Source organism: Sapajus apella, unplaced genomic scaffold, assembly GCF_009761245.1.
Source record: "Sapajus apella isolate SASKATOON/1434 unplaced genomic scaffold, GSC_monkey_1.0 scaffold33, whole genome shotgun sequence".
Classification (NCBI taxonomy): Eukaryota; Metazoa; Chordata; class Mammalia; order Primates; family Cebidae; genus Sapajus; species Sapajus apella.
The window spans coordinates 15,920,364-16,064,542 of NW_022436973.1; the positions used below are offsets into that span (position 1 = coordinate 15,920,364).

Below are 144,179 nucleotides of genomic sequence, written 5' to 3' on the forward strand. Positions count from 1 at the left end.
TATACCAATTTACACTGCCACCTGCTGAGTATGAGAGCTTCAATGGGATCACACATTTTCTGTGGCGCCAGTCCAGGATTTTCCTGTGTTCCCAAGGACCCCAGGCCTAAAGGGGGTCAGGCAGATAACTCTATTGATCCAGAGTTTGGGATTTAAAGTCCAGGATTGAAGGGCAGAACGTGGAAGATGTTGACACAAGAGTGGAGGCTGTCACACACTGGAGCTCTTTACTGGATTGGAAATTGGACTCATTGAGAGAAAACTTAGAAGCAGACACTAGAAATTTAGATTAGTTTGAAGGGCAAATGCAGAGATACAAGAACATGAGAGAGTGGAGGTATGACTATTTTGGTTAGAGAATGACATAAATGGAGTTTAAGGTTGCTGAACTTTGGAGAAGTGTTGGATGAGCTGAGACCCAGGATGAGAACAGTTTTGTGGTGTAGGAAGGTGCATTCAAGGACACCTTGGTGATGGCTGTGAGAAGATAGAGAGGGCAACCAAGGAACAGGTTATTTCAGGAAGATGAAGTGGAAACAGCCTGAAGAGGCAAGGGAGAGCTGAGTTTGTAACCAGCCCCTGTCCTCCAGTCTTGCAGAAACCATTGTTATTTAAGAGTCTCTTTTTATATTTTTTTCTTTTGTTCCTTTTTAGCTATTTTTTAGGCAGAGTCTTCCTTTGATACCCAAGCTGGAGTGCAGTGGCGCCATCTTGGCTCACCGCAACCTCTTCCTCCCAGGTTCAGGCTATTCTCCTGGCTCAGCCTCCCGAGTAGCTGCAACTGCAGGCACGTACCACCATACCTGGCTAAGTTTTGTGTCTTTTGTAGAGACAGGGTTTTGCCATGTGGGCCAGGCTGATCTCGAACTCTTGTTCCTTTTTAACTAGTAATGTCAGTTCTCCTCATTCTCTTCTGTATTACTGTTTTGTCAAAATTGCTTGACTCTATTTTCTTCAGTGTCCCTTTTCTTTGTCTTCCTCTTCATGCTAAACTGTCTGGTTCATTGCCTCTGAGTCTTTAGGATTAAAAAAAAAAAAAAAATACAAACCAAAAAACGCCTTTCCTAATATTCTCGGTCATCCAAAACCTTAGACTCACTACCAGTATTTAGAATATTTATGTATTTAGTTTTTTCATCTACTCTTGAGTTCATCCTATTTGTCTTCTAAATTATTCAAAGACCGAGACTTTTAAAGATTTCTTTCTTTGTTTTTCCTCTTCTTTTTTAACAGTGAAAGTTCTTTCAAACAAAATCTCCATTGAAACCCTATGCCTGGAACAGGCGGATGTGGAGCTGCTGTTACTGTATGCAACCTGAACAGTGGGACGCAGTGCCCTGTGTAGGTGCCCTGCTTGCTTAGTCTCTCTCTCATTTCCCTCCCACAGTAGATGCTTCTTAAACATACATTCTAATTTTCTTGTCCCTGTCTCTTATTCCACCCACAGCAGTGGCAATCAGTTTCATACAGGGTCCAACCAGCCTTACGGAAGCGTGAGCCGACCGTTCCCACCGCAGCCCCACCTCTCCCTTCTCCTCTGGAATTTCTCTAGTCCTCTGGTGCAGGATATCCTTGAAAGAACCCCTTGTCATCCATGCACACAACCCAGAACAGGGAATTTAACACTCTGCCCTGTAGCAATCTTTAAGGTATATAAATGAAGGTTCTGAGAGTAGAAATTTACATGGGCCACTGATACTGTCAAATCAACAGTAGTGGAAAACAAAGTGTAGCAATCCTTGACCAGAAGGAGTTGGGAGTTAAGGGGAAAATGCAGCTCCCTTTCTTGTCCCAGGTGGATGGTCCTAATATGCATTTCATAGGCTTCTCAGCTGTCCATAGACTCAAATGTGCAGGTGCCTGTAGCATTGGCTAACTCCATAATTTATGCCTCCATTGGCTTTCCAGTGAGTTTTTTCACCATTCACTTTCTCATCCCTCATTCCTGCTCCCTGGTCACACTTCCAGATAAACTACTTAGACTTACTTCTCTGTTTCAGGCTTTGTTTTCTAAGGAAACATCCTGTAACATCCCCTAACTTGGGAAAAGCACTTCCAAGATACTCCAAAATTTCTTCTTGGTTTAAAATCATTGCTCTGGAATAAAATTATGTTGAGATAGTTGGAAGCGATATCTTGACTAAAAAACTGCTAATTATTCTCAGTGCTGTGCAGGCTATTTGCATTTAATGTGTATAAATGAAAGTTCTGAGAGTAGAAATTTAAATGGGCCATTGTCATGTCAAATCAGTCCACATGGAAAACAAAGTGAATTTTTAGTGGAGTGGTATAAAAACTTTAGCCCCTTGGAGAGTCTGTTTGGTCTGGTTTGGAGTTTTGCCTTTAATAACAAATAAAAGTACAGATTTAGGTCTCTAGGGCTTTCTGTCTCCACAGCCTCTGGAAATTTAAAAACGCACATCATTAGCACTTGCCTCATCTTTCCTAAACTGGTGGTTGTCACGGTTCCTTTAAAGAAGTACAACAGTTCCTCGGAAGACAGCAGCCATCTCCCACACCCCCACACCCCCACACCTCCACACCCCCACACCCCCCCCCCCCCGGACACCCACACCCCCCCACCCCCCACACCCCCACACCCCAGGACACCCAGGATGTATCTTGTGTATACTTAAGCTGTCTCTGACACACATAATTTCTTTTTCGACCCTGAGTAATCAGTCCTTTTGGTCCCCTTAGTAAAAAGAACACTGTATTTTTGTACAAAAAAAGGTCAGGAGGAAAGGAAAATAAAAGGAAGACCCCTTTCCATCCTAAATTTCAGTGCAAATTCCTGCAAAAAAACAACAACAACAAAAAAAAAAAAAAAAAAAAGAAAGAGAGAAAAGAAAAAAAAAAAACAACACAGACATTTCCAGAATAAGGATATTTGTCCAGTGCTAATTGAGGATCCAGTTTTATTTGTATATTTTAAAATGTTTTCTTTCAAGTTCTGGGTATTGCGGGGTTAATGGTGTGGCTGAAACCCTATTGCTTTGAATAGAGGGATTAGTTTTGTTGTTTCAGGATTAAGGTCAGTCTTATCAACAGGCTGTCAGCAGCCACCCTCCACCCTACAGTCACTGCTCATGGTTCTCAAATCCTCCGTTGGGCTGCTGGACCACTGAGCCCTGTGATTTTTCTTTTGAGTACCACTAAAGGGGAAGAATATTGGCAAGTGCCCAGTCTAAGACACACAGAGAGTTCCCCTAACCTTTTGTTTTCATAAGATTCTAGGGTCAAAGAAGAGAGAATAATTCCATATACCTCTTTGAGGTTTAGTAGATTGATTGCAAAGACAGATATATTATTCACCACTCTCTCTATGCACACTCTGCAATGTCACTGAAGAATTTTTCAGCAAGAGGCAGAGCATATTTCTCTGTTTCTTGGATGTGGATGGGTCTCGTGACTTGTTTGGCCAATAGGACATAGCAGAGGTGACGAAATTAGCCCTCAAGATAATTTGCATGCTTCCAATTTCTTCCTTGGATTCCTGACTTTCCCATGAAGACAAACCCTGGATCCCTGCTGGAGAATGAGAAACTGCATGTAGAAAGAGCCTCAGCCAGTAGCTGGCCAACACCCAGAAACCGAGCTACCCAGTGGGCTGTAGCTGACCGCAATCACCTGAGAAGCCCAGCAGAGACCAGAAGAACTGCCAGTCAAGCTTATCCCCAAATACCAAACTGCAGAATTGCAAGCTAAATAAATATTTATTGTTTTAAGTCACTATGTTTTGGGGCAGTTTGTTACATAGTAGTAACTAACTGATAACAGAAGTTCGTAGCCTCCGCCATATTCCTTGAATCTTTTGCCTGGTTTCAGTATTAATGCCCTTGACCTTGGTGACTTTTGGGTAATGGTCAGGGGCTGAGTTTTAATGGTGAGAAATTCAGTACCCGCCCCCCCCCACCCCCACCTCCCGCTACAATTAGGAACATGGAGATACTTGGGCAGTTTATTGGTAGATCCAACAAATGTGTGAAACATATTTGATGTGAAAACTGATTTACTTAAACCTAAGGTGAAGTCCTGTGAGTACACCCTATGCACACACATGTGATGAGTGAATTTTCTAATTAAAAGTAACAAGAGAGGCTGGTTTTGACCCTGATGGTGCTGATTGTGTTTCCTTTCACCTTCATCATCATCTTAGTGGTATGGAAGATTTACAAGGCAATTTAATGAACATTACCCCATTGGTATTCTTAACCACTCTGTGAATAAGGTAAGGTAAACATGGTGATGCCCATTTTGCTTATTCATAGATTAAAACTCCGGGAAATCATAATCAAGACTTCTGGTTGAATTCTCTTTCCAGAGCTCCTCCATGCTACTTTAGTGTGCAACTCTGTGGGAGGCAGCACATTGCCGTTTACTATAAACTTTCATTTCTCCAACCCTTGTTTGGGGAGAGTATAGTGATGCCTGAAGACAAAGGCTAAATTTCACGGTGAAGGGCAGTAGGCTTAGGCAATCGTTTTGGTATTGCTTTGCATGCAGCTTCTTGCTCAGCACCAAGGAATGCAGAGGTGCTTTTCACTAAAAAATGATGGATCCAAAAAATGATGGATCCAAAAAATGCTGGGGAGCAGATAGAAGGCAGCACATTTCCCTACAGCAGTATTTAGGAGGAGATGCTTAGGGAGCTGGCATGAATCTTGTGAAGGTGTTGTCTTACGTAGGACTCTTTGAAGAGCAGACCCTGAGACAAGGTTTTTGTGCAAGTAGTTTATTTGAGAAGATATTTCAGGAAAAAAAAAAAAAAAGAAAAGAAAAGTAGGAAAGGTGGGAAAGAGATGGAGAAAAGCAGATAGCCAGTAAAGTGATTGATAATTATCAGGTGAGTTATCACATGAGCAATTAGAGACTGATTCAGCTGAGGAACTCTGGGAGACAATGCAGAACACACACCTTGGAGTTATCCCAACCTGGGGCCGAAGAGGCTGGGGTATCCACCATCCATCCTTAACCATTCTTGAAGACTGCTTGCCGGGCCATTAAAACTTCAGCCCTTTTGGCTACCCCTGCCTCATGGGAGAGAATTACATGGTTCTTCACTGAAAATAGACTTTTGTGAACAGAGGTGTGGGCTGAGGATGTGGGGACGGCATCAGCAGTGGCTGCTAGAAGGATATGGGCCAAATTTTTCTGATTTCTTTTCGGAGATAGGATCATAAACTCAAGACAATAAACTCCATGAATAGAATGGTCTTGAAGCTGTGTTATCGCAAGAGCAGACCTTACCAGACACCAAACTTGCTAGTACCTTGATCTTGGACTTCCCAGTATTTAGAACTGCGAGAAATAAATTTCTTTTATTTATGAATTACACAGTCTGTGGTATTTGGTTATAGCAGCACAAGTGGACACACTCTCCTATCTCTTATGCGGTGTACCCACGTCATCGAGCTGCATTTGTCTACAACATTTACCATTCCACATACTTTATATATTGTCATTCTCTCTCCCCTAGCTTGAGTGCAAGTTCAGTTAATGCAAGGAATTTTCCCTGCTTTGTCTGTTTGCTTTTTGTTTCTCGTACTGCTGTTTTCTCAAGACCCAGAAGGGGTCCTGATATATAATGGAAGCTCAATAAATATTTCTTGGATGAATGGGTGAATGAAAGGTAGGTTCACCAGAACCTTCTGCTATGACATCTAGTTCATCTTTCTTTGCTTCTCCTTGTGGAGCCAAATGTCTCCAGGAGTTTCTTGGTTTGCTGAACTCACAGAGGTGCACTGCTGAAATGTATCTTCCATTTATAACTTCTCTATAACTCTATAAGTTCAAAGATACGCACATCTGGTTTAAATCACACCCACATCACTTACTAGCTGAGAGAGCTTGTTCAAATAAACTACCAATTTCTTCATCTGCAAAATGGGGCTAATAATGCCCGTTTTGCCAAACTGCTGGGTTTCTTTTTTTTTTTTAAAGATTAGATTAATGAGTCAACATAAATGAAGCACTTAGGACAGTGCCTGGCATGTACTAGATAGATGATCACAAAATACGGATTTTCTTTCCTTTCTCTTCTCTTCATTTTCAGTGCAATCATCAATTTATTAGTGAATTAGTGACACAGAGATTGGGGAAAGTTGGTGAAAGCAGAGGCTGGAGGAGGATGTGGAAGGAGGGTAAAAACAGAAATGAGAGTCTGACAAGAGAAAAGGGACTCTGTTACTGCAATCTGGGGCCACCCTTCACCTTCTGGTCTTTTGCAGAAGGGTCCTCTGTCAGTGCCATGTATGAGGGAGGTAGAAGATTGAGCTTTCACAGTGTTCCACATTGCCGTAATCATTTTATTTCAAATGTACTTTCTGAGTTGCCACATTACCCAGAGCTGATTCATCCCTGGGGCATATGTCTCCCTTTAGCCTAAAAGAGATGACTGCATAAAAGCCATGGCTGGATAAACTCAATCATCAAAAGAAATATGCTTCAGAAAGGATCGTGTGACAGGCCTTAAAGCAAAATGCCTGTATCTTACTCTTCATGTATCCAGTGAGAGGTTTTAATTACTCAAATGATGCGGAAACACACTCACTCATCTGGTTAAGAACAGATGGAGTTTGGAACAGAATTTTCAAATGTGGCCCATATTTGACCCTTGGCAGCTTTGACATAGGCAGTAAATTTATTCACTTTTCCCATCTTCTAGCATCCTTTCTACTACCTTAATTTTAAGGAATAGTTTGTTATTACTATTGGTCCTTAGAATAACTTCTAAGAGCCTCTGGCTACTTATAGAGCCGGTTCTCAGGCTTGGGAAAAGGTTAAAGAACTGCACACATTTACTGCCATCATTGTTCTTGCTCCTTAATTGCTCTCGCCAAACCTCCAGAGATGCTTTTATGGATAGAATTATCTGACAGCCAACCAAGGCAATCTGCATGGCTACTATGGGAATGTAGGGAGAGGTGGAGGAGGTGGCAGAGGTGACGGAATCGGTGATGACGATGCTGGCAGAGGAGATGGTGGTAGTACAGGTGGTGGTGGTGATGGTGGCAGTGGCAGCGACGGTGGCGATGGAGGCGATGATGGTGATTATAATGGCAGTGGTAATAAGGGTAGAGGTGATGGGAATGCTAGTTAAGATGATATAGAGGTGGTAGAGCCAGTGGAAAAGGTAAGGTAGCGGTAATTGAGGCAGTGGTGGTGTTAGCAGGAGTAGGGGTAGTGATGGTGGAGGTGATGGTGGTAGATGTATTAGTGGCGGTTGTGGTGGGACAGGCAATGATATTGGTAAAACCATGGGGAAAGAATAAAAATCTTACATCTACACAAAAACTTTTACAAAAATGTTCATAGCAGCATTATTCATAATAGTAAAAAAGCAGAAACAATGCAGATATTCACAACCTGATAAATGGATAAACAAAATGGGATCTATGCATACAGTGGAATATTATTTGGCCATAAAAAAAGAATGGAGTACTGATCCTGATATGACATGGAGGAACCTTGGAAACATACTAAGTGAAAGAAACCAGTCCCTGAAGACCACACATTGTATGATGCCATTTATATGAAATGTAAAGGCGAATCTATAGAGATAACTAGTAAACCAGTAGTTCCCTAGGGCTGGGAGCAGTGAGATGGGAGTGACTGATAATAGATATGGGGTATTTTGGTGACAGTGATAAAGATGTTCTAAAATTAGATTGCACACCTTTGTGATTATATGACAAAATTTAATTATATATTTAAATGGGTGAATTTTACAGTGAGTCAGTAAAGGTATTTAAAAAAACATGGAGTCACTGGTGATGCGATAGTGAAGCCCTCAATTTTAGATGGTGGAGATTCTGTAAAAAGGAAAGAATACTGGAGTTGACAGGCACCGGATATACCTGGATCTATGTAGGGCCATGACTGGATATCATAGATTCTTTTCCTATGAATTTTTTTTTTCTGTGTCTTCTGGATAACTACATTTTCTCCCTTAGCCAACACTGAACTCACAAGGTAATTCTAGAACAGGTTATGAGAATCAAGCCAAGTCAGTTGCCAATGGAATCATGCTTAAACCTTCTATTTTCCCCTACGCTGTCCTCGGCACACAGAACTGAATTTTAGTAGCTGCGATAGGGTAGCCAGGCTTCCTCTTCTTGTGTGAGTGCAAAAATCAGACGGGTCCATGAAGAAATTAAAGCAGATCATCTGGGGTCTATAATTTTTAATAATTTTAAACTAGCTACAAAATGTCAATCACTTCACAAACTGACAGAGGAGACAGGAGGAATTTAATATTACATGCTATAATGATATTTATCTCACAGTTTATCTATATTTCATTCATTTATATTATTTTTTAAAAGGTTTCTTTATCAGCTACTAAACATCTCAGCAATTTGGTGTGCATAGCTCTAGATTAAGCAACAAAGAATTGTACTGATAACAAACCACAGGGGAAATGGTGGTTAGTAAGAGTCAGCCTTATAAAATTTACATCCACACTGTTTCACGGCAAGATTGCTTTCTCCAAAATGTAGCCATCAAAAGCAGCAAACAAACCCTATATTACATCCATGTGACATAATTTCAGCCAAACATATATTTTGCTGGAAATGATTAAATGGTGAGTGTGTCAAATCCAACTTGTTTAAAATTCTTTTTTTTAAAAAAAGGATGATTATGATTTAGAAGTCTCTATATATTGACAGGAAAAAAAGTGACACTACTGCACTTTTGCTGGTATAACTTAATCTTGACAGTGTCTCAATACTGAGCATGCTTTGTTGTTCTGTTGTTGTTGCTGTTGTTTGATGTGTGTGTGTGTGTTGTCTCATCAGTATGCTACTGTCATGGAAAGTTTTTGTTTAAGTAGGAATCTAAAAATCTATTTAGTTCTCATGCATAAATGCATAAATCACATCACTTTTAGTGCAATGCCTGTTATGTAATTCCACATTGTCTAATCATGAAATCATAAAGACAGGTAACAGCCATGAGGAACCAAAGACAGCACATTTTGAGAGATTCAGAGCCTGACACTCAAAGAAAGGACCGTGGCAGTAGCTCTGTGGAATGTCACAGTTTTACAAGAACAATACTGTGTATTGAAAGAATCAACAGCACATTGAGCATTCCTAAATTGTTGTTATTCAGCAAATGCCACTGAGGAGAGAAAAGGAAAAATGAAACTCGAGACATCTTATGAAAGGAGTTAGAGCCACCCAATGACCACTATATACAACCTTTGGAAAGAAAGAGACCCAGAGAAAACAAAAGACACAAAGTATTGTTGGGAAGCTGACAGATGGCACAGGACAACATTCACAATGGGGGTGGACTGATGTGTGTTATGTGTGCAGACCTACTAGGTAACACCATGAGAAAAGCATGAAGGAGCTATCTTGCCCGACAGCATTCGGAAGAGAACACAGGTGGGCACATTTAACCACTTCCCAGCATCTTTGTTGCACGTTGGTTGGCCTCATCAATTCTGGTTTTGTTGGAATCAGCCTAGAAAAAGAGGAAAAGAAACAGAACTCAGGTTACCGCTTACAAATCCATTCACCCTTCTGGGTCCAGCTTCAATGCTTCCTCTTGGGTGAAACCACTTAAGACCTCCTTGGTCAGCGTTGGCCATTCTTTCTTTTGTCTTCCCCCCAGAACGATGGCTATGGCTGTACTTGAACATGACCGGAGAAGCTTAATTTTCATTTTTAATAATTTTCCCTATCAGAGAACATAGGTTTATATATGATTTATCTTTCTATCCTGGAATGACACTCAGTGACATCTATGGTAGACATTCACATCTGTTGGACTAAGTTGAATTACACTTCTTATACAGTAAGATTCAAACCATGGCTAACTTATTAGCAGTATCAATTTGAACAAATTACATCTTGGATCATCAGCTTTCCTGTCTCCTTCCTGAGAATGATAAAAAATGTTGCTAATGAGCATGAGCATGTACAGTGGACCCTTGGACATCATGGGTTTGAACTGTGTAAATCCACTTTTATGTGGATTTCTCTTTCTTTTCTTTTCTTTCTTCTTTCCTTCTTTCTTTCTTGTGACAGAGTCTTGCTCTGATGCCCAGGTGGGAGAGCAGTGCTGTGATCAGGGCTCACTGCAGCCTTGATTGATTGCCTGGGCTCAAGTAATCCTCCTGTCTCAGCCACCTGAATACCTAAGACCACAGGCATGTGCCACTATGCTTGGCTAACTTTTCTATTTGTTGGATAGATGAGGTTTCACTACGTTGCCCATGTTGGTCTCAAACTCCTGGGCTCAAGTAATTCTTCCTCCTCAGCCTCTCAAAATGCTGCGATCACAGGCATGAGCCATTGTGCCTGACTGGGATTTTTTTCAATAAATTTATTGGAAAATACTTTGGAGATTTGTGACAAGTAAGACAAGCTTGCAGATGAATGTATAACTAGAAATATTAAGAAAATTAAGAAAAAATAAGGCATGTCATGAATGCATAAAATATATGTAGATACTAGTCTATTCTATTATTTACTACCATAAAATACATAAAAATCTATTATGAAAAATTAAAATTTATAAGACTTAAACAAACATAGACCATGCATGGTACTATTTGCATTTAAGAGAAATGTAAAGATGCAGTATTAAATCATAATTGTATAAAGTTAACTGCAGTCCATACTGTACTGCTCTAATAAATTCATAGCCACCTCCTGTTATTACGGGGAACTCAAGGGTTGTGAGTGTCCGCTTCAAATGCTCTGTGATGCTAATCATTCTCACCATCTCTCCAGTAAATTGCATAGTGCAGTAAAAAGTGATCTCTTGCAGTTTTCACATTTTTTAAAAATTGTGTTTAGCACAATACTATAAACCTTGAATAACATCATGGCACCCATACAAAGTGCCACTAATGATGCCAGCAGTGCTCCCAAGAAGCAAAAAAAAAGTCAGGACATGTCAAAAACAATTTGAATTGCTTAATGTGTACTGAAGATTTCAGACTGATGATTCATCTTGTAAACAAATGATATAAACTGATGATATCAATAAATACAAGAGTATTATCAATGTATTTTCTCTTCCTTATGATTTTTCTTAATCACATTTTCTTTTCTCCAACTTACTTTATTGTAATAATACAGTAAATAATACATAAAACATATATGCTAATGGACTTTTTATGTCATTAAGGCTTCTAGTCAACAGTAGGCTATTAGTAGTTAAATTCTGGGGAGTCAAAAATTTTTTAGCTACATGGGGGTTGACACCCCAAACCCCATGTTGTTCATACTATGCTCCACTTATTAAACTTTGACAACATCAAGATTAACAATATCAACTAGAAAATGTGTACTATCATTAGCTCCCTTTTTCAAATTAGACAAGCAGGCAGAAAGTATCTGAGCAATTTGTCTGAAGTCTTAGTACTAATAAATGAAGAAATCAGAGTCTGAATGCTAGCAAGCTGGAGTCAGAGTCCACACTATTCATCACTTACTGAGATCAAATGAGTTTATACACATAATGTGCTTGGAATAACGTTTTGGAAAAATGAAGGGCTCGTTAGTTTATCTTGCAATTATTGTTACCGTGTGAAACTTGGCTTGCTTCTAGGATGCTTGTTAGTTTTCAATGTGTACTGAAGATTTCAGACCAATGATTCATCTTGTGATGTGAAGACTCATATCTACGAATTTAATAACTGTCTTGTCTTTAACAGGTGCACATTTTACCATGATTTTATACCTGGCTTGCTTTATCCTCTTGGTTGATCTCTTTACTGCTTGGGTTATGTTTGCTGTATATGCAGCATGAAACCTAGGGCTGCTACAAAGACAAATCTTTAAACTCCAGGAAATGAATGATTTCCATTGCCACTGAGAAAAATGCATCAGCAAGCAGAGGTGAAGACAACGATTCTGTTGAGGCTATTGTTTTGTCCTCCCCTGACTGGTAATGCTGTCTATCCTTCTATGGCCTGGGAAGTAGAGGAGGAGGCTGCGAGGCAGTGTGGGGAATCCAAACTGTTTTTCTGTCAACCAGTATCACTCAATGATTACCAACTTTGCACCTATTGTTGTGCTTCCCAATTTCTACTGAATTGGGTCTTCTGTATTCAGTTCACATTGTGAATTCCCAGGACATTAGAATTATCCATGTTCAAATAGATATTTGCAAAGTTAAAATAAACATTTCTAGATTAATCATAGCTTTGAATTACCTGGCAATAGTCCTTTGCCATCTGTTTGGATAATTGAGACTTGACTTTTAAAACCAGGATTTACATAGTAAGATAAGGCATTTATTTTGGTTGTTTTGAACTACAGACTCGTATTTTTGACCTTGGCTTTCTCAACTGGAAAATGGATAATCTCTCCAATTTTACCTGGTTCTTAAACCCTCGTTTCTAGCTACAAATGGTATCAGAAATGACACTTCAGTGCAACGGAAAAATTACAGGATCAGGGCAATGTGAAATGTTTCTGTAGATTCAATTATTATGTTGCCAGACTGAACTCTGAGAAAAGCTCAAATAAGAACAATAATTCATTTAAAAATAATGGCATTTCTGAGGGCAAATATTCTAGGATCTCCTGTACAAGAATGCACTGAGGAGCCTTCACATGGGGATATTTGAAGTAAAGTGTGAGGTTACTCTGTATATCCTCAAAGGATTTGGGAGGAGCTGAAACAGACTTATGTCCAATAAGCATCTGTGATTTCCACCTAACTTACTTCTGAAGCATATGAAAATTCCACCCCATGTAGTATCTGACACAGAAAGTACTGCATCTTTATTATATAAAAGAATTAGTTCCTTTTAGACAAAAATCTGGAATCTCCTTTTAGATGTCTTCCTGGTATTTGAAGAATGCCCCTATGATCACCCTACTTACATGCTGTAGGACTTTATTTATGACATCTGTCCCATTCCAGTTTTTATATTTCTATTTAGAAAATTCTAAATTTGCTGGCGTGCCTAACATATGTTACATGTTTGTCTTTGTGAGAAGGCCAGAATGACCACCAGAGAGCCAGTAAAATGTTAGATGGAGCTGTTCAGCCCATCTTCTGAACACTCTGGGAATCTCTTCAATTTCAGAGCATGGAAGGTCACTATTAGAACCCAGTTCAGACTTCCAGCCTGTCTGATCCTGGGTTTGAACGGTTCTCTTACTATCCTTCAGGTGAAGTAACCAGGTCACAGAACTGGTGATTGGCAAAACCCTATTAGAACTCAAAATTTTAGCTTTCAAATGCTATGTTTCCTCACTGATAGAAGAACGTGAGGACTGCTAAAGCATCAGCCTCACTGTATTCCAACATGTGGGTGTCATCTACCACTGACAAATTTATGACCATAGCTCACTGCAGCCTAGAACTCCTGGGCAAGGGGTCCTCCAACCTCAGCCTCTGGAGTAGCTGGGATTCCATAGCCTAACATACCAATGGTAACTTTAAAGTTTGAACATTGCTAAGGTATTTCCTTAGCAACAGTTCTCATAAACCCTCTGATATAGGCTTGCCTCCAATTGAGTAAGTTTTCTGAAAAAATTATGTTTTTAACCTCAGAAGGTATATCTATGTATATCTATATGGGGTTGGTTATATATATATATGGTTAGGTATTTATATATGTAAATACCCTTAAGCAGAAAACAACATTTTTAAATAGAAAAAGTAATTTCTTGACAGTCCATGGGGATGTATTAAAAATCTCATTGTTAAGGACTCCAAAAATTTCACTGTTGATCTAAGTGATGAGAAAAGATCACGATTGATAGAACTGAGTGAAAGCTGCCGTTGGGATTATGAGAGACTATGAGAGAAACATCACATGACTCTACATACCCCTGCAGTGTGATTGTAACTATGTCTTAGATATGCAGGAGACTTCTGCATACTGTTTCCTGTTACCAGAAATGAGAACGTCAATGAAAAGGTGGAAATCTATTAATAATTGTGCAGTTGATGCGACACAATCAATTGGGGCAATGCTGAGTTGAAATGCACTCTATTTAAATCACGTGTGGATTTTAATTCTGAAAAACAAAAGGTTTTTTTTTTTTAAGTGTTGACTGGAAACTAATTATTCAAAGGCAATTAGACCCCTTTCCCACTTAAATGGTTCTGTACTCAAGGAATGATACAAATTGAAACAGTTATTACCCGTCCACCTGCCTGGCTTCTGATTAAACCTTGTAGCTGCATATGTCTCTGTCCTTACAGTACACTGGGCTTATAAGAAAACCTTCTCCCTAAAGATGAGAACTAGAAATACAAAGTGGCAGAATCAAGATGCCACTTGCCTTTCCAGAAACACATTTTCTTGCTTAAAGTTCAACTCTGTCAATAAGAGTTTGACCTTTCTATTAGTAAAGACTCTCTTTCTGGAAGCCTAATTGGCTTTGATGCATTATCTAGCTGCATCTGCAAGTAAAGTGGGTCCATTAATATAAAACGGATACTTCCTGTGTTTTTCAAATCATTTTTCTGTTGGAAGGCAGCTCAGCAGTGATTTCTTAGTTCATTATTCTAAGCCGTAATGGGTTAGGTCAGTGTGTGTTGGCTCTAGTGAGTTCTGAAACTCTCAATATTATTCTAATATCTATTGATTTACACAGCTTTAAAAGCTTTATCATATGAAAGCCTTCTTAACAATGATAAGCATGCCATTACTTGCAAAAGTAAGCAAAACACAAATATTTTGCCAACGAACACTAAACTTTGCGCTCATATCGATCAGGCAAAATATACAATCAGATATTTTTAACGTGGAGTAAGTACAACACAACAGGGCGAAGTGTTCCCTTGATGCCTACTTATGCCTTTTTCAAGTCATTGGAGGCTAAGGGATACCAAGAAACTACTATTTAGACTTATGATTCTAGAAATCTTTTTTTTTTTTTTTTTGGACGGAGTTTCGCTCTTGTTACCCAGGCTGGAATGCAATGGCGTGATCTCGGCTCACTGCAACCTCCGCCTCCTGGGTTCAGGCAATTCTCCTGGGATTACAGGCACGCGCCACCATGCCCAGCTAATTTTTTGTATTTTTAGTAGAGACGGGGTTTCACCGTGTTGACCAGGATGGTCTCGATCTCTTGACCTCGTGATCCACTCGCCTCGGCCTCCCAAAGTGCTGGGATTACAGGTGTGAGCCACCGCGCCCGGCCGATTCTAGAAATCTTAAAAGTATCTTTCTCTGCTTACCAAAATGAAATGAATTATTATGAGGAAATTCAGGATATCAGACAAAGAACTTCAACATCTCTCAGAAAATAAACACACAACGTAAGTTACCCACATTGAGTAGACTGTAGTTGTACAATTATCATTAAATCTATGATGTCTCTATTTCTCTTTAGCATTTGGACATAAGAGTTTCTAATGAATATTCAAGACTCTACTGCTTGAGGAAAGGGTATGAAACAAGGAAATATAAATTATGTCAGATTTCTGTGTTGTAGAATATCAGGTTTTGGTGCCCTAGGTCTCTTTATAGGAACTTTCCAGTGTTTCTTCCTGATCTTTTCTAATTTTAAGCCCCCAAATCCACCCCTTTTCAGTCTGCTGCCTCCAGTCTTTCTTGTGGCCCACATTGACACTGTGGATCTTAGAGCCAAGTCTGGTGTCATTGTATAAACTCGATTTTATCATATAAAATTCCCTATTTTGAGATCCGGGGATGTGAACTGTTAAACTGGAAATGAAACCTGGATATTTTTGAATTATCGTTAAAGCTTTGGCACTTATGAAAACAAAGATCATAATCATGTCCTGGCTAAACTGACCCTTCCTTCCCCCATTCTCTGATTCTTTCTTTACCACCTCCGCTTAACGAACTATTAATACTAACCATACTTCAAGACTCAATTCAAAGTCAACTTATTCTGAGATTTTCCCGACATTTGCCTCTTGAGATCTTTCCTTATCTAATCCTGTTTAGCATGTTACCTGTGGATCTCTTAGTGAATTATATTTTGAGTGACAGAAAATTCATCTTGAGGCTCGTTGCCTCCCATAGGCTGTGAATTTCTTGGCAGTAGGGATTATGTCTTTCTCCTGTGTACGGGGCCCACAGTGCCTAGCACAATGCTTGGCCAACAGGAGCCTTTGAGAATATCTGATGGATTAAGTTTGATCTCTTATTTTTACTTTAATTCTGTTGCTGAATCCTATATTTTTCTCTTGGAAAATGAAGAACATTTCCAGCTATCAGTGCGCCTGAATTCAAGGCTGTGTTTTGAGGACCTTGTTAGGCCCTTCACACTTCCTGACGGTCATTTCAGAAGTGACTCGCAGTAGCGACTTGCTGACTGCCACGTGCTCACCTTCTCCATGATCCTGTCGATCTGGCGATTCTGTGTATCGATCTCATTGCCCATATCCAGGGCCATGTGACGGAGGTTCCCAATGATGCCGCTCACCTGCTCCAGGTTTTCATCCATTTCATTTTCTCGGGCATCATTTGTTACCCTGGGATCCAAAGAGCAAGTTTTAGAAGACAGAGGTTGGGAAACATATTGAACACCACGGACCCAAAGCATAGGGGAAATCTGTAGTCCTCTGGGCATCAACTTTATCTACAGTCTCCATCCAGTACAAAAACACATTTTAGCTTTTGTACATTTAAAAAATAATGTTTACAATTGCATTTTGATCCCCTGAATTTCTATTCTTGAAGAAGGTATATTAAATGGATTAATTTATCTACTTTTCTCACTCCTGCCATTATGTCATTTCCCCTTCATGTGTTTATTCCAATTTTTATTGTTTAAGGACGAAAACATTTTACTTGAAAAAACTTTAGGTCAGAGCATGAAGATGGAATTAGACAGAAATGGTATTCTTCTTTCTGAAATACCAACCAAAATTTCTAAGACTCTAAGAATACAATGAAAAACATATGGTGCTAAGTCAGAGTCTCTATGCTCATCTCTTTTCCCATTTGGGACTGACACCAATGGGAAGAGTAATGATAATTAGAGTCTGCCCCTTAACCCTGCTTGCTCCCATGAACTCCAAGGAGAGCTACTTGTTCAAGATGATTTTTATGTGCTCATATGTTAATACTGTGGGTTTGTAGTGGCATGGTGAATAGGTGATTTCAGCGTAAAAAGTTGTGACAAAAGACTATTGTTTCAGGTTGAGTGGAGTGGGAATGGGAGGAAGGAGCTGGCTCACAAAACACATTACATTTTTTCACAGTCCAACTTGAAAGTTAAAAAGGTACTTATTTGGCCGGGCGCAGTGGCTCACGCCTGTAATCCCAGCACTTTGGGAGACTGAGGCGGGTGGATCATGAGTCAGGTGATCGAGACCATCCTGGCCAACATGGTGAAACCCCATCTCTACTACTAAAAATATAACAATTAGCTGGGCATGGCGGAACGTGCCTATGTCCCAGCTACTCGGGAGGCCGAGGCAGGAGAATTGCTTGAAACTGGAAAACGGAAGTTGCAGTGAGCCGGGATCGCGCCACTGCACTTCAGCCTGGCGATAAAGCAAGACTGTCTAAAAAACAAACAAACAAACAAAAAAAAAAAAAAAACAAAGGTATTTATTCCAGAATTTCCCCAGTATATATGGTATTGCGCTAAAAAATGTTCAAAAAGGTTAAAATCCTTCCCCTATGGTAACTCCCAATCTAGACTGGCTCATTACGGTTTTAAAAACAGCCCAGGCCAGAGAAAACTTAAAAACTTAAAGGAGAACTTTCTAGCTTTTTTCCTGTAGGGAAGAAGTTTGTTTAAATGATCATCAACAGCTAAGACATACTTCTAGCTCGATGGTGCTTGGACCTGAGTGCATATCAGAATCACCTGAGGAGCTTTAATGAGCCACAGGTGCTGTGTCTCACTTCAAGAGATTCTGGTTCAATTGGTGTTCAATTAAAAGAAAAAAAAATCTCCCCTGGCGATTCTAATGTGCAACCAGGCTTGAGAATCCTTGGTTTACTTTCCCTGGGAGCAAAGGGAGAGCTGAGTTCTGAATTGGCTGATGTGTATAACTTGAGTTTTTTTTTTTTTTTTTCTTTTTAAGAAAATGTCCCTGAGTCATAATTTGAGACTTTAAAATATATATATTTATTAATTGATTCATTTATTTTGAGACAGAGTCTCACTCTGTCACCAGGCTGGAGTGCAAGTGGTGCGATCTCGGCTCACTGCAACCTCCACCTCCTGGGTTCAAGCGATTCTCCTGCCTCAGGCTCCCGAGTAGCTGGGACTACGGGCACTCGCACCATGCCCAGCTAATTTTTGTAATTTTAGTAGAGACGAGGTTTCTCCATGTTGGCCTCGATGGTCTCGATCTCTTGACCTCGGGATCTGCCCGCCTTGGCCTCCCAAAGTGCTGGGATTAGAGGCGTGAGCCACCATGTCTGGCCGAGATTTTAAAATAGATATTTAAGTTGGCTTTTGATTCTAGGTTTCAAAATAAATCATTAATAAAAAGCTTGTTATTCTCTATTTTCACTCCAAATCCATTCTTGGACCTTCTTTGCTCCGTGCCCTCAGAGGCTAACCTCATGACTGTATCATCCAGCTTCTCTTACCCTCTGGCTTTTAATAGGCTTTGGCTGATGGCCAGTGAGAAACTGGAGGCCAAGAAGAGTGAGGAGTAGGACTTTTATCTCCCTCTCACTCCCTGCTAGCTTTGGTAGTGGCTGTATTTCTCTACTGATGGTTCCTTTCCCATAGTCATAACTATGTTGGGTTCTGATAATCATCTCTTCTCCTGTCCTCCAGGACTATGGTGGTAAGAGCTTCCTGCTATTGGTAGCTTAGAAGTGCTTCACTATTCCTTGTTATTAGCCCTGTCCACCCCTCTGTAAGTAGTTTCTTTTATAAGCTCTATTCAATTAAACTCATGGAATGAGATGCCTGTCTACTGCCACATTGAGGCTGGATATGGTCATGTGACTTGCTTTGTCTAATGAACCTTCAGTGAATACAAGCAAAGGTTTGATAAGTGCTGTGCACGGAGGCTTGCTCCCTTGGAATGCTGATACCACCATGTAAGGAACCTAGGCTCTCTTGCTGAAGAGGCCACATGGAGGAGAACAGAGGTGCCCCACCAACAGCCCCGGCCAACCAGCAGACAAGTGAATGTGGCCATCTTGGATCACCCCACCCCAGGCAAGGGCCAGGAAAGGCTTAGAAAAGAACACTCAGCCAATAGGTAGATTCATGAGCAATAAAATGGTTGTTTTTTAGAAAACCACTCAGTTTTGGAGTTGTTTGTACTTGACAATGGAGAACCGCTATAGTGCATGTTATGAGGCTCACCTGCGGATGAAGCCACCACTGATGGCCATCTGCTCCCGTTCGTCCACTACACGAGCAGGCTGGCTGGCCACCACGCCGTCCTGATTATTGCCCCAGGCTTTTTTGTAAGCATCACTTGATTTAAGCCTATGTAAAAGAGAGGGTGAGTGACAAGGCACAGGGGTGGAGCAGCAAGCTCTCAACAACTGTCACTTCCTCAAGCGAAGAATCGAACCAAGCGAAAGAGTTTTAAGTCGAGGCATTAGAGAATACCGATATATCATAATCCAGACCCAAACAGTTGGCCACCACCATGCCTCAGCTACTCAACATTTCACTTCCAATGGAGTCCACTGTAGTGGACTTCAATCTTTGCCCACAAGGTTGTTCCTGTTTTGGTTTGTTTTGTGGTTTAGTTTGGGTTTCAGACAAGGATTAAGGTAGCTGGAGGACATTCAGTTCTATTTTAGTGATGTGGTTATATTTGGAGACACAAAACACACAGAAAAACATACTGGCAGACAGACACAAAACAAGACTGCCAAGTAGAGTGTGCACACCACACCACAGCAACACATTGTCAACAAGAAAACATCCTCAACCAAGTGTTTACACACCATCATGCAAAGATCCCTGTGGAATATTTTTTTTTTCCTGAAACATGTGGAACTAACATTTCCAAATCTCCATGAAGGACATAAAGGACTGGTGGTTGGCCAAGGGCGATGGTCTTTGCGTTGCCTCTAGAGTGATTTGAATTAGATAATATATCGGTACTTCCAAACAGTCACCATACATCCAGAGTTGATGTACAAACCTTTGTCCACAGAGACAAAAAGTAAAAGAAGCATAGTGAAATGAATGCAGGAAAATAGAAGAGAGAACAAGCCATCTAGCACCAAAAAGGGAAACCCCTCTATGTCTTCTTCATGCACCAGCTACAGGCATGAGTAGAAAGTGAAGCATTCTCATTTAAGCCAAACTACTCCAGAAGTTGACCATTCTCGAAAAAGGCACTAGCAGGACAGTAATAGCCTTCATGAGGATTTGAAACGCAGGTTCAGTAGCTTCTTTGTTGGGCTGAGGGGCAGGGTGGAGAGTGCTTACAAACTCCTACTTTAAACTATCCTGGGGTTGTAATACAGGAGAGTGGTTTAATGCTGGTATGGTCTCCATGGGCTGTATTCACTGAGCTGCCTTGGAGAAAAACTTAAAATCCAGGCATACCTATTGTGCCCAATAGAAACATGTGCAGCATATCTTGGTGGGTGTTGTAATTAAAGGCAATCAAAGATGTTTTTAGGTTCTTTACATAGTAGAAACCACATGCTTTTTAGTCCAAAAACAAGAGACATTCTTTGGTCCCATTTTCACATTTTCTATTCTAAGACACCAGGATTTAACATTTTTTTTTTCTTCTTTCACCAGAGGACTGTAGCCATCTATTAAAACTGGCTCTGATACTTGCAGATTGGGGACCAAGCAACCCTGGAGACAAACTGGAAAACAGTACTGATGGAATTTAAGCAACTCCCACAATCAAATCTATAATGCCACAGGCCTCAGTGCAGTCAAAATGTATTGCACCAAAGGGCCATGGACCCATTCAATGAAACAAGATCCCCAAACTAAATTTAATAGGGCTTAGAGCCTGGATTTTTCAATTTTAATTTTTCCAACTCCCCATCTCCTCCCTCCTCAGATTAAAAGAAGGTATATGGACTTTGTGATGTTTTCTGCTATGTCAAATGTCGGCTATACCATCTTTGGCAAAGTCAAAGGAGTGGGAAGTATGCGTTTCTGAAAGAAGGCAAACCACTGCACCCACAATGCTGCACATAGACTCACATCACTGCCGTACATCTACCATAGTCCCTCGAAACATGCCGAGACAGGGCGAAGCCCTCAGAGAGTCCAGGGCACCACCAGCCACTGCGTTGTGACACATGGTTTTTAAAGCATTATTTACACACAATAGGGAACAACTCAGTCAAGCTTTGAAGCTTAATTTAGGGTCTCTTGTGCATTAAGGAAATTAGTGACCACTCAAATGTGGAATTCATAGGAGCCATCATTTCATTAGAACATTAGAATCCATCCCAGGGGACCCTGCCTCCACCCTTTCTTCACACACGATTGATGAAGGGGGGAAAATGTATCTGTTGGAATTTATCACGAAACGAATGGAAATCTCACCTGGGGACGAGTTGCCACGGAAAGGAATATACAGTCAAATCTTGACTAACTGGAATGCTTGGCCATGAGTTTTTTTGATGAATTATATGACTTTCTTAATGAACAGTGGGACCATGGAGGAAAATTTTCTTTCATGGGTGATGGGTGAATATCTTTTCTAGACTCCTGAGCCATTTTCCTGCCTAAGAGTCTTAAGGTAGAAAACCAGATTGAATCTTTCCTTGGTTATCATTTATATTGATTACTTGATGGCCTTTCTTGCGAAGATCAACTGTTATTGTTTGGTTCTCATAGATGTGGAATTTGCAGGAGGATGGAGACTGAGTGAGACAATGCCCACTACCTAGACTGCCCTGGAAGAAAAACCGTTTTACATTTCTGATATGAATTTTTTTAATTTTTTTCTTTTTTGCTAAAAATGGAAGGGAGAAAGAGCATGCAGCTGAGGTTTCCAGTTACCTAGATTCCAGTTAATCAGGCTTTACTGTAGATCATTCTTTAAAAAGCAAATCTTTAAAAAAAATTTTTTTTTGCAATATGAGCCCCTCCCCCTCCTAAACAGGAAGTGGGATATTTTAAATCAGCCTCAAAGTTTAAAGGATGTGAATGGTCATATAATCTGCTAAAAATGATGTCAATTTCTATTCTAAAAGCTAGGATCAGGAGAGCTTTTAGGAAAAAGGGTTCTTTTAAAAGGGGGAAGTGGGAGGGGTGAGGGAGACTGGATAAGGAGTTTAATTTTCCAAATGCATGTTGGACAGTCCACTCATGCATTTCTTTTTCCACCACTAGTCAAATGAGATAATCTTCCAGAACCCTCAGTTTTAGATTCCTTCTGTTGCAAACCTTTATAACCACATGTCACATTTCTGCTACATTCCAAAAAAGCGTTGCAGAACCTTTAGAACAGTTGAATGTTTTGTGATGTTGTGCATGCAAAATCTACACATTTCAACATTTCAGCCAGTGTACTGGTAGATCTTCCAGGGAGAAGAATTTGGGAGGGATGGGTCCAATTTGGGTAAGGCTTGAGCGCTTCTTGCTGAAGAGCTCTTTGCCTCTGTTGGGTGCAGCAGCAGCATCTATTAACCAAATTTGGCAACTGGCGGGCAGTAGAAAGGGAGAATCTCTGTCATATTCTCTAATTTATAGAATGCTTCCTTGGGCCAAATTACCTGTCTCTTTTATTTCAGAAAAAATCAAACCCTCATATATGTGTTTCTCATCTTCTAAACTTACCCGCGGCCTTTTCTAAATCTGCAATTTTGACCCTTGGGGTTGGGGAAAAGGAAGTTCCCTGGGTGCCTCTTTCTTGAGGCTAGCCTCTGTCTCAAGGTACACTTTCTGGAAAATGTTGAAACGTTCATCAATAAAAGTTGCTGACAGTGAAGGTTTCACTGTAGTATGCCTGATTTTTAATGCATCAACAGTAACTCCTGCTAATATCATCTATGCTATGAGATGAATGCATTGGAGACGGTATTGATCTGTTCTGCATGCCACATGCTCATCCTGCTTATGAGCTTGGCAGGAATGAGCTTGTCAAGGCTTGGAGATGGGCCTTGGGAAACCAAAGCTTCAGGCAGGCAGGCAGCACCTACTTGTTACAGGGACACACACAAAGCCCGCAGAATTTTCCTAGGTCCGTCAAATTCTTTTCTGCTTCTTTCATGTCCTTATTGATTTGGTCCATCCCTTCCTCAATGCGTTCCAGTTGTTCTGATTAAACACAAGTATTTTATCCCCACAGAATGAAGCAGATGGAAAAGGACAAAGAAAAAAAAGACAAAACTTCAGACATTCACTTTGACATTAAAAAAGAAAAAAAAAAAAAAGAAAGAAAGAAAACTGGACGCCACAGATTAGAGCTGGTACCCAGTACCTACTTGTTACAAGGACATATGAAAAGGCCACAGCATTTCCCTAAATCTTTTAAATTTTTCTCAGCCTCCTTCATGTCTTGGTTGATATGGTTCATGCCTTCTTCGACACGATCGAGTTGTTCTGGTTAGGACAAAGGGATGACAGTGTGGAATGAATTTTTTGGGGGTTTCCAACAGAACATGAGAAATGACTATGTGAAACAGAATTTGAAAGAGAAGGAGAGATATCGCAATGCATTATCCAAGAGGATGCATTGTTGAAGACCGCTACCACTGCCCTACACACGTACGGGTGGAAGGAAACGAACAAAAACGATGCTCAAAATAGTTTGTAATTCAAACATGATGGGATGGGGTCGAAGGCCTGTTTGATTCTGAGTGTCCTGGAAAACAGCACAGCATATTCACTTACTCAGGCACCAGTGAAACTCAGGAGAAAAAAAAATAGGGTGTTAGTTTATGTTTTAGGCATTCCAATGTAATGCTACTAGAGAAAGTATCTGTTGCAACTTTAAAATATCTCCATCTTTTGGTTTTTAAGCATCCCCAACCAGATAAGGGTAGAAAATAGAATCCATTTTCTTCTTTGGAGACAACAGCAGCAGCAGCAGCAATCATAAGCAATGGATATGGACCTCTTTCCTTTTCCTAGCAGTGGCTGTCCAGCCAGAGGTAGCCTGTGGTCTGCACTCGATTGTGCATATGTAATTCATAAAAGCTGTTAAAAAAAAAAAAAGTAACATCCACACAGCAACACTGTAAGTCCTGGAACATTACAATTCCTCTCTCATCCTGTGACTTAATTGCTATGAATGTTTTGGAAGGCATTTCACTTCTCCGCCCCGTGATTTCCAAGTCTATAATGGCAGGCGTGTCAAACACCAAGCCCAGGCAGAAAGCAGGGAGAATGAGTGTCTCTTTGGAGGTAGGGTGAGGGACTGGAGCATAGGACAGTACAGAGTCACTGCTGCTAGCATAGCTGACCTTAGTGTATCTAAGACACAGATCGACAGTCATAAAAATGAATCATACTTCTAGGTTGCCAGGGTTACATATACCAACTTGATTAATTTTTTGAATTGTGTCACCAAATTGAGATAACTACAAGTTCAAGGAAAGGATTTTTAAAACAACTTTTAAAAGACCATTAAAGGAAAGCAGCAATGGATGTCTTGGCTGTCTAATTACAAAACCTAACTACATTTCCATTCCTCTTTTCATCTGTATTTTCATGCATGCATGCCTATGCCTCCTGGAATAAAGGCATGCCTAGAATACAACTGATAAGTACATTCCCAGCCTAGGGGCATACATTATCACTTAAACACAATTTCACATTAAGTTATACAGTGGAAATAGTGCTTCCAAAAAATTAAGATACATTCACTAGTGACCCAAACTGCCAGACTGTGAATTTGGAAAAAAAAAAAAAGGCTACTGTGTTTTCTTTTGTGAGGCTAAATAGCAGAAATCAGTTCATGAGGAATCTATTTCTCCTATGCTTCTTAAATGATGGGTGAAAAAAAAATTTCATTGTTTATCCAGCCTTGAATACCTGGAGGAAATAGCAAGGTAGTGCAGGAGAAGTTTTGCTGAATAAATACAGGCACAGCAATGGCTTTAAAGAAAACTCCTTAAAAGGGCTAAATATGGCTGGGCACAGTGGTTCATGCCTGTAATCCCATCACTTTGGGAGGCTGCAGTGGGTAGATCACCCGAGGTCAGGAGCTCAAGACCAGTCTGGGTAACAAGGTGAAACCCATCTTTACTAAAAATACAAAAAATTAGCCGGGTGTGGTGGCATGGCTGAGGCAGGAGAATCTCTTGAACCCAGGAGATAGAGGTTGCAGTGATCTGAGATAGCACCATTGCACTCTAGCTTGGGCAGCAGGAGTGAAACCGTGCCTCAAAAAAAAAAAAAAAAAAAAAAAAAGAGTGGTTGGGGGATATATATGGCAATACTCTACATGAGAGAAGATTTTTTTCCTAAGAACTTCACTCCAGTTTCCTTTTAAGAACGCAATACATAAGTCTGTAGATAAAGGTAAATATTCAAGTGGTGGGACTCGTGGGGGGAAAGGAGCTTATCATCAGATGAAGAACCATTATATGTACAGACAGTAGGGATACCAAATCCCAATCAAATAATTGCTAATGGTCTTTGGGAGTATGGGCTTGAGATGGATTGGAGGAGGTATCTGGGATCAGAAGAAGAAATGCTGCACTCAGCTAATGGCAGCTGAAATAAGCATAGATTATGGAGTGGGGACACATATGCAGTTATCTGTCCTTTTTGAGGAGTTTCTCCTAGGTTACAAAGCAAGTTGATAAATTTTTTTGACCAAAATATTAACTCGCTGTAAAGATATCAGGGACCCATCCACTGTGCTTCCAGAGATTAGGAGGTAACATATATATGTGAATTGGTGCACAGGTGTCTATGAATTAGATAATTGATACTAAAAGGGTAAAACAAACAGGCAAGTCTAAATCCATATTTCAGAAAGCTGGGCTCTGCCATCGGTTACCAGCTTGATTTGGCAAAGGCTTGACTAAAAGAGAAAATTCCGAAGCTGAATTTGATTCAGAAAACTATTCAGAAAACAGTTGACTCAAAACACTATTTTATAACTACCAATATCAGTTGAGTATATATTTATATATGAATTCTAAGTCAAACCCTTAATTTAAAAAATATTGTGGAATCATTTTGTTGCAGAACTTTTAACAGTAATATTAATTTTTAGAGTGTACTGAGTTATGTTTGTGGAGATGTTTGGCATATTGGGACTTCACAGCACTTCAGTGATTTCTGTGAAGATGTTTCTCAGGAAATGCTGAAAAGCTTCTCATTCTGGGATGGACAGCAGCATCTCTGAGGCTGATGGAGCGCACCATCTGGTGTTGACTGCTTTTGATCTCCCTAAGCTTGTTCTCTGGCTGGTTTCTGTTTATTCTTGGAGGCTGGGAGGATAATCACATTTTGAGTAGGGAGGGGTCTTCTAGTAGACGACACTATATGTTGGGGCCAGAGCTTGGGCTTTCTTTTGCCATGATGTTGGATCGCTGGTTATTTGTGATAGATCCACCAATGATAAGATGATCAAAGATTTATGTTAATGTTTTCCACTAATGTTTTTCCAATGACTGGTGAAAACAAAATTTCTACTAATCTCTCCTAAGTAAGACAACATGGGGCCCTTAGTATTCTCAACCTGGTAAAAATCAGTAGAAGATAGTAAGTGTTAATACTATTAATCTAGTATGCAGCCTTCATGAGTATATCTAGTTATAAGACACTGCCTATGTGAATTTCATTTTCCTTGGCATTGATGAGCATATAGAAATTTATTTAAATTTAAATAGCCATAAGTGGCTATCATGTTGGATAGTAAAGACTTAGTCATTCATAACAGATATTGGTGAGTGGACTTTAGCTAGAGAGATGGTTCTTCAAATGCCACCTTGTAGTGCCATGAATCTTGTAAGAAACCTGACTCTCTGGACAGGGATTTACTTTGTCTTTCTTCTGTCAGATAGCAGACAAAGATTTCACTGTTTAGTTGGGAGTTGATCCCAGGGGATTTTCCCAAAAGCCACATCTTCAGCATCAAAACAGACATATAACCCAGCAAAGACCAGCAAAAGGAACAAGCGATATGGAGGTAAAAGTCTACATTAGTGCCAGAGTCATTTGGGGACTTCTCTTGGTGACAAAGTTTCTAGAGGAATAAAAGTCCCAGGGCTCAGTACATTTCCAGGGCTGTGTTGCCATGCTCAGTGCTCCTTGGTGTCTCCTGGTACCTGGGTATAAAGCAAGAATCCCATAGGAAATTTCCCCGTGCAGTCATTTAACTGGACAACCTGGAATGGCCTGGCCTGACCCAAGAGTGGTTGGGATGGGTCTTTAGAAGGATGGCTGTTTCTTGAGGCTCCCATGCTGCTGTGGGGTAGAAATAGTCAACACTTTTGGTGCTCAAGCATAAAGAAAATTAGTAGAGCATAACTGAAGAGAAATGTCAAAGCAGTTACCGATCTAAACAAGTAAAGGCATATACAAAATTAAAACGCATTTATAATGGCAATGAAGATAGTTGTTGACATGATCATCTGTCAATTAGAAAGGTCCTTCTGGGTACCTACTGCCTAATTAAGGGGGTTCTGAGTTCCTATTATAGTATAAATGAAATATGTACCATTTAAGACTGGGCAGAAACCACCCACTTTTGGGGGTTTCACAGTGGCATGTTTCTCATCAGTATCTATCTACTCATCACACATCTGGTAAAACCCAGTCTATCCTTGTTTAACTGAGGAATTCAGCATTTACTGTGGTATGACCGTAATTGAAATGTCTTAGCCAAGAACTTTAAGTGTCTCATGGGGAAATCTGTCAAACAGACATCCTATTCTGCTTTGTTTCTCAGAGAATAATACATAGATGATTCTGGAGATCATTTGTGCTAAAGAATATATATTTTTACATTTTTATGACGATTTCAGCAAATTGTTATCTCTGTATTTTCTTTATCAAAGTACAATGCAATTTATCACTCATGTAAGCCTGTTATTCATGTTTTCTCTTTTTGATACCAGGTTTGTATATATTATTTTCCATGTTTTTATGTCAGTGCTTTATTGTTCGGGGGGAAAAGGCTTGATCCCAAATCTTTCCTAAATCTACCCTCCATTGCAATGTCTCTTTTTCTACCCGCCTCAAGTTACAAATTATTAACTTAAAAAAAAATAAATAAGGTGAAACTGCTAATTATTTAAGTGTGGGTACCACTCTTTTATTGGGCTCTTGCTGTTTAGTTATTTTATTTATTTACCTCTTTTGAGACGCAGTCTAGCTCTGTTGCCCAGGCCAGAGTGCAGTGGTGCAATCTCAGCTCACTGCAACCTCCGCCTCCGGGGTTCAAGAGATTCTCCTGCCTCGGCGTCCTGAGTAGCTGGGATTACAGGTGCATGCCACCATGGCTGGCTAATTTTTATCAGAGACGGGGTTTCACCATGTTGGTCGGGCTGGTCTTGAACTCCTGACCTCATGATCCACCCACCTCGGCCTCCCAAAGTGCTGGGATTACAAGCGTGAGCCCCCATGCCTGGCCTGTTTAGTTATTTTTAAAAAGCAATGACTTGCTGCACCCTGAGTTTCAAAGCCTGGGACATTGTTACACAGATCTAGCTAACAAGTCACATGATAATAATAAACCCATTTGGAGAGTTCTGAAGACTTCCACTGCAATTGCAATACCTTCAACATGGAACTCCAGTAGACTTCATTATTTGTATATAACTTTTGACATTTGTATTGTGAAAATTGAAGGTAAAGCATTGGAGTTTATGTTCAACATTTTTTCAAAACTTTTTTCTCCATTTTTTGGATCAATTGGTATATATTTATTGAAAAAGTTTAATACAAATAAATAATATAAACCAAAAGTCTTTATATGACAGCCAGATGCCTCTAGCTGTGCAACTATGCACCCTGCCACAGTGTTTACATTGAGGCCAGGCTCTTCCTGTGATGCTTCAAGCCAATGGCTGAGCACAATGGGGCTAGCTGGAACATTTCTGCCCAACACAGGGCTCCTCTAATCAGCAATCTTTGCTTTTGGGTTCCCATGAGCTTGGCTTAGGGCTTCTCAGAGTAGGATTGCAGTGTGAAGCTCTTCCCACCCAATTCTTCCTTCTCCATCTACGTTTATAGGGGTCAGACTTGATTCATAGTCTGAAGGCTATCCCTACCTACTCCTGCCCCTCTTCCCTTGACCAATCACAGACATTTCCCAAATAAATCTCTTTTGCTTCCTGGCATTTGCTCCCCAGGGGACTCCAAAGAATGTACCTTCCTCCAGTCCCTCTGGCTCCCATCCCAAATCCACAGAAGTCAGTAAATAAAGATTTACCTCATTTATTATGTTGGTTGCAGAACATTTCTTTTATGGCTGTACCACAACTAATTGGACTGGTCTCCTCACCGACAGACATTTAAGTTGTTTCTAATATTACATTATTATGAGTAAGGCACATGCATTTTTCTTCATATAACTGTCAATGCATATCTGCAGTGTAAAATTCTAGGAGTGGAGCGTCTTGGTTAAAGATAGACACAGTTTAAAATGTGAAGTTATTATTAAATTATTCTTCAAGACATTTGTATCAGGCTGCAGTGCCCAGCTGTAGAATAAGAGTTTCTGTTTTCCCAACATATTCACAACACTGGTTATTATCAGTTTTTAAAATTTACACCAGTCTGCTCTAAAAAGTGCTATATTTTCCTGGTTGATGATTAGAGCATGGTTTCATACACCTATGATGACATCTTATCTTACATCCGTTTTTTTCTTTAGGTTGCTGCCCTTTTTTTTTATATGCAAGGGCTCTCTAGATTTTAGAAGTGCCTTCTGTCTGTTATCTGTAAGGCATGTTATTCCCCACAACTTGAGGTTTATGCTTAGAGTTTATTTGTGGTTTCCTATGTTGTGGATGCATTCTACATGTTTATTTTTGCCATTTAAAAAATAGTCATGACTCCAAACAATTTTCTAATACATTTACAAAATATGAATAAAAAAACTTTGCAGAAATCTGTTTCTTATTATAAGAATCCAGAATGGAATCAGGTAACTGACTTGTGGCTAGAATGATGTACAATCTCACCATAGGGCTAGATACATTGAGACAAAGAAAAATGATGGTATTATACTTTTTGTTTCCAGGTTAGGTATAGAGATGCTATATTAAAATGCTAGCTGTCTGATTTTCCTTGCTTCTAGTATTTCTGTAATAATTTTAAAAACAGGCCAAATATTTCAATTGGTTCAATGTTCTATTCTCCAAATAATTCCCCTCAGGTTATATTCTGTGAAAGATAGTTCCCAGGTATTTAAGAAATACCCATAGTGACTTAGAAATCAAAACTACTAGATACTGAATTGGGATGGTCAAAAGTAGACAACATGATATACCACGTTCTCATTCTATCTAGGTATTATTAGAAGAAATCCAAATTTATTGGGAAAGTTTGGGGGCAAGGATAATAAAAAAATTCTTACACTGTCCAAAGTACTATCACTAAAAAAACAATGGCTTTTGCTTCAAAATTCTGTTACCCCAAAATATATAACAGAGATAGTAGTATCATTGATTCACTCATGAAGAAGGCCTCAACATTTCCATACGTTCAATCTTTTCAACAGACAAAGAAAAACAGCAACGTGAAAAACCTAAAACCCTCACATTCTTGTACATGTGTAACATATGTCAAAATGACCTCCTGCATATGCACAAATAATTTTAAAAATGCACATTATTCAGAAGCTGAATTGTTCTTACTGAAGAAATCTGAACTTACCTCCTTGTTCATCCAACATAACCAAAGTCCTGATACCAGCATCTTTACTCTACATTCCAATAATGGTAGCAAAGTTGAAAAGGAGTTAGAGAGAGAAAAGAGAGAAAGAGAAATCAGTAAGGGGACAATTAGCCCTAGAAATGGAAAATGAAGAAGGACCAAAAGGAAAAAAGGGAGGAAGTACGGACGAGAGCCTTGATGGGTTGGGGAGGGATAGAAGAATGGACCACCTGTGGACTTGCTCCACCAGTGATGTTCTGGGGGGAAGAGGACTGGAGCACAGTCTCCATGGGGTAGGGCTAGGGTGGGGCCTGCATCACATCAGAATACACAAACTTCATATTGTAATTTCACATACTGTAATTTTATGTTTAGAAATAAAAATGTCTACGGTTTTTATAACACCAATCACAGAAAGCAAACCTTTGGAAATTTTCTAGCTTTAATTTTCCTCTTTGTCATGATCTATCAGAAAATCTTCAGCAGTGAAACTGGGGAGGGATGCCCCATGGGGAACGTGAGGAAGAATCTTGGTGGTGGGGGTTGAGATTTTCAGATTCAACAGAAGAGAGCATGGCTTTGCAAAGGTTGGGAAATACAGCTCAAAGGGACTCATTCTCCTATTTTCTCTCTCTATAGACAGGGTCTGCAGTATTTAGAATGGGATTGAGATAAGAAATAAGGGCTCTTAATTCTGAAATCTAAAATTCTGCATAATAATCTAGTGTGAGAAATTCCTTTACAAGCTTTACAGAAATTATTTTGTGAAGGAGAAGTTTTTAAAAGGCACCCTTCATCTGCTTATTATTCAAACAAACCAAACGCCACCTGAACTGTGGGCAGGAAGAGAGTGGAAGTTGGTGGGCAGGACAGAAGGAACCAAGATATCTGTGTCACTCATACTTAAGAATCCTAATTGCTAGAAAGTTTAATCAGTTAACGCCTTTCATTTTACAGGGTGACTGCTAATGAGTATAAAATGGCATTGCTTATAGTTTGAATTAATTGGTTTTTCAAGTAAAGCTCATTGTAACCCCAGAATAAATTTTAAGCTAGGAATACTCTCGCGGTACTTATTTTCCACTGACATCCTCTGAACTAAGAAAGAAAAGAGAGAGATGCTAGTGGAGGCCACCAAAGGGCTTTTAAACAAATAGTATTTCAACAATTAAATTGCAATAGTGCTTCTGAAAAATAAAATCCAACACTGAAAATGATTTCTGTGAGCTTTCATAAACTCATCATTTTAGAGAATGTGTGTAGTTAAATATTCAGGACACAAAAGCCTCCTTTGCCTTTGAGCACATGTTGATAGGCTTTAGTGGCAAAGTCAGGATGTAGTATGAACAGGGCTGGCCAAGGATGGCCTCAGGAGTCATTGACAGCACAGACTCTGGAGCCAGATGTTAGATATAGTGAATCCCAAGTTTCTCTTCAAAGAATCAGTATGTCAGTATGTTCAGCTCTCTTATTCTTTGATAGTTATTCTTTAATTCTCCATTGTAAAGTTTTCCTTGTAGTTTCAGTAAATAACCTTTTCCACCAGTTCTAATCAGTAGTTCATATCTATTCCCCCGGTCCCCTGCTTGTCTTGACTCATCCCAGTTACCTGCTCCGGTCACCTGCTCCAGCCATCTGCTTTGACCCCTGGCTACTTGCTCTGACCTGCCTGTAACCATCCTTCCGGCCTGTAAACTACCCACTGTACCACTCCGGCTCGTACCCATCCTCCCTTTAAAAACAGCTGATCGGGATTAGTCTAGACTGTGCAGTCTAACCCTAGCCAATAGGGGAATGACACAGCAGTAGGGGTGACCCTCCAACAGTCATAAGTACCCCTTTCCCTCCCTTGTTCAGGTGTGCACTCGCCATTGTTCCATCTGTGAGCCATACCCTTCTATAGAAGCAAATGGCCTTGCTGAGGACATTTATATTTGAGTGCTATTTCTTTTGTGGCATGGAAAGTTCTAATTCTAACACAGACTCTCGGCTGGAATGCTGGTGATTTCACTCCCTAACTATGGGGCCTCAGGCAAGTGTCCTAATTGTTCTGTGCCTCAGTTCACTCCTTTGTAAGACAGCAATGACAATAGTTAATACCTCGCTGAGGTGGTATGTGCAGTAAACGAATTAATATGTGGAATGTGCTAGAATGGAGTCCGGCCTACAGTTAGCGTTACATAAGTGTTTCTAAAATAAATATATTCAGAAAATGCATCTATAGCAGGCTATCTAGGCAAACTAAAAATATCATCATTATCAAGTATCTGAAGCTTCTCGACCACTGCTTCCCAAACTTGAATGTGCATATGAATCCTCTGCACATGAATCGTCTTGTAAAATATAGATTCTGATTCAATAGGGCTAAGGTAGAGCCTGGGCTTTTCATTTCTAACAAGCTCCCTGAAACATGGAGCTGGTTCAGGGACATACATACACAAAAACCTTCCAAAATATTTTCTTAATGTGTTGTAAATAGGCTTTTGTCTGTACTAGCCTGTATTTCAATGATTTCTTTGCTGTTTTGTGGATCTTTCTCCATTTCTTGTCAGATGAAATTATAAAAGGCAGATGGCTATTCAGGCATATGGATGTGACAATGTAGGTTCTGCTGAGGGCAGAGGCATCTCGGAGACCACTTTCTCCTCAAGTACCCAATCAGGCCACACGTGACATCCTTGCTCCATTCTTTTGGGGACAGTGGCTGGGAAAAAGGTTAGTGATTTTAGTTTGGCCAGTCCAGCCCTCATCAGTTTGGACTTTCTTGATATTCTATCATACCCATTTATTTTTATGTGGAGTCCTGCAAGTATAATTTCACATTTGTCCAATTTGGCGCTGAATGTTTTAACACTAGAATGATTCACGGAACTAATTTGAGGGAGTAAGCGTTTTTTAGGTTGCCCCAATTTGGGAGAACAGAAGCAGCGAGCACTGATGTGGGAGTCAGGGATGCTGGGTTGTGCTCTTAGCTCAGCCAGCAGCCAGTCATGAGACCTGGGAGAAACATCTGACCTTGCAGAATGTTTCTCCATGTTTAAGATAAGGATGGGGATGCCAAATAAGATTGAGTAGTTCATAGTTGGTTAATCACTCACTGGCTCGCTCCTCCCTCCCTTCCTCCCTTCCTCCCTTCTTTCCTCCCTCCCTTCCTTCCTAGTATTTATTGAGCCTCTACTCTGCCCTAGGCACTAAGGATAACGGGTAGACCAATGCATGACTTCTCAAATGTGCTCCTTTGTGTGTCAGACAGTTTGGTCAGGTGGGCAGAACCAGGATCTGTGAGTCATTACTTCTGAATTCGAGACCTATCTTTATAATGCTAGTGCTCTAAAGTCACCTGTTCTGTGTCTCAGCTTCCCAGCTGTCAAATGGGGACAGTAACTACTCCCTCATAACTTCTCACAGTCTGTTATGAGGTAAGATGAGCTGCAGAGGGTCCAGCCTCTCAAGGTTCTCCTCTATGGGAAGCTGACACATCCATGCATTCAGGAAGTAAGACACTAAGATGCAGGATTTAATTTGAGTAGAATCTCAATCCCTTAAGCTGCCTTGTTTCCTTAGATTCTTTTAGGTTTTTTTTTTTTTTTTTTTTGTGAAATTCTCAGAGAAAAATAATGATGGTAAGAATTGCTGGTGGAAGAGAAGTTAAGTGTTACGTGTAAGAAATTACACTCTGAAATCAGGTAGACGTGGGTTTTAACTTCATGCCTGTCATTTATACCTGTGTGTCTCAAGCAAGCTACTTAACCACTGTGTACCTCAAGTTCCTCTACAGCAAAACAGAGATCAAAATAGTAGTATAAGGAAGCTAACAAAGATTAAATTAGGTAATATACGTTTGATGATGATGGTAATGACAGCTCCAAGCACAGTCCTTGGCACATGCCACCTGGGTATCTGTTAGAACTTGCATTTGGCTCTGCTGTTTTGCTGACAGCTTCTATCAAAATAACTAAGTTGTTTTTTGGGGGAACTAGAAGCTTAGAGGTGGGCAGGGAAGAAACAAGATTTCAGGGAGGCAGAATATTACTTTCTCTTATTCCTTAAATAGTATTATGTTTTAGTAGCTAGGAGTGTGAGGAGGTAGTTCTATTTTTATCTTAGCTCAATTCTTAGTTTCTATTTGAGATTGCTGGGGAAATCGCCTACCTAAAAACCGGGGAGTTGGAGATACGAAGGATTACTTTATTTTTTCCATTTCTTTCTTTTCTCTTTTTATTATTTCTCTATTTTAATTGTTTTTAGTTTTTGCAGATGAACTATGACAATCTTTACAGAGCATTTCGAATCTTTCCTTGGCCATTCTGAGATGCTTTCCCCAAAGTCCAAAACATTTGAACTAAAACCGAACATTCCAGGCACTCTCTCCAAAAGACCCCACATCTGCATATCTGAAAAGGACTGCCCAATCGGAATTTTTTCATTTTTAGCGTAAAGTCTGGCATATACCGCTTTAGAATGCTTATTCTCTTTGAATAGCCAAAGTGTCTTGAAAGCCTTGAAAGGTAAGTTGGCATAAAAAGGAAGGATGCTAAAACATTCATGAAATATTAGTTGTTCAATAACCACTCCATGAAAGCTATGTGGTGCCTCTGATTGACCTGCCCTAAGGCTGTAGGGCTTTTCCTGAGCTTAGTTTACATAGCCCTAGGCATTCATGAGCAGGCTTCATTTCCTGCATTTAGCATTAGCAGAATTAACTTTTTTCCCCTGGAATTAAATACTCCCTCCTTAAGGATTCTCTTACCAGAATCAGCTGTTCCCTCCCCTAAGCGCCTGAGGCAAATATGGCCTTGAATTTGCAGAGCTACTTACTTATCTGTTTCCCAGCAAGACACTAATTTACATCTTCCTTCCTAGCCCCCAGAGGTAGGGATTCTGTGAATATTTGTTGAAATGCATTCACCAAAAAGAGAGTTCCTAACTCCAGGCTGAGAACCAAATGCTACGTGATTTCTAACGTTTTTACTTATCTATGGCATTCATTTTTTCTGAATTCTCCACTGAGCTCTGTGTAGTTTTACATTGACCTTGAAATGCTGATGATGACGACTATTAAAAAGCAAGACCCCACCCCTAACCACGGTTACACCCAGGAGTCTACAAAGGATGGTGAAAGTTGTATATTCCACTGAAAGTGAGACTGTTTGCTTTAGGGAGATTTCACAAGTTAAGTAACCTTTCCTGTCTTTGAGACTGAATTGCAATAAGAATTCAGCTCAATTCAAATTATATGGCACTGTTGAACCTTGGGATCATGGGTAAGATCCTGGCACTTCAATGCTCAGGTTTTCCAAATGATTTCTGCCCTTGATGAATATTTAATACAGATTCTCCTAGAGAACATCCTTTTTGATCGAAAAGCAGAATATCATCTGAATAGCCAATATCCTAGACATCAGGATGTTTGGTCATAAATATAAAATAACCCAGGAGGAAGTAAGAGCAAATCAATCTACTCTAATAACACTTTGCTCACAATTTCCTAAGCATAGAAAGTCTAATAGCCTCCTCTCATTTATTAGAGGTAGGAGATAGCTTCCATCTGTTTTGCTCCTTGTTCTAAGACGTAGCTTCATGCTTGATTGAAAAACGCTTTAGAAGAAACAAAACCATACGATTCGAGAATCCTATTTCAATCAATAAGCTTTTGAGATTTTTTTCCTTAGAATAAATTAGAGCAGATACTCATTTTTCAAGACCGGCCGACACAACTTGCAGTTTAAGAAAATACATGAAAAAGGGACCATGTGTTCTGACTCATTGGTTCTGTCCTTTCCACGATCTAGGCAGCATTTCAGCATTGCATAGGCAGGCAAATTGGTGACAGTTCTGATATTTCAGAAACTTATATCAGATGTGCATACACATAAGCAAAAAAGAAAAATGAGATTGGGGCTATGGTTGAAGGTCACAAAGATGTATTAGGATAATAATATAATAACATTCAATCAAATAAATATCTTGGTTGACTTCTGGGCTCCCTTCAGGTTAACATCACAGCTCATGTCGGCATATTACTAAGATGCGCTTCTTTCCCTTTTTTTCCTCCGGAAAACTTGAGAAAGAGTAAGTCTATGCTAAGAGCCTTGCCTGCACCTCTAGATTTAGAGTATCTGCCGTTTTTTTGGTCCCCAAGTATTTCTGCATGAGTGGTGTTCTCAGGACAGTGCAGATAGAGCATTGCTCTTCACTTAGAACGCTGCTTCCCTGGGCTGAGGGCCTGCTTTGCTAGGGCTGCCTTCCTGTCTGGCCTGTGTGTGCGACACTGCAGGCTCAAATTATCATTTTAGGGGATAACAGATTTTGTTATGTGCGCCCCACCCACTTCCCCGGCTTCCTAGGGAGTGCATGCTTGCCACCTCCTTCCCACTCCTCCTTTGGCAATTCACATTTAGCCATATCTCATTGCTAGGTGAGAAGCTGAAGCTACAGAAATAAAGAGAAGGAAGACATTGGCTCCTAGTGTGAGAGGCGGCTGCCTTTCCTTTTAGCTTTTGTCAAATTTATCTTTTCTTCCCTTTCATGTTGCTGCATTTGCAATTTATGGTAGCATGACGGGAGTAGGTTCATTTAATCATTCTGCCAGAGAAAGCCCAAGATCTCTAAAAATGATAATCACACATGAATTTATACACTGATAAGCAGTTTCAAAGCACAGCTAAAACAGCATCTCACTCAATAAAAACTATTAGGCTTGTTTTATTAGGTTAAGATAAATATAGTTCAATCCATTCTTTTTCCACTTCATCTCTCCCATTGGGCAAGTTCAATTAATCCATTTATTCTGCCTGGTTGATTACTGCTCTACCAAATTGGAATCAGTGAGGTTTATGATTGCAAGTGCCCTTTTGATTCCATTATTGCTATTTGCCCCATTTTACCTGTTTAAAAATAGGTTGGGATTCATTAACCCTGTCTTCCAAATGGATGCTCAATCCAGAGAGGAATCTAAAAAAGCTTCTGTATTCATATTATTGGACTTGATATTTCCCCTTGTTAAAGGGTTTTCCTATTTGTTTCATAAATTTTAGTGCTTGACTAAAATACAATTTCTAAAAATGATATATTTATATGCATACATACTTTTAAAAGTCATATATGTGGCTAAAGTTAGAACAATCTCAAGATTAGATGCAATTTACAGGTACTAAAATAATTACAAATAAAATTTTATGTAGATAACTCCTTTGCATATTAAAAATTGCTCTGATTTGCCTAAAGTCATACAATCTATTTGATTTCCTGAGAGCACTGACTTGGAAATTCTATTCTTCTCTGCTTCCCAGACTACAGAGGTGGCTTGGCTGGAAGTGAGAGTGAAGGGGCCTTCATGGCTATCTGGCAAACTAAATACAGCACCTCCTTCCTTATGAGCTTTCCTGATAGGCTACATTCACACTGGAATCAATGGGATCATGGCCTAAGGAAACGTAATAACATCTAGGAAAGGATACATTAGCATAAGGGATTCGTTTATCTTAAAATACTCTCACTTCTTACCTCTTCAACCAGTTGCAGCATACGACGGGTGCTTTCCAGCGACTACGATTAAACAAACAAACAAACATAAACATGAATGCAGGATCCAGAGGTCTTGGAAAGTCAGAAAAACTTTTACTTGAGAAACACAAAGGGTCTCTATCACATATTCTTTTCTGTTGGCAAGTGAAACACAAAATGTCATTACATTTTCAAACTCTTTCCTGTCAGGCTTTTTACATGATCAGATTCCCTAAAGCAATTCCATTAAAGCTTATCTTCATAAAATCAAAACCATATGAAGCTGATCTTGATATCAAAGACAAAGTAATCTGGAGAAGATAATTTTGCATGCTCAGAATGCATGAAAAATTATATCACATACTCAGAGGACTAATTTGGCCTCCCTGGGCCAGAAATATTGAATTTTAAACACGAACATAATTTTTCATGAATCGAAATGAATATAACATCAAGTTTCTTACAAAACTCCTAGAAACACTATTGGAAGTTCTTATCAATACAAATTAAGTTGTTGCCTTAGGGTGAAAAAAATCAAGCATGTTTGAAATAACTCGCCTATAGGAGACAGCTATAATAATTATCTTCATCCTCAGATAAGAAAAAATGAGATGGGAAGTCTGAGCTCTGCAATGGTCCCTTGGGCATGGCGTTGTCACTTTTTTCTCAGTTCTTTCGAAACGACTAGAATCCAACAACCAGTGTGATTTCTCAAAGCTTTGCTTTTAAGTGACAAACTTATTTTGAACAAGATTCTGCAGGAACCTGAAGGATGTTAGTTCCCTGGAAGAGCTGTCAGCTGGCTGCTTTTTGAAATAGAAGGGCTGCAAGTAGCAGTCTGCTGGTAAAGGTTTAACTACCGGCTGTCTAGGACAAATATACGAAGACACACATGTATTCAAGTGTATTATATTACTGATATAAAGGATGAATGGCACCAAATTTACAAAGAATAGTAAAATATACAATACTCTCTTTATTGTAAATTCCACATAGCCAGTTGATTCTCACAGAAAGCTTTACTGCTTTTTGCTGAACTTTTGTGCCTGTAGCTAACCATGTGATGAACCAGTGTAGTTCTGACATGAATGTTGGTTGGATATTCTCATTTATGTTAATGAGTAAGAAGAAAATGAAACGATGAAGACATGTGTCGGAAGGAACTTGACTCATTTGTGAATGACAAAAGGGATTTCTTGTCTTAGGGAATCATAATTTTCAAATACTGGAAGATTTCCTCTTTTTGTGTTATTCATAGTACAATAGCTCCAGACATATATAATTTTAACTTTAATCTGCATTATTAATATTTTCTCCACTTTTTAAAGTCTAGGCAATCAGGAAAGCAATAAGTCAAGTCCTGATCTGTACTATTTGCAGATTCTTGGACGATAAATATTCTTACTCTATCTGATTTTTAAATTTTAAAGTATTTTTAGAGACAGGAGTCTCTCTATGTTGCTCAGGTTGGTCATGGACTCTTAGCTTTATGTGATCCTCCCACCTTGGCCTCCCAAGTAGCTGAGGTTACAGGTGGGAGCCACTGTGCCCAGCTCTGCCTGATTTTAAGCTACAATTTCATACTACGATCATGAAGTTGGAAAAATACATAGTAACACATTATTACACCTTATTTCCACCCTATAGATAAAATGGATGGATCTCAAAAGCATGGATAGTAGTAAAATGTAGCAAAATAATTAGGAAGTGATGAGGTTTGAGTGTTTATTATTTTTGATTTTAATATAATCTGTCTAATTGTCAGTTTATGTAATTAGATTTTAATAATGGCTGCATTTAGCAACCACCTTGCAAAGTTCCTGAAAAATGTTAACAATCTGCTCTCAGAACTGAGCCTTCTCCAGCACAGCACTGCATGTAAGTCACTCAAAGACTTTCTTTCTTTTCTTAGAGGACCCTGACTTCTCAAGATTTCTAGAAATTGAGAATTAGGACCAAGATATTAATTCGTATGAAGGTTTTATAATCAGCTCATTCTGGTCTGCAGAAGCCTTAGGTGTATAGAAAATCAAAGTCATATTACTTTTTCTAAAATAAATTGAGACATTAAAAGAAAGCCTTTCCTTACCTGAACTTGACAAACCACTTAGGCCCTCATCTTTTGCCTCCCTCTCTAGGTCTCCACTCCTTACCTCATCAGCCAACTGGTCAGCCCTTCTCTGCATCTCCTCCAGCTCATTGCGCATGTCTGCGTCTTCGGCCATGGTAGTGGTGGGGAGTGGCTGGGCGCCTGGCCTGGGGGGTCAGTGATGGGTTTGGCCCTGGACCTGGGAAGAAGTAGATTTGAAAATATGAGAGCTTATATAGGTGTGTGCAAAGACCAGAAAATCTAAATGGCCCATACTCAGTCCATATGACTCAAGTTTTCTGAACTGAAAGCTATGTTCAGACAGGGGTCAACAGGATTGTGCTATTTCTCTGAAAGGCGCCACAAATACATACTTGCTAATTCTACCATGGAGATAGACACCTATCTACCTATGAAGTATTTTATTGTTTGAGATGGAGTCTTGCTCTATCGCCAGGCTGGAGTGCAGTGGCGTAATCTCGGCTCACTGCAACCTCCACCTCCCAGGTTCAAGCAATTCTCCTGACTCAATCTCCCGAAAGCTGGGACTATAGGTGCTCACCACCACATGCAGCTAATTTTCAGATTTTTTTTTTTTTTTTTTTTTTTTTAGTAGGGATGTGGTTTCACCATGTTGGTCAAGATGGCCTCAATCTCTTGACCTCGTGATCCTCAGCCTCCCAAAATGCTGGGATTACAGGTCTGAGCCACCGCACCCAGCCCCTATGAAGTACTTTTAAAGAGACAAACTACCCAAGGGTTGGAAATGATAATGTGGAGGGATATGGTTTGGGGTTAGTGCACTTTTATCATCCCATTTGTTTATTTTTCTTTTTTCTTTTTTTTAATAGCTCTATTAAATTATAACTGATATACAGTCCACCCCACATATTTGAAGTATACAGCTTGCGAAGTTTTGATAAGTATACACCCAGGAAAACATGACCACAATCAAAACAATGAACATACTCATGACTCCTCCAAATTTCTTAGGCACCCACTGGCCCCTGCCCCATCCCACCCATCTATGCCCAGAAAACTTTCTGTCACTATACGTTAGTTTGCATTGCCTATAATTTTACATAAATAAAAATCACATGGTATGTACCATTTTTTGTCTGCCTTCTTTCACTTGGCATAATTATTTTTGAGATTTATCTATGTTGAAGAATGTATTAGTAGTTCATTCACTTTTGTTGTTGAATAGAATTCCACTGTATTTAGAGACCTTTGGAAGCCAAAGACAGACAATCTTTCATCTATTTCAGTTGTCATCAGAGGTTGCCAAAAGAATTCCACTGTATTTAGAGACCTTTGGAAGCCAAAGACAGACAATCTTTCATCTGTTTCAGTTGTCATCAGAGGTTGCCAAAAGGGTTTGTGTGAGGATGAGCCACTATCACTCCAAAGAGGATGGGTCCTTGTGCCTGAAACCAGTCCATTTCTTGGCTACTCTCTTGAAATCCTACATGGTGCAAATGATGGGTAGCAGAATTGAGTCCATTCCAGAGACAGCCCTCCCTTCTCCGATATTTATTGAGCACCTGTAATTATTCCAGACAGTGCTAGGCACTCGGGATACAGTGATGAACAAGATAGGCAAATTCCCTGCCTTTACAGCATTCAGTCTAATTGGGAAGATGCAAGCAAAAGAGGGAATTCGATGATTCAGTGTGATGATATTACACTAGGGGACATTTCTGGTATCATGGGTGCCCATGGGTTTGCAACAGGCCTCTCTGAGGAAGCCATGTCCTCAGGCCATCAGAGGGAAGGAGGTAAAGGGCCCAATGGGGTAGGAATCTGCTAGAATGAAAAATTCTCTGTGAGTAGCACATTTGAAGAAGGCATGGGCTCTTGTAGCTAAGATGGTCAATTGTGCACATTATCTTCACCCTTGCATGGTAGAGCATGATCTCTGGGAAACGGCTGTGCAGCCAGGAATTACATTTCTAGTTCCCACTGCAAGAAAGTGGTGCTTCGTGGCTAGAGACAGTCCATGAGTGGTAATAGAATGATGTGTGTCCCTGTCAGTCTAAGGCAATTCAAAAGCAGATGTTTTCCTCACCTTCTTTCTCCTTCTGCTAGAAAAACAGAATCTTAAAGGATGGCTAAACCATGAGACAGCAGGAACTTGGGTCCTCCACATTCCTGCATAGAGGAAAGTGACTCCTGTCTGGTAACACCTGGACTCTTACATGAGCAAACAATATATTTCTATGATGCTATGGCAATGTGAGCATTGTTTTGTTATAGCAGCCTGCATTACACTAAGTAATAAATGTCTGAAGGAACCTAAAATGGAAAAGAAACATTGCACAGGAGCATGATTTCCTAACCAAAAAACATATTTGTTTGTCCTTCTACTGAAAACTTTAGCTGGGAAAGGAAATTAGATTTAGGGCCTTGGGGCACTACCATGTTTATTACTATTATTATTTGCATGAGAATCAGAATCACTTTTTGCAAAAATAAAAATGAAAATTCTGTATCAAAAAAATCAGGAACCTACTCACTGGGAGGCAAGCCTAGATCAGAGCCTGGGGGAGGAGGCTCTGCCGTCTCGCCTCCCAGGTCCACGATTCTACTGCTCTCTCAGCAAAGATGGAATCTTCTGGGCTTTTGATTTAGTATATATTAATATCACTTTCCAAATTTATTGCTCTTGTGAAAGACATCATACTATTTAAGGTTCTTAGGAGAAATCCTAAAGTGAAACTTCTTTGGAGATAACAGGTTTTGCAGTTCTCTACCCAGTGATTCTTGAGCAAAGCATCAAATATGAAGACAAAGTAAAAAAAGAAATAATAAAGCTTCGGGGTTGCATTATTCTACCACTGGCTTTAAACAAATAATGGAGTAAGTTAATGTGAGGTTAGTTTTATGGGCAGTCATTTGATAACTGACAGAGCATCTTACTGAGCCTGCTAATTTTCGAATACCTGTTCTGGCCACCAGAACATGTGCTCATGAGATGATGTAGAGATGTGAACTCTGTGTTTTGCTTAAATACATGAGAATTTATTTCCATGTCTCCGTTTTAGAAATTAGGATCTAGAAAACAGACACCAGAAGGAATTTACACCAAGTCACTCCTGAATCACAAGACGCACAGAAATGAAATTCCAGCATTCCCAAGTGACTGGGGATCTATCCTCCAGAATAAAGCTATGGACCCGTGGGGAAGTTGAGTAGATTGTGAGCCATAGTTTAGTGAAGTGGGTGGATAAAGGCATTGATGTCAGGAAGACCTAGCAGGACTGTTGGCTCTGGCACTCAGAAGCTGGATGAGTCTGGGTAAGTTCATCGCCATCTCTGAGCTTTAGTTTTCTCAACAGGACAAACAGTACCAATCTCACGGGGTTGTTCAGGAGAATAAATGATAGAATAGTTCTGGCCAACCTTGTTTGTAAAAAAGGATGTGGAGCTTAATATTCAGAAAGCCTTGCTCATTCAGGACAGTCCCATAACCTTGGCTAAGAGTGGAATAAACGCAGTATTTGTTAATCAGCTTTCCTCTACTAACGTCTGGGCACGAGGCTTATGGCTGTGGTGCTGAGCACCGTGGAAGCCTGAAACCAGGGAAACCAGCAGAGTGCCTGGGCCTCCAGTCTCTAAGCAGCACCTCTCACAGGAGTACCACGAGGAGACAAACAAGAGTGCCTTCCGGCCTGAGCTCCATCTTTATATTTTGCTTCTGGATTCCTGGGGGAAAGTGTCTATCTTCAGCCTAAGCAAGGCACTGACCTTTCCTTTTAACAGGTCAGTTTATTACAAGGCAGGGGTGCATGTGCTTTCAGACCTGTAGTGCTATTGCTCTGTCCCACTCTTTCAGGTCTATTTGCTGATGAATGTTTCTGTGCATGCTCTCTCTCTTCTCTCTTCCTCTCTCTCCCCATCCCCCCACCATGCATACTCAAGTTTCCTGTGTTTCCTTGGCAATCTCCTCTCAAAGTTGTTATTCTTAGCATGTGAAGAACAGCTGTAGGGCCCCCTGGCTCCAAGCTGACAGCAACCTATACAGGTCTGGCTGATGGGCAGCTGGTGCGATGGCAGAGAAGCCATGTGGCAGATACCCTTGGTTTCATCACTCTCACGGTTCCCCCAGGAGCTCCCACACCTTTGTCCTGCTCTAAAACATGAAGATACATTTGTGATTTGAAAGGAGGGCTGATGCATCTAAGAGGTCTCAAACACACAGTATTTCAAAGCTGAAAAAGCAATTCCTCTTCTCCTAACAAGAACGGCTGGACAGCAGGCGCTGAGTGCACCTCCAGATCTTCTGTTGGGATGTTTAGCTAGTGCTTAATAAATTGCTCCTATAAACCCCAAACTCATGCATGTTAGCATTCTAAAAGACAGCAGCTGAAGAGGCATAAGGATGTTTATTAATAGTAATTTCAATAGCTGAAAGGATGTTAGTAGTGAAATGGCATTTATGATCAACACAGCCTGTAATACTTCCCTCATATTAGCACATTAAACTGCGTCTTGAGATTCAGGAGTGACTTGGTGTAAATTCCTTCCAGTGTCTGTTTTCTAGATCTTGGGTGTTGCAGAGCAGGTAAAAAGAGGAAACTAGGAAGCAGAGGAAAGTAGAAAGAAAAGCCGCTCAAAACTATTCCCCGAGGCTCTAATGTAAGACAACCTCCTAGTCTACTGAGAGCCTAACAGTATCTAATTAATCATCTCAAATAATCAGTGCTTATTAGCAAAGGGTCTGGCCCCTAGTAGGAGTTCAATTCATGTTAACTGACATGAATGAAGTATTCTGACACCCCCAGGTAGCATTCAGTGTTCCCCAATCAGTACTTTTCAAGGTGTGGTCCAGGACAGTGTTTCCGAAACCTCCCCCAGAGTCAGAATAAGCAGAAATCTTGCTTAAACGAATTGCTGGGCCCCACCCTCAGGGATTCTAATTCAGTTGGTCTGAAAGGGGGTCACTTGTCTGCCCTTCCTTCTTTCCTTTCTTCCTTCCTTCCTTCCTTCCTTCCTTCCTTCCTTCCTTCCTTCCTTCCATCCTTCCTTCCTTCCTTCCTTCTTCCTTTCTTCCTTCCTTCCCTCCCTCCCTCCCTTTTATTATTATTATTTTTTTCACAGTCTTGCTCTGTCACCTAGGCTGGAGTGGAGTGGCACAATCTTGGCTCACTGCAATCTCTACCCCCCAGGTTCAAGTGATTCTCCTGCCTCAGCCTCCTGAGTAACTGGGATTACAGGCATGAGCACCTTGCCTGGCTAATTTTGTATTTTTAGTACGGATGGGGTTTCACCATGTTGGCCAGGCTGGTCTCAAACTTCTGACCTCAAGTGATCCACCTGCCTCAGCCTCCCAAAGTGCTGGGATTACAGGCATGAGCCACCAGTCCGGGCCTCTGGAACATATTTTTAAAAAATGCATAAAGTAGAATACAAGATATAAAAACAAATTTGCCTTTGATTGATTATTCCTACAGGGTTTTAGGATTGCAAATCAGATTTAATCTGTATGATTAATCACAAAGTTATAGGGTACCCTTGCAGCTCTCAAAACAATTTCTAATTTCTGTAACCAATTGCAGACAAATGTTCCCAGCCCCAGTAGCAGTGGTGAGAGACAGAAACATCTGAGACAGATGTTTAACATTAGAAATGGAAACATCTGAGGGTCTGTCACTGCCAAGATACTTGCTTCAAGGTGGGCAGGCTGTAGTTATTCTTTGGTGTCAGGGGTAATTTGAAAAGCTCTTTATTCTTTAATGCTACACACAAGTCTATCTGAAACCCTCGTAAGATGGGAGGGCAAATGGGCTCCACAGAAAACCCTTCTTCCCTGTCAAGGGGCTTATTTAGCTAGGTGCCTTAGGGTAAAAATACTGTCCAGCTGAAGACTCTGAACTGAAATATGAGTTTAGGGCCAAGGAAGAGAAGTGAGTGTGGATAGAGCAGTGTGTGTTTTTTGATATACACGGTGGATAGGGACATGGCTGTTATGCTGGGGACATTGATCATTAGTCCAAGTTCCACAGGACGGGAATGTCTCAGGAAAGACATAAGGAAAGTGTATCCTGAGCTAATATCTATTTCTTTCTGTTCCTCTTTTAATAAATAAACCAGACTAACAAATATGTATAAATCAACACCCATCAGCTGCATTATTACAGAGAGCTGAAACCTACATCTTGATGTCTCCCCACACTGTTCATCATTTGTAGGAAGCGTCTGCAGGGTAGATCCTTCTCTTCCTGCAGAACCTGCCTGTTTTCTGGTGGAGGTACACTTTCAAATTAAACAAAAGTTTCTAAAAACTCACTATATTCAACAAAGCCCAAAGAGGAACAAAAGGACTTTATAAACCAAGTGGGACAACTCTCCTTATCTGTTAATAAGAATCATATTGACTAACACTTACGGAGGGCTTGCTCTTTGTTGGGCACTATTTTAAGAACTTTTTATACAAAGTATACCTTTACATAAACTTTCAGTGAAACACCATGTGCATACTATTACTATCCTCACGTTGTAGATTATGAAGCAGGCTTAGTGGTAACTATTAACATTAGGCTAAATGTTACATCAAGAGTTTCAGTCGTTTAAAAAATATATTTTCAAAGCGTATTTATTCTCAAAGCAAAGTGTATGGATATCTCATATTTTCATTACAAACCAGAGACTATTTTGAGATTCATATATATATTGGAAAACAGTACAGGGTGATTTCACAGGTACATCTCAGTAAATCCCAGTTTTTCTTATTGTTTATCATCTTTATCTACATTTTAAATCACTGGTTCTTCCACACACCTCACTCCCACGTTTATTCTTTTTTCTTCCTAAGATGTGTTATTGTCTTGATCCTTTTGTATCTTCTTGAATTGACAAATGACTCATTTACTTGGCATTTTTGTTGTTTTGGGTATAGTATACTTACTGCTACAAATTATCCTCTCTGTGTTACTGTTGCTGTATCCTATAGGTTTCGGCATATAGTATGTTCTCTGTTATTTATATCTATAGAGTTTTATTTTCAGTTTCAATTTCTTCTCTAATGCAAGAGTTATTTGAAAATGTGATGTTAAGATTTAAATATTAGAAGGTTTTTTTGGTAATTTCTAATTTTATTTTCAATATGTTCAAAGTGGTCCATGTAACTTTTACTTTTTGGAATTTGTTGAGATTTCCTTTGTGCCCTAACACATGGCCAATGTCTGTGAATGTTTAATTTGTGTCTGGAAAGAAAGTCCATTCTGTCTTTGACTCTAACTACCTATCTGTTGACATCCAATCAAGCAGAAAAGGAAGGTTTATATTCTTCAAACTCTCTAAATTCTTTAGTCAGTTTGACCTATTGATTCCTGAATGGGGTGCGTTCAGGTCTTCCACAGTGAGTTAATTCCATCAATTTCTTCTATTCAGCTCATTTTTACTTTTTGCATTTTGCAGCTGTGTTGTCATATGTTTATAGGTCCATGATTGCTACCTTTTCATAGTGCATTATTGCATTTATCAATGACGAAGATAAGTATTGCTACCATATGTTATTCATGTTGCACAGCCTTGATCAAACTCTATCCAATCAAATATTCATTTCTCTTAGCCTTATGTCTCTCAAATTCATCAGATGAACCAAAACGACAGCAACAACATCAAACTAGATGTAAGAATTTATCTCATGTTCATCAGTTGTTTTGTCCACCCTCCAGTACAGGCACCATTAGGAGACTCAGAACCCGTGGCTCCATGGAGCTTTCAGGTAGCTTGGGAAGTAAATTATGTTGGTAGTTTGTAGGACATGTGAACTGGGGAGATTAAAATAACATAGCATGGTCAAGGGTGGAGCACAGGCACAGAGCCACCCCCAAGGTGGGAGCTCATCCTCTCACACCTACCAGCCTAATATGGAGATCATGTGCATCTAAGCATCTAAGTCATGGGTTAATGTGCTCTCACTCGGTTCATGGTAGTCACCTTTTTTTTCTCTGGGTTTCTGTTCTTACCCTTTAGAAAGAGCCAGTACTTGGATTTGTTTGGAGACTAATAATCTCTTTCCCTGACTGTAATGGCATGGGAATATGATCAAAACTGGGTTTAGTGCTATTATTTTCTCTAGATGAAATTTCTTGAAAAGAATGCAGCTGTAAGATGCAAAGTACGTGTTCTAAGGGAATAGTTAAGCACAGTGACTGTGGCTGAGACACCTCCCTAAGTCCCCTTATTGGAGGGGTGAGTGAAACTGGTGGAGAGGTGATTCCTTCCATTTTCTGAATCATCAGAATTTGACCCAGGTTTGAAGCAGCCTTTCCCTATTGGGCAAAATCAGCTGGATTTATTCTAATATTCTATGCCACATAACTGTTAGTTGTCAAAACACTTTTCACAATAATAGCTATTTACCAAGAACTTGCAATGTGATAGGAATCAAACTAGGAACTTTATATAAAACTAGGGGGGTTATATAGAAACCTTCAAACCTTTGGTACTCAAATGTGGTGCTCAGACCATCATCAGCCTCACCTGGGAGCTTGTTAGAAGCTCCATCCCAGACTTATTGAATTGGATCACTTACTGAACAACATATCAAGCACTTAGTCTGAGAAGTGCTGTCCCAAACCACATGATCTCTATATTAGGCTGGTAGGTATGAGAGGCCGAGGTCCCCCCTTGGGGGTGACTCTGCCTATGCTCCAACCTTGACCATGTTATGTTATATTAACCTCCCCAGTTCACATGTCCTGCAGACTCCCAATATCATTTACTTCCCAAGCTGACTGAAAGCTCCATGGGTTCTGAGTCTCCTGATGGTGCCTGTGCTGGAAGATGGACAAAATGACTGATTTCCATGAGATAAAAATCTTGCATTCAGAAAACAAAGAGAAGATAGTTATGAGAAAAAGCACACTGACAACATTCTGTTTCTCCCAAATAACAGGGTTTGCGAAGGCTTGTTGTATAAGATAGAGGAAGCTGGTCGCTGTGGTTCACGCCTGTAATCCCAGCACTTTGGGAGGCCTAGGCGGGCGGATCATGAGGTCAAGAGATTGAGACCATCCTGGCCAATAGGGTGAAACCCATCTCTACTAAAAAATACAAGAATTAGCTGGGTGTGGTGGCACATGCCTGTAGTCCCAGATACTTGGGAGGCTGAGACAGGAGAATTGCTTGAACCCAGGAGGTGGAGGTTGCAGTGAGCCGAGATCGCACCACTGCACTCCAGCGTGGCACCTGGCAACATGGCAAAGCTCTGTCTCAAAAAAAAAAAAAAAAAGGAAGACAGAGGAAGAAGACACAGAGGATTTTGCAAATTGGAGACTCTGTGGCTGGTACTAATACATTCTTCTTCTTCCTCTGCAAATAATTAAAGCTCGTGTCTTAATGCTAAACTAAGGAGCAGAGCAAAAAGTACTTTCAGCAAATAACATGTTGGAAGTTTCTGTTTACATCTTTATCACTAAGAATGGGCATTTCTTAAATCTTCCGTGTTCATAGTTATAAATTTTCTGAAGTATGAAATGGACTTGGCTCCTTGTTATTATATTTTTGAATATTCTTGTGCATGAAATTCAATGTCCTCTTTTCATAACAGGAAATACTGGTCTTAAACTATTTTCTGGTTAAATCAGATTGTATTTCAAATATGATGAACACATGTCTTGTGAATGAATTGATATACCATCTTTTATCCATTTTTACACCCATTTTCTGGATACCAGATGAGTCACAATGGCTCAAAATAGGACCTCTTAGTAGCATGGTCTGAGATGTCCTTGCATCAAAACCTTTTGTAGTTGCTTGTTAAAATGTAGATTCCCAATTACGTTACCTGTGGAAAGCAATCTGGAGGTCGGACTAATATCTGCTTTTCAGCAACAACCATAGGTCCTTCTTATGCCTCCTAGAATGGGAGGATCCATGTGTAGCATCACTTAGGGCTGAAGGTCTTTGCAAGGATCCAGTGGGAAACTCTGGTAACCTTATGATAAACCACCCAAAAACACAGGAACACGGTTCCCCAGCATTGAGGAGGCCATCTTGATCTGAAGTGATGGTCCCTTTTTCTTCCCACCATGTTCTTTCCAATATCTGATGACATAATATGTCTTAAACACCATTAATATGCTTCTTATAGGAAGATTTGGCTGAAGAACAATCTCAAGTGACAAGTATTTTAACCAGCTCACAGAATTGTCACCCTCTCCCACAGTGTCTCTGAGGGGAGGCACTAAATTGGGCATTAAAGCCCAATTCCTTTCCAGCTTGGCTCATCTATTTCCCAGAACATTCCACCCCACACCATTCCTAAATGGGATTCTATATCTGTATATCTGGATATAAATAGATACAGTCTTGATCTGGTTTCTTCTGAGAAGGGAAGTCTGGCTTCCCTGATATGCCTCTTCCCTGGGCTAGTCCAGGATTAATGACAGCATCATGAAACACGGCCTCTGCTTGGGTTTTGTATTTTAGGGTGCTGGGTCTGGGGAGGCCTGGCATTTAAATGCAGCCAGCATTGGCATTTCTTAATTGTAACAGAGCATCCAGCCACAACCAACACTGATTATGCCTAAATCTCTCTTTTTCGAAAATGCCAATGTTTCTTTTGTCTGTTTTGCAAATGTGGCTAAATGGGTGTTTAGCCCTGTGGTTGTATTATGCAACAGTTCCTGATTGTTTACTTCGGAGCCAAAGCACAGTGGCCTCACTGACCAGGAGAGAGAGAAGAGGGGCCCCAACCTTGTCTCATTGATTCTGTTCGTAGTTAAACAAACCACGGTAACTGGTTCATCCATTTAACCAATATTTACCGAGTGCTACTGTGAGTGCTGCATCCAGCCCGAAGCTGGAGTGGCGAACCGCCCCGAAGGGAGGGCTCTAGGAGCTCTCACAAGAAACCTTTGCTTTCAGGTCTCTTCCTTCCCCTTGCTAGGACAGAACTGATGAAAATGTTTATATTCCAAGGTATACGACTTGGTTCTTGGGAGATGAGCGTGGTGCTAACGCTTGGCCACAATAAAAGAAAATCTTGTTATACCCTAAACAAAATGATTCCTCTCAGGAGTGTGTGAACAGACAGAATCTAAGACCAAACAGAAAAAGACCCCACTACCACCATTCTCATGAAAACCAAACTATTTCTGCACTCCTATGACCACACCAACACCTGGAAGGAACCTGCTGTGTGTTCAGGCTTAGTCACAGTTTTGCCTTCAGGAGTCGATGTTATTGGTGATCTCAGCTCCCTGAGGGGTTCTTTGTGGTCATCTCTGTGTTTCTGTGCCTGTGACCTTCTTTGTAAGAGCACCCCAGGGTTGCTTCGCCTGATCGACTGAGGGTGGCAGCAAGTACCTGGGACCATTTGACCCACTACTCCGCCTACCCCCACCTGCCTGGGCAGGCCCGTAGCTAATAACTGACTGGCAGGGGAGTCCAAACACCTAGCTCCTGTACTGCTTCTGTGCCTTAAGGTGAGACAAACCACAAGGTGTAATGTACTCCAGAGATTCTCTCAGGATCATGCCAAAGCTGGGACACTGTCGGCAAGGGCTCCTTTGCTTGGCTTCCTTCTGTTCTCGCTGTCCTTCTCCACACTCCCTTTCTGGTTTCTCCTGGGAGCACTGCCTTAATAAATCACTATCACATAAATCCCTGTCTCAGGGTCTGCTTCTGAGCAATCCAACTGAAGACAACTTCCACTAGTTTATGAGCTATGTTTTTTTTTATCACATCTGCATAACTACACGCCATGTACTTAGAGGAATCAACAAATCATTGAATCAGGGAAAGAGAGGGGGAAAAAGGAACAAAAATTCTCTGTATTTGCAGCCCGGCTGAACTTACTTGGATTTGAAGACTCAACATACAAAATATCACAGAATGGCTGGAACTTGAGAGTAACTGAAGGTCATTTGTTGCAGGAGAAAGGGAAGCTCAGAAAGGTAGAGTAATTTGAAACTACAGAGTCATGCAGGGCCTGAATCTTTAAGTCCCAATCTAGGGCTCACCTTAACGTATCCATGGAATGGCAAACATTAAAACAGTGGAGAGGAAGGGACTTGTCTGTGCTAGTTGAGAATGTTTTTAGAAAATATAAAAATAACAGGACTAAGGCCAATGTGGCCTTTTTCCTACTGTTATTTCAGACAATTGCTATTTTTATATTTTATGATGTCATCCTTCCATAGCAAAGCTAAAACTCTGCTTTTTTCTGACTTAGATCTTCTTTGGTGGGTGCTGGTCTTGGTATAGAATGCTTTCTCTCCTGAATTAAAAGCAGGCATAGGAGCTATATGGCTATTTATCAGAGTGTCAGTGCTGTTTTTGTTGCTAAACTAATTGTGTTTTTCACATTTTGTGTTATTTTCTTTTGCCTTCTGGAGAAAAGATAAACAGATTGGCAGGTAAATAATGCTGATCAACATAATTTCTGTTTTCCCAGAAAAAGTATTTACGGTGAAGACAACTGTGGCCACGGCCCCCATATCCTGAACTCATTATCCTTGTGAATAGCTTTTCCAAAACCCTGGGCTTCTTATGTTTTCTTCACAATTTAGGCATAAATGCACATTACATTATTAATACTAAATCTTTTTAAAATAATGGATTTGAATGCACCTTTCAAACGTAGCCTTATTCCAAGTAATTGTATCTATAAAATCAGAAATGTTATGGCTAATTATGTTTGTCTAATATACATTAAAGTAGTTACACAATTGCTAAAATTTATAATGCAAACTTCCATCTATCATCCCCCTAAGCTCATCTGGACAGCCACTGAAGGAGTATGTGCTATACTGGGGAATTCATTGCTATCGATGTGGGGCTGAATCACACACCCACAATCTTGCCTATGTTTCTATATGTCTGGCCCATGTAGAGGGTGCAAGCATAGGCAAGGCAAGCTTTGCAAAGAGAGAGTCTGAGTTTGAGCAAAATCTAGGGTGTGGTGGCCCAGGAACAGAAGTAGAACATTTAGGGTGTGTGGAGGTACCTTTATCCTGGGATCTGGAAGCCCACAGGACAAGTGATTTCCTGAATCACATGTTCATACTCATTCGTTTGTAGTTACCTTAAAGCTGAGAGGAGAACAGTGTGGTCAAGGACTTTGAAATCCCATTATACTAAGGATGACTGAAGGTATGAAGATGTTTAGCTTGGAGAAAAGAAAACAGAGGATGACTCAGTAGTTACCGCAAGGAATAGATACTAGACTTGTTCAATGGTAGCCAATAAATTGTGATTTCACTTACAACTCATTGGCGTGAATGTGTATTAGTTGTAATCTGTACCCTAGAGGTGGTTAGTAAACACTGCCAGTACCCTAAGCAGGGATACAGACTTCTAGGAGAGGCAGTTAGCATTTGAAAGAATTATATCAGGAACACACATTCCTGAGAGAGCTACTGTAAGTGCTTCAACTCTGTTTGCCTGTGATCTACGGAAAGTGTTACTAATTGACATAATGGATGTTAGGAATAATATTTTATTGGTGGAAAGTGTTCAAAAGATAAAAATTGTCTAGAAATACTGTAAAGGTACTAACATCCCACATAATATAAGCTGTGTGTGTGTGTGTGTGTATGTGTGTGTGTTTGTATGTATCTGTGTTTGTATGTTGTGTGTAGTGAGTCTGCGTATGCCATTAACCCAAGGCTTAAAATTGCTCCTTGATTCTGTCATGGTTAGAGGAGTTTCTTGACCCGTTCTCACTGGTAGGGCTTTTTAAAACTCAGATTGCTGATGTAGTATGTAATTCTGGGGTAGGGCCTAGCAATTTGCATTTCTAAGATTCTCATTAGTTGATGTTGCTGCTGCTGGTGGTTCAGGGTACACAGTTTAAGAACCACTTTTTTGTTTGTTTGTTTTAATCTGATCTGACTGCAAGGTCACCTGAATCCTGCCACTAGAATATTATGTAAGGTGCTGATTAGAATGCCCAAATGAACAGAAAACAGGTACTACATTGTGTTTATAGAACAAATTTCCAACTAGTATTATGTCTGCTTGCTAAGAAATATTTCAGTGAGGGAAGAATCCATCCTGAGGCTTGTTTTCCTTAAACATAATACCTAGTTCCAACGTCATGAGGGAGAAGACCTACGAACTTCACCTACTTCAGCTATGTCTACTAAAATAATTACTAAGAATTATCAAATTGGCAGAGGAAAATTTGCGACAGACTCCAAGGAATAAAACCATCAGCACTGGGAGGAAGTGACAAAAGAACTTTCTAATCTCTGTCCAAAGTCTGGGTTAGAGGACTTGGAAGAAGTGAGTTCCCTATTTCAGGAAAGGCTAATCAATCAGCTGGTAGCCTTTGATGGATATGATTCATTTATAAGATGGGACACTGGATCAGGTGATGTGTAAATTCTCTTCCAAACCTGGGGTCTTTGGCTCTATGAAGAAAGCCAAGGCGGATGTATGGTATTGATGACATAAATCCAGGACCCTTCATAAGAATGAGTTCTGGCTGGGCACAGTGGCTCATGCCTATAATCCTAGCATTTTAGGAGGTCAAGGCAGAAGGATTGCTTGAGACCAAGAGTTTGAGACAAGCCTGGCCAACATAGCAAGACCCATCTCTACAAAAAATTTTAAAATTAGCTAGCATGGCAGTGTGCACCTGCAGTCCCAGCCACTTGGGAGGCTGAAGTAGGAGGATGGCTTGAGCCCAGGAATTAGAGGCAGCAGTGAGCTATGATCACATCACAGCATGCTGGCTTGGGCAAGAGAATGAGACTCTGTCTCATAAAAAAAAAAACAAAAACAAAAAAAACAAAAAAAAACAAAACAAAACAACAACAACAACAACAACAACAAAAACAGGAAAGAAAAAAAATTCCTGATTAGCTGGTCTTTTAAAATGGTTCCTCAGAATCACATTTCACCCACAAGACCGTCATGGAGATTAGAATGCTGATGGACCTAATTCTTTCTATCCTTTTTGGAAAAGGTTTGCCTTGCTGGAAGAAACACCATCTGCTCCTCAGTGTTACAGGGTCCACTGTGGAAACAAGAAAGACATTTCCTAAGCCAGCAAACTCCTAGGAAGGAGTGTTCTCACTTGCATATTCTGCTTCCATGGAGGTGAGAGAAACAAAAATGCCAACCTAATTGTTATTCCTCAGGTTAATCTGATAATCTCATATCAAAAAACACGGGCATTCACCCTAGACCTCATCATTATTATCATCTCTGCTGAACATATATATATATACACACACACACACATATATCACCTCTGCTGAACATATATATATATCGCGCTCTCTCTCTGTGCATATATAGCCTTAGTTACCAGTTCTGGTATGTCCCTCTTTGAAGAAACCAGGACCTATGAACACAATCCCACTCTGAAAAAAACTTACTATACATCAACCTACCAAGCAGTTAAACTAACTCAGAGACTCGCTGGAAAATTATTTGTTCTAGAAGTGAATTCATTGCAGGGTTTCTTTAAATAGCAAAGCTACTAACTTACATTCTAGAATTTTATATATCATTAAGTACTTGACACAGGGATGATTAACAAAAAATATAAAAAGGTCCCCAGCTGAAGTGTCAGGCATCCCAGCTGATGGCAGAAGAGCTCCACATGATGATAAAGTATCTCTGAAGTGATTGTGGAAGTCAATGAGGACAGAAGACTGATTGGTAAAATTGGATTTACCCAAATATCTAATTGCTTAAGATAAGTAACTACTGTGACTGTAACTACCTTAGTGTGAAAATTTCACTTCCTCAGTTGCTCAATTTGGCATTCCCTATCATTATCAAGAAGTGGATTTAAAAGGCCCTTGGATTAGACTTTGTAGGCAAAGGGCCTGGAGATGTTTGTAAGCCGCATAGAGAGCATGTCCTGGGAACATTGGGGGAAGGAAGCATTTTGTGGCCAAATGCTAAGATGTTGTTGCTGGATCAATCTCCACTCAGTGTGCGTTTTTCTAGGTTCACGTCTATCACTAAATCCATGTTTAATCATGGATAGTTTTCAAGGTACCCTTTCAAAAAGTTAAAAACATGAGTCTCATAAAAATATAGAAGGAGTAGGTGATGCAGATTTATTAACTCATTAACAAGAGGGCCCACAAGATGGTAAGGCTGGTTCAAAGAGAATTCATACATAATGTTGGAATAAGATTACTAACAAATACAAAGCTGGTTAATATCTTACAGAGCAATAAAAGTGTAACCTTTGCAGTTGTTTTTTCTACCACATAGAAATCATTTAAATTTAAATTTTCATCACATAAGAATCTCTAAATTAACAAACAGAGTCTGGACCCCGATCAAAGTTGAGAGTATGTCAAAGAAAGAGAATGGGATAATCCTTGAGTGGGTCCATTAGATGATGCACCAGTATGTCAAATGAGAGACATGCAGCCATCATTTTGCTTTATTTCCAAGTTATGGATATTTTTTCTGAATAATACAAACAGGTAAAGTTTTCCTTGGGCACTATGCTATGAAATTTGTTGGCCTAGTAGGTGAATTTTTTTTTTTTTTTTTTTTTTTTTTTTTTAGACAGGGTCTCACTCCATTTGCCCAGGCTGGGTTGCAGTGCTGAGATCTTGGCTCACTGCAGTCTCTGCCTCCTGGGTTCACGCAATTCTCCTGCCTCAGCCTCCTGAGCAGCTGGGACTACAGGCGCATGCCATCATACTGGCTAAGTTTTGTAGTTTTAGTAGAGACAGGGTTTTTCCATGTTGGTCCAGCTGGTCTCAACCTCCTGACCTCAAGTGATTCACCTGCCCCAGCTTCCCAAAGTATTAGGATTACAGGCGTGAGCCCCCATGCCTGGCCAGGTGAACTTCTTTTTGCTTTGGAAGGTTGAATAATATTTATTATTTCTCTTAGTGTTCTCAGTGAAGAATTTTGTTTTCCTTTTTTTAAATTGTATACCCATGGTTCTCAGATCTGAAGGGGTACATTAAAATCTCCTGGGGAGCTTTAAAAAAAATTGATGCCTAGGTGATACTCCAGACCAACTCAGTCAGAATCTCTGAGAATGAATCCCAGATGCAATATATTTAAAGCTCCCCAGATGAGTTTAATGTGCAGCCAAGACTGGAAATTAATGTACTATTTAGAATCAGTATACATGTATGTATGCATATACATAAATTAATTTTTAAAGTAGAATCAGATATGTGTATATTATCCTGTTTTTTCTTTTATAATTAACTGCATTGTGAAAATTTTCATAATTATGTCATTACTCAAATGATTTTTTTTTTTTTTTTTTTTTGAGACAGAGTCTCGCTGTCTCACCCAGGCTAGAGTGCAGTGGCGCGATCAGCTCACTGCAACCTCCACCTCCCGAGTTCACATGATTCTCCTGCCTCAGCCTCCTGAGTAGCTGGGACTACAGCCATGTGCCACCATACCCGGCAGTTTTTTTGTATTTTTAATAGAGACAGAGTTTCACTGTGTTAGCCAGGATGGTCTCGATTTCCTGACCTCATGATCTGCCCGCCTCAATCTCCCAAAGTGCTGGGGTTACAGGCATGAGCACCTGGGGTGTTCAAGCGACACCCTGGTCCAATTCAATCAGAATCTATAAGAATGAATCCCAGGATGCAATCTGACATTTTTGCCTCAGTGGCATTTTTAATGACTGTGTACTGTTCCCTCGTATAATATATTAAGGTTTGTTTGGCTAATCTCCTATTACTGAATGTTTAGGGTTGTTTTGTTTCATCTCTCCTCTCCCTTACCCATACCTTCCCTTCCTTTCCATTCCCTTTCTTTTTGCCATTATAAGTTAGGCTACCATGAATATATTTACATAAACATTGCATCTACATCTTGGATTATTTCCTTATAATAGATTCCCAGGAGTGAATTTCTAGGTCAAAGAAAATAAATGATTTAATGACAGCTGAAGTATATTACCAAAATGCTTTCTACAAAGGCTCATCAGTGTATACTTTTAGCTTGTGATTTCTTCAATATTTTATCTGTAAAATATTTGCATATTCCAAAATGAGTTAAAAATTCATTTTTTTCTAGTTTTCTCAGTGGTCATATTTAATTCAACGTTTTAATCCAGCTAAAATTTGTTTTAGTGTTCATATGGAAAGAATGAAAGCTCTAATCTATACATTTTTAAACAGTGCCTTTTTCAACATCATTTATTGAATAATTCATTCTTTCTCCATTAGTTTATGACTCAGAGAAGTTTAAAATAAAATATGTGGGTTACCTAACAGTACTCCATGATAGTGAATAGACTCCAAAGATGCACATGAAGAAGGTTTCAACTACTAACAAACTTGTTTAAGCACATTCTTGCCTAAATCTTAGCTATTATTATTTCTTAAAGATACCTAGTTCTGATTTTAACTCTTACTCATTTATAGAACACTTAGGTGTTGAAAAACAACACAAAGCTCATCCTCTCTAAGATGGCTTTAATCTGTCTGCAAGCAGCTTGTAGGTTTGCCAGTAACAGGTCTGCCTAAATCCATCTGTTCTACTTCACATGTTCTCCCTCTGGAACATTGTTTATACCCTTGCATTATCTATGAATAACGGTTTTTCGACATAATGTTGATTTATTATCAATTCTGAATTTAATGGAATCCATTTTTGTAAGTTTTGTTATTATGCATTTATTTCTATTTTTATAATCATCGTGGTCTCACAGTTCTGTGCTTAATAGCCCTATGTAAAATCAGTAAATGAAGCCCAAGATTATCAAAGCCACATTAACAAAGGAGAAGGAGGCTAGAATTTTAAATCATGTCCAAGAAAACAGAAAAATGTTCAATAAATGGGGGACACAAATCTTCCCACCCACCTGATTCCTGTGTTAAATCATAGGAAAGGTAGATTTGCCTACTAATCTTTTTAACCAGTTGTACTTCATCAGTAACTGTAGTTCTCAAGTTGTACTCTTTATTACCTTTCTTCAGCCAAAAACCCTTCATTTTGCATCTTCTATTGCTAGGTAGTATATAGACCACTCATGATTAAGTGTTACAAAGAGGAACAACAGGCCTAAGTGAATTCCCACTCCAGAACCGTGAGTTGGCAGAGGAAATAAATTGTGTGTGCATGTGTGTGTGCGTGTTACTATTCCAGAAACTTGGAGGAATTTACCCTGACCCATTCACCCTCTCCCACCTAGTCTCTGTATTGCTCAAAGAATTACTTGCCCATTGGAGGGACACATGCAAGATGGTGGACAATACTTAAGGGTGTCACTTGTGGCTGGGGGAGCAGGCATCGTTTGATGGCCTTTTAAACAATCAAAGTTTGAAGTGCTTTGCCACATCAGTGAGTCTGTGTAATACTATCCAGTCTTTTGGAAACTTGGCAGGTTGGTGGTCACAACTGTTATTCTCATCCATGGGTCCACCTGGACCCTGGTATTTGGCAAACTCCAACAGGCAAATTTTCAGATCTTTTTCTTACCCAAAGTCTAGCTATGGGCTGTCCTAATGTCTCGGGGGGAAGGAATTCCTCTGTATCATTTCAAGTACCTTAGCCACAAATGGCTGGGCTTAGGAGTCCCATGTGTCCCATAAATCTTTTTACTTCAGATGAAGAAAGTCTGAAGGTTCAGACCCTTTTCTATAGCAGCTGAGCTGGAGGGAAGCTAGGGAGACTTTCCGTGAGGTCAATGAGACACAGACAGGCTATATCTGCTTTGGAAGAAGTTCATGAAGGTCCGAGATTGCCCAGTGCATTAAAAAATAATTTTCTAGACCAGAGGCAGTTATGCGTCTCCAGCACTTTGCCTTGGGGGAACTGTTTTTTCTTTGGAGGATTTGAATTGCTATTTTCTCCATTTACCACAAGGCCTGTGTCTTCCTAACCAGTTTCTCCTCCTGCTCCCAAAGTGTTTACAAAGAAGATATCTCAGGATGGGGCAGACTGCTCAAAGTTCTGTGTTTCTAAGAACTTCAGAGCAGGACCATCCTCCTTTGGGATTCCACAAGCTATGTGCAGAGAGGCACTTCTCTATTGGAGGTGCGAGTGTGGGGAAAAGGAGAGCATTCGGGGTTTGCTGCTTCTAAGAGCCAACCCTGAACCAAGAGTCTATGTGCAAAGAATTTATTGAGGGACTGCTCTGGGGGAAGATCAGGATGGGAGTAGAGGAGATACGTCAAGAAAGGGGAAGAAGCCAAGCAGGGAGAGTGTGCCAGCATCAGCATCATCCTCCATGGAGCTCTGGAGTCTTAACTGCACCTCAGAGCATCCCTTCTCTCCAGGAGAGAGAGCTGGACTTTTGCACACTTCTGTATCAGTCAGTCATTGGCTAAAACCACTTGTGAGGTACAAAAACTCTCAGCCATTTCTGGTCTCTGTATGGATGAAGCAATATTTTGTATGAGTAAAATCACACATTGCCTTTAGCAGCAAAACATGCAGAAGCTGTGCAAGGGGCTGGTAAAAGGGAACAAAGGGATCTCATAGGAGACCCACAGTGCCTGCTAAAGGAATCCTCTGGGGATAAATCTTGTAGCTCAGGCTAAGCAATGCCCCAGAACTAGGGAGAAGCCATTTTCCCGAAAGCAGGTGGTAAGCCATCTGTGGGCTCTGTGGGAGCAGGAGGGCACATCCTGCTTAGGGAACCCTGCCAGTCAGCAGGGTGGAAGGTCTGGCCAGGTCACCCTGAGAACCACCAGGTCAGCCCCTTAGTGGGTATTAACACATTTTTTCCAGTCCCAGGGTGTGTATTACATGTAGATCACAAAATGTTTAAATGTTATTAAACTACATATACAACTGCCAGATGACTTGTGTCGGTACCCCCAAATATACCTTTGGAGTTATTGCTGAGTGACACCACGAAGAGGAAGAGACCTGCATATAAAAATTATATTTTCAAGTCTCATGATTATGAGATCCATCAGCACCCCCCAGTCTTGCTGAATAGGACCCTTGGTTGCTCGGCCACTCATTCACAGGTGCTCACAGTAACAAGGATGATCCCTGAGCATGTAGAGTCAGCCCAGCACTGTGTAGATCCTGATATGTGACAACTCAGTGTCATAGTTCCTCCAGCTGTGTGAGGTGGGTGCTGTCATCATCCCCATTTTATAGATAAGAAACCAAAACACAGAGGGGCTGAGCAAGTGGCCTAGAGTCACATAGCTAGTAAGTGGCAGAACCAGGATTCAAATCCAGAGTCCTCATTACTGAGATGCAATACTGTGGACAGACACCCCGAAGAGCTTATGAGATTCTGGATGTGAAGAAGCCAAGATTCCATCAGGATTCAGTTCAAGGCCCGGCAAATCCTACTTTAAAAGTTAGGACCTGCTTTAGCTCTCATCTACCCCTCACAGTCTGTAGCTGAGGAATCAGAAATAAGGTAAAGACAAGTGACCTGGTCAAGACCACAGTTCTGAGTGTCCTTAGGGTCTCATTCCTGGTCTATGATCTTCTTCATCTCATTGTCTCTCATTCACATAGCTCCTCAGCTACATTGCTCCTTGGAAATGATAATTAAGAACAGTTAAACTTTACTAGGTCCTTAACATGTACCAGGTGCTGTGCTAAGTACCCAAATGCATATTTTTATTTAAACCTAGTAATACACCTATGAAATAGAGATCTATTATTATCTCGATTTTTTTTTTTTCAGATGGAGAATCTGAGTCTTAGGGAGGTTTAAATATTTTGCAGCAGGTTACACAGTTAGTAAGTGGCCACAACCTAAATCTCTTTGAGTTGAGAACAATTACTTTAATTAAAGCCAAGAAAAATTGTCTAAATCTTGAACGCTAATAAAAAGAATGAGAAAAATTCTCTTATATCAATTGAAACATTTTCTAATAGGATTGCCTGGGGATTATCTAATTTTTTAGGGGAATGTACCTTGTCTGGCTTACTATTTTTTTCTGATAGCTTTATTGAAGTATAAAGAACATACAACTAATGCACACATTTAATTCACAATCTGTCAAATTTTTAACATATGTATATTGCTATGAAACCATCACTACAATAAAGGTAATGAATGTGTCAATCACCCTCAAAAGTTTTTGTTATTTACTCTTGGTTAGAGACCAGACTGACAAGTTAGATGTTACTTTATGGAAGATTGAGCAAATGACTTTCATCCAGTAAAGAAGCAAATGATATCTCTCTGGCAGAAAGGATAATCCCAAACACTGCAGTTGTATTGCATGGGAGGGCATTAATCAGTTTGGAACCCAATTTAACAGATTTATTTTAACCTCCCTTTCCTGACTGGCCACATAAATCTTTGTTCCTCAAATACTCTGTGAACCAACTTGATCTGCCTACTGGTTTTCTCACTAATGAAGTAAATAAATCTCTGACATATAGTCACTATACATTCCTATGATAGTCATGTGCTAATTCTGGAAATTATGATTGCCTCTACCAAGTTTGCATGTGTGTGTCTCAGTATGTGCAGATGTACAAAATGTTCCCAAGAGCAAATCAGGGCACATATTGGCCTGTTAACTGGAGGGTGGTAGAGTTCTAGATGGTTCTAGAAGGTCATGGCAGCCATATAAGAAAGCAAGTTTATGAACTTCGTTCATCCTGATTTGGCATGTGCTGCTGTGGTGACCTGTCAAACACAACTGTACAGAGAATTTGTGCCTCAAATCTCTGTAGGTTCCTGTTCTTTCCATCTCCCCAGATTTGAGATTTCCTTTTCTGTAGCTATACAAATATCCAAAATTTCCATAAATTCACTTTCTAGGAGGAACATATGATAGGCAAACAGGCTTTTCTGGGCCTTTAGTTCATTTACCTAGAACCTCGAGGGGATATACGATGAAAACAGAAGATCTCATGAATAACAAAAAGGAAAGACAAAAGCCACCCAGGAAAGGTTATCCTGCTTTAATCATAAGTGCAAATATGGCTCCCTTCAAACAAATTCATGTGTTCTTTTTTGGTGGTAGGAGCAGGTTTCTTTAACATTTTCCAAGGGATCAGATCTCATGCTTATTAATCACTGCTCCCTCAGGAGCACTCCTGATGAAAATACTTCCCTATTTACTTTTACTGTAATCCTTCCAATGTCTGCTATTTGTTTTGCCATAATATCATCCCTCAACCCTTTTCCAGCCTTCCATCCAGCCTTCAAAATTCTGAACAAATGGCATCTCCTGGAGGAGGTTGGCAGCCTGGACCAAGGCTCCCTTTGGACTCCTGTGTGGTTTTCAGGCATCCTTCCCAACGTTTCTTGCTTCATGCTACACTGGCCTCTTTATGTTATCTCTATCTCCCAGGACACTTTGATAGGTCCTCAAAATCTCCGTGAAGCACAGATTCTCCAGGAGACAAAAATTCTCTGTACATTCGTGTTTGACAGGTCCACTCCACCAGCATTGTTTTAGTCTGAGTGCCTACCACACAGAAAGCAGACAAGGATCATGTCTCACACTTCTTCATAGCATTTTTTGTTTTATATGATCCTGGGCTCTTAAGTTGGAGTATACAGTCATGCGTCACTTAACGATGGGGATACCTTCTGGGAAATGCGTCATTAGGCGATTTCATCATTGTGTAAACATTATAGTGTGTACTTAGGCAAACCTAGATGGGATAGCATCTAAGCAGACTATCCTGTCTAGGTTTGCTTAAGTACATACTGTAATACCATATGGTATAGCCTATCGCTCCCAGGCTATAAATCTGTTTAGCATGTTACTGTTCTGAATACTAAGGGTAACTGTAACACAATGGTAAGTGTTTGTATACCTAGAGATATCTCAACATAGAAAAGGTACAGTAATAATCTGGTATTATTATCTTATGGGACCACCCATCCATCCATCATTGACCAAAATGCATGGCACATGACTGTGTATGTTTTTTAACTGTTTCACAAAGCTTTTTGGCACCAATCTTCCTTTGACTATTTAAGGCAATATGTTTCAAATTAATTTGAGCATGCTAATACTTATTGGAGAGACCAATGAGTAATTTAAAAAAATTCTATACACTCTTTGCTCAGTAAGCGTTAGTATCCTAGAGACTGTGGGTTAAGTCACTGAGGGTTTAAGACCAGAGATAAGTGTTGGGGCAATGCTTTAAGGTTTCTTCTTCAGGGGACTTGGAGACCACTCGTGGCCATTTGGGTGTCATTTTTGCAGGGCTTGACTAATGTGCTCAGAAAATTTAGCCCCCCACAATGTGTATCATGGGGGCTCTGGTTCTAAGCAGATAGAAGGTGATTAAGTCTCCTGAACAGGAATCATGAAGCCATGCCATACCTTTTCCACTTACTTAGACCCAACAAGTTCTTTCAGAAACATCTTGGACAACCAGAACCAAATCTATTTTTAAATAGTTTGTAGACTTTGATTGAAAAATACTTTTAAAAATTAAGTTGTTTTCAGAAGAAACCGAGTTCCCTAAATAAGAAAATATAATTTTTAAATGGAACAATAGAATCAGAGATCTTGTAAAGGTCTGACAGTTGCAGTCGGTTTTTTTTTTCTTTAAGAAGGATGTTGCTAAAGGAGTCTAGGAGTGTGGTCCAGGACAGGCAGCAGCAGCATCTGCAGAGAACTTGCTAGAAATGCATATTCATGAGCTCCACCCTAGATCCACTGAATTGGAATCTGTGAGAGTGCGGCCCAGGAATTTATGTTTTTTTTTTTTTTTTTTTTTTTTTTTTTTGAGACAGAGTCTCCTTCTGTTGCCAGGTGCCAGGCTGGAGTGCAGTGGCGTGATCTTGGCTCACTGCAACCTCTGCCTCCCAGGTTCAAGCAATTCTCCTGCCTCAGTTTCCCGAGTAGCTGGGACTACAGGCGCGTAGCGTGCCACCATGCCCAGCTAATTTTTGGATTTTTTAAAGTAGAGACAGGGTTTCACCATGTTGGTCAGGATGGTCTCCATCTCTTGACCTCGTGATCCACCTGCCTTGGCCTCCCAAAGTGCTGGGATTACAGGCGTGAGCCACCGCATCTGGCAGGAATTTATGTTTTAATAAGTTCTCCAGGTGATCCTGACGGTCACTAAAGTTTGAGACAAGCAGACCTAAAACCTTCCAGAGGGTTAGCTCTTCTCCTTGGGAAGCAAAATAATTAGCTTTGCAGGGTTCTTGTTAGACTAGGGCTTCTAAAAATCACCTGGAGAGCTTATTAAAACACAGATTCCTGGGCTGCTGTCTGTAGCCTACACTGAGCAGGAAGGATGGACACCCAGAGAGCTCTAAGCTAGTCTTACATGGCTACAAAAGCTACACTCCATCTAGGCAGACATCACAGAGGCTCTGCCATCACAGGAGGGTTATTGTTTTTCTTGTAAGGAACCTGCCAAAATAATACCAGTCTCTTTGCTGTTTGAAAATAGCACAGAGGACTTGGGAACAGGTTCCCGTCAATAGCTTCAAAAGGTAACATCTTTGGGCCATTTTTTTTTTCTGTTCAGACTTCACTTGATGAGATTGTCATTCCTTCAGTCAGAATCAGTCACTTCAGTAACAGTATGTGGAAGCTGCTGGGGGCAGGCCTCCTACCACCAACCATCACGGATGGGGCTTCCCAGCAAGGGCCCCTTGCCAAGGGACTGAATAAATGAGTGAACATATGAGTGGCTGCAATCCACATACCTCCCAGGAAAACCTGGCTCTCAGAGAGGTTGCATCTAACTTCTGAACTATCTCCTTGAGCACTATAGCCTCACCGGAAGAAAGACACGAGATATCAAATAAAGTAAACATTGGTTGTTATTGTTTTCTGTGAGAGTAAACTGGAAAATGGATATAACATAGGCTTGACAAGCTGTGTGTCCACGGCCTATTTATTGAACTTTTCTGAACTTCTTTTTCATCTGTGAAGCGGAATTAACAGTACATACCTTGACGCTGCTGTGACCAGAGTTATTTGCAGAGTGGTTGATGAACCTGCAACATCAGCATCAGCTGGGAGTCTGTTAGAGATGCAAATTCTTAGGCTCCAGACTAAATGAATCATAATATCTGGAAATGATGTTCAGCAAATTGCTTTCACAAGCCCTTAAGGGGATTCTGATGCAAATCAACATTTGAGTAGCATTGGATGTAAGGATCAATAGTAGAAATTTTAAGGGTCAAAAATGCTCTGATTAGGGCTGCACTACTTTGAATGGTGGTTCCATTACCTACTTGCTGTGTGATCACAGGCAAGATGTCTAGCCTCTCTGTGGCCCATTTTCCTCATCTCAAAAATGACTGTTGTTGTAGAGATTAAATGAATTAGTACATATAAGGCAGTTAGCAGGTGTTCTGACACGTGGAGCATAACAAATGGTATTATAGGATATTTAAATATGAAACAAGGTCATGTTATTCATATGTATAATATAATAATTACTCATAATTATTGCCTCTACACATGAAATTATGGTTAATTTCATTTTCCTTGTCATATTCCTCTTTACCTATTTTTCTGCAATTAACATGAATTACTTTTATAATCCGAAAGAAAACACTATAAAATAATTTGCATCGAAGGAGGGAAAATATTAACAGGTAAATTACATGAGGTGTTGGGGGTGGCTATGAACTATTTTACGGGTTCTCCTGGGTCTCTCTGCACCCTGTGCCCTTATCCTTAAAGCCAAGTATACTTTTTGTTGGTTTCTGTGCACACACATGTGTTTGATAATTTCCATGTAATTCAATCAGGGAGAACAACTTTTTAGGTCTCATTACCTCATGGACATGGGCTCCACATGATTAGATTGAAATGTTAGTCATCCCTCTTCGTATTCATGCAACCACTCGGTGAACAAACCCAGGCTAGTCTAGTGGATCATGAGATACACCCTGTGGAATTGAGTTAAGTCATCTTAGCTAAGGCCACTGTAAACCAGTGAGCCCTCCAGCTGATCTAGCAGCAGACTACAGAGGGAGTCCAGCTGAACTCAGCCCAAACTGCTGACTTACGGAATTGTGAGCTAAATAAACGAATGTTGTTTGAAGCCTCCAAGTTTTAAGTTTGAGGGTCATTTGTTACAAAGCAAAAGCTAACTGACCTACAGAGTAGATCTCAAAAGTTTGCTTTCGTGCCATCATCCTCTCTCCCAGTTCTGCCCTCCATACCCTGCAGTCAAATCTCTTTTCACTCTTTGATGTTAGGAGTTTTAGAAACAGTTGGACTATCAGGATGAGTAAGCAGCAGGCAGCAAGTAGAGCAGAAATGCAGCATGCTTGGAAGGCACAGTCATGGAAGGTGCTGTCTTTACATCCTTTACTAAGAGAAAATAGGCCAAGAGGAAAAAAGGAAGCCTGACTTAATCTAAATTTTTCATATGGCATCTCAGGAACAACCAATGATTCTATTCTGAGCCTTTTCCTCTATTGAAGCTGAAATGTATTTCCAGTTTAATGCCTGTGTTGGTCTAAAAGGAAATACTGAAGTTGTGGGCTAGGACAGGAAGAATGTCACTGGTGAAATAAAATCTTGTCATCTCACTTCATTTCAGGAGCCAGAAAAAAATTTGCTACAGGGCTGACCCTAAATGCCATCACCAATCCGAACAAGTGGTTGTTAGTGGCACCTCTTGACCACTGTGTTGTCAGTCATCGATTTATGAGAGCTCGGGGGAAGCCTTCTGGGCAGAACTAGGGTGTTCTCTGCGGCTTCCCAAATCCTTTAAGAAGTAAAAAAGATTTTGCATTTGCCATTGAGAAATTGCCAGTTCTTTTCTAACTTTTGGGTCATATGGATCTTAACTGGATGCATGAGGCCATCTTAAGTGTTTAGAAACACCATAGTTGACATCTGTGAATCACTCACATCATGTCGAGCAGGGTGTAACTTCTTGATGTGTGTTAGTGCTCATAACAATGCTATTATCATCACCCCTATTTTACACATGAAGAATGGAGGAACAGAAAAGTTAAATAACTTTCCCCTACGTCTCAGGCTCTTAACCTCTATGCTAAATTGCCACTACATGCACGACCGTGCCTGAACATAATAAATGCTCAATATTTGTGCCCGATGATGTGAGCCCTAATGGTAATATTGTACCCAGCGGCTGGTGAACACATTTATAGAATGAATATTAGTGACAGGGCACTTATTTATTCTCCTCTTCTGTCCTTATATCTCCACTTAAAGGGCCACTCTTAGCACATCTATTCTTTCTGGATTTCAAGGGGACCACAAAATTAAAAGGTGGCAATTTGGTAGGAAGTTTACGAGACTTGTCTGGAAAGTGAGTTTTTTAGCGAGCATGTAGTTTTCACTGAGGCTGTGTGTGCATTGCGACTGAGGGCTGGGGTACTGATGGAGCCCCTGGGCATGGTGAGTAGCAGTAGGACCCATTTTCCTGCCACTGTCATGGTGACTTCCTTCTTTTCTTTCTTTTCCATAAGATGTTTTAGATAAACATCAAAATTTCCTGGGCTCAGTCAATTAGTCTGTCTTCACTGATAAGGAGAACCTTGCAAATGCAATTTCCCCTCCCTTTCAATAAACAGGCCAACCCCCTTTTATCTCCCTCTCCAGCTTCTCCTCCCACCCCACGTACGGGCACAGATGTGCACAGGATGCACTTGTGCATGTGCGCACCCACGCACCCACACCCACACACACACCATCTTTTCTTTTATTCTAAACCAGGAAAATTCAATGTGAGATCCTGTCTTTCAAACATAATAGCTCAGAGATAGTTCAGACTCAGCTTAGAATCAATATGCCCTTGGTGAAGCCACTGGAATTCCAAGTTTTCCCAGCAGGCTTCAGACAGAAGTGGAGTCAACATATTTGGGCATAAAATGAATTCCAATGAGCTCCATTAAATAATGTCAATGCTTGGGGACACTCACTAGTTACCTGGGCTGAAGGGCACACAGCTTTGACGTCTCGGACTTCAGTAAAGGAATGTTTAAAATTTTAGTCATGAAGTGAATTAACATGCTTTTCTTCCCTGCCAATTTTGGAAGTAGAAAGATAATTTTATATGGGGACAAGATGGGACAAAGGAAAGGACAAAGCTTATGATTTACATGTGCTCTTGGGATTTCAAATATAGATGCAGGGACAAATAAGCAAGTCACAGCACCTTATCATGGGTCTATTTAATTATAAATTCATTTAAGACACATATTGGGCACCCATTGTATGGGAATTGTCAGTGTGTGTGTGTATGTGAGAGAGATGAAGATAGCATTTCTGTCACCCAGAAGTTTGTAGTTGAATTCTGATGCAAGACTTTGGATCTGGGCACACGCCCAGGGTGAAACTGTAAAAGCAATACTTTGAAACCCACACGGCCCCAGAAATAAAACCTTTTTTAGATACCCCACTTTTATTTTTTTGAGGCCAAGTTTTGCTTTTGTTGCCCAAGCCAGAGTGCGATGGTGCAATCTCAGCTCACTGCAACCTCTGCCTCCCAGGTTCAAGCGATTCTCCTGCCTCAGCCTCCCAAGTAGCTGGGATTTCAGGAATTTGTCACCATGCCAGCTAATTTTGTATTTTTAGTAGAGACGGGGTTTCTCCATGTTGGTCAGGCTGCTCTTGAACTCCTGACCTCAGGCGATCCACCTAACTTGGCCTCCCGAAGAGCTGGGATTACAGGCCTGAGCCACCACGTTCAACCTAGACCCTTAGTTTTAAATGAATATACACTTTCCCCAAATATAATTTGATAGCTAATCTAAATTCTCCCAATCAGAAACTTCCTTTGCCTTACAAAACTCCTGACCTAAAAGTTAAGGAGGGTGGACTGGTTTTCTTAACTGTGGAACACACAGCATGAGGATGTGAGGATGTGGTTTGAGTGGTTCAGTTTCTTTTATGCTGGCCATCAGTTCCAGTTACTGAAAGAGATGCCCTGCCAGCTTCAACCTTCCTAAAACCAAAGACGAACTGAATTCCCAAGTGCACGTTCAGAAATTGAGAGAGCAAGTTATAGACGGTGAGAGAGAGAAGGAGGTATTTCTCAGGAAGAAAATTTAATATTAGTTGGCTTTGGGGGAGAATGCTTAATATAAGCTGACTTTTGGAGAGAATGCCACACTCGACTGGGAGTCCCTTAGCAATCTTTCCAAACACCTCAGCTCTCTTTCCCTGATCCTGGCCCCTCTTTCCTGTCTGGCATATGCTTGCTTAAGACTTAGCAGATGATGGCCCAGGTGCAGTGACTCACACCTGTAATCCCAGCACTTTGGGAGGCCGAGATGGGTGGATCATCTGAGGTCAGGAGTTCGAGACCAACCTGACCAAGATGGTGAAGCCCCTTGTCCACTAAAAATACAATAATTAGCCAGGCGTGGTGGTGCACACCCGCAATCTCAGCTACTCATTAGGCTGAGGCAGGAGAATCGCTTGAACCTGGGAGGTAGAGGTTGCTGTGAGCCAAGCCTGGGTGACAGAGCAAGACCCCATCTCAAAAAAAAAAAAAAAAAAAAAAGATTTAGCATATGTTATTTTTCATTGGCTTCCCTCTCCTGATGAGACCCAGCCACCTTTCACACAGTCTCACACAGTTTATACTTCTTGTTTATACCACATAGCATCGTGTAGTGGTTACAAGTGTGGACTCTGAAGTCGAACTGCCTACCCTCAAATCTTGGCTCTGCCACTCACTGGCTGTGTGCCTTTAGGTAAGTTGCCTAACCTCACTGTGCCTCGGTTTCCTAATGTGTAAAATAGTGATAATAGTTCCTACCTTGAATTCTTTTTATGAAGATGCAATGGGTTAATAGTTATAAAACGATTTGAACAATGTCGGGTATATAGTAAGTGCTAAGTAAATGTTTCTTTAATAAACTCAGTGGATTTAGTTTTATATGTTTCTTTTTCCCAAATGTAAGTTCTAACTTATTATTTTATGTCACTGAAGTGCATTATTGTGACCCTAGATATCAGATACACAAGGTCAGAATAAAGAAGGCAATTATTACTACCACTATTATTAACACAATTGATTGTGAACATTTGGTGAATGTTTGCACCATAGTCAAAATCTTATTAGGCATTATCTAATTTAATCTTGGTAATAACTCCTAGAAATAGATATTTGACCAATGCCCATTTCTCAGAGGAGGAAACTGAGGCTCAGACAAAACTAAATAACTCACCCAAGGTAAGGGCCAGGAAGTGCTGGCTCAATCCCAGGGGAACTGGAGGTATGCAAAGTCCTAGATCATTTGACAAAGTTTGCAAACAGTGATTGAGAACTAAGGCAAATTGATGAGGACAGTGTGGTGGCCATGAAAATGTACCTCATAGATTTCTGACTGATTTCCACCCACCTCTACACACACCATACTTTGAGGTTGAGCCAGACTCAGTCAAAGATTTTAGAGTTGGGAAAGGGAAAAATACTAACTTTATAGTGGAGAGACCTGGCCAATATGACCTTCACCAAATAACAAAGTGTAATATTACCAGTGATGTCATATGGATCCACTGTGTCCCCTGACATGAAATGACAAGTAGGCCACGTTGCCTTAGCTGTATTCTTTCCAAAAACCATAACCCAAATCTAACAACCCTAGTCTTGTACAGGAACAACAATAGACACACCCAGATTGGAGAACAGTCCACAGGATCCCTGGTCAGCGCTCCTTAAGACTGTCAAGGCCATGGACAACAAAGAAAGACTGGTAAACCGTCACAAACTAAAGAAGACAGGGTGGATATGACAATGAGATGCACTGTGGTGTTCCGGATTGGTCCTGGAACAAGAAAGAAACACCAATTGAAAAGCTGATGAAATCCAAGTCAAGTCTGGAGCCAGGAGTGATGTACTCATGTCGGTTTCTTGGTTGTAACCAACATATCATGATAATGTTAGGTTTTAACAATGGGGGAAATTTGGTGAGAGGTATACTACTGTTGCAACGTTTCTGTAAATCTAAAAATATTCCAAAATAAAAAGTTTATTTAAAAAGTACTCCCAGAGATTGTAATTCAGTTGGTTCAAGATACAGTCTGGGCTTCAGGATTTTTAGAAGATCCCAGGGCATTCTGATGTGCAGGCAACATTTGGACAACACGGATTTACATTCTAAAGAGCTACACAGTTGAATGGTAAAGCCAGTGTCTCTAAGTAAAGCTGTGGCCATCACAGAAGCAGCTGTTAGGCCGTCCTACTTCTCAGCTACTGGTTTTTTCTCTGCAATCACAGAGCAGTGGACAGGAAGAGCCATTCCTTGCTAATAGGCCCTGTTTATTCTCAGAAACAGGATCAGATATCTTTGGTGGAAGATTCTAATGTACTGGTTAAGTGCACCTAATCCTAATCTCCTTTTATGCTGGCTAAATGAATGTTTAGATACAACCTTCCAGAATGCAGTGAATTTATTCCTGGGAAGCTGGATGAATGGAACACCCATAAATTGATTCGTACTTTAAGTGCACAGTGGGAGCTGATTATTTGGAGAGCATCTGTAGGCAATGAGAGGTTCCTCCCGTAATAGGCCTCCTATGTTAACTCATTTACTCTTAGAAATGTAGGTCCTATGCTTTCTTGTAGCAGGACACTTTCTTAGTCTAGGCCTCCTCCCTGTCCTCTCTTAGTAAAGTCATGGCTACTATAACAGATGCTGGAGGTGCCCTGTCCAGATTCCTGCACTTTCCACTGGCAGGTGTACCTGTTCCCCAGATGCTGGGCTTGACATGTCTCAGAGTTTACACCTGTGACTTCTCCTGAGCCCTGCCCTTGACAGACAGGAGTCCCCTCCACTACTGGGAGTTTCCAACCCCTCCACGGTGTGGTCGCCAATGACTGACCTGTTCAGGGCTACCAAAGCCTGCCTCTCCAAGTCTCAAGGCAGGAGTAACTATGATGCAATCCACACCCCAGGGCTCCTCTGGGAGTCTCCAGCTGCAACCACATCCTTTCTCCTGCTCCATTCTTTCCCCCTCACTTTCTTAAATAGGTTTCACTTGAGACTCCTCCCTTACTGAATCACTTGCATACACATTCTGCTGCATTTAGGGAATAGATTTAGAATCAGCTTCTCTTCTGCTCCAGGTGGAGACTGTGGGGACAGCAGTTAAGGTTCTCCAGCAGCCCCCCATGGTGCTCACCCACTGGCCATTCCTGTCCAGCCAGGAGCCCCTCGTAAGGAACGCTCCCTCTCTGAGTCTCAGTTGCTTCACTCACAGTCATACTCTGGAACTGCAGTCACCTCCTCGCAGGCTCCACTCCAAACCAGAGCATCTTGTAGAAAGATAAATCAGATCATATCAATCTCCCTGTTATAATTCCAGGGGCTCCCCAGTGCTCTTGGAACAAAAGCCAATCTCCTCTGCAGGCTGCCAGGCCCTGGCTGACCTGGCTCCCTCCTAATACTTCACTTTCCTCTGCGCTTCCCTCCGACAGCATCAGCCTATTGCTGTATCTGGAAAGCACCCACCTCGCCCCGGCTTCAGGCTTGGCATGGACTGTCTGCAACGCCTGTCCACACCATCTCGTGACTGGCTGTTCATGTCATCAGGCCTCAGCTAAAACACCTCCTCCTTGGAGAGACCTTCCCTGACCCGTCTCTCACGACCACCTCACCCTATTTCAATCTCCTGCTTAGCTACCATCCCCATCTGATATTTTTCTTGTCCATCTGTCTGTTTGATGTCTGCCCCTTCCCTAAAAGGTAATCAGCCTGAGAGGAAATATTGCCTGGCATGTTCACCCCTGTTTTCTCAGTGCCCGGAGCAGCACTAGGCCTGTAATAGGTGCGCAGTAAATACTTGGGGAGTGGCAGAAAGAGGGAGGGGGAATTGATGGATGCTGTGAGCTGCGACTGTGTGTGATGAGGAAGATGAGGTTGAAGAGGAGCTGTGGTGTGGAGTCAACCCCACGTGCTCTGAGGCCCAGGAGATACTGCCAGGTTGCCTGTGAATCACAGAACACAGATGCTGCCCTCACTCCCTCCACTGCACCCACCCTGCCCTCCCATCCTGATTCCTGCCTTCCCAGCCAAGGCCTCTGCTGTTCTCTTCGGCACAAGAACAGCTTTGTCAGGAAAGCCCATGTCGGCCCTGCAGTTCACACTGGGCCTCTCTAGAGCAGGGCACGCGGCCCGAGACTCTTGCCTGGCTCCGTGGAAGCTCAGTAGGCCGCAGGGCATTTCCATTACCCTGGCAGCTGCTTCGCAGAGGCTTTTCTCCAGCTCATGTCAGGGACCCCCAAAGCCCGCTGTGATTGCTGGCTCCACGGAGCAATTGAAGCCATTGACATCACTCCCCAGGTCGCTAATGGCAAACGCTGAAAGACTGAGTGCTCCAGAGCCCCCTGCCTGCTCTTCCAGGGCTCTGCAAGCCTAGCCTCCTCTGGAGGGATGATTGTAGAATGAGGCAATCAAGATCAGAACAATGAATGCAGGCCCCAACTCAGGCAGGTGGATGGGCCTGCAAACATCACAATTACCCAGTTCAGAACAAGGCCTGGCTGCTAAGAAACGTTCATTTGGGAGGCCTCTGGCTGTGTGATGTGGACCAAGCCTCTTCGTAGGGCAGGAACACGTGCAGCCTTTGGGGGAGGCGTGGAGGATGGCTGAAGGAAGCAGGATCACGCTTTCCTGGCGTGGAGGGTGCCATGTTGAAATGACTCCTAGCATTTCTGTGCCGTGGTGCCCAAGTTCTTTATAATCTCCTTCTCTTGAGCATGGGGGGCACCTGTGAGCATGATAGGATGCCATTCTGGGATTAGTTACAATATGTGGAAAATGTAAATGGATCCTGCATGTATAATTAAGACTTCTAATCACTTGATTTTGAGGTAAGTAAAAAAGAAGATTGCCTGGGCCGGGTCTGACTTAATTAGATGAAGCCCTTAAAAGAAGGACTGGCCCTTCCTGAAGAGAGAGATTCTCCTGCTGGACTTGAAGTTAGCTGTCATGTGGTGAGTGGCCCCCGAGGGGGTCAGACGATGAGGGACTGAGTGTGATCCCTGGATGACAGCCAGCCAGGAAACAGGGCCCTCAGTCCTGCGATGCAAGGAACTGAATTCTGTCAACAACCTGAATGAGCTTGGAAGTGGAGAAAGCTGCAGATGAAAATGTGCCCCAGCTGAGCCCCGCACAGCAGCCTTGTGAGACACTGAGCAGAGCGCCCTGCCGTTTGGGCCCAGACTTGTGATCCCCAGAAACTGTGAGGTAAGAAATGTGTGTTGCTTTAAGCCACTAGGGTTATGGCAATAGTGTTACACAGCAAGAGCTACTGAATACAGTCGGGTTCCCGAAAGTACACTTGGGTTCCTGCTGCTGCCTTCCCAAAATCAGAAGGCTCTACCCTGTCTTGTCCTCCACTGTTCCTTTACTTAGGGAAGGCTCATGGGACATTGTGAAGTAGCACAGAAGCTTTGAGGGCTACGCAGGTTCCAGGGATGGCCACCCCACTGACTAGCATGGTCATATTCCATATTCTGGGCATATTCCTTGTAACTCCTTGGAACCCCAGTTTTCCCGTCTGTAAATGAAAATGTTGCAGTTACCTACTGCATTTGGCAGAGTGAACAGCAAATGACTTCATATGCATAGAGCACTCAATTAGTGCCTGGGAGCACACAAAATTTGTAATGACTTTTTGAAATAATTCTTCCCTGCTTGTATACCTGCCTGCAGTCACCAAATTAAGTCTCCTTTGTACTTTAAAAAAGGCTACAGGCTTGGGCCTAGAAAGAATTCAATTGTGTTTCAAAGCCAAAATTCTTAGATGAATGCCCACTCTGTCTAAACATAGTATCTCCTTCATTCTCTTTGTTCTTCCTACTTTGTCTTCAGAGTACTTACATTACCTGAAATATCACCTATGATGGGTGTTTGTGAATTTCATATATGTGTGCCTGAAATTCAATTATTGTCTAAAGCCATAGAGGTGGCATGGCATGCTCAGTGGTTCAAAACAACCTGGAGTTGGAATCTAAGGTGGGATTTAAAATGAGGTTTGAATGACTCGAGTCCCCCTACTCTTCCTTCTCCATAAAACACTTTAGATTTTGCCATTTAAACGGTTCATTTGGAACCACTGTATAAAATTTATGCTCCCTGAACTATACCAGGGCATTTTCCATCAATGACCTCTGTCACACTCGTTCAGTTTTTTTAGGTCTAGCTTTACTTTTTGTTTTCAGACTATGATGGGTGGAGAGAATCTGCCACTCACTGATAGTGGCTTCTGAGCCCCCACCAGATATGGTGTCAGCATTGATGCATTATTGATATTATTATTATTGAGATGGAGTCTGGCTCTGTTGCCCAGGCTGGAGTGCAGTGGTATGATCTCGGCTCACTGCAACCTCTGCGTCCTGGGTTCAAGCTATTTTCCTGCCTCAGCCTCCTGAGTAGCCGAGGTTACAGGTGCCCGCCACCACACCTGATTGACTTTTGTATTTTTAATAGAGACAGAGTTTCACCATGTTGGCCAGGCTGGTCTTGAATTCCTGTCCTCATGTGATCTGCCTGTCTCAGCCTCCCAAAGTACTGGGATTACAGGTGTGAGCCACTGTGCCCGGCCTATTGATATTACTTTTGAAATAACAGTATGATCCTCATGAAGTTGGATGTGTTGGCTCTAAAATGGAGTCGCACAGCATCCTTCTGCACCCACCCATTCCCCTTATATTTTTTGCCACCTGGAAATGACAGTTTTGTGTTTATTACTGTGGCCCTCCCCTGAGACTGCTGGAGCTGCCACCTCCCTCCCACTCCCTTGCTGCCAGGCTAGAATTAATTACTCCCTCTTTTAGTCATTGCCACATGGCATCTTAGTTTTAAAATATTAACCACAGTGAATCAGGGCTTAACACTATGGCCTGGTGCTTATGAACAAATTATGCGGTTCAATTTGCTTGGGGTCCACAGGTGAGGTCTGTCTTAAGCCTGCAAGGTGCTGCAAAGAAATGGTTCCATGATTCCTTCCCCACTAGGATGCCAGAAGCAGCAGGATCCACCAAAGCACCTGTTGCATGTGGGTGGAACAAGACCAGATCGTCGGTGGGTGGGTATGAGTTGGAGGGAGCTTAAGGACTTGGAGATTCAAAGATGTGTTGAGCGTGCAGACAGTGATCCCAGTGCCCAGGGTAAGGAGGCCTGGAGGATGAGAGGGATAGCCCACTTTCCCAAGAAAGGATCTGGAACACTGACAGGACATCAGTTAATTCTATGGAACCAACCTGAGAACAGGAGATAAAGGAACAGGAGAGATAGGAAAGGAAGAGGAGAAGTATTCAGGGGAAATGGTGGTATGGGGGCTGTATATGGCTGAATCTTTTCTCAGCAGGAGAAAAGACTCCTCACCTAATTGGGGTGAAGCTTGCTGTGGATGGAGGTTGGGCTTAAAAGTGGATCTGCATGGGAATCTCAGCTTTGTTATTTTTAAGCTGAGGGACTTAAGGTAATTTACTTAACCTCATTGCACCTCGGTTTTCTCAGCTATAAAATGAAGCTAATAATACCCTGCATGTTGTCCTGAGAGTCGGATGTGATGATGATGATAAAAAACTTTATCTCAGTACCCGGCACACAGATATTGAATGAATGGTACCCAGTAGAGACTCAGTGAATAAATGAAGGGCCAAGCTATCAATGTGCTGAAGCTGGAGACAGCTGTTGTGATACTTGGGGTGTCTGGTGGTAACAGTTTGCAAAACTATAGCAGGCAGTTGGTGCCCACCATATACCCATGGCACTCAACTTTTCTGTATATTCTGAGGGCCTCTTCTGCTAGTGCCTCTACTGCAAGTGAGGCAAGACTCGTTGCCTCAATCTGAGGTGTAGAGTTGGTCCCCTGGAGGGCTGGGTGCAAGTTTACACTCCTGGGCACAGTCCTTAGCCACTGAAGGATGGGAGTTGGTGCGTAATACTCGGGCTTCCTTGCTTTTCAGGTGGGGTAATCCAGGCATGTTGTACACTCCCTTCGGGAGAGGTCCCTGGCTGTGCTGAGTCCCAGCAGCAGGCAACCTGCTCAAGAGTGTCCCCTGTATTAGCTTTCTTTGAATCTCTGTCTAGATTCTCCACTCCCCCTCAGCACTTCCTAGGATCACCTCCCAAATAAAACATGTGTACCCTCATCCTTCACTTGGGATTTGCTTTTGGGAGGGCTCAGCCTAGGACAGAATTCCAACTAAAGAATTTAGAAGCCTTTAATTTTTTTTTTCCTTTTGAGGCTCAGTAAACTGAAGCTGGTGCAGGAACTGAAACAGACAGTTCTACCCCAGGCCTCATCTTTAGGGATATTCTAATTGATATCTGAAGTGAGTTGAGGAAATGTACAGCCAGGTATCAGAATGCCCTTTGGAAGTGCTAGGCTAGGTAGCTGGGTAAGTCAGCTGTGCCCTGCTAATCCCTGGAAGAGCTGAGAAGAGGGCTCTGGTGGGACCTGCTGTGAGGCTTCCACGCAGTTGCTGAGTTTGTTTTCCATGACGCAGCAACACAGTTGAAAAGCCTTCAGGGTTTTTTTCCATTGCCTCCTCCCTTGGGTTCCCATTACCAAAGTGCTCATTGGGCAGAAGGCTGGCTGAGAATCGTTTCTAACATTATGGATAACTCTTGTAATTAGAGGAGAAAGCAGAATTTGCTTAAACAGTGAGGACTTCTGGAGAGACAGAAAAAAACTTGAAATGCAATTGTCTCTACCAAGACAGGCTCAAGTGAAATTACAGATAAAGCAACATTACCATAAAACAATAAGATGCTGATCCCCTCCCACCCCACCCTGCCAGTTTGAATCCAGAAAGCCTTATTTATCCTCAGTGTTTAAAGGAGAAAATTTCCCCTTTGACTTCTCCTCTGAATTGATCAGATACCTGGGTCTGTGGTTTGTTAGCTACCTTAGAGAGATGAACCTAGACATTCAGGTACCCTCTTGAACCAAGATATCCAAAGTTAAACTTGAGAGCTCCAAGGCCTGTGGGCACAGGGTGCTAATAAGCCAGGTCTAAGTTTCCTGGTTTGTAGAACTTAGTGGCAGATGTGTAGTTCCAGGATGGATGGGCAGAACCCATCTGTTTATGGGGAAGTGGGACTTTCTCTGACTTATGCTCCCAAGATTGGTGGGAACTGTGGTCGATTTTTTGTAAATATAGTTGGCATAATTCCCCTCCTAGGATCCATAATCCCCCTTCCACACTGACTCTGTGCTTGGCCACGTGACTTACTTTGGTTAATGAGATAATAGCAAATGTAGCCTCAACAAAGACTTGGGAAGTGCTTACACAGTGGAGGTTGTTCTCTCTTGCTGTTCTGAGAAACTCTGTAACTCCTGCCATGTCTGTATGCCAACATTAGGGCTAGCCTGTTGGATGAGAGACATGTGGTCCAGCCCCTGATGCCCTAGCCAAGAGCCAGCAATAACCACTAGACATGGTTAGTGGTTACTGGCCACCAAGCAGGCCCCAGCCAATCTACCAGTTGACTGAAGAACTAACTCGTTGACCCATAGACCCCTACGCAATAAGAAATGGTTGCTGCTTTAAACCACTTGAGTTTTGGGGTGGTTAGTTATACAACAAAAATAACTGCTTCAGGGCCAGCCAGTTTTCACTGGCAGCTGGATGACATGTGGACCCACTCCTCCTTCCATTTGATTGGCTTTCTCCCATCCCGCCACCCACAGGGGTACAGGAGAGCTCAATGCTGATGTCCTCATATTGTTTTACAGTTGTTGCAGATATCTAAAAATAGCATATATTCTCATTACCACTTTGAAATTATGGTAGTTATTAGACTTATCACTCAATATTGTTATTTAATGCTTTAATTAAAAAACACATGTCACTAATTTGGCTTTTCTAAAAATATTTTAATAGCTGTATTTTTAAAAAATTGGTTTCCTTTATAATCCCCATGTATTTATTTTTATTTTTTAATATTCATGTTTTAAAGCTGAGGTCTTGCTCTGTTGCCCAGGCTGGAATGCAGTGACATGATCATAGCTCAGCACAACCTCAAACTTGTGGGCTTAAGCAATTCTCCTACCTCAGTCCCCTGAGTGGCTGGGACTGCTGGGGCATGCCACCATGCCTAACTAATTTACTTTATTTCTACAGAGACAGGTTCTCACTATGTTGCCCAGGCTGGAATGCAGTAGCATGGTCCGGTTCAAGGCCACTGAACTCTTGAACTCTTGGACTCAAGTGATCCTTCTGCCTTGGCCTCCCAAATAGCTAGGATGCAGGTGCACATCACCATGTTCAGCTAATGCCTATTTACTTTATTTTATACATTAAAAAAATATCACTCTGAGAGTAGCTTCAGTATGTCTTCACCATACTGCCAGTGGGATCCATGGGAAAAACAAAAAGCTAAGAGCACTTGAATTCAAACCAGATAAAAAAACATAGTCTATTTAGTGCAATTTATTTATCTAATTGTGTTTCTCAAAATGCTGACGTAACTTATGAAGACATTCATAGGAAAGAGTTGTGGTAAAATAACCAAGAAACTTCTAGTTATTTCTGATCCTGGATGATTATAAAGCCATGAAAAATTTCATAACTTTGGTAAGCAATGAAAGCAAACTCAAATGCCTATAGGACCGAGAGGATAATAAAATTTGTGCCTTGGGCCAGTTATATAAAGTAGTAGTAGGCTTTGTGGGAAAATGGAGAGAAAGTACCCTGCCTTAAGGCATTTCAGATTAATGATTTTGTAAATCCAGTACTGTCCAAATAAAATAAATTTGTGGGTAGTATTAAGCCTATAGAACACTAGTGTTCCATTTATGGATTAAGAGCAAGATTGGGGAACTGGACATCTGGTCAACCTTCATCCCTGAACTGGCTCTGTCATCAAATAAGTAGGTGATCTTTTCCAGGGCAGTCAAATTTCTATGTCCTAGTTTTTATATCTGCAAAATGGTTATGGTTTCTGTATCGTCTTCCTTTCCAGAACTGCCATGAAGTTTGAAAAAAAAAAAAAAAAGACTATGGGGGGAAACAATTTGAAAAAAAAAAGAAGGATCATGAAACATATGCAGAGTAAATCAATGCAATTGTTTGCCAAATGACCTGATAAAACTTAAGTCTGTCTGTATAGGACATGGTTCTTTTTGGTTTTTTTTTTGAGATGGAGTTTCGCTCTCGTTACCCAGGCTGGAGTGCAATGGCTCGATCTTGGCTCACCACAACCTCTGCCTCCTGGGTTCAGGCAATCCTCCTGCCTCAGCCTCCTGAGTAACTGGGATTACAGACACGCGCCACCATGCCCACTAATTTTTTGTATTTTTAGTAGAGATGGGGTTTCACTATGTTGACTAGGATGGTCTCGATCTCTTGACCTCATGATCCACCCACCTTGGCCTCCCAAAGTGCTGGGATTACAGGCGTGAGCCACTGCGCCCGGCCCAGGACATGGTCCTTTTAAGTCACCAGGCTGTCAGATCCAAAAAAGGAACTTCAAGAATGATTAAGTGGACCTTGCCTGCTCACTGAGAAGCCAACTCTGATCCATTGGGCCAAAGTTGTTAATAAAGTTTGGAGGAAAAAGCACATAAAAGAGCTACCCATATGAGTCTCAAGCCATAAAGTGGAGGACTAATTTCCAATTCAATAATACATAAAAATGTATATGCAGGCAAACAAAGTTGAAAACAAGCTCAAATAAATAAAAAGGAAGGAAAACAAGACTCCTGAGATACAAGAAGGGAATAGAACGAGTCAAGGGAGAACATGAACTTGTACCTAAATTTGCTGGTCCAGAGGCACAGTCTTGTAGCTGAACAGCATCTTTGGGCCCAGTTCTTCCACCTCAAGAAAGAATCTGAACAGGGTCTAGTTCTAGGGTCTGTACGTCTTCCTGGGTCCCATTATCAAATTAGATGCCAACCCTTAATGCTTACTTCTCAATGGACCAGGGATAACTCAACTTTACACTAGGCCTTTTTGGTGATTGATGGAAAGATGAGTTTTAGTTAGTAAATGTAGAGGAATGAGATTCTCCCTTTCCCTTCCTTCATTGTGTCCAAGAAAATTCGTGACAGGTTTAAATATTATGGTTGGCTGGGTCAAGGGATCACATTCATATCTTCTCCCTCGGGTTGCATATATTTTCATAAAGCTTACATGGGATGTGGCCTAAGTAGGTCTGGAAGGAATCTTAGTCTTAATGGGAATTTACCACCCGTTTAATATCCTGTGATAGAATCTTTGGTTTGTCTCTAATTGTTGAGTCATTTAGCCTACGCAGGGCATAGGTGCCCCAGCTCATCAGTGTATCTGTGCACATAATATGGTCAGGACAGAAGGCAAAATGAGCCAGAGGGGAAAAGACTTGACTTAGAGGACCAGTTATACCTCGTTTTCTGTCACTGTGTACTGTTTGGATTTTATGAAGTTCTTTTGTCTCACTGTATCCTTTAGCTGTAAGTATGCCTAGTCATGAAATCTGGGAGACAAATGAGAAAATGATGGGAAAGCAGATCTATAGGATTCACATCAAGGTTAAATTTATTTTTATTGTTGATAAATGATGGGATCAAGTGCTAGAGTTCTGCTGATGCTATATTGGGAAGGGGGCATAAAAATCATTGATCCCACAGATGATTTGGTCTCTGCTTAAACGCTGCCTCACAGAGACGCAGTCTCTTAAATCTAAATCATCATTTTACCTCCTTGGGACATCACTCTATGTCCCTGTCCTACATTATTTAACTCATAGTATCGTCTTTCTCTACTAGAAGGTAAACCCTATGAGAACAGGACTTCTACTTAGTTCTCTGCTTATTACCATTGCTTAGAACTGTGCCTAGTCCATGGTGGGGGCACAATCTATATCTGATGGATGAATTGTAACATGGAGCCAACATCCTGCAGAACAGGTTACTGGGTCTCACCCTAGAGTTTCAGATTCAATAGGTCTGGGTGGAGTCTGGGAATTGCATTTTGAACAAAATCCTGCGTGATGTTGATGCTGCTAAACACCATAGTTTGAGAACAATGCCCTAGAGTAATATATCACTGATTGTGAAAAGGTCATTGCACTTGAGATCTTAAATTCAAACTCAAGTTCTCTCTCTTATTTACTGTGTAGAAGAAGGAACCATTTTCTTCCTCTGAAAGACTCACCAATTCCTATTTTGTCCCATAAAATGGGAACCTCCAGTCTTCGGGAAGATGAGTGTTTGGGATGATACTCCCTCCACTCCTTCCTTTACTTGCCCCTCCCACTCCCAACTAAAGTATTCTGTGAGATGGGACATAAGCAGTGAGCAAGTATAGCTCAGTTTTCCTTGGCTTTTTCTCTGGGATCTGCCTGCCTACAGCAAGTTTGCATTTTCTGCTCCACCAGATTGTATGCTTCCAGAAGCAGGTTCTGTCACTTGGGGGAATGGGCGTGGTTGGGAAAAGGAGGGAAGGGCCTATGGTTCTCTAGTTATCCTGTCTGACTACACACATTTCTTTAGCCCTTTCTCCTTTGTGGGTCCCAATGTCTAACCCTGGAATAGAACTAGAAAGGAGTAAGGAAGTCCAATAATCTGACTTTGGCTGCTGGTTGTAATCTTTTCTTTATTTCTACCCCCCACCCCATCAATCCTGTTTAACAAAATGCCTAGTATTTTAATCACTAAACTCTGTTTATGTATGAACTGGTTTGTCGGGGGAAGGGTGGTGATCAGTACCTTAGAATCCACTGTAGGACCTTGATCAAACAGCATTCTCTCTTAGTCAAGTGTGAAATGTAACACCTGCCACTCAGAAGGTTGCTGCAGAAATTAAATACAAAACAAGCAACAATAGACTAACATAATATCTGCCACATAGTAGATGCTCAAAAGATATTGTGAGTTTCAAAATCTTTTCCCAGGAAGCTCTCTTGTCCTGTAGAGTTTCTCCCCAAAGCAGAATTTGAAGTCATTGCTCTATATAGGGTTGCTTTGGAAGCCTTTTCCAACTTTAAAGAAAAATAATTCTGTGAATGCAGCTTAGGAGCATACATTCTGCTGTTTATGTAACTCGCTTGTACAGGTTTTATATTTATCAGTTTATGAATAAAACTCAAGGTTTTGACAACGAGATGATGCATGTAGGAATCTCGTACTCAAGGCTGGCTCCAAGAAAGAATCTGGGTTTGCATCTCTCTGCTTGTGTATTGTGTACCCGTACAAAAACACATGTGCTCACACAATATTTAGTAAGAAACCTATCCCCACCCCCAACAAAAATCCTTAACACAAAGCTGAATATAAAATGAAGCCAACAGATGTAGCTTCAGTAATGGTTCACTAAATAGCTTACAGAAAATTTCTTTTTTATAAGATAAAGAATAGCAGGACATATTGCATATTCTCTCTTTTAACTCCTCAAGCATCTTTAAAATCCAAGATGTAAAGGAAGAGGGGACCAGTGTTTAGCTAAATAACAACTGGGCTTCTTTGTGTATCTACGCATTACCCTGAGGAATAGGTGGTCATTCCCAAAGCAGAGATGCTAATCAAAGGCATTATTTAATCCGCCCCCTGATAGAAAAACCAGACTGTTGACACATTTCCCCATTTTATTATGCATGCTGCTCAAGCTAAAAAATAATGCGCTACCAAGACTTGTTTCTTTAAGCAAACAACATAAGAGGAAAAGAAGCACATGGCCTTCACGTAACCTGTGATAAAGAACCCTGGAAATCTGGTATGGCAAATAGCAGGTAACTGAACATAACAACAGTCCCTTCCCCTTTCTCAGAGTGGTGGAGGCAACTACTCCACAAAGCATTAGCTCCTTTAGGTCTCGTGACAACCACTTGACATATATGCATGGCAGCAATTGCTCTCATTACAGATATAAATAAAAGTGAGGCTCAGTTCAGATTAGGTAAATTGTTCAGGGTTTTGCAATTGAAGTAGCAGAGCTGGCATGCAGCCATCTGACTCTCCATCCATTGTTCAGTGAACTTGTTTGGACACATAGTTTCTCTGGTCACTTACACCACCATATCTCACTCGTCTATTTACCTCAGAGGACTCAGCGTTTTAGATTTGGCTGACTCATGTTCTGCATATCAGCAGTGTGCTTTCTATTAGAGGAACTCATGAATTTTGTGCAAGTCAAGGGATAATTTATGGGGTTGTTGGGAAAACCATGGACTTTGCAGTCAGAGACAAGCGTTCCAAATTCTTTTAAGGTTGCCATGGAAATTAAATGAAATAACACACATCAAGTATCTAGTGCAGCACACAGCAGGCATTTAGGAAGTTAGTTACTTTTTTCCTTGTGGTCATTAAGTGGTAGTAACTTCAGTCTTCTCTGAAGAAAGTAGGATGAAGAGTGACTAAACCACGGTTTCATGAGAAGGAATGGGAAAAATAGAAATGGAAAATTCAGTGCTCAGTTGGTGAGGGTATTTTTCTAAGGACAAATGGGACTGATTTCCCAAATTACGCCCAGGCTTATGATTCTCTCCCAGGTATGAGGAGACTGACTATTTGGGAGGAAAAGTCAGAGATTGGTGTCTTTGAAGGACCCTTTTAAGGAAGCAGAACCGACATGAAAAACTTGTGACCACCATGCCAATTCTAACAGTGCAGTAGCAAATATGTGACTCTGAAGGCAAGAGTTAGCCAAACCCATAAATCTACCCCCACTGTGACTGTATGTATCAAATGGATGTATAAAATATCCTTTCCATCTTAGTGAACAGTAAAACATTTTAACTGTATATTTCATGTATGCTAAACTGCTTGACTTGAATGTGAAACTGACTGAAATTGCTCTTAGTGAATGGCTTTTAATCTCTGAACATAAACCTGATTTTAGCAATGCCTTTTTTGAGAATCCTCTGATCCTTCATTAGCGTTTTAACTCCTGACTCATAAGTGATAAAAGAACAGATCAGAGTATTACACTGTTTGCCATAGTTTGGCAGCTAATTAGGGTAAACCAAAGTACTTCCTTGGGACATAATTTTATTCCAATATTTAGGATGAATCTATGTGCAAGGCTACACAATAATTCCTGAGTTATTCCGATCATAACATTTGATCAATAAAAGGTAGAATTACTTACAGTGGTAGAATTCTTTTCTCTGCAGAGGGGTGGCTGGTATCCCCATTCGCTCACTTATTTCCTGCATACATGGGTGTGACAGGCACTGTTATAGGTACTGAAGATTCAAAGAAAGCTAAGATATTACCCTTGCTTTCAAAGACTTCCAAAGTCTATTAAGGAAGAGAAATACATAAGTAGGTAATTACAAAGCAGTGTGATCAATCTTATGAGAGACAGGAGCATTGCTCATTGGTAAGAGGTGAATTTCTGAAAGTAGGAGTTTGGGGAATTAAGAAATAATTCTACTTGATCCTGAATCACTGAACCTTGCTTAATGATAGAAAGTTTTCGGAGGAGGGAAGTGAATTGGATTGGGAGGAACACTCAACCAAAGGGCCCCTTCTTAGTCAAACTGTTTTTGCATTGCTCCAGGAGTTTTGGAGTTGAGAATAGGATTTCTGGCCCAGGAGGTATCATGTTTCTTAAAGCTTGACTGGTTTCTCCCATGAGTGGCAGAAAGTGGCCTGTACAGGGAGAGATCCCAACAGACTGGTGTACTGGAATATAGTCATGCATTTAAGGGACATTTTAGTGACATCCTAGTTGATTGCCATGTAAATAGAGACGAGTTCACACAAAGACATACCTTAGATATTTACTGAGTTCCCTGATGGCTGAAGCTGGTTCTTAACATGTATTTGTTTATGATATAGCAATCTCTCTGTAGATACTGACAGCTCAGTATATTATGATTAGAGAGCCATAGCTCTTTTCTACGTTGAGTTAAATGTATTAAATTCTAAAAGGCATCCTATTGAAACATGCCTCCTAAAATAATAACACCTGATGAGGGGACACCTAGCATAACACATGGAGGGCAGAAACATGATTTTTTTTACAGCTCTAACTTCAGGAAACAGTATAGTGTTTTCCCAGTACATGGCAGATGTTCAATAAATATTTGTTCAATGGAGTATTTAATGAAGAATGCCATAATAGCAGCTGATTTATGATGGAGGAATATATGGACAGTCATCATGAAACTGAAAAAAGTAGATACATTCAGCAATTTCTCTGGCCTAAATTAGGAATGGACTTTCCCGCTAAAATAAAAAATTCACACAACAAGGCTAATGCATAGTGAAATACTTTGCCAACAGGCTTTCTGGCATTTATTTCTGTGAATTTTCTGTTTATCGATAGAGAAGTCACAGTGCAATTTACTTATACCTAGCTGCCAGACCAACTTAGAAATAACTGTAGGAAAATTTAAGAAATTCGCTGTTTTGGAATTTGCCAGTCATTATTCTTTGAAACTGTACCGAAGATGAACATAAATAAAGGAGATCAACAGCTTGGTCCGAGACTCTTCATGGAAAGGGAACTCTGTCCAACTTGCAGGATTTTCAGAGCTCAACTGAGAGAATTCTCTGAAAAAGCAATGAGGCAGGAGTGTAGGGCTGAACTCTGGCCTCAGGGGGGCCTAAGAGACTTTCATTTTTTTACTTGCTGTTATCAGTAAAGGACAGAAACCACTGATTCAAGGTTACAGGCATGGAAAGTCATCTCTCAAGTTCAAGATCTGTAACTAGTGTCATTTGAATGAAGGAAGTGATGGGGAAGCTGGGACCAGATGGTCATTTTGTGGAATCTGCCACTTTTGAGGAAAATAACCTTTTTCTTTAAGTAAAAATGGACTACCTTGGAAGATAAGACATGACGAGTCAGCAGAAAGTGCCAATAGTCTCAATTTAAGACATGAGAATTAGACATCTTTGAGTAATATGAACCACATCAACAACAGCAAAGAAGGGGATGAAATATATTTTTCCACAACCAAAGAAAGCAAGTCATAAGCCCAGTACAGCTGTTATTCAGTGTCAGTCAGGAGCAGGCATCATTTGACTGAATTTCTCTAGAATGATTGTTAAGCATTTAAAAGGAAATGCTAATCCTTAAACAGGATTTTCCCCCATCTCTTTTGGGGGATACAGGTTTGTTGTTCTTACCAGTAAGTCAGTCACTGCTGAGGTTAACCTCTGTAGTCAACAATAAGAAAATCAGTTAGGATTTCCTCTTGTGATACTGTGTTTTACCTCGGTGGAAAGATACTGAAATCTGCAATAGGTTGTGATAAGGCAAAGGTGTTCCCCAGCCCCTTGCCCCAGGGACATGTGAATTTATTTGATGTGTGAGTTTCATAATTAAATTATGAATTTAATTAATCAATGTTGTACCACCAGCTGCTGACCTCTGACCTCATAGGCTTTAAAGCTTCCTTCTCCCCTTGTCCCATGTTTTTAAAGTTTTCCTGTAATGTCATTTTACCCCACATCCTCCCAATGTGATTAGTTTTTGAGCTGGCTATCAGTATCATGAGATTCAGGTCACATAGGAATGTTACTTTTAAAGTACTTTACAGCTCATAGATTCTATAAAAGTTTCTGTTTCCACTTTGCTAAGCAGCAGAGGAAGTAAGAGGATGAGTGAGGGAATAGCAGCTAATATGTTGCTAAGTCAGACACAGGAGATGATCCAAAAGAGGTCTAGAAAGGAATTTTAAAGAACAGTTAATTCAGTTGAAAAGAGAATTATACAAAGTTTAGGCAGGTTGTAGGAGACAGTATGTGCCAGATAGCTACAAATATGATTGAGAAGGGCAGGAGATACCCAAAGCAGTGATGACTCAGAATAGGGCTTTGAGGAAGAAATCAGGATTTCTTAACTCTGGGAAGGCTTCAGAAAGATGAAGGCAAAGCAATTTTGAGGGGAAAAAATAAGGATTGGGATGAGGGAGGCTATGAATGTAATTAATCTTCCAATTAGGGTCAGATTGGTTACTGAAGCATTATTAAGATGATGCCAGCTGAGGCCATTGGCCACCAGGCCAGGACCCATTGCCTGGGGTTTTCAGCACTGATTTCATTGATTTTTGAATGGTACGGATATTGGGCATCATTAGTCCACTTCTATCATTCTGCCAATAAGGAAACCAAGTTCAACAGTGGTTGAGTGACTAATTTAAAGACTGTGTGATTCCAAACAGGAATAAATGTACAAGCAGTTATTTCAGGGCTAGAGCTGGGTCTCCTGGCTCTAACCAGTATCCTTGACTTCAGGCTTTGCTACCCAGTGAGGAGGAAAAGACAGCAAAGAAAAAAAAAAGTCGTGCACTCTGTATTCCTTATTTGGCCAATATGAAAAATGTGGATGATGCAAGAGATAGCATAAAATATACTTCATAGTTTAATCTCTGGATTCAGACTGATCACAGTTAAGTCCTGGCTCTGCTTTGTGACAAGTTACTTACCCTTGCTGTGCTTCAGTTATCTCATCTGTGAAATGGAAATAATAATAGTCATCTGACCACAAGGTTGTTAGGAGGATACAGTGAGCAGTATAGGTAAACACTTTTAGAATGAGAGTCACATTCTTCTTCCCCATATGCCTGTTCTGATTAATCACTGCTTTGGGTACCTCTGTCCTTCTAAATCAACTTATGGCTTACTAAGTGTGTTCTAATACTATATCTGAACATACGTGTTTGTGTTTAGAAATCACTATTTATTTAGAAATCAGAAATTCCTTGGACTTTTATATTGGGTGAAGTGCTTGAGAGTCTTGTGAAGAAAATTATGTAGGAAGAGTAGGTATTATTGTTAAGGCAATAATAGCAATTCTGAGGAGTTCACAGTGCAGCTGGGGTTCTCTAGAAATTTCTACGAGCCTTTTTCCTCTTGTAAGACTTTTTTTAACTTTTTGTCTACTCATCATGTCCTACTTCCTCAATGCTATGTCGTACCTCCTCCCTTCACCTTACCTGATGCTTGTGTGGCTCTTGGACTCAATTTAATAACCACCAACCTGATCTCCTAAAGCATCAAATGCCACTACCTCCAAGTTTCCCCTAGGTAGTCAGCTTGGATATCAAAATGTTATCCTGTGGTGTCTCTACTGTCAGTGTTTTAGTGAAGAATAAAGATAGTCTCTTGATGCTTCATAGCCAGAAATGAAATGGCAGTAAAATCTATATCTGCCGTTGCCATTTCTTCCTCTATACAAACCCACTGACTATTTTGGCTTAACAATTCTATCAGCATTTGGAATTCTGAAGCTTTGCTGTGAGAGTAGTAACTACAAGGTTAGAAACAAAAAGGGTGTAATTCAGATCTCAAGGTAGCCCTGAAGTGAGGGTAAGTAGCAAGAGTCAGCAAGGTAGGCAGGGAAAGAAATTGGATATACCGCCCACCCTAGTTTTTCAAAATTCTACAATTCCATCTTTTTCCTCCCATTTTTAGCCACTTGGGGCTGGTTCTATTTGTATTGCTGCTCAAAACATGCTCAGAACTGATGACTTTTTTCATCCTTCTGGTCAGCGTACTTGGTAATGCTGAATACTCAGAGAGACCAATGGAGTGTTCTACACCATGCTTATTATTCAAGTGCACCTTCTGGGACTTTCTGGGACTTCTTATCACCAGATTCCTGACATTCTTTTCAATCTGTCTGGCAAGTGCTCAACTCGCATAATTTCTTTTAGTCAGTAATGGAAAACCGAAACTTGTAATTAACTCCCAAGTAAGAATTATATATCTATGTATCTATCTATCTATATATATATATCCTGAAAAGTGATCTTAAAAGATGCTTCAGTGAGGACTGATTTTTTTTTCATTAACCACCTCTTATGATACCAATTTGCTCCCTTCTACTTCTGGAAGAATGCAAATTAAATCCACTCTGTCAATAGCAATTTCTGGATAGTAAAAAGGACCTGGTTATATTGTTTTTTCAGCTTCTGCTCAGAAATCAACTGTAGAGGATATAGCACCAAATTCTTAGCTTGACATTCAAAGCCTTCCACAGAAGGCTCCAACTCTCCATCCTAGCCTATTCCCTCCAAGCTTCTTACTCCACCCAAATGGATGGGCATTTTCAGGGTTTGCTAACTGTAGAGTGGGCTTGCCTAACTAGATGTTCTGCATATGTTGTGACTTCAACTTAGCAGAACTCTCCCACCTCTCTGCAACCTCCAAAAGCCATCTCAAGGCCTGCCTCTTCTCTTAGGTGGTCCCAGTCTACTGTGATATTGCCCTCCTGAATTTACGTTCCTTATTTTTGGTCACATTCACTTGGAAATTAATCACACATGTCCTCATAATTTTTCTTCTCATGTTTTATTGCATTTGCATTTTCATTCTGGTTTTATTTATTAACTTATTGTTTATTGCTTTTATTAAGATTGCTAGATGCTAAACTTATTGAGGTCAAGACAAAATCATGAGATTATATATCTCCCATGGGATTCATTTATGTATCTGGTGCATACAAGTTGATCAATATCTTCCTATCAGGTTGGTCCTTGCTGACAAGGGATGACATTGCAGAAATGTATCTAGCACTGAGGCTTAAAACATGGATTTTTCCTTCCTTTATAGAATTGTAAAGCAGTCCCATAATGTGAGAAACATTGTTTATTCACAGTGCATTATTTAAAAAGCAGATTATCTGTTTTTCTCCTTCATGTCTCCTCCCTCAACCTCTTACTCAAATTCTTTTTCTCATTTCTACTCATTGTCAAAACCTACACTGTTAGGCTGAAGGCTGACTGCTACGCAGCTTGTAGGTGTCACAGGCAGAGATATGTCTTTCAGCTGATAACATTCACTCAAGGGTTAACATTTAGAGCTTAGGAATGTCTTTAGACAAGCTAATTAAAGAGTAGTTTGTATTGTGTTTGTGCGTGTGTGGTTGTGCACGTTTAACAAAGTAAAATAAAATTGTGAATTTTTGGGAGATTTTGCCATGAAGAGGTTAAGAGGATTGTAAGTTGTTTTGTAAGTTGAACGTTGAGGTGGTAATGCAGTAAATGCCGATGAACAAACAGGCATCAGAGGGTCTGTGTGAATGACTCCTGGCTCATCCTATGTCCATTTGCTCCTGCCTCTTCTCACCGCATTGCCCTGAATTTTAAAAATTGAAACTTAAAATAGGAAATTTCTCGATTTTTTCCCCCTGAAGCTTGTCAATGATATAAATGTTAAATACACGGTTCAATGATATATTTTTTTAAATTTCTCAGTAAGCTATTCTAAAATTAGCTTTCTAATTGTGCAAATTGCTTCTTCCTCTCAGCTCTGTGCTCTTTGCCATCTTTACTGCGGTCCTCTACTTCCCCCCCTCCTTCCCAGTTTTCCACTAGCAAACAAACCCAGCAGTAATTGCTAATGTCCAAGCACGTAATTCCAGCAGCATTAGGCTTTTCATTTGACGCAACTACGCAGAGAGCTGTCTGGACATGCAGCATGAAGTTAAAGCATTTTTAAAGATTCCTGCCCATATTTTCTTCTCTCCTCTCACCACTGAAACACAGTTGTTTATTTTGTCTGCAGATGCAGAGTTATAAACTTCTTTTATACATTTACATACTCTTATATAAATGTCCACCCAAATAATTTTACATCCATGCACAATAACAGATCAACATATACATACATGGAAACACACGGTCATCCACAAAAAGAAAAAACACTAGGAAATAATTAAATAGGAATGAAATCGCCTTCTGTATATGAACAGGGAACTTTAGTATCTGTAGTTTATGGAAGATTGGAGGCAATGACTATCTAAACACAATCCAAGGTCTCATTTGGGGTCCTTTAAGGGGATCATTATAGCATTTCTTTAATGTGTTGTTTAGATTCTTACATATGACGCTGTTACTCTTTTTTGCTAACTACTCAAATGGCATAATTTTGATACTGGTCATTTAATGCTAGTTTTATCTATATTAAACAGAGAGAAGTATCCCTGATGACTTTTGCTCTCTCAGATGCTCCAAGCCTCAGAATAGAAAATGGTTAAAGTAGTTATCACCACCTCAGCAAAATCCCGCAGTGCCATAAGAGAAATCGCAGTAGATCTTTTAGGTCAGAGTTCAGTTCCAGTCTAACACCATGGTTCTTTACCTGCATTACCCTGAAGGACATAGTTGGATTCTCCTGAGGAAGACCAGTCTTAATGTTTTCAAAATCTAAAACTATCAGCCTGCGATAACCAATGCTGATAGGAAATACTTCCAGTAACTCTGAAACCATGGCCAAAGAGGTTATACAGTACAGGACCTGTAATATTTATCAGATGTGTTTTTGTGGATGAATACTTGTGTTCATGCCTGATTGCAAGATGGGGGGAGAAGGAAAATAAACAGTGATTCATTTTTAAAGTTGATTCTGCTTAGTTCAGCTAATCTCAAATTTTTATCAAATGGAAACATATAGAGAGACGTATCATCCCTATAAACAGACAGCATTGGCTTCTTCATATATACACTACTCATGCTCACCCAAGATCTGTAGACAGACCTACTCTGTGTTAAAAAACAAAACCCATGATACCGTGCTGAAGGATAAATGCATATTTAAAAAATGTATTTATTTTCTACCTAAAATAAGAGGCAGAGGGCAACACAGATTTCCACAAGTAGACTATTATTTTGTTGAAGCTATGAAGGAGGTGAGGAGGGAAGCAGAAAATTGTCTGCAAAAGAGTCTCTGTGAGCAAGATTTATTTGTTTCCTGTTTTCTTTTAACCAACTATGACTGCTCTATTTAGGGTCTCCGTAAGACTGGGGCCTCAGAGAAACAATTTGGTGTCCAGCCCTGGCACATCCGGCCCTGGCCAGGCGTTTCTGCCGCAGGCAGATGCGGCGTTGCGGCCGGACCGCTGTCCCCGGTGCTGAAAGGTCGAGGGCGCCCGCGCGAGCCCTTGGTATTGCTATCCAGGGTGCTGAGCGGGCCGCCGCAGTCTCCGAGGCCAGCCCACCCGCGCCAGCCCTCCGCAGAGCCCTCCCACCCGGCACGACCCGCCCGCCTCCCGCCAGCCTGCAGTTGACGTGGAGCAGGCGGCATAAATCAAGTCCGCGGGGCATGGAGGCTGCTGTCGCTGCAGCAGCTCAGCTTGCCCGGGGCGGGAACTCCCCCTTCTTTCGCCTCCCCAGCACCCACACCCTGTCTCCCCCTTAATTCTTCCCTGGATAATAGCACCCTAACGACAACAGTCCTAATAATAGGGTTAGAACGACAGGGGGGAAAAACCCAACAGCCCTAAACATCTCTGAAAACTGCATCGCAAAATGGAAGAAAGAGGGGGTCCCACTACTGTTTCCAAAGAGTAAGTTATTATTCGGTACGTATCCTCGCTCTTCCTCCCTGTCGCTCCATTTGCAGGGCTCCCGTTTCCCCTTCCCCCAGCAGCTCACCTCAAAAACACTTTATAAAGCCTCCACCAGACGTGCACACACGGAATACCGCACCCTAAGTGCACCAATACTTGTATTTACCCAAGCCCATTCGGACTGCCCAGCTGCTATCCCTTCTGGGTATGCAGCCATCCCGAGCCAGAGCCACGATCTGGGGAGGGGGGCTTCTTACCTGGGCTTCTCGGGAGGATGTGTTCTCTGGGCCTCTGCAGGTTGCAAGTGTGGAGGAGCCGCCGAGCAGGGAGGGAAGGAAAGACTGCGCCTGACCTCCCCGAGGTTTCGTCTTCAATGCAACGTGAGCTCTGCCCTCATCAAAGATGGCCGTCCGTTTTGACGTCAGCAGCTTTTAATAGCCGCCCGGCGAGGGGCGGGAGGAAGTGGGGGCGGGGCACCGGCGGGGGCGGGGGCGGGGCCCGAGCTGCGGCGCGCTTGACTAGGCTCCCCGCGCGCTGCTCTGAAAACATCCGTGTTTTCGCCTTCTATAAACACCCGAACGGGGCGATTCTTATGACTCCATTTTAACACTCAGTCTTGGGCAAACGCGTTCATCCTGCGACTGCATTCCTGATGTTCTCTGGTGTCTGTGTACATATGTGCATATGTATATATGCATGTGCGTATATACTTTATAATACATGTATTATATGTATATATTCGTGTGTGTATGTGTGTGTATAGATGTGTATATATATATTTCCCCACACCCCCACCCCGTTCAGTGGAGTCTGTGGTTCAGTCATCTAAGGAGAGGGGAAGGCAGCGGGGGATAAACGGTAATGATGGGAGGGCTGGGGGAAAATTGTAAGCGGCGATTTGTTTCCTCCAAAGAGGGTCCGGAGGGGCATCCCCGTCCACCCTCGCCGGCTCCATATATGGCCAGGCTACGTGGGTTGCTATTTTTATGAGTGACTTCTTCATGCTACCGAAGCAGCGTCGAGGGCTTGCAGCTCTCGTTGCTGTGGTCAGCCGAGGAGCGAGGCTGGCGCACGCTATTTTGAAGTACGTCAGAGCCAGGCTCTCCGAGCTGCGGCAGGAGTCGGGGGAAGGAGAAGGGAAGCGGAGTTAGCCCAGCCAGCGTGGGTTTGCAAAGGCTGGGGGATACAAGTTGAGTTGTTTGCCGAGGCAAAAACGGATGACGCTGCTTTTGGTGGAATTTGCAGTCGGCACTGGGGTTGCGTGCTGGGTGTCTTAGGGGTACCCTGCGGAGGCAGGGATGCCCCAAGGAAACAGTCCTAACGCCAGGGAGGAGGTGGGGGCTTAGGAACAAGGACGGCTGGACGCGGCCGAATCTGGTGGTTCACTCAGTACCCGTGCAGGCCGCCTCGGGGGCCCTTGGATGCTCAGATCAGGGCGGGGAGACAAAGGCTACTTGTGCTGGTCATATTAGACATTAAAAATGATAATGATAAAGCAACAATCCTCACTGTCCTTCCTGGCCGTGCACGGGCCCGGGGAGGGGGTGGTGCACGGATAGCTTGGCGGTGGCCGCCTCCCGGATGATTCACAGGTGTTGGGGAGGCTGTCGCGGGGCTCTCCGCGGGGAGGGAGGGCTGGGGAGCGCGTGGGAGGTGGGGGACCTCGTCTGAGGAACTGTTTGTACTTTTCCGGGAAGGATGCGATTAGAAGTCGTGCCTCGCAATGTTAAAACTTGATGGCCTCTTTTAGGTGATGGAAAATCCTTGTCTCACTTAGGAGAAAGCATTTAGAGCTGGGTTCGGATAAACGGCGTACAACCGCTCCCCCTGCACACACCCGCCCCACCAAACACACACACACACACACACACACACACACACCACACACACACACACACACACACACACACACACCACACACACACACACACACACACACACACACACACACACACACACATCTCGCTGGCCTGAGCACCAAGCTCAAGCAATAATACGGCCTTTGATTGCACTCCATTTCGGAGGAAGGGAAGCAGGGAGGGGGGAAAGGAAGAAGAGTTGTGAAGGCGCTGCGTTTAGAAAGAATGGGGCTGTTAAGAATTTAATAAAGTATACCTTGAATTGAAATCAGTAGACATCATTGTTTCTTAAAGATCCCCTGACCTGAAAGGTTTTTGTTTTTTTTTTTTTTGACGTATTAATGTTTGCCATAATAATTGTTTGGATGTTAATTAAAGCCAAATTCCTAAAAAAAAAGAGGCATGTTGCTGAAAGTTTTTTACTTAAATATTCATTAAACACTTAAGATTTCCATACAATAAAGAAGAAAATCTGCAAAGTCCTTAGATACTTAATTGCCAACAAAAGTCTCCTGATATGGCTCTAACTTTCATTATAAACCAAGCTGGAATACGGGGAAAGTGGCAATGAAAGCAATGTACTGCAAAATCCTTTATAGTCAGATTTTTTTCTCCAAAATGTGACACTTTAAAAAAAGGCAGCATGCGGAAGTTTGAAGAGAAAAAAAAAAAACCCTGCAGAGAGAGAAACAAAATGTATATATGGCCCTCAGACTAGAAATCGTTCAGGCAGAAAGTTTTGTAAAGGAATGGAGGAGGCGGGGGATTTTCCAGGTTGAAAAAAAAAAAAAAAAAAAAAAGTTAAAAAGCAACTACGTCAGTGATGGAGGCTTCTCCTGCAGGCAAAAGCTATGTGGCAGTCACAGGGAAGGACTGACTGGGTATCTGAGTTTTCAACTGCTGATGGCCGACACTGACATCTTTTAAAATGACAGATAGGAAGAGAGAGGCAGACTGTTTCAAGGCATTACAGAAAATACCATGGACTCTATAGGATTAGCTGGTGGTGGTGACAGCGTTTTCTGTTGCTAGGGCTTGTTTTGAAAATGATGCTGTTTGGGAGGTTCTTCATCTTGCTCTGGGAAAGGTAAAAAAGTCTAATTTGAGAAACATAAACATTGGGTACATAAAAGCCTGCTAAGGATAACCAGATAACCCTAAATGTATTTTGAGTATGATAATGAGATTTTTTTCCCGTTAGGATTTTCTCATGGCATGATTAAAACAAAACAAAAACAAATAAGAAAACATCATCATTTTGCCAGTAGGGAACCAACAGATTCATGTTACTCAGGGTTTGCAAAGGCCTGAACCATACAGGGAAGGAACATTGCTCCAAAATGGTTCAGCTGCTGTGGGTTATTTCTACAAAGGACCAACACACAGAGTCTCTAATGGTTAGGATGAGTAATGAGAAAATTACCTGCTTGGTTAGATGGTTATTTACACTGTGATAATTCAAGCCTCTGAAAGCTTTTTTTGATACATTATGCCCTGAAGTATTCTGGTTTGCAGTAGCTCTAGGTACAAGGTATTTAGCTTTTCCAAGGTAAGGTGCAACATTCATTGTTGACTCAATAATTACAATTTCATAAGGAATAATAATAAATACTTGTCTAAAATCCCATGTGATCTTTCCAAAGTCAACTTGAAAATAGTTTAAAAAATGGCCTAGCTCAGAAGCCCCCTCTCTAGGGTCCTCCTTTGGGACATGCCTGGCACTCTATGACAATGTTTTCAAAACACTGTGAGGGCACAAGAATATTCAGTTTGGGTGCAAGAATCTTCAGTTTGATATAGCAACTGTTTTGATTCCTTGTTTGCTTTCTACATGGTTTGCTTGCCACTTTCTCTTCATATATTCTTCTAGCCTTTCACCCAGTCCCCCACCCCATTTATATATAGTGAAGTACCTTAAAATGCCTAGAGTAGTTTAGCTCTAGGTTTAAACTATCCAGGCTGTCCTTGTTTCCTGAAGCCTCTAAGGTGGATGTATATTTGTGAGAGGTAGAACCAGGAATATTAGTTACTGTTTCTGCATTGCCATGTTAAGAAAAAATATGACTGTGCACCCAGAATGTTAAATAACATTTATTCTTTACTACAGACAGTATCATGGGAAGGAAGAAGGGGAGTGCCCAGCAGCCAGAGGCTGGATGTTTCCACACTTTCGTTCCCTGATGCACCAAAATTACAGCCTTTCTTTTACAATGCACCCTGGGACCCTCCCCAATGCTGAGACATGCCTGTGGTCAAGTAGAAAAGAAGTACCTGTGACAATCAGGAACAGAGAAGCAGAGAAAATGGTAGTCCAAATTAGTACATTTCAAAAAGGCCAATTGATAGGGATTACAGTATTATTTGAGTAAATCTTTTAGGAATCATATTCATTCCGTAACCTCTTTGTATCTCAGTTATCTCTTAGGTAAAATGGAGACAATAATTATACCTAATTGACAAGGAAATTATGAAGCACAGAGTATCATATGAAGTATTGGCTAAATACAATAAGTCTACCATTTTGATGAGACTTTATTTCTCTAAGAAATGACATGTAACTTGGCTTTAATATGGAGGATTACCTTTTTTCATTAGCTATTAACTAGGTATGTATAAATCGTACTAGGGCTTGGTTTTTCCATCTGTATGAACTTATTCATTTACTCAGAATCAAACATCTGCCATATGCTTGGCACTGGGGTCTAGGAAAAATTGAGTAGGGCATTGAGGGTTAGAGGGGTTAAATTACCTGGCCAAGGACACAGCTAAGAAATAGGATAGCTTAGGTTTGAACCCCAGGGCCCAAACTCATAATTACTATGTTTTAGAACAGCATCCTCCAGCTCCATCAGACTCTCTTTTGCCCTCTGCAGCTACCTTCTCTACCTCAAGACAGTGTGGCTTGTGCATGCCTTTTCTTGTTAGTGGCTTCAGGGTTTCATCTGATAGAGGCATAAGTATGATTTACAGGTTTGGTTGGGTGAATAACAAGGTTTCGCTGGGGCTAATTTCAAGAAAGATCTAGGCTGTTAGCCTGCGGCAAACAGAAACAACATATTCAAAGGACAGGAGTTCAAATTACAATTAAGGAGGAGATTCAGAGATCAATATCCAATAAAAAGCTTAAATAAGAATCAGGGCATAACATGCTTCCAAAATATACCTGAGTGAGTCAGCCAGAGGTCAGAACACAAGGGCAATATGGATCAGTGGTTTTGAGGCAGATGATACGAGATCTTCAATAAGAATTGATTCCAAGGGTAAAGAACTCTGAAGGTGAGAATTGGGTTAAGCTGGGTTGAAATGAATGACTCAGGATATACCTGGGAATGGAGCGAGAATATCTCGTGCCATTTTATTGATACTAGCAGAGAAGGGCATCACGGTTGTGCCAGCTCACAGGCACCAGCCTAGGCAAGGCACATTCTAATACATCAGCAGATTGCGTCAGTGATCTCTTGGTCATGTCCAATGGACTTTTCATCTTTATTGACTTCTAGGTTCACCTGACAACATATACTTGCTCCTTCCCTTCTTAAAGCTCTTATTATCAGGTGTCTTCACCTCTGTTTCTCCCTTCTTTGTTAGCTTTTCATTTTCCATAACAGATGGGTTGAAGCAGCAAAATTGTCGTGCCCAGCAGGTTAAGCTGGATATTTCCTTGAGTCCTGCACAAGCCCCCTGGGAGCTCCATATGTCCATGGAAACTGTCCTGACTCTCCACCGTGAAAGCCTCTGTGCTCTCAGCCAAAGAGAAAAAAATTGAACAGCTCTCATTTGTATAGCTCTGTGCTAAAGAAATACAAAATATTGCAAAGAACTGTCACACACATGATCTCATTTTATTCTTGCAACAACTCTCTGAGGTATGTATAATAGTAATTATTATTTTAATTCCGATTAATACATGATTATCTTACACCATGCAACCAGTTGATAATGGAGTTAGAATAGGTACTGAAAACTTCCTATTCTAAATTCCATGTCAGAAAATACAGAATTCTGATTGGTCTTCCAGGCTTCTCTACTGACCATGGTACATCAAGAGACTCAGTGTTCTGTTTCTTTCTTCACATGTTGTCTTCAAAAACTCTGATTCATACCCTTGAGTTTAACCATCATTTTATATATTTGACTTTTAATTTCCTATTCCCAGTCTCACTCACTCTTGTGAACTTCAAAGTCATATTCCTAGCTTCTTAATGGACTCTCTTATCTGGAAGAATCAAAGGTAGCTCAAACTGAGCATATATATGCATAAGTTGATTCTGTACTCTGCAAGAATCTACTTCTCTTACATTCTTAATTAACATTCTCTCCTGGTTTCCTTTCTTCCAAGCTAGCATACTCACAAGCATCTTACTTTCACTCTCCGTTGCTAGTTTTGCTTCATTTTCTCAACTCCAAGGGTTCAACACTTGGAACTTTTCTCCTCTCTAAATAATCATTCCCTGGTAATTTTATCCATTTCCAGGGCCTTGAGTAGTACCTATGTGTTGATGCTTTTATCTTTGCATATTCAGCCCTAATTTATCTCCTGAACTGTATCGTGTATGTACAACTTTCTTAATATCTGTGCTTAAATATAAGACAAATATGGACATCTAACTTAACCAAAGCAGATTTCAGATTTTTTAACCTCAAGAGGCTCCCTTCGTCTTAGTTCTCTATATTAGTGAATTACATAGACATTCCTAGTCCCTGAGGATGAAAATCTTACATCATTTCACTGATGATTTTCACATTCACACCTAATAAATAATACTTGTTGCTCTACTGTCAAAATACTTTTCTAGTCCAACTACTTCTCAGCACCTCCACAGACACCACCTTTGTTTAAGTTGCCATCACCTCTCTCTTGGGATATTACAGTAGCCTCCTACTGTGTCTCCTAGCACCCGTATTTCCTCTACATAGCTGCTGCAATAGTATTTTTAAAAGACAAATCTGATCATATTTCCTTTCTCAAAACTTCAGTGGCTCCCATCACACTTAGAAGTCCTTTTTTTTTACCCTGCAATATCATGCTCCTGGCCACTTCTCTGGACTCATTTCCCAACACCTCTCCATTCCAATCACCTTGGCCTTCTTGCTGTCCATTGAACAACCAAGCACACTCCTGTCTCAAGAACTTTGCATTAGTTATTATTTCTACCTGAAATAGACTCCCCCAGGTCTTCTCAAGTCTCATCTCCTCAAATGCCACATTTTCAAAGGGGCCATCGTTGACAATCTAAACAGTTAAAATTGCTAACCTCTATTTTTTAAAATTCTTTTATCCTGCACTATTTTTCTTCATAGACTTTTCTCCTGTTGATGTTATATATATGTTTATAGCTACATATATATTATATTTCCCAGAGGCAATGATTTTCAATGGTGTTTGCATTATCTTTGGTTACTTCTTTTTGTTTCCAAATAATCTGCAGACATCACTAATTCTTGATTTATAAAATTGACTATCAGTTGACTTCCTAATAATAAGGCTCTCTTATGTCACCTTCCTTTCTTCTCCCCAGCCTGTCAATAACAAAATTGTTTGTTAAATAGTCATTCAGCCATTAATATGTCTAGGTAAATATTGTTCACTGTAAGTAGTACCACACAATGAGTATGCTTCTTTTATTTATTTATATTTTTTTTTGCATATTTTTTCCACTTTCCCTAGAGAAGCTCTTAGAAGCTTCATAGAGGAGAAAAACGGTGATTGCATACAAAGGAGTAAGAATCACAGCAAAACTGGACTTCCTAAAACAAATCCAGATGGTAGGAGTCAATGGAACAGGTCTTCAAATACTGCAAGAAAAATAAATCTCCATCTATAAGCCTATATTAAGCCAGAATATTACTAAAGAATGAAGGGCAAAATGAAAACATTTCTAGATGTGCACAGACTCAGGACAATTACCTCCCATGCACTGTTTTTGCAGATAAAAATATTTTCTAAGGATTATACCCTAACAATACAACAACTCACAAAGGAATCTATGCAAAGCAGGAAGACACAGGAACTTAGGAAATATTAGAACTAGGAATGTTTTTTTCCCTAGGGCCAAAACTAGGAAACAGATATGATAATATATTAGTGTAAAATTAGTTTATTTGACAAATAGTGTAGTTTAATTGGTGGCTAATTCTAGTATTAACCTGACAATGGCATAGATATCTCCTATCAGTAATGAAAAGAAAATGCCTCTATAAATGACAGGAACAACAAAAGCTGTATTATGTATTTTTGGTCCAAATATGAAGTCAATTATATGAGATAATTTTGAGCATTTTTTGATGGAGTTTAAGGAAATCTTTTTTAATTGTCCTTTATCTTCAGTATATATATATATTTTTTTTGAGATGGAGTCTCACTCTGTTACCCAGGCTGGAGTCCAGTGGCACGATCTCGGCTCACTGCAACCTCCACCTCCTGGGTTCAAGCGATTCTCCTGCCTCAGCCTCCAAGTAGCTGGGACTACAGGCACATACCACCATGCCCAGCTAATTTTGGTATTTTAAGTAGACACGGGGTTTCACCATGTTGGCCAGGATGGTCTTGATCTCTTGACCTCATGATCCACCTGCCTTGGCCCCCAAAATGCTGGGATTACAGGTGTGAACCACCGTGCCTGGTCTATCTTCATTTTTTTTTTTTGGTGTGAAAATTTAGTGCCACAGAGACATTTCTTGACATACCACCTTACTTGGTTCTGCAATAACTACTATTTTTATAATCATAATGCTGTAAATGCTCTTTTTTGATCTTTGAAGTTTAAATTAAACTGTAGACCAAGAATAAATGACTTAATATTTACCAAACAGAATCTGGATATTATGGGGCCTAACATATAGAAGTAGTGAGAGAGTTGTCAGATGTGAGAAGTGAAGGAGAGGGCTTAGGAGAAGCAATGTAGAGAGGTTTTATAATACAGACACCCAAATTTACTCATTTTATATGGTAAAGGATTAAAATAATCAGTATAAAATTGATAGAAAAATAAAATTTACTCATGGTGTAATTATATATAAAATTACATGTATAATTATAAAGTTAGCCAACAGAAAACCAAAAAGTTTGGTGGTTGTAATAAAGAAGAAAGGGCCAATAAGATGATGTTCTCATTTTTTTCATAAAGGACAGTTTATATCTTATTCAAAATTAGTATATCAAGAAATAAAAAGATATTATTTAAAATTAAGGTTGTAAACACCAAAGATAACTTGAAGCAGAAGTTTTTTTTTTTTTTTTTTGAGATGGAGTCTCGCTCTGTTGCCCAGTCTGGAGTGCAGTGGCACAATCTTGGCTCACTGCAACCTCTGCCTCCTGGGTTCAAGTAATTCTCCTGCCTCAGCCTCCTGAGTAGCTGGGATTACAGGTGCCTTCCACCACGCCTGGCTAATGTTTTGTATTTTTAGTGGAGGCGGGGTTTCACCATCTTGGTAAGGCTGATCTTGAACTCCTGACCTTGTGATCCACCTGCCTCGGCCTCCCACAGAAACGGAAGTATTTATTTAAAGATGGTTACTTCTAGAAAGGATAATGAGTAAGGTGCAAGATTTTGTTTTATTTAAACAATCTTCCTTATTGTTTTCATGTAAATGTATTACTCTTTTTTAAAAGAATGGCAGTAACACAATTATTTCAGAAAGCTTTTATGCAAGCTCTCCTGGTTTGGGTGGGCTGCAAAGTTCTGTCTTCACTATCCTATCCTATAATGCTTTGGCAACTCCAACACCTTTCTTATTCAGTATGCCAAAATGGCATTGCTTTTTAAAGTGGAAAGAAGAAAAAGATTCCTTGAAATGTATTTTTAACCCCTTTGTTTTCCTGGACAATGCTAAGGAAAGATACTTAGATTAAAATTGAAATATGAGATGTGAGAACTGACATCTGTTCAGGAGGTCTGTTGGAGCCAACATTTTAATAATAAAATTATGATTATGGGAGAGCCACTTTGGGGATTGTTGAATAAGGACCTCTGAAAATCTGTTCCTCCATAAAAGCAACAAGAACACTCACAAAAATTGTTAAAATAATTTTTTTTAGAAATCTGGAAATTAACCAAAGGCTTGCAACAATCCGAGGAGCATTTATTTAAGAAAAATGTCTGCATTTTGGTAAGAACAAGAAACTTTGTGGCATTTAACTTGCCCCATTGCCATTCCCCTTTCTGAAGCTTTATAGCAAACTTAAAAACCGGGAACCTACATGCCATTTGGAGGGGAACAGAATTGATTTGGAGCTCCCCAGAGTCCCATCCAGAGAGAATTGTCACTATTTAACTTGTTTGAAAGTTTCCTGAAGGTGAGGATCATAAAACTACCTATTGGGTACAATGTTTATTATCTTGGTGACAAAATAATCCATACCCCAAACCCCCATGACATGCAATTTACTCATGCAACAAACCTACACAGGTACCCCCTGAACCTAAAATAAAAGTTGGAAAGAAAAAAAGTAAAAAGAAAAAATTAAAAATTTCCTCAAAACTACCACTCTTGAGGCTTATCTTTATTTGATGTAACTTAGAACTCACATAATGTAAACATTATCTCCCCAAAGCATTTGTCAAAAACAATCAGCATCAAAGGTTTCATACAGCAGCTGCCTGAGGCGGTGATAATGGCTGGGACAAACAAGAAGTTGACCAAAAATCTTAAAAGGAAATGCTGGAAAATGAGATGTTCAATAGGCTGTTTTGAAAAGTTCTGACATATTCCTGGGAATCTAGAAAGCCATGCACATGCATAAAGCTGAGTGCACGCCCCATGTTCTTTCACCTCTGCATAACCTGAGACTGCATAATCAGGAAGCAAAGATTAAGGCAACTTTGTAAACTGCCTGGTGGAGCATTGAAATATTACTCCAAAAAACACATACACAGAACTTCTCAGCAAAGACTATGAGCCTTGTTAGTGCAAAATATTTAAGAAAATCTGTGTCCAAACATGAGCTGAACATTAAATTAGCTGAGCAAAGACTGCAGGGCCACATACAATAAAGAAGACTTAACAAAGGGTATTTCAGCAAAATCACCAAACAATCAAACAAAACTCCTCCAAATAGATTGAAAACAAAAAAGATGAAAAATACATACCATGCAAATAACCAAAAGAGAATTGGATAAAGTGGATATCAGGCAAAATAGATTTTCAGACAAAAGTTGTGACAGTGACAACAATAGTATCAAATAGTATCAATAACAAATGCTGTAGGATGAAGGTATAAATCTGATTTACAGAATTGCTCACATTGTATTATTTAAAATGTCTAGTTCTTAACTAAATATTAAGACATACTAAATAGTAAGACATACTAAATAGTAAGACATACAAACAAATGTGGCCCATACACAGGAGAAAAATAGTCAGGAGAACCAGTCCCTGAGGCGTTAGAATTTCTGAACAAGGACTTAAAATCCGCTATTATAAATCTGTTAAAGAACAAACGAACTAGCCCATGTCCAATGAACTAAAGGAAAATATAGGAAAGATGTCTCACAAAATAGAGCATATCAATAAATAATAGGTATTACAAATAATCAAATAAAAATTCTGAAGTTGAAAAATATCATAACTGAAATAAAAAATTCATTGGAGGAGCACTATAGCAGTTTGGAGGTGGCAGAATAAAGACCAGCAATTTCAAAGATAAATCAAATGAGATTATTCAGTCTGAGGGATGAAAAAAGAATGAACAGAAACTAATAGAGCCTTAGAGACCTGTGAGACATCATCAAGCATGCCAAGGAAGCATAAAGGAAAACCAAAAAGGAGTTGAGAGAAATGGATAAATAGAACATGTGAAGATATAATGGCCAAAACTAACAAAATTTTGACGATTAACATTAAATACCCAAGAAGCTCAACGAACTCCAACTTGGATAAACTTAAGGAGATCAACATCTGTGTGCATTATAATCAAAATTAAAAGTTATAGAGGGAGAATACTTAAGGTAGAAATTGAAAAATGGCTCATTATGTACAAGGGATCCTTAATAAGATTAAGATTTCTCATTAGAAACCATGGAGACAGTGGAATAACATGCTCATATTTAAACTACTGAAAGAAAAAGACATTCAACCAAGAAGTCTATATTCAACAAAATTATCCTTCAAAAGGACAGAAAAATTAAGACATTTCTAGATTGAAACATAAACAGCAGCAATAACTAAAAGAGGGAAATGCCTCAGCTGAAATGGAGGGACTAGACAGTGACTCAAATCCGCATAAAAAATTAAAGACTACCAGTAAAGGTAGCTATGAAGATAAATATAAAAGCCACCTTTATTATGTTTTTTTCTTCTCCTATCTGATTGAAAGTACATAAAGCAGTAATTGTAAAACTGTGTTGATGAGTTTATAATGTATAAAGATGTAATTTATAGGAAAATAACAGTATCAAGGAGCAGGAGGGAAGACAGCTATGTCAGAGCAAAGTTTTAGTGTCCTATCAAAATCAAGTTGGTATTAATTTGAACATGGTTTTAAAACCTTATCACATTAATTGTATTTCCAGCTATGCACAGTGGCTCACCTTTGTAACCTCAACTATTCAGGAAGCAGAGTTGGGAGGATCCCTTGAAGACAGAAATTCAAGTCCAGCCTGGGCAACATAGTGAGACACTATCTCCAAACAAATAAGACAAACCCCAACAACCACCATTATAAACAATATAGGGTGGCTTTGCAGACCAGGACCATTTTGCTTGCAAATTATAGAAACCATACCACAGTAACTTAGGCATAAAAGGGAATGTATTGGCTTACACAGTTAAAAAGCCTGCGATCAGGTCTATAGTTTCAAGCAAGGGTGGATTTAGGTGCTCAAACAATGCCATCAGGAACTTACCTCTCATCATCTCTGTGTTTACTTCATTCTCACATAGACTCAGCCAGTTATTATCAACAGCAGAAAAGAACATGCCACTTTTCTACTTGTTCCAGCAAAATCCCTATTGTTTTTAGTTAGTCAGACCTGGGTCATATATTCATTCCCAGAACCCATGATAATTCCAACCTGACACACATTGACTAGGAGTGGGGGAGGAAACTGCTTCCAAGGAAAAATCAGAATGAGGCAAACAAGAAGGAAATGCATAATTGAACAAGCAAAATACCAGGTACTCATCACAGAGAGCAGAGCCAATTGACAGTGGAAGGTGTTGAGTGCTTGGGTGGGAGGTCAGAAACTCAGCAAGATGCTGGGGCTTGAAGGGTTAATTCATCTAATACAACAAAGCTGGCTACAGATGCTTTTCCAGTGGTATAATCCTGTTGCGATTCTTGCTGAAGCTGTGCTTCTTAGATTCTGATTTAGTGGATCTGGAATGAAGTTCAAAAGTCAACATTGCTAACAAACTCCGAGGTGATACTGATGTTGCTGGTTAGTGGACCACATTGTAGTATGTTGCTGTGCTAAAGTATCAATGTAAATAATCTAGCTGTGGTGAGTTCTGCATCTTAATTGCCCTGCCCTTGAATTGATGGGAGGTTGAACAATTCTGTATTCTTTGTCTGTGTGCCCTTGGTAGGCTCCATCCTGCTATCATTCATTTGTCTCAGGAGGATTTGGGAATGAGAGGCAGCCTTTCTACCAGAATTATGGGCTTCCTCATTTCTCTACCCCAGGACTGCATGGGTTTAAGGCACTGGACCAAAGGAGAGCCTTGGCTTGCAGTTCTGGAAGGTTGGTTAGCTGGCCCAAGATCAGCATTTTATTTAATAAAAGAGTCAGAGATTACTCAATTTCTTGCTGCTCACTTATTGCTCTTTGGCCATAGACTAAAGAGATTTGCCAAAGCCCAGATGACTACAGTTGCAGGAGTAGGCTCTGCTGAGGCCAGATTCAACCAGCAGAACTGCCAAGTTGACCCACAGGTTGATGAGTCACACAAAATGGTTATTGTGAGCCACTGAACTTGCGGGAAATTTCAATACTATATTATTATGGCAATAGATTACTAAAAGACTATCTGTGTGGATCTGGGATTTGTTTAACTTCTATAAGCCTCTGTTTCCTCTGTAAAATGAAGATAAACTCATGTAGGATTGTTGTGAAGATTAAATAGAATAAGAAAGTGGAAAAACAACCCAGGATTCCAATATATGGCCGAATTAGAACTACAGTTTTCCTGTATACAGCTACTCTTCAGGAAGACTCACAGAGAAAGAAACTTCCTGGTAGAATTAAAAAGAGATGGTGTAAAAAAGACAGAAGAGAGAAGCAGTGTTTATTATTTCCTTTTGATGACAGGTGGTTTCAGAGATTATCCAATATATTTTCTAGAATTCTACCTTCTCTACCAACTTATGTGGTAAGTTTTACTATTCCCTTTTCATAGATAAAGAAACCAAGAGTCACAAAAGTGAGCTGATTTTGTTAAAGTCAGATAGTCAATGATAGAGGACCTGGGATTAAAAAAGCAAAAATACTAAAAAATGAAAAATAAATACAAAACTTAATCTTTCACTTTAAATACCTGACTCCACTATTAAACCCCAACTCAACCGTTGATCACATTACAGTTTTCCTTAAAACATTTTTATTCAGAGCCCCCACCACAGAGTAAGAAAATAGGTGTCTTAACCAAACGTTTCAAAGATTGTTTCTGCTTTTTCTATTTAACTTAATTTATCGTCTTTCTTTCCAGAACCAGTCTCTCTCTCCATCTCTGTTTGAGTTTCTCCCTGACTCTCTTCTCTCTGACTCTTTCTATCTCTTTCTTTCTCTGTCTAGCTCAGGCTGTCTTCAGATCCCTGTAGTTAAAATGCAAGTGGAAAACAAGTGACTCAGCAAGCTGGATGTTAATTTCTTTAGTTTATTTGTTCTTAAAGAAAAAGAATTCTCTTGGCAGCATATCTAGAAAGAGAGAAATGAAAATTTTTAGGCTTTTGTGGGAAAAGCATCTTAGGTATACAGTCTATATGGTATTTTAAAATTCTACCAGGCAGGAAAAGAGGCCAAAGCTCATAGCAGAGTTTAAATAAACCTCTTTATCATTTGTGTTCACATGAATGAGCCATTTCTTTTTTCAATGTTTAGTGTCTGTAGGAAATAATTCCTAGACCTAGGATTGCTTTTTTTTTTTTTTTTTTTAAGATAGAATCTTGCTCTCTTACCCATGTTGGAGCACAGTGGCATGATGTCGACTCACTGCAACCTTCGCCTCCCAGGTTCAAGCAATTCTCCTGCCTCAGCCTCTGAGTAGTTGGGATTATAGGCACCCACCACCATGCCTGGCTAATTTTTGTATTTTTAGTAGAGATGGGATTTCAGCATGTTGGGCTGCCTGGTTTCGAACTCCTGACCTCATGTGATCTGCCCACCTCAGCCTCCCAAAGTGCTGGGATTACAGGCATGAGCCACCACGCCCGGCCACTGGGATTGCTTTTGTCAAGTTTGATTCTTCATCTTTATCTGATTCTTGATCTGTATACATATAGCTTTTTAACTTTGTATTCATAGAAACAAAAGACTGAGAACCATGTTTCTATTTGGTGCCATATGCCCTAGATTTGGATGATGTGTTGGTCAGCATAGGCTATGTTATACTACAGTAACAAACATCCTCATGCTCATAATGGCTTAATACAAGAAAAGTTTATTCTTCTACTTGCTATGTGTCCAATGTAGATTAACAGAGCCTTTCTTTATCATACTCATTAGTGGATATCTGCTGATGGAGACTCCAACTTGGGGTTCCATGACTGTCAATGTAGAGGGAAAGGGGGAATGAGACAAGCACAGGCACTCAGATGGTTCTTTTGGAAAAGATATTCATTACACTTATTCATGTTTAATTGTGCAAGCCAAGCCATGTGGCCTTTTTTTACTTTAGAGAGTGGGGAAGTGAGTTCTCCCATATCCCTAGAGAAGGAGAGCCAGGAGTTTTATAAACAGCTTTAATAACGAGCCCAGATGGTTTCCCTGAAGGTCAGGTAGGGTCCTTGCTTCTCCCGGACCAATAATAAAATAGGATCCTGGCTGATTCACTTTTCTCTTAGGTGAACTAACTTATTTTCTTGGAAAGAAATGATATCATATCTTATTATACAGCTTAGAAGGTTAACATGTACAAGAAATGTCTGTGCTTTGAAAAAGGTAACACAAAATTTTATTCTTTAAAATAATATGTACCTGGGGATAATGCCCTTCGAAATAAGCAATGTCCTTTTCAAGTTATTTCTTGCTTCTAATGTTACCTGGAAAAAGTCTTACATTGCTCATACTCTTTTTGGAGTTATTAACTTTATTTTTAACCTATAATCCATAATTACCACTGAGCTCCAGGAAGTTAAAGTTTTGTTCATATTGGAGATGTGAAATTTGACTTTCCAAGGTGAACTGAACCTTCAAATATGTAAAATGTATTTTAAGAAATTGCATGCATATGTTTAAATTTCAGCCAAATAAAAGTCCTCTTGTGATTTTCTAAAACGTTTATCATATTTTCTACCAAACAGGATCGACAGAACTTGACTTAGAAAGCTGGCACATAGCTTCATGGAAGCAGTTTCTAAAGCAGTGCTATCCATCATAATTTTCTGTGATGATAGAAATATACTATGGCTGCTTTGTCCAATAAGGTGACCACTAGCCACATGTGGCCATTTAGTGCTTAACATGTGGCTACTGCCACCGAGGAACTGCATTTTAAATTTTGTTGAATTTTGATTAGTTTAAACTTATATAGCCACACAGGCCAGTGCTAATATATTGAATAGCAGTGCTCTAGAAGTTGGGTTTTCAACCAATGTTGATTATTGTTGGATTTTAAAAACCGAAAATGCATTCTTAACTTGAAATAAAGGAAGCTCACATGTGCATCCTGGTCTGCTTGCTGAGAACCTGAGATTGCCACAGGGTTGTTTTCTAATTCTGGGGTATGAGCATCTTTGAATTCCAGCAACCTGCAGAATCACTTATTTGGGAATAGACTCTGGGTTAGGCCATGCTGGGTGGCAGTTTTGGACTGTGGGATGGGATAGAGGTCAAGCTAGAGATTATCCTCAACCAGAACTATTATGTCAGTCAGTTTGGTGGCCTGATACCCTCTCCTGGTGAGACCTATGGGTTCCAGGAGGTCACCTGAGGTGGTCAAGGAGAAGGCCCTGCCAGCTAATGCTGCAGAAGACCTAGGTTCACAAACACACAATCATCCCATAACTTGCTCCTACTGTCATCATTCCTCATCACTGTGGGGATCAAGGTTGACAGTTTTACATCTCCTTCTACTATCGTCTCCCACCTCAGGAAACCCTCTCCGTTATTCTGTGAAATGACAATTGCTGTTTTCTCCAGCATTTCTGGAATATGAAACAAACATCATTTCATCCCTCCCCCAAGAATACACTCAAAAGACAAGTGCTCACCCTACAGACCATCTCTCCCCAGTATAGATATTTAGGAGTGGGCACTGACTGTCACCATCATCATCACCATCACCAAGAGAAAGCATTTGACAACATTTCTTCTTTTCTGATTTGTCCAGAGTCGCCAACCCTTCTTAGGTCTAAAACATGCCAGCCTCTGCACTAAGCCCTCAGGGTACAAAGATGAATTACAAAGGTTTCCTCTTTCGGTGAACTCTCAGCCAATAGCTGGAGAGACATATGAATAGTTGACTCGTGATAACACAGAATAGTAGTATGAGGTGCTTGGAAACACAGGATAGGGAGTGACACAATAAAATATTTAGAATGAGATTAAGATTCCCCTTAGCTACTTTGAATTTAGAGAAACAAATATTCCCAAAAATGTTTATGATAGAGATGGTATTAATACTCACCAATCCTGATGCTTCTTTCTGGTCTCATAGGCTATGTTACCCAGCCTTACTTTTTTTTTTTCTTTGCAATAGGGTCTCACTTTGTCAATTAGGCTGGAGTGCAGTGGCATGATCTTGGCTCACTGCAGCCTCAGCTTCCTGGCTCAAGCAATTCTCCCACTTTAGCCTGCAAAGTAGCTGAGACTACAGGCATGTGCCACTATGCCCAGCTAATTTTTGAATTTTTTTGTAGAGACAAGGTCTCCCTATGTTTCCCTGGCTGGTATTGAACCCCTAGGCTCAAGTGATCCTCCTGGCACAGCCTCCCAAAGTGCTGAGATTATAGGTAAGAGCCACCACACCCAGCCACTAGCCTCATTTTTATTTAGGCAGAGGCCATGTGACAAGGTTCTGGGCAAGATATCTGGTCAAATTGATGTGACTCTCATAAAAACCTCCTGTTTTGTTCTTCATGTTCTCTTCTCTTACAGGAGCCATGGCAGCCAAATGCTGAGGATGGTGGCATCACAGGATGAATGGAGCTGGGTTCTTGAAACATTGCTTCAAGGAAAGACAGCAAAAATGCCTCATGAATCCAACTGGACTATTATGTGAGAAATAAACTTTCATTGTGTTAAGCCACTATAATCTGGGGGCTGTTTGTTATAGCTGTTAGCATCAATTATCCTTACTAACATATTGTTCAAATGGTTTCAGTTAGGTTTTCAGATATAATCTTTTTAATCTCCTCATTTTACAGAAGAAGAAATGAAGTAACTTGCCTAAATTCATACAGCTAGTTTTTGGAAGTTCTAGGATTAGAACCCAGTCTCCCAACTCCCAGCCAAAGCTCAGCTCTACAAGGCCAAACTTGCCTCTATTCATGTATAAACAGTTTTCAACAAATCTTGTATTACTGATGGTAAAACAGAATACATAGATTGAATTTTACTGAAAATAAAAGTTGTCTTTATGGGGAAGAGAACAAGAGAACATTGAGGTTTACCAAAAGTGATTTATTTTGATATTAGCATATTTAGGTTGCTTATAAAGTGCTGAATTAAAAACATGGCTGAATTTATCTATCAGGACAATTTTAGGTTTATTATTAGGGCCGTGCCTTGTTACATTGCATGGTTTTGTTATGCTATGTCAAGTATATAAATTTATCCATTAATGGGAAGTTGAAACTATTTGGATACAATATATGAGTTCATCAATTACTGAGAAGAATAGATTAACTTTGCCAAGACTCAATATCATCAGATTGAGCTCTAAGCTTCTTAGTCCATGGACTTAATCCATAGGATCCATATTTTCTAGAATAAAGTGGGACAAAAGAACCTAGAGTAATTGAATTGCTATGTCAGATGCTGTTGCCAGCATGATCAATAGCCATTCTTCCGTTCCACTATAGATATCAGAATCTTGATACATTTGAGTGGAGCCAGCCTAGCCCAGGTGATAATGAAGAGTGATGAAGGTAAATCAGAAGTGGCAATCTTGCTCTACTACCTTTCACGTGATAGTAGTGGGATTGGAACCAAATTCTGGTTAATGAAATGTAACTATATCCACTGAAGGCTTCAGGAAAATATTTTCCTCTTTTCTAAGTAGGAAATATGAAGAACAGCCATTATTGTCTATCCCTTCCTTCCTGCATCCGGATTTAATTGGGTCAGGATGTGACTCTCAGAGTGGCAGCCACAGTCCAATGGGGGGAAACACTTGTGTGGGTTGGGGCATTCTGTTCTTCACATCCCTTTGCAACGCTCCCTCCCACAAGAGCACAGTTGCCTGTTTCCCAAGTCATGGGACTCGAGGGATTGAGGATTGGGCTTTGTATGGGAACTATAGGGTTTCTGTCCCCACTCCGCTTCTCTGACAAATTGACCTGATTACCATACTGTCTGTCTACTATGAGTATGAGTAATATGAATAATGCCTGCACTCAAATTTCTTATTTGTAAAACTGGGAATGATAAAAATCTACTTGGTAGTGTTATTGGAAGACTTATATTAGATTAGTTTATTCAACTAATGTTTACTGAGTGCCTACCATGGTCCAAAAGTTGTGGAAAGCACTTACGATGTTAAGTGAGCAAAGTAGACACAGCATCCTGCCCCCATGGGGCATCAAATCTGGTGGAAAAGACAGGCAAGAAAACACACATCGTTAAGTAAATACACCAAAAATCAGCAATCATAATATTTTCAATGAACTAAATAGGATGAGACGATGAAGAAAAATGGGAGGCAGGAAGACCACTTTAGACAGTGCGGGTAGAAAAGACCTTCAAGAGGTGGTGTGATTTAATCTGAAATAAGAAAGAACTAAAGGAAGCCACCAGGCAAAGATCAAGAAGCAAGGAAAGAGATTTTGTAGCAGATGAGAGCAAGAGTAGAAGCCTTCAGATGAGGAAGGGCTTGGTTATTTCAGGAGAAGCAAGAGGGCAAACATGGGCTGGGTACAGTGGCTCACACTTGGAATCTTAGCACTTTGGGAGGCTGAGGTGGGTGGATCACCTGAGGTCAGGAGTTCAAGACCAGCCTGGCCAAAATGGTGAAACTCCATCTCTACCCAAAATCACAAAAATTAGCAGGGCATGGTGGTGTGTGTCTGTAGTCCTAGCTATGGAAGGGAGTCTGAGGCAGGAGAATCACTTGAATCCATGAGGCAGAGGTTACAGTGAGTCAAGATCAAGCCACTGCACTCCAGCCTGGGTGACAGAGTAAGACTCTGTCTCAAAAAAGAAAAAAAGGGCAAAGGTGGCTGGAATGCAGTGAGTTAAAGAGAGAGAGTGGTGGGAAGAAAGACCGGAGAGAATGGAAGAAAATAGGTCATGGAGGGTCTTATGGGCCATGACACTTAATTTGGATTTGATTGTAAGCATGAGGAGTTTCTGAACAGTTTAAGCAGGGAACTGACATGGTCTTCTAGGATTTTAAAATCAAAACTAGCTTTTGTGTAAAAAAATTTGGAGTGGTTTAGAAGGGATCAGATAGGAGGCTACTATAATGCTGTTGGTGTAAGACACGAGCAGCTTAGACTGGGAGAAATGATGTCAGTAGAGTGGACAGAACTAAATGGATTCAAGAAAAATTTAGAAATTAGAATCAACAGGACTTTCTGATGGATTGAATGTGGACGGTAAAGGAAAGGAAGAATTAAATGGCATCTTCTAGAGTTTTGGCTTAAAGGACTGGACAGATAATGAGGCTGTTTTTCAAAAGGAAAACATTGAAGAGGTTTCAGGTGGAGTAAACATCAAATTTTGTATAGATTTTTTTAAATGGTGATGAGCTATCTATATGGAGGTTTCAGGTCAGTATTGAAAACATATCTACACATATGTCTGAGCTGGTATATCAGTTAGCTATCTAAGCTGGTATATCAGTTAGCTATTGCTGTGTAACAAAGCACACCAAAAGTCAGCAATTTAAAACAATAACTATTTTGTTACCCTATGATGTTGCAGGTTGGTTATTTAACTACGTTAGCTGGGACAGCCATTTGGTCTTGCCTGAGTTACCTCATGCATCAGTAGTCAGCTTTGAATTGGCTAGATGGCTTTGCTTCTGGGAGTTGGTTGATTGTCAGTTAGTGTAATGTTCCATGTGGTTTTTCATTCTTTAGTGGGCTGCCTTGGATTTGATCATATGGTAGAGGGAGGGCTCCAAGAGTAAGCCAGACTGATGTTGATAATGCAATTGGTATTCCCCAACCTTCTATTGGCCAAAGAAAGTTATAGAGCCAGTCCAGATTCACTGGGTAAGGAAATAGTTTCCACCTCTTGATGTGAGTCGTTGCAATGTTAACTTTGCAACAGTTCATATAAAGATATGAGAGGGACATAAAGGGGCCATAAATGCAATAATTGGCTATAGTAAGGTTATAACTCAAGAGACTTTAGCTTATAGGTGTTATTTAAAGACATGAGACCAATTGAACTCAGCCAGAGAGAGGTTTAGATGAAGAAGGCATTTTGTTAATAATTGACTGAATAATTTGTCAATGAGGTTGGTGACAGCAAAAAGACTTAGAAAGAAAGATCAGTGATATAGAAGATAAAACAGGAAGCAAAATCATGTAGAGCAGAGATTTGTGTGTATTAGTGTTTAATAAACTGAGTCTGATATGGTTCATATTCATTTACTGAGGATGTCCTCATTTCAGGGCACTTAGTTACCTGTATGTTAGAAAAAATACGTGGCATAAACTAAAGTCCTACTCTCCGGCCATGTAGAATATATCATTGAGTTGGAGGGACAGCCTCATGCTTCCATAAAGTTAGTAACAAGATAGGACAACTACACAGGTGTTTCTCAAGAGCCCATCAGTGAGATGTTTTAAATAAGATAAAATCTTAACCCTTTTGCTGGTTACATGAGTGTTTTAAGTTTATGAAAATTAATCAGATCACATAGCTATTATTTATGCATTCTTCCATGTCAATGTTATACTGCAATAAAAATTTTGAAACACACAGGCCTTACTCCTCTGGACTGTTGATGCCTCATAGTGGTTTAGTTTGATTAAGGGTGCTAAAAGTCTTTTCATAAGAACTTACTTTTATTATATTCATTTGCCTATATGAATAATATATTCATATGTATTTCAGAGCCAAAATTTAGAAAAAGAGGCTTGGTTGGAAATAAGCAAAAGAAATTCCTTCTCCTTGTAAATAATTTAATTATGATTGATTTTTAAAACTTTTAATAGTTTTGAAAAATATTTATTACCTTTGTCTTCTACCCCAGCTTAAATGAATCTCCAATATATAAAAGGAGTTTAGTTATCTGCCTCAGCATGCATTGTCCTTTTAACATAGAGCAAAAGAAAATTCAAACAAGAGCTTTTTGTTATAAATTTATGCTAACAAAAGGTATAGAAGCCTCTATTGAATAAGAAGACTCAAGAACAAAATTGGAACAGTTAGAAAGAAAAGAAATCTTGCAGAAAATTTTTAAAAGGCCAAATCAGATAGGAGCTTGCTTGGAAAACTGGCATAGGGACAAATTGGCTGGGTCAAAAAGGAAAGCAGCTTTTTAGAAAGTGGACTATGGAAACAATCAAAGCATCAAGTTGGTAAGAATAATTTAGAGATGCTGGGGAGGAGGGAGGGCAACACAGCTCAGATCCTCAGGAGGTTTTCATCATGTTCTATGAAAAGCTGAAATAGAAGCAAGCCTCTTATAACTAATACAACTAAAAAATTATTATTAACCATGTGTCCATGGTCTGTGAGCATAGTCAATGGCTGAACTCTCATAGAGTTGGCTGACTTGCAAGGCACTTAGAGATGATGAGATACAAGGACACTTAATTCAGATGGGAAAACTGAGGCCCAAGGACACTAAATAATTTGCAAAGGCCATCTGACTAATAAATGGTTGAAACACAACAAGAGCTAACAATAAAGACATATAGAACTGGACTGAGTTAAATACCTTAAAGCTTCAACAGAGGCCTGCCCTGTTTCTGTGGGTAAACCATACAAAATATTAGCTTTGTAAAGGGTGAAGTTGGTGTGGATTTTTTTTTTTTCATATTGGTCAAGGCCAGTGACTACAAGCAGTGAGAATGCCAAAAGTGCCCTGCAATGGCCAGGATGGAGACTGATTTCTGTAAGAGCGAATGTAGCAGTTTAGGATAAAATGGCCACAAATTCTCAGATACTCTTTTCACTGAGAGCTTGGGGGTCTATATCTCCTTCGCTGGATCTGGGTGGGCTTATGACCACCATCTGAATAATATTGGGGATTGGAGGTCAAGGAGAGAAGCTGGGACACCAGTTAAGAGACTGTTGCTGCCACATGGGATGATAACAGCTCGGACCATAACCCTAACCTCTTTTCTGGAGGTTAAGTGAAGACAAGATGTTCTAAATATATTTTGGAGGTAGAATTAACTGGACTTGGTGATAAAATGGATGTGGGGTGGTATGGCTTGATCATCTAAGTAGTGTTAATTCCTCCAGATAGGAAAAGCTAGGCATAGAACTCCAAAGTTCTATTGTGGCCATGTTCCATTTGGGGTGACCATGAAATATCCTAATTTCCACTTGGGGTTGGAAGTCAAGTAGGAAATTGGATTTATAAACCTAGGGCCCAAGAAAGGGTTCTGAGGTAGATATATAATTTTTCTTATTAAACAAAAATGATTTTTTAAAACTTGAATTATTCTTTTGACACAGCGACTTTGGCTGTGGTCTCAAATCCTGTAAATTTCAACGTCCTTTTGGCCTTTCCAATCACTTCAGCCCCAAGCTTCTTCATGTAACACTGGGGTCATCTTTCTCCATCTTTGCTTTTTTGTCTATGAATATTTTCTTCAGCCCTCTTCTCTTCTTATGAAGTAAAGCAAAGGCTGACCAGATTTCTGCAATCTTAGTGGCAGCATCAGGAAAAAAAAAAAATGTCAAGATCTGGAGCTTAAATGGTGTCACACCAGACATTTGTAACTTCACACCAGCCCCTAGAGTTGAAGAAAAATCCTGTAGGTCCAAAGTCTGATCAAAAATTGGTGCTCCGTCATCAGTTCGCGTGTGAAATTCTGTAACTTGACATGGCTGATTACATCCACTTTTTTTTTTCGGCCTATAGAAGCATGAAGGGATGGCTACCTTTCAAGATCTAATAAATTCCCATGGGACTGTCATAATGGTTAGTCCCTTACTCCCAAATCTCCACTATTCCTCGTTCAGATTGCTGTTATTTTCCCATTAGGTCATTTCTATTCCTGGAGCTTGTTATCCTGACCCCATTAAGTCATAGCTTTGGAAAGATACACTTATTTAATTTCTGTCCTAAGAAATCATTCCTGTTATTTCTTTATTTCATTGATTCTTGCTCTGCAATATTTGTAATTGGATCTTGTCATAGGAAGTCAAGAGGCTGAAAAGAGTAGAAAAGGATGTTTTTCTCCAAGATATGCCACATGCCTACCTGCATAAAACTGTTGTTTTGGATTTCTGCTCTTAGGAATCTAATTGGGAAATGCCCCATCAATACCCTACTGAACTGTGCTCTATATAATGGGGCAGGGGGAGGGCAGTTCATTGGTGTCAATAATTTTGTTAGAGTAGGAATTAGCATCTCTCACAAATGCATAAGACCACAGACTTCAGGACAGATCAGTCTGGGTATATAGTGCTAGTCTCACTCAGCAGCTAGCTATCTGATCTTGAGCACAACCATTTAATATTTCTGTAATATGTTCCCCTCATCTAAATGTTTGCACTTCTAGCTCATCTTTACCCTTCAAATGTTAACTCAAATGTCCCTCTTCTGAGAGGCCTTCTCTGCCTGCCCTCCATGTAAAGAAACTAGCTCAATTTCTGGATATTCTTTCATTCATTACTTTATTTCCTTCCTTCTACTTATAACAATTATCTGAAATTGTCTTATTTACAACGTTTGCTTATGTGCTTATTTCTGATTCAACTGATGCTTTATCCCTAGCTTAGGATAGGTGCTCTGTTAATTAATGAAATGTCTGTGCAAGGCCAAAACCACTAGCCAGTCTGTTGAGAAGACTCAGTCCAAATGATTACTTGCTATCATCTGCTTAGCACTGTCCGTTGGGAATATAATGCAAACCACTTATGTAACTTTAAGCACTCTAATCATCACATCAGAAAAGTCAGATGAAACAGGAAAAATTAGTTTTATCATGTATTCTACTTTTCCCAATATATCCAACATATTTCAATATAAAAATTATTAACATAAAAATTATTGAGTTCATTTACATTCTCTTTTTACAGGAATTTTTCTGAAATCTTGTATGTATTTGTTACATATAGCACATCTTAATTCGAATGTTAAATTTTAATTTGGAATACCCGATCTGTGTTTAGATTTTGTAAGATTTATAGTTGAGAATGGAAATTCACATACTCCAATTGTTCCAAATATGTTTAAACATTTTTCAATACTTGAATCAAACATCAGATTTCAAATTTAAGTTTAAATGAATTAAGATGAAATAACATTAAAAGTTCAGTTCCTAGTTACAATAGACACATTTGGAGTGCTCAATAGCCACATGTGGCCAGTGGCCACCATATTGCAATTCTAGACATCTTGCCAAACATTTCTCATCACGTTGTCTTGTGGAAACATGTTCTTACAATCAGATTATACTATTCCAAAAGGAAGAAGAGAAAGGAACTTGTATGCATTAAGTGGAGGAGTATGCCAGGCATTTTGGAAAATGTTTTTTAAATGACCCTTATAATAAATCTATGAGGCAAGTTCCATCATCCCCATTTTATACATTGGGAAACTGAAGTCTGAGAGAGAATTTGCTGCAGGCCCAAAATGTCCTTTTTCCTCTCCCGCAGTTTGCAGTTGAGAAGCCAGTGAGCAAAGAGAAGCTCACTCTCTGCTTTCTACCCAGCCCTTCGACATCTTCCTAAGCACTACCCCTGACCATCTGAGAGCACACCTGGCGTCTTCTCCTCAGGTAAAGGCAATGCAAGGTAGGCTTTCTGCTTCTTGCTCTTGCAGAACCTGGGGTTGACTGGCCACAGGTGAGGCCCTCTTCCTAAGGAATAGAACTAACTTCCTTCTCCCCTTCCAAAGGGCTGAGAGCACTGCCTTATCTCAGAGCCAGACTCCAGACAATTGAGATCTTTCTCCATGGTTCTATGAGAAAGCCTCTGGGTTGGGATGGCCTCTTGGGATATGGAAACCAATTGGACTGCTATCATTTAAAGTCTTCTGCATTGTTTAACTTAGACAATGCTCCTTCTGTCATCCTTTGAAAACAATAAATTGTATATTTATTTTATTTTTTAATTTTTTTTTGAGATGAATTCTTTCCCTGTTGCCCAGGCTGGGGTGCAGTGGTGCGCTCTCAGCTCACTGCAACCTCTGCCTCCCGGGTTCAAATGATTCTCCTGCCTCAGTCTCCCTCCTGAGTAGCTGGGATTACAGGCATGCACCACCATTCCCAGATAATTTTTGTATTTCTAATAGAGAGGGGGGTTTCGCCATGTTAGCCAGGCTGGTCTTGAACTCCTGACCTCAGGTGATCCACCCACCTCGGCCTCCCAAAGTGCTGGGATTATAGGTGTGAGCCATCATACCCAGCCAATTATGTATTTAAAACAAGTTTGAAGTACCCAGTTATAATCTATGTTTATGTACTCAGTTTCTCAAAAGGGTTGGGGGGGGGAATAATTTTAATGATTTTATATGTCTAAGATTACTACTTGAACTTCAGTATCCCCTTTCCCTTTTTCTTTAGTGGCAGAACACCTTGTTTTTAGCTGGGCACATACCTCTCCCCTGAGAACAAGAACTGCATTTGTCAGCTTTCCTTGTAGGTAGGTGTGGTCATTTGACTAAATTGGGCTAATGCAGTATATGAGAAGTGTTGTATGAGGCCGATAAGCAATTTCTTTAGAAAATGAGTCTTTACCCTTCTTCCTTTCTCTGCTGTGAGGCTGGAATGCAGATTTGATGGCTGGAGTTTCAGTAGCTATTTTGAGACACAGGTGAAGACCACGAACAACAAAATAAAAGGAATTTGTATTCTCAGCACCATGGAGTGCTAAGCCTGCCCTGCACTATTTAAATTTAGATTTTTCTTATGTGAGAGGAATAAAAACTTTTATTTCTTTAAGTCACTGTTTGCATTTTCTATCACAGGCATCTGCACCCAAATCAAATTCTAACTGAAACACACACATTTCTGAAGTAGGAGACAGTTATGGAAGTGAGCGTTCTACAGCTGAAATGGCCCAATTAATCAGGTTATACATGGACTAAAAATTGAATGAGAGGTATGAGGCCTCACTTAGTCTGCTCATGATCAAAATATGTCTGATCTCTAGGCCCATCACCCATATTTATTCATGATGTAAGAATCTTGCATTAGATTCTTAGGTTAAATATTGGGCCAGATGGTCTCTACAACATTTTCCACATCTTGTTCATTTTACCGTTGTTTTTCCTACTGTTATATCTTTTTAAATTTCCTTTTGTTTCACTTTTACCTATATTTTTTGATTCAACATTTCTTTTGTTTCTTTCCTTTTCTTTTTTTCCTTTTTTGAGACAGAGGCTGGAGTCTCACCCAGGCTAGAGTGTAGTTGCACAATCATGGCTCATTGCAGCCTCGACCTCTTGAGCTCAAGTGATCCTCCCCCCTCAGCCTCCTGAGTAGCTAGGACTATAGGCATGTGCTACTACACCTGGTTAATTTTTATTTTTTGTAGAGATGGGAGGCTTACTATATTACCCAGGCTGGTGTTGAACTCCTGGACTCAAGCCATCCTTCCACCTTGGTCTTTCAAAGTACTGAGATTACAGGAATGAGCCATCATGCCCAGCCTGCTTCAACATTTCTGCATTAGACTTTCCAATGTTATTCTTCACAGACACACAGAGAGAATAATTACTAAGTAGAGTATTTTTCTGGTTAGAGAAGAATGGCAGAAGGGTTGAACAAGGAAGAAGACAAGGTTGGCTTTCTGGGCTGTGAGAAAGTGATGCCTATAATGTTGGCGTCATTACCCAAGTCCTGGTTAATAATGTGCAAAGGACACATGCAAAAAGTACATGTGCAGGAAAAAGACGTAAAGGAAGTGCCCACATCGAGAGAAGTTATTATTCTCTGGAGAATGGAATAGAAGGCACACTATTATTTTTCATCTTATATACTTTCAGATTATTTGTTGTGTTTTTATCCTTACAATGAGTATTTCTTCTTCTATAATTTGAGAAATAGAAATTAGTCAAGAGATGCATAGTCAAGAGGTGGTGTTGATTGTAAAGTCACAGAAGCCATGGAAATGTTCAGCTGTGCCTCTGTCCAAAGCCATTCACAGACCTAAGACCACATTCTGCAAAACCTTAGCGCCTACTTGGATCTGCCCTTGTGTCTTTCAGGAGAGTTTCCTTTTTCCTGCTTAGTCAATACAGGAGAGTAGTTTCTGGGTAAGCAGTAGGAGGGCAGTGAAATGCTGGGCCTGGCTGAGGGTTACCTGCAGACTGGGTCACCACAGACCCCAACCTAAATACTTACCCGGATGTTGAGTGCATGAATGTGCTTTCGTCATCACACTGTTTGCTGAGTTCCCTGAAATACCCCAATTCCTCTTATTCCAGACATTTTGCTAGTCTTCCTTCCAAGAATCTATTTCTCTGTCCAGCTTCAGGGTCATTGGCTTGTGATTATGGATTGATTGCATTAAAGGACACAGATTTCCATGCCTCCATTTACCCACAGCTTTGGTTAGTGACCTTCCACACTGCTTTAGATATGTTTAGCTAATGAGACAGTAGCCAACTCATTGAAGGAAGAGCCTCAAAAAAGGGCATGAACATTTTGGCTTTCTCGCTTTCCCTTGGATCCTTGCCACCAGCAAGAGAACAGGCTTGAGCTAGTCTGCTGGAAGGATCTGAGAGATACATGGAGCAGAGCCAAGTCATCCAAGCCAAGGCCAACCTGAACCAGGAACTGACAGCTAATTTAGCAGCTGAGAGTGGATGCCTGAGCAAGCCTTGCCAAGATCAGCCAAGACCAATCCAGATTTGCAGAACTTTCTAGTAGAAATGTAAGCTCATGAGAAATAACAAATGGTGGTTGTTTTATGCCACTATGTTTTGGGATGGTTTGTTGTATAGTAATAGCCAGTCGATTCAGTTGCATATTCCTTTCCCCATCTGCCTTCCTCCTTCCACCTTATCACAAGCATGTCAGCCCATCCCTAAACAACTGCCTCATTTCTAATTTTCATGGCTTCCTTGGTCACATCTTCAAATACTTCCAATAGCTAGCATTCCACCCATAAGCCTGCAGAAGAGAGAGAGAAAAAAAAATAAGAAATATATTAAAGATCCTAGTGGTGGCCTATTTCATATGTGAGGGGCAAGGATTAAACTTTCCATCACCCTGGGACAATTGAGGCAGGCAAATGCTACATTATATTGGGTCAACTGACTGGTTTCTAAGATGACTGTTCTTTCACCTACAGAGCCTCATGCTCTCCCTTTTCTTGCTTCACCACTAACACCATAGGTTTTTTGTCAATCTCGTCAAAGCCAGAAAGCACACAATTAAAGGGCAAACCTGCAACTTTCTGTTAATACTTCAGAGAAGGAGTGAAAAAAGAAGGGAAACAAAATATTTAAGTTAATATAGTTAGATGCTCTGTATATTGGCTCGATGCTGGTGAACATATGGGAAACTCATCGTATGGCCAGTAGGAAAATTATGAACCATCATCCCATTGATTTAGAACTGTTTGGTATGAACAGGTCTCATAGTGAATACAAGTTCCAGTTCTGCCATTTAACACCCATGTAACTGTATCAGTTTTCCCTGTGTAACAAACAACTCCCAAATCTGTGACTCAAAACAACAACCATTCATGCATAATTGTTCATGAATCTATGGATTAGCTAAGGGTTCTGCTGATTCGGGCTGAGCTTTCCTGATCTTGCTGGCGCTTGCTTATGCATCTATGGTCAGCTAGAAGTTTGGCTGGTGCTGGCTGATTTCATATGGTGCCATGGGGGTAACTGGAGTCTCTCTCCACATGATCACACATCACTCAACAGACCAGCCTAGGTTAATTGACTTGATGGTCACAGTGTTCCAGAGTATGCAAGAGAAGAAATCCTAATGCACAAACACTTTCCAGGCCTCTGCTAACATCATGTTTGTTCTGTCCTATTGGCTGAAGCAAGTCGCATGGCCGAGCCCAGAATCAGTGGGGAAATCTACTACCAATAGATAGATCCAGAGAGACAGGAAAAATACTGGGGCCACTATGGCATTGATTCACTCCAGTGCTGTTATGTAAATCTCTTGGTTTCTCTGAGTCTGTTTCTGCCTCCAAAAAGTGGATATAGTAATATTAGCCTGTTGTGGATTATTATGTTCCCCAAAGGACATGTAGATATTCTAACCCATGGTAGTTATGAATGTGACCTTATTTGGGAATAGTACCTTGCAGGTGCAATCAAGTTGAGATGAGGTCATTAGCATGGGCCCTCATCTAATGTGACTGATGTTGTTATAAGAAGAAGAAAACATCACATGAAGACAGACACAAAGGGAGAATGCTATGTGATGACTGAGGCAGAGGTTGGCATAGCACAGCTATAAGCTTGCGAATGCCACACATTGGTGGCCACCACTGGGAACGAGGAACAGGCAAGGATGGATTCTACCCAGAGTTTCAGAAAACATGGTCCTATGAACACCTTTGGTCTCAGACTACTAGCCTCCAGAACTGTGAGATTACATGTAAGCCTCCCAGTTTGTATTACCTTGTTACAGTAGGCCCAGTAAACTTAAACAGAGCCCAACTCCTCTGGCAAAGCTTTTATCGAGGTTGGGTAAGAACAGTTACGGCTGATGGACAGACTCTAGTCCTCCAAATCGTTATCCTGAGATAATGCAGATCATATAGCTTCCTACTTGTAGGAGACTGTTCAGGCAGGGTGGAGGTTGTATAGCTGCTGGAGCATCTGAGCAGCCTTAGGTCTCTGGCATTCGAGTCCTTGAGATTTCCAAGGGAGGAAAATGCCAGCATCAATTGTCCTCCTGTCAGATTCCCTTCTGGTATGTAGTATTACCTGGGCTCCTGATAGACAACTGTCTCCAATCCCTGAGCTTGGAATGGGGCATGCCTGCAGGGTCTGGGATTTTCCCCTTTGCTAAAGTAGAAGCCCCAAGCTCTGATTGCTGGCCTTGCTCCCGTATAGCTCTAAGTCTGGGAGTATTTCAGGAAGGCAGAGCCTAATATAATCTTCCTTATCTTGTGATTTCAATACTGTGTCCTCCATTTATACTCTCTAATTATGCAGGGAACATGATTCTAGGCATTGCTAGAGGAAGTAGTAGTTGTTTTTGCAAGCAAACACAGGCAGGGAAAAGTTTGCCCTGTGGGCTGTGGGAGGTCTCACATCTCCCTGGGCATTGGGTGAGGCTAAGTACTTGAAATAGCTCCCAGAATGTACCACCAGATTTCTCCCAGAATGCTCCCTGTTGTCTCTCCTAACTTTGCTCACCCTATTTACTTTGACTTGAGGAGGCTTTCTACCATCTCTATGTGTTAAAATGGTTCTGAAACTTGGAGAACTTTAAGACAAGTAAAAATGCAGAGAGCACAGAACTTGAAAGAAAGATCCAAGTTTAAGATTCATATTTCAGCTGAGTGCAGTGGCTCACGCCTGTAATTGCAGCACTTTGGAAGGCTCAGGCAGGAGGATCACCTGAGGTCAGGGTTCAAGACCAGCCTGGCCAACATGGGGAAACCCTGTCTCTACTGAAAAAAAAAAAGTATAAAAATAAGCCAGGAGTGGCGATGCATGCCTGTAATCCCAGCTACCCGGGAGACTAAGGTAGGAGAATGGCTGGAATCCGAAATGCAGAGGTCACAGTGAGCCGAGATCATGCCACTGAACTCCAGCCTGGGTGACAGAGCGAGAGTCCTTCTCAAAAAAATAAAACATTAAAAAATTTAAAAAATTCATATTTCACATCTACTGGGTGTCTTTAAGCAAATCACTTAACATCTCTGACGTTGAATAATTACTATTATTGTTATGATCTGGTAGACAGAGTAACCTCATTCTGAGAGTCAGCTAACATAATGGGCCTGAAAGTGCTAAATTGTATAAGACCATTCAATTTAGAAGGAGAAAATTTATTCATTCATTCATCTAACTAATAACTATTGGAAGCCTGTTCCATGCCAGGTTCTCTAGTAGACGTTAGGGATACGAATGAACAATATAGTTGAAGTCTCATAGAGCTTACATTCTAGTGCAGGAAATAGGCAATAAAATAGCAGACAAACAAATGATATAATTGCAAATAAGTAGATAATTACAAATCATAGTAATTGTTAGGAAGGAAGCCAATTGTATCTTAAGCAACATGGACTGAATTGATGATGTCTGAGTTTGAAGACTTTAATTCTCTGTACCTGGAGGAAAAACCAGGCAGGCAGAAGTGTGAGGCAGATAGATGTATTTTTTTTTTTTTTGAGACAGGGTCTCACTCTATTGCCCAGGCTGGAGTACATTGGCAGCCTTCCTTGAAGTCCTGTGCTCAAGTGACCCTCCTATCCCAGCCTCCCAAGTAGCTAGGACTATGGGCACACACCACCATGCCTATTTTTTTTTTTTTTTTGGTAGAGATAGGGTCTTGCCACCACACCTAGCTAATTTCTTTTGTTGTTGTTTCTCAGTAGCGACAGGGTCTCGTTACGTTGCCCAGGTTGGTCTTGAACTCCTGGGCTCAAGTGATCCTCTTACTCATACTCCCAAAGTGCTGGGATTACAGACATGAGCCATCTAGCCCAGCCCATATTTTTTCCACATACTCTGAATTTCCTGTAGACCTGTTTTTCTTACTGCCTTGCTGTTCTTTACTTATTAGATCACTGGCATGTGTATCTTCACAGGATGGCAGGGACCCCTAGACAATATTGGGTGTCACTGAATCACAATTTAAAAGTTGAGTGGAACAAAAGTTTAGAAAGCTAACTTTTGTCAGCAAAGAAAAATACGTATTTAAAAAATGTTAAGCCTTCCTTTATGTATTAAGAGCAATGTGTGGAGACTGAACACAGAATTACACTATAAAGCAGAGCAGAAAAAACTTAGCTTGCATTTAAAGGAAAGTTTCAATGAGACAGAAAGGAGTAGAAAGTTTGCCACCACTGAAAGAAAGAGGAGAAAGAGAAACTGAGGGGTGGGATGTCAGATATGAGTGAACTGGCTCCTTCTAGTAGAGAGACAAAACCTTTGGAAAGATGGTTTTTCGATGATCACTTAGGATGATTATTTTTGAGCAACAAGCTTCATAATTGCTTGCTCCTTATTGGTAGAATGAATATTTTGATACATGTCCATCTTACCTCACACAGTCCACAGTGACCAGAGAAACTGAACTCACCTTTAGTTACTGGGGTGGGGCTTAGTCTCAGGAAAAATTGTGGTAATTTCAACCTCCTTGATGGCAATTGGTTCAGAAACCCAGGCTTTAGTCAATCAGCGCATGACATTCCTCTGTCCACTCTTATTTATTCTGAGATGACCCAATCAGGATGAAGGAAAAGTTTTTAAATATAAGTTTTCTTTTATTTTTTCCCATTGGTGATGGAAGAATCAGGGTCTCTGTACAGTAGTTAGTCCCCCCTTCTCCATGGTTTTATTTTGATTTCTGCATCTCAGTAACTTATGGTCAGTCAGCCTGAACGTATTTCATGGAAGTTTTCAGAAACAATTCACAAGCTTTAAATTGTGTGTACCATATCCACGTTGCACATGCTACCACCCGTTAGTCACTTGGCCCTCTCAGTTGCCAGATTGACTGTTGTAGTATTGTAGTGCTTGTGTTCAACTAATCCATATTTTACTTATTGTTGTTAATCTTTATGGTACCTAATTTATAAATTAAATTAGGTACCATAAAGATTATCATAGCATAAAAAAAAAGTACCATACCTTATCATAGTATATATGGATAGGGAAAAACATAGTATATATAGCATTTGGTACTGTCAGCAGTTTTAGGCATCCGCTAGGGGTCTTGGAACAATTCCCTCTTGGATAAGGGGGTATTACTGTACTATTTACAGCCAGCTTCTCACTATGCAGAGAAGTCAGCTTTGGAATGAAGTCAACAGTGTGGATTTCATAGTGAAGAGATGGAAATAACCCATGTCCCAGCTGACATTGCTAAACCAAGCCTAATGCCATACTTTTCATTTTGTGCTATAAAGATGTTCTTTCTTGCTTAATTCAGTTTGAGTCAGGGTTTCTGTTATTTAGAGCCAAAAGCATCCAAGATGATACAGTGGGAGAAATAGCCAGACAGTTTTGGAGGAATGCCAGAACAGGGAAAATTATTCCTCACTTTTACCAGCAGATCTAGGAATGTTTAAAGACCATAAGATGAGTCCTATGCTAACAGGGAGATGTCGAAAAAGAAAAGAAATGAACACATGATGTTGTTTAAATAGCAAGAAAGCTTATGTCACCTGCATTAGCCTGAGAATGCTTCATAGAGAATTAACTTTCCTGCATGCTCCAGGAAACTGACTTGTGACCCCACCAAGGGACTCCTCTGAGTAAAAGAATGTGGTGATTTTGTAGAAGAGGCCTGCAGGGTGGATCACTCAGGCTCAAGGTTGAATGGGAATCATTGCCATGTCCCAGAGGAGGAATTTCAACACCAAAACCCCAAAAGAAAGACAATTCAGCAGGGATAGGCTGTAAATAACACAAGATCCATCAGCAATAGATGCAGCCAAATTAGAGTTTTACCTGGTAGGGTATATCTGAACTGGAGGTCATTGGGAACCAGCAGAAAACAATATGTAGGTAAGAATATAAATTTCTACCTGTTTCCAAACACTGTATTAGAAGGAAAGATCAGGTTGTGAGATCCACTGAAAAGAAAGACATTACAATCCTTATAAAGCATTTGAATGAGATCTGATTAATTATTTGCCCAAATGAGACTGAGTTAATCTGAAAGAGATGATGTTAAACTGGCTGTGATAGATTGCATCATTTGTCCTAATTCTTTGCCCAACCCTGTATTCATATATCCTTTTGTCAGGCGACCTCATAATTCCTTTTTCTATGAGGTAGCGTCTAGGGCAGAGTCTATTTCCACACTCTTGGGATCTGGGGTTGGTCACGTGACTTGTTTTCGTGAATGATGCATATAATTTTATTTATTTATCATCTGTCTCTACCTTATCACTTAAGGATACATTAGCTATGGGTACAAGGTAGAGACATATAACAGGCAGATTAAGACAGTTAGCCAACCCAAACATACCCTGCACAGTCCACACAGCACCCAAGTTCATCCTGTGATAATACAGATATGGGCCAGTGTAGACATTTTTATTTGATGGAGATTTGGATTCTTGCCAGGACTGAAAGCTACTGGTCTCACAGAGCACTGCTATCCAGACCACTGAGGGCAGCACCGCATTTGGCCCAAGGATTGCTTCTTCCTAGCTAAGAATTTTATTGCAGTAGGAGTTTCCCAGAGAAGGTCTTCTTCTATGGTTCATATCCAATCCCACTTAAGATTTTGATGTTAAAAAAAAAATTTTATTTTTTTTTCGGTGGATTGCTTCATTTTACTTTTCTAATGCAAGAATAACAGCTAACTGAATGCTATTATTTTCCAGCAGTCTTAAAAAGCAAACTGGAGGACTGGGAGTTCAGGGGCTACCAAGCTGGAGGCTTCTGTGAATTATGCACTTAGGTGACCAATATATTTCAGACAAGAACTCAAACAAGGTCTAGGCTGGCAAGCTGGCTCCTTCTCAAAGCAAAGATGGCCTAGGAAACTAGTGAGAACAAAGACCAAAGAAGGAAGAAGGCCTGCCTTCTGGCACACAGGTGGCAAATGCTAAATGTTTTTTTTTAAATGTAATTAATAATATTAACAATATGGGTAGATAACAAGCATCATAAAAATCTCATCAAAAATGATAAAAGCTGTGTTTGGCACCACAGTGTCACTTGGAAACTGGCCTCTGTTTAATAGTAATTGTCTGAATCACTGAGAATATTTGTCTGTTCCAGGCTTATCACTGAGACTAGCTCTAAAAACCATCAGCATTTGTTTATTTTTTCTTTCTTTCATGATCTAAGTTTCCCTGCATTATTAGTACACAGAGGACTTATAAGCTGAAATGAAGCTTGGTTGATTTACTGCATCTCCTGCTGCCACAGCGTGTGGAAATGAGACTTTGTGCCCAGGAATAGTGGACAGGGGCACCTGTTCCATGTCCTGCTTCTGCCTCCCAGCCAAGGATCTCTGTGGATGCCTTCCAGACAGTTAATTTAACTTGCTTCCTTGGATGGGCCAGCAGCACATGCCCTGGACTCTGGCAATTCCCAAGATAGGACCTATTTACCACATACCTTGTTTTGCTGACTGCAAAACTCTTGTTAGAACATGCTTATTTCTTCCCTAAACACTTAAGTCATTTTTCTAGTGGAAACCTGCATATCCTTGTGAAAACACATGGATTCTACATTTAGTTTCTTTCAACTTGCTAAACTGCTCAGTATAAGTTATTGAGGCTTTATCTTTCAACACAGATGTGCAGAATGGAAATAGCAAGCATAAAGCAGCCAATCAGTTAACAGGCATTGAGGGGGAATAATCTTTCTCTCTGCAGTAAAACATACATAAAAAACAATTATAGGCTATATGTAAGTAAAAAGTAATGACCAAAAAAATGTGAATCACAATGGAGTACAATATATGTATAAGCAATAATCAAGGAATACAAAATTAACAAGAGTCCCATCTTCAAGACAGCGCAAAGATGCCAATATTAGCCACTCTACCCCTTGCATGTTTAGATAAATAATGGGAAACTGCTGTGGAACTAGTGGATGCCATTGCAAAAATTTGCTACTATAAGCAATTTTAAAAGTTTCTTGAGGTTGAAGGAATTAAACAGTATGCTTAATCTGGTTTTTGGATTACAGATTTTTCATTTCAGATCTAGACACAGCCCAATTTATTCTTTACTGATACAACCCCAATACGATAGGTCTTTCTTGTGGACCAGTTTTTGCCTGAACAAGATAGCAGAGTAGTTTCCGGTGCCTAGAAGATGAATGTAAATCTTTACTGTAAGTTTCCTCAAAGATGTAGTGTAGGGGCTTCTCAGTGAGTTGCTCAGAAAACATTAACAACATTCTCTTTGGGTATCTCTTTCCAAAACTTTTCAATGAGAATAACTGCTAAATTTTCTTTCTTTTATTTAATATTAAACTTTAAGTTCTGGGGTACATGTGCAGATCATGCAGGGTTGTTACATAGGTATACACATGCCATGGTGGTTTGCTGCATCCACCCCCCGTCATCTACATTAGGTAATTCTCCCGTTATCCCTCCCCAATCCCCCCACCCTCTGCTATCCTTCCCCTATCTTCCCCACCCACCAACAGGCCCTGGTGTGTGATGCTTCCCTCCTTGTGTCCATGTGTTCCCATTGTTCAACACTCACTTATGAGTGAGAACATGTGGTGTTTGGTTTTCTTGTGTCAGTTTGCTGAGAATGACGGTTTCCAGCTTCATCCATGTCCCTGCAAAGGACATAAACTCATCCTTTTTTATGGCTTCATAGTATTCCATGGTGTATATGTGCCACATTTTCTTTATCCAGTCTATCATTGATGGACATTTGGGTTGGTTCCAAGTCTTTGCTATTGTAAACAGTGCTGCAATGAACATACATGTGCATGTGTCTTTATAATAGAACAATTTATAATCCTTTGGGTATATACCCAGTAATGGGATTGCTAGGTGAAATGGTATTTCTATTTCTAGAGCAAAGTCTCAGTATCCAAAATCAATGTGCAAAAATCCAAGCATTCCTATACATCAATAACAGGCAAACAGAGCGCCAAATCATGAGTGAACACCCATTCACAATTGCAACAAAGAAAATAAAATGCCTAGCAATACAACTAACAAGGGATGTGAAGGACCTTTTCAAGGAGAGCTATAAACCACTGCTCAAGGAAATAAGGGAGAACACAAACAGATGGAAAAACATTCCATGCTCATGATTAGGAAGAATCAATATTGTGAAAATGGCCATACTGCCCAAAGTAATTTATAGATTCAATGCTATCCCCATTAAGCAACCATTGACCTTCACAGAACTGGAAAATACCACTTTAAACTTCATACGGAACCAAAAAAGAGCCTGCATATCCAAGACAATCCTAAGCAAAAAATAAGTTTTCTTTCTCTTTTTCCAAACCTTCCTTTCACCAGCATGTGGCTTCCCATTTCCTCATTCCACACTCTGCAATATTTCTGCCTGCCATGCTTATAACATGGGAGCTCCCTCACACTTTATAGCACTACTGTTTTTCTGAGAATCATTCTCCTTCCTACTCCTATTTTAAATGATTTCATTTAAATAAATAAAATTCTTCACTACGGTTAAAGACAGAACTCCTCACCCCCTAAGTGTGGACTACAATTAGCATCTTGATTCTAAAGAATACAGGATGGAAAGGGAGAAAGAAGCAACTTTACAGTGGAGAAGTTGGCAAACACTACATTAGCCAGATGGTCGAGGTTAACGTCATTGGTGATAAGTCACGTTGATGATATGCACACTTGATATCATACGTTTAAAATGCCATGTTACCTCTGTGGTATTTTCTCCATGGGAAGACAATAACGCAAGTGTAACCATGAAAATAAAAATTTAGAAAAATCAAGTTGAAGGTATTTCACCAAATGCCTGACTAGCTCTCCTCAAAGCTGTGTGGTTACCCCCCAAAAAGGACTGTCTGAAAAACTACCACAGCCCAGAGGAGTTATGGAAACATGACAGACAAATATGATGTGGTATCCCAATTAGGATGTTGAAACAGAAAAAAAAGTCATTAGGGAAAAATCAATGAAATCATAATAAACTATGGGTTTAAGTGTTGCTTTTTTTTTTTTCTTAAGAAAATGATAATTGATGTTTTGATTTGGACCAAGTATTTCGAGAAGGGACAAACTCTGGTTGTCCTTCCAGGGGACATAATGATTCTTAATTAGATTTGCTCCAGATAACTACCCAGTTTGCATGTGATTTAGGTCTTGCCAAAGTGTTACATTAGAAACCAACAAAATTAGTAGACGATAGTAACAGAAATAAAAAAAATAGAACAAACTTCATTTTTGTATCTGGAAGAAAAATAAGAGATCCAACTCATAACTCAGTACAGTATTTTAAAACAGTCTTTTTTGTCTCTAGTTTTCATGAAGCTGCTAGTTTTACTCATTCTATAAGTCCCTTCCTTTCTGTTCTGCACCTCAGCTTTGTCTGCTGCCCCATCAAATGTGGCTCTCCTATCTCATTCTCTTACTCCTTTTCTCCTGCTTCTTCTAAACTTTATCTACCCATTATTCAGATTCAAGCACCTCAAAAGCCTGGGACCTTACCCAGTAAAGACAGGGGAGAACACACAAAGTTGAGTGGTTCAATAGAGCATTCTCATTCGCAGGAGATGAGAAGGGAATGAGGGGAGGCTGAAAACCCTGTAAGTTAATATGGATTGCCCCATTGCAAATACAAACAATTGGCTTTGGTAGACAAACTAGCCTTCAGGGAACCATAATAGCAACGGCAGGTGAAAAGTACATTCAGAGGAGGAATCATACAGTCTTGGTTCAAGTCCCAGTGACACCATTTAAATGGTAAACTATGTTCTGTGCAGATAAAGTCTATGTCTGTCTTGCTTTCTGTTGTGACTCTAGTGCCCAGCCCTGGGAAAGAACTGCTATATATTTGATGGGAAAATTTGAGTAGAAGAGTGTCAGTTTCTTCCATTGTTGAGTAGCAAATTTAGGCAATGTCTGCCTAACCACTTTGCAGAGATTTTATGATAATGGACATGACCTATATCGTATGAGAAATAACTTTGAAAATGAAGATACAGTAGACAAAGCATTAATGTGGACAGAATAACAATGTGGAAGGCAGCATAATCCTATATAATTTATTTAATCAGATGGGGACTTGGGTAGACTCAGTGCCTGTAGTTTCTCATCTGTTAAACAGAGAGGATTGGGCTAAATTATCTCTGAGCTCTTACTGGTGCTCTGCAATGTGACTTTGCAGCTTCTTCCATCAAGGGGTGGAGTTGTGGCTCGGCATGGTGGCTCACGCCTGTAATTTGGGAAGGGGAGGTTGGTGTATTATCTGAGGTCAGGAGTTTGGATCAGCTGGCCAACAAGGCCTCTACCAAACAACAAGCCTCTACTAAAAACACAAAATTTAGCCAGGCATGGTGGTGCATGTTTGTGGTCCCAGCTACCAAAGAGGCTGAGGCAGGAGAATCGCTTGAACCCTGGAGGCAGAGGTTGTAGTGAGCCAAGATCAAGCCACTGCACTCCAGTCTGAGTGACAGCGTGAGACTGTCTCAAAAAAAAAAAAAAAAAAAAGACGTGGGGTTGTGACATGCTTTGACAACCAGAATGTGGCAGGACTGACAGTAAGCAAGTTCTGAGCCAAAATCTCAAGAGACCTGTGCAATTTTCCTCTCACTCTTGGAATCCTGCCTCCCCCATGTGAATAAGCCCAGGCTAGGCTCTGAAGGATGACAGATACATTGGCTCGTCAATCCCACAGCCCCAGCCAATAGCCAGCCAAATTCAGACACAGAACCACTTAACTGACCAGAAGCCTGCAGATGCATGACTGATCCCAGGTGAGCCCAGAAAAATGATCCAGTCTACACAAAGGCAAGTCAAACACAACATTTTTAAGTAACCAAATGTAGGGTTAGCTTGTTACGTAGCAATTGTTCAGTGAAAAACTCTCAAATCCAAAATGTAGTGAGTCAATTACTTTTGCTTCACTTGCACTTTCAGGCAGAGGGCACATTTTCCAGGGAATCACCCAAGACCAAGACGGAAATCTGAAACATCCAATGCATTGTCTTGATGGTTTTTTGTGTGCTTCTGTGTACTTCCTATACACCACTACTATACTGGCTATTATAAAAGCTCCTATGGTTAAAACCTAGTCCTGGAACCTATTTACTTCTCAAGCTCTTTCATATTCAGCAAAGACTAAGCTACCAATAATTCTTGATACTAATTGAAAACAGCAATGTAGTAGAATATTGCTGTCTTGTTTCCTCACCTTCTCCACTGACAGCCATTATCCTTGAAGATGGAGAGCACCCACTTGTCTTTACATACCTGGAATCTTTCACCAGGAATGTTGAAGCTTGCTTGTTTGCTGTCATTAGATTAGAACTGTACTCTCTGCATTTTAAGGCAACAGATTAGCTCCACTATGATGTGGCATATCATAGAAAACTCAGTTCAAGTTTTCTTGGGTGAAAAGGGGGAGTTTGCATCTGTTACCGGAAGTATCTGGCTTCAGGAATGGTTTTAATTAGGTTCTAGTCTTTTTCCCCCCATGAATAATCTCTTTTCCTTTGTGTTGCCTTAATTTACACACAGACTTTCTCTATGTGGTGACAAAATGGCTGCTGGGAGCTCAAGACTCCCATGTTTTCTCCTAAATAACTGCAGCAGAAAGAGATCTTTCCCTTCCCAATAGTTTCAGCCAGTCTTGAGACTGATTTTCATTGGACCTCCTTGTATCACATATTCTGCCTGAACCAATTACTTTCTTCAGGAGAATAAAAAAAATGTAAAGGGCAAAACTGGTAGCCTGCTATTCCCCTGAAAAAAAGTAAAATGGGAGGTGTTGATGGGGTTAGTGAAAGGCAAACAAGTGGATGAAAAGGGAGAGGGGTCTCCAAAGGAACATCAGGTGCTGTTAGAAGGGAGAACAGATGCTGACCAGCAAACTGGCAGTTCCCACGAGAGCAAAGGTTTTCATATTATAACTGTTGTTATAATCACCTGGGGGGACATTTAGAAACACCTCTAGAAGTATGTATGGTCTGAGGTATGGTCCCGGACATCAGCATTATTTTAAATTCTCCAAGTGCTTCTAGGGAATAGCCAAGCAAGAGAATTGCTGTGTTAGAGATATTAATAGGTAATTAAGCCTTACCCTAGGGATACCTTGAAGTGCTATGGTTTTGTTAGTTTAGTTTTTATGTTAGTTTAAAGGAGTGCATCTCTCAGGGAGGAGTTTTCACCTCTAGAGGAGGCCAAGAGTCCGTGCCGTGCAGTAGATCTGGGAATAGATTGGGGTGGGCAGGTGGGAAGTTCTAATTGCCCCAATCTGAAATACAGTAGCAACCTCCTTCTGTGTACACGGCTGCCAGTCCTGATGGCAACTTTTGAAATTAAAATTTGAGAAATCTTTTGTTCCAGAAAGCCAAAGAATACACTATGACGTCCTCAGTTACAGAAGGGGAAGTACAGGTTAGGAGCCCTGTCAGAGGCCACTTCCTCCAGGGTTAAATGTATAGACCCTTGGGCCTCTCTGGTATCATTCAGCCTGTTGAACCCACCCCCGGCTCCATCCCATCAGCGAGGGGTGGAACATTCCCATCTCTGCTACTGCAGTTTTTTCTCCCAGCTGGTTGGAGGACTGGATTCTCCTCATCTCTCCAGTGAGGAGAAGTTCTGGCCAATCACAAGAAGCCAACTGGAGACTGCAAATGTGGGGATGAGATGGCAAAATCTGTTTTTGGAGCTGCAGGAGTCACACCTCTCCCTGTGCAGAGATGCCCCAGAAACTTGTCAGGCAGGCATTGGCAGCTGCTGAAAGCCCAGGGATGCGTGGGGGTGTCGGAGGCTGCCTGGGTCTCTGCACTCGGAATTCCACGTCTTCCGTTACCGAGGTCGAGGCCCTGGGCAAAGCACTCTGTGTTGCTTCTCCCGTACTTTTAATTTCAGAGAAACCGGAAGAAGAGAAGGCTCAGGGAAAGGCAGTGGATGCAGGAGGCTAAGTAATGGATGGCAAATCCCAACCCCCAAACCTTGATTCCTGTCTATGTTCCTGACTGACCCTCAGTTTTCTCATCTGTAAAATGGGATATTAGCGAGGTCTCCAGGATCTGTGGGTTCTGAGGCCGTCAGGAGCCACTGACCTGCTTTGCTTTGGGGGAAAATCGTGATTTGCAGCAGATGGATTGCTTATGACCCTTCTCATTTTTGAGAGCAAAAGACACCTCCTTTCGTTCTTGTCACTTTCTTCCCTCCTGTCCACCATCACTGTCATGCCAGGAACATAAACTTTGGAATAATGTCCAAAGTGTGTGAAGGGCAGCTCAGCCAAGTCCCATCTCCGTACGGGTTTACTTCCTACATCACACAGGGAGCTGTTTTGGACTTCTGCAGTTACGAAAGCCCAAGTTCCCTTCCGTTTTTGTTCCTCTCCCGTCCTCTGTCTTCCTCCCCCTCTCCTCTCCAGTCCCGACCCCCCTTCCTTCACTGCCGTTTACTGATCACCCGAGTTGTGATGACGCGCCAGGCATTGTGCCAAAGGCGAGGGCCCGAATTCATCAGGGGGTGGATTAGAAGGTTCTGCCCTAAGCGAGTCTATCTTCTAACAGAGCAGATGTAGAAATAAACAAACAGTGACAATGCAGCCGCAGCACAGCGCCCCGAGGGCTCCCGCGGAAATGAGCACAGGCTGTTTGGAAAGCCCACGGGAGGCCCCTTGACCCAGGGGATGCCTTGCTGGCGCCCCTCGGCTCGGTGGCAGATTGCAGGGGGCGCGGGGGAGGCGCTGTCGCCAGCCCTGCAGCGCCGCAGTGAGTCAGGAACCCCGCCTCCCAGCCTGCACCCGCGAACACATCACCGCCACCCAGCTCACTGCGGCACCGGCACCGGGCACATTCCCTCCCGCCCACGCCCTCACCGCGGCGCCGCCCGCCCTCCCGGGCGCCCCCACTCCCACCCCGCGCGCCTCTCTTCCCTGGGCCCAGGCTCCCCGACCTTCCTGCGGCCCGCAGCAGCCAGAGCGGTGGGGGTGGGGACGGGGGCGGGGTGAGGGTGGGGGTGGCCGGCCCAGCTGCAGGGAGGCGGTCGCCCGCTCCTGTGTTCTTTGCACCGGGAACCTTGCTGGGGAAAGGGGAGAAACAGAAACAGTGAGATGACTCAGGGTTTTTGAAGGGCTGGGACACAGTGGCGCAGAGGCCTCACTTCAGAAGAGGTGGGAGGCAAGACGCCTTGCCAGTCTCTGTGTCTCAAACACAGGGCCCCTGCCCAAGCTCTGAGCTTGAATTTCTGCAGGAGAGTAGAAATGCAGATATAATTTACAACTCTAAAAATAAACGGATGTAGTTGGATGAATTCACACCAAGCAGGTGACCCAGAAAAAGGAAAGAAGATCTCAGAACCTTGAGTGTCCACAGAATAATCTGTGCTGGACAGAGGTCGAGTTCTCTCAGCCGGCTGGCCTTTCCAGTCGACCTTTAGGGAAGAAAGGATGGAAATGAAAAGTAGTGACTAGGGTCCTTTCAGTGTCAAAGCACCCAAAGGTACATCTCAGCCAAGCCACTCTGAGATGCATCCTGGTGGTTTGAGACCTCCTGACTATGGGGTCGCCAGGTTCCTTCCGCAGGAGCTCCTGCTGTAGCTAAGATTGACTTTGTACCTCCCGGGTCACTAGCCATGGGCTAATGGCGGGAATGGTGCTGCCTTGGCCTCTGGGATCAAAGAGTTAGCTCAGGCCCAGATGGGCTTCAACCAAAATGGGCAGTGATTTGTTTAGCAAAACGTGTGACTGGAAATCTCAGCTCCTAGAGGTGCAGTGGGAAACTTCTTTATTTCTATGGTCCATATCAGTTTCCTTTCAGATGAGGAAATGTCTCTCTTTCCTTCACACAGCAGCCAAGATCGCACTCGGGGAATGTAAGTCAGTTCATACCCTCACCTGTTCAGATTCCTCCACTGCCTTACCATCCAAAGTCATTACCAGAGCTAAAAGGCCCTTCAGGATTGAGCCCCTGTTTTCTCTTACCTCCTCGCCTTCCCTCCTCCCCGTTGCTCCCTCTGTTCCAGCTGTCCTGGCCTCCTCCTCCTTCCCTGAGCACGTCAGGTGTACCTCAACCTCATGGCCTTCCTGCTGTTCCCTCCATCTGGAACTCTCTTCCCTCAGATATTTATTTCATGTCACTGCTCGAAAGACCATCCTATCCAAAACAGCATCCTTTTCACAGCACTTTTGTTCTCTATTGTTTTCATGTCCTTATTATATACTTATTGGTTTACCATACATCTTCTCTAGAAGCTAAGTTCTCTTAGAGCAAGGACTTTGTCTTGTGGACTGCTCTATTCCCAATGTCTGACATGTTGTAGCTGTTCCATAAATACCTGTAAAAAGAATGAGGTTGGAATAGTCCACATAATTTGCTTAATTTCATGCAGTCAGCTAGTGGCACAGCCAGGATCCAAACCCTCGTTTCCTCCTTCTGGTCTAGAACTTTTCAAAAGTCTCACCCTCAAGCTGGTTATACGGAAATGATTTTAAAATGGAATCAGATTGGACAATGGCCACTGGACAAGCTGGACACCTTTTGAACAAGATGCAGTTTTTAGGGTCCTCTGCTCTCTAAAGGCTCAAATGCTCCTTACTTTGGAATGTGAATTTTATAAAACTGGTAAGTTCCAATAGATGTTGAGATGTTCACAAGCCAGTACCAACCTCTGGTTTTTCTTGACATTTCTTCTTTAGTCACCTTTGAAGGCTTGGCTGGAAGCCAATGTTTATGCAGTTGAGGGCCTTTGTAATGCACCTCATCCTATCCATTAACGACAAAGCTATTTTTGGACGAGTGAGTCCTGCCAACTGAACTCAAAATTATAAGATCATAAAATCTGTATCAATGTGTTAGAGTGTGGCTGATGATCATTTGGGCAAAGATGAGCATTCTAAGAGGTTCAGTCCTCTTGAGGCTGTTTTTTGAGCTAAGAAAGTTCCTTTTCTTAGCAATGATTTATTTTTCCTTCTAAGGTTGTGTATTATAAAGAAAGTCCAAGAATTTCAGCAGTGCTAGTACTTTTTAAAATAGCATGATGCAAAGAAATAATTCCCAGAGTTAGATACAGGAAAACTGGGTTTGTGTCTTGATTTCTCTATATGATAACTCTGTGACCTCCTTTGTACTCTGAGTCCTCATTTGAACAGTTAGGGTCATCCTATCCAACTGAGAACACCATTGTGAGGGTCAGATGAGTTAGTGTGGAATAAAGTGCCTTGTAAGCACTATAGGATTGGATACTACAGGGCCCAGCATGATGCTATTAGAAAGAATATATATATTCTTATAATTGAGAACCAAAGGCCACCTTTCTGTGGCTACACTAAGGGTGGGGAATATGTACAAAACAAAGCCGATTGGGGTATAGTAAAAAAGAAGTTGAGAGCCAAAATGGAAAACCTGCAGGTGTCCGAAATCAAATATGAAAGAAGCACTGTGCCGAGGACTAAGGAGGAAATGTGATCAGTGAACACTTTGGGAGATTTGCGCTAGCTGAATCGTAGGGCTGGAATTGGTGAGAGCTGGAGGTGCCAAAGAAATGGATCTGACCAAACTGAGATGAAACACAAAGCGGATGGAATGGAAGGATGGGTAGGGCAGGACTAGTTCCTATTTTCCTCCCTTCTTTAGTTTACTAAATATTATTGAAGTGCTTACCATCCAAGAGTTAGGCACTGTTCTCTTTCCATCATCTTCAGGAAATTGCCCCTAGATAACCTATGAATAGTCAAGTCCTTTTTGTAAATGGATTGGTATTGGTACACTCTTCTCCCCTCACCCCAGCATGGAGCAATTTCGTAAAGAACTAAGCAACTTAAACCTCTAAAACACCTAGAAAAGCATGTAATTTTCTAAATTACATGCTTTCTAAATGGAAACCTACCACAGGTTTCTAGGAATGCAGAAGAATTGGGGTTTCTGGGGCTTTGGAGATTATAATTAAGCAAATCTGAAATGGTAAAATAAGACCAAACAAAACATTTAATCTCACCTTTTATTATCAATTTATCCAACACCTATCTATATTTTCTACTAGCTATCTGCCTCTGCATTGCCTGTGTTCATCAATAAACTATAAGGGGATAGGCATCCTGTCTTCACAGCACATCAAGCACCAGGCCACTATGTGAAGAAGCACATAAAAAATGTTGTCTAATGGCAATGTTTTCTTAACTTGTTAACCACAAAATAATCTTTAAATGCTTGAAGTTTTCAATCATTTATTAAATATTGATCTGGCATGTATGATGTCCTCTTTTGTGGGTGTAACTTCACCTACCTTATTTTTACTACCATCTCGATTCCTAATAATAGCTTTTTGTAAATTAATGATGATGTAGATCTTGATATTGAGGCTCCTGAACATTTAGGACATCAGAAGAGGTGGTAATTTCCTGCCTGGAAAGAAACAGTAATAACAAGGGGCAGACCCCATTTGCATTGAATTGGAAGTAGGAAGATGAAAGAAATGTAACAAGTGCATTAGTCAGCTATTGCTGTATAACAAGTCAGCCTCAAACTCAATAGTTTCAAACAACAATATATTTTTTTCTTGCTCATGTGTCAGAAGTTGGCTGCAGGCTGGATGATCTAGGCTGGGCTCAGATGCGCTTGTCTCAAAGCAGTGACTTAGATTTAGATCAATGCCCATGTTTGTCATTTCCCTTGGTTCAGTGAGTTACTGTGGGCAGATAAAAGGAGAACAAGAGGGAAGGCACAACTAAGTAAGTCCATTTCTAGTCTTTGCTTACATCATACTTGCTAACATTTCACTGGATGAAACAGACCACATTTCCATTGCCTATTATTAATGGAGCAGGAGAATGTATTCTGTCTCTAATGGGAGGGATTGCAAAAGGTCATGGATACAGGAAGGAGTTAAGGACTTACATCAATAATGCATAAATAAGAATCCAGTTTCTCTATTTGGAATGTTTACAGATTGTGGACATATGTCTTATTCTACCTGTTGATGTTCTAACTCATTGGAATCTGTTAATCCATGGATTAGGCTTTTCAAGCAGCAGTTGGACTTCTCCGTTAAGACCCTTTTGGCTGTAGGTTCATTGGTGAATGCTAAATCAGATGCATTACTGGACAGAATCAGAGAGTCTTAGATTCAAGTCCCAGTGGCACATTTACATTGGTGCATTTTTGAGTGGTTGTTTAACTTCTCCAAGACTTCATTTCCTTCTCTATAAGAATGGGGGTAACAATTCATGCTCTATTTTTCACATGGGGTTGTTAAAGTTTTCTGTAAACTGGAAATAACTGTGCCTGTAAGGTAGGAGTATTACTGTGCAAAGAGCTTAAAGTCTTCTGAAGGATACTGTTTGTATTGGAAGTTTATGGAAGTTGATCTTCTTGACTGATTCTGCTGATTCAATGACTTCCATTATGCTTAGGGACCTTACGCTTGTTCTTGGGGCAGCCAAATTAAAACATAAGGAATTTGAGTTGGGGGTGTGATAGAGTGGCATTGTCAATAAAGGGACATAGAAAAGGGTGGCAAAGCCAAGGAAAAATCCAGCCCACTCCTTGCTTTTCTGAATACTAATTCTGCCATCCGTGGACTTTCTAGGGTCTTACAGCATGGAATCTTGAAGTTAACATCCTTTGCTGTAGTTTTGATTTATTTCTTCCTGGTTCTTCTCCAGTGGTTTCTCTAGAGGTTGGAGCATGTTGTGGAGGCCAATACCAACAAACATGGAATAATGCACAGCTTTCAACAGTGTTTTGTGGTTTCATTTGGTTAGCTTTCATTTCAGTTATAAAATCCTTGATTTTCATGAATCCACCTAAAAATACATACTTATTTAACAACTTAGCAGTCTACGTTATACATATTCATATCTGGAATGCCATCTGTTCTATCTCTTGGAAAGAGTTGGTTCCTCGGCGCGTGCCATCCAACCTCATCCAAGAGGTAGCCTGGGGAGTCCATATGGCTTCTGGCATTTTCCAGGCCATACCAGTACCTGGGCCCAGGCCCGGGAAGTGGTCTGGGATTAGGAATGAGCATCAAACCAAATGGACTAAGGTTGAATCTGTAGGATAATCAAATTTTGGTATCAGACTGTTTGTAAAAGGAGAAGAAAAGGCCATGGGCTATTTCTTGTAACGTCTCCGTGACAAAATTCATTACGTAGGAGGATTTCTCCCCAATGCATCTATTTAGGCAAGGCCACTAAATACAGTGGAATAATCTTAGGTTTTCCTAAGAATAAAAAACCCGCATCACATCCAAGATAGGTTATAGGGTTGAAATATGAGCTTAAGATAAAGCAAACACGCAAATCAAGCAAAAAATTTAACCAGAATTGACGAGGATAGTATGAAGAGGAGATGGAATTCCTCTTAAGATTCCTTAGTTCTGACCCCAACTTTGTCACTAACTAGCTTTAAAGTCTTGAACCAAGCATTTCACTGATTTGTGCCTCAGTTTCCTCATCTGTGACAGGAATAAATTGGAGCAGATACTGTTAAAGTCCTGTCCAGCTTTGTCATCAAAGGCTTTTGTGCCTTCTTTATTCTTAGTGGTAAAATGAGGTAATATGGCCATTTCATTTAGAAGGTGCTGGCTCCTCCATTCGGGATTGTACTTTCTAGTAGGAGTGTGATGGGGTCAGTGCAAGTCCTGCTGGCAATACATCTTCTTTGGCAAGGATTTTTGATTGGAAGACAGAGAGGAAGATGAAGGAGAAGTAGGCTTTTCTCCATGAGTATTAAAGTGAATGTTTTATTTAAAATGTCCTAAATAAAAGTAAAACAAATGAATCCACATTTTCACATTTTTCATGTAAATGATAGTCAACATACCATTAGGAAGACTAGTCA

At 40.7% G+C, this 144,179-nt stretch overlaps 2 protein-coding genes across 5 annotated transcripts; one reads left to right on the forward strand and one right to left on the reverse strand.

Moving 5' to 3' along the window:
- Positions 1-8,168: 8,168 nt before the first annotated feature.
- SNAP25 (synaptosome associated protein 25) lies at positions 8,169-94,806 on the reverse strand. Of its 4 annotated transcripts, none has more exons than XM_032295421.1 (9): positions 94,527-94,682; positions 86,113-86,209; positions 40,325-40,459; positions 38,172-38,213; positions 30,666-30,714; positions 23,024-23,141; positions 19,248-19,373; positions 16,290-16,434; positions 8,169-9,474 (listed from the first exon to the last, which is right to left on the reverse strand). In XM_032295421.1, the coding sequence occupies exons 3-9, from the start codon at positions 40,394-40,396 to the stop codon at positions 9,406-9,408; spliced, it is 621 nt and encodes a 206-aa protein (XP_032151312.1). In that variant the 5' UTR covers positions 40,397-40,459; positions 86,113-86,209; positions 94,527-94,682; the 3' UTR covers positions 8,169-9,405. The 4 variants fall into 4 exon arrangements, with proteins under 4 accessions (XP_032151312.1, XP_032151311.1, XP_032151310.1 ...); XM_032295420.1 differs by having other exon boundaries at positions 86,113-86,264; XM_032295419.1 differs by lacking the exon at positions 86,113-86,209 and having other exon boundaries at positions 94,527-94,806.
- On the forward strand, positions 93,745-94,528 carry LOC116562915. The gene has a single exon (XM_032295424.1). It carries the CDS (start codon positions 93,798-93,800, stop codon positions 94,116-94,118), a length of 321 nt encoding a protein of 106 aa, XP_032151315.1. The 5' UTR covers positions 93,745-93,797; the 3' UTR covers positions 94,119-94,528.
- Positions 94,807-144,179: the final 49,373 nt, after the last annotated feature.

Bases quoted from the DNA above. Each gene is read 5' to 3' on its own strand.
- LOC116562915 (XM_032295424.1), top strand. From the start codon at position 93,798: ATGCGGCGTTGCGGCCGGACCGCTGTCCCCGGTGCTGAAAGGTCGAGG.
- SNAP25 (XM_032295419.1), bottom strand. From the start codon at position 40,396: ATGGCCGAAGACGCAGACATGCGCAATGAGCTGGAGGAGATGCAGAGA. The intron at 38,214-40,324 runs GTAAGGAGTGGA...GTTTAATCGTAG, and splicing joins CTGACCAGTTGGCTGATGAG to TCGCTGGAAAGCACCCGTCG. The intron at 30,715-38,171 runs GTAAGAAGTGAG...ATTGGAATGTAG, and splicing joins TGCTGCAACTGGTTGAAGAG to AGTAAAGATGCTGGTATCAG.